The sequence below is a fragment of the Pyrus communis genome, chromosome 11 (genome assembly GCF_963583255.1).
Source record: "Pyrus communis chromosome 11, drPyrComm1.1, whole genome shotgun sequence".
In the NCBI taxonomy this organism is placed as follows: Eukaryota; Viridiplantae; Streptophyta; class Magnoliopsida; order Rosales; family Rosaceae; genus Pyrus; species Pyrus communis.
Genome location: NC_084813.1, coordinates 1,095,753 through 1,220,154, shown reverse-complemented (window position 1 = coordinate 1,220,154; position 124,402 = coordinate 1,095,753). Strand labels below are relative to the sequence as shown.

Sequence of the window (124,402 nt, the reverse complement as noted above, 5' to 3'; positions counted from 1 at the left end):
TACATTTCATTATCATGTTTTATTTTAGGTATCATGTTGATTAATTAAGTTCTTTTTTTCCTTTTGCTGAGATCATACCATTTAAGTTGCATCGTCTTTTTATTCAAAACTTGTATTGTTTAGTGGTACATTTGAACTTAATCAAGTTGGGTAGCTAGAGTAGTTAGTTCTCTCTCTACTCTCAAGTTTAAATCACTTTCCTTAATTTAGATTAATTAGGATTAAATTGAATATCTTGAATAAAAAGAAATTTTTTTAGACAAAAATATGATAATCTACACTAATTGGGAATTTAAGAGATTTTAATGGATTTATAAATCCATGTATTTTTGTAGAGTTTAATTGATTTGTAGAGATTCCATGTAAAATTTTGATTCAATTTCCTCGAACTCTCATAAGGAAATGTGAGATTTGTGGATGTTTAAAATACATTAAGAAATCTCTCCAATTCTTTCAAATTCATGAACCTTTTTAAATTCTTTAAAATCAATTTCTCATTTAATACACCTGAAATATTATAAATTTCTTTAAAATCCTAATTGAATATATCTAGATTTCTAATGATTTTATTAAACTATCTTTAAATCCTAATTGAATACATTTGAATATTAGAGAATCACTTAAAATTTTGATTGGATACCCCTAAATTCATTAAAAGAATTAAAATTTCTCAAAATTTTAATTGAATACATCCTCCTAACTTTCATCCAAACTATGAGCAGTGGAGAAGATTTGAGAAATCAAACTGGTCCACAAAATCACATCAAACTTCCCTCAAGTTTCTCAATTCCTAGGTTGAAGACAGTGACTAGATACAGAGAAACCATTACTCAGTTCACACTGTTTTTGAAAGGATGTTGTTTCATATCGAAAACTTAACGAGCTTTGTATTTGCTTATGTGAAGTTATTCACATATTGCTAAATTATTTTATGATCGAAACTCAATTTTTTTTTATTTTAAACATGGTAAAGAGAGACCCGAATTAAAAGCATCCACCAATAGTCACCTCGGCCAAGAATTTCCTCTTTAATAACAGGTGGTCATCAAATTTCTTCCGAATATAGAAACACTCATTAGTCATTACTATCTAATCAGTAATTTTTTTTTTCTTTTGCACTAGAATTTTTTTTTATTTTTTATTTTTTTGTTGAACATTAGTATGGTTTCTGGAACTTGTGTTTCCAACGAATTAGGATGTTTCAATCGAAACTGAGCGGACAAGTAAGTCCTCCTATAAGGGAGATATAAGCATTATCCCTATAGAATTAAAAAAGTTGACTTCAATTAAAACACAAAATCCTTGCTTGATTTCACAATTGAAATCAAAGGGAAAAGTGCTTATGAAAAGCCTTACTCCACTAGCTACAAATCCTAAACAAACTCAGGTATTCGATCATCATTTTTGGTCTAGTGGAAATGATGTATGTCGGTATGATTTATTCAACTGAATTCCACCATAAATCCGAAATATGGAATTTTTTTACAAGTGCATTTACACTACTAGTTTGTCCTTTCAATTTTTCCAACAGATCCGTTGTCTTTAGCAAGCAGTGGACTTGAATTTAATGGCTATCTGTGGCGTAAAAAAAAAGATTGGGTGGTGGTAAGAGTTAGATTTTTAGGTGTGGGTTCATTAAATTTTAATATTATACAGTGATGGTAATTATACAATAGAATAAAAAAGGTAATTCACATTTAAAGTTTAAATTGGGTGAGGTTAATTATATGGGTTCAAATAAAATTTCCATAGTGTTAACTTCTTTGTGGTAAGTTAGGTCATTTCCAATTATGGAGGGCTAAACTAGGTCTTGGCCATGTTCTAGCTCCCAAAAATTAATATTTTAAAGACTATTTTAGGATAATTTTTTCAATCTCCAACTATGCAAGGCTATATACTGTATAATATTGTATTTCTCTTCATATTCTATTACTTTTTGGCATCAAACTTAGCATGCCCTGAGGCTACATATCATATGTCCTAGGGCCAAACTTAACCTAATTCTTTTAATCCGATTCCCTTTAGCGCTTTGGTTGGAGACTGATTTTGTCAATTTTAGGACTAAATGTGGCCTATAACCCTTCGTTGGGAGAAAAACTTGTGTGGGAAATGACGTTAGTATTACAATCTAATGCTATTTTTTTTTTCACTTGTAAGTGAGAAATTCGGTTTATTTATATTATGAATGAAATTTTAAAATTTTCTCTATTTTCATGTGAATTTCAAATGGAAGTGGATTTTCTATCCTCCCATTTCCACACTCTCCTCATGCTCTTCTGTTTGTGTGGTCACGGTTAAACCACATCAACCTTTTATATTCCTATTACTTTTTTTATTATTATTTCTATAAAAAATTAATATAAAATGTTGACGTGGTTTAACCGTGACCACACATCATAAGAGGGCATGGGAAGAGTATGGAAATAGGAGGGCAAACAATCCACCTCCATTTCAAATTACTGATAAATTTCAGTTTATACTATCGTTTGTCCATCGGTTTATTTGTATATTCCGGTGTGTCAAAAACAATTGACAATAAATGACATATATCATATTTAAATTTCTCTCTCATGGTTTAGGGTTTAAGTTACTAGAATGCTTGCGCCAGTATTTACAAATGGATCAATGCCGTGTCTGAAGATCAGTTACCAGCCAGAAGCTGTCTGGCATGCATGCAATTGAGTAGTCGGACTCATTCAGTTTGTTTTATATATGTGTGGAACTCTCACTGAATGTCAACTCTTTGATAGAGGTTGTTGGCAGCTTATTCTTAACAAGATCAAACTGAAAATTCACATAGAACTGAAAATAATGAATAATTACTGAAATTTGAAATGATAGATAGAGCTCTAAGAACCAATCGTTTATCCAAAAGTTGAAATCAATTGGTCGTTAATCACAATCCATGTATTTAACTATGGCTATACGTTGTCATGGTATATTTTTATGCAAATATGTAAAAGAGTTTGACTAGCAGAAGAGGATAGCACAAACAAAAGAGTGAGTCTCTGTAAATAAAATTAATAAAAAATAATAAAAAAACGTCAGTAACGTGTTAATGTAGATATTATGACTTCATTTCTTATGTGTCGATCTTATATTAGTAGTCTTGGGATACAATTAAGATTGATTGAGTCCTTGATTATATGTAATTATGATACCTAATCGGTAGGCTTAAAAAGTGGAATTTGAGATTTCTTTATAGATGGAACTCTAATGCCTTAGCCAATATAAATATTAAGGTCCATCCAAACCCTAACACACAATAAATATTTCCTATAAAATAGTTGCATTCGGCTAGGTGTGTTTGTAGAAGACTTTGGTGTTGCCACATCTTTCACCCACTCCGTTTGGTCTCCAACAAATATTGCTTCATAATTAGTTCATACCAACACTTTCGTTTGTTCAACTTTTTTGTTTTCTTAAATACAAAAATGTTAGGGAGATGATATTTTTGTACCACATGGGTCTACCACTTGACATGGTAACTGATGTGTACATGTCACGTCAATTAATGAACTTATTTGATTGGATATTGCTTATATGCATCACTTCCCACGTGAGATGGTACACCAATGTGGTTTAAAAATATGGTCTCCTTAACATTACAATCTTAAATATTCACCTAAAAACTTCTATTAAAATTTAAATCTCAAAGTCACACCCTAACGAAAAAGATGTACGTTTTCTTAATAATTCTAAGCTTTGAAGGTCATGTTTGATGTTTGAATATACACTATTTTTGTATTAATTGTTTATGTATTTCATAAAATGAGCTGTATATTCAATGTCTTTGCTTGCAATGAGTACAAAATGATTGTTTGTCGTGAAGGTTAAAACCGTAGGCTACGAGTTACAAAGACATATTGGTCCAACCATATAACGTCGTGCCGAACACTTCTTTTGGATGAATATAACATCTACTGCTTCATAGGTATACTCCTAATTCAGCCATGAAATATTAGTACTAATTTATTTATTAAAGATGATATTGCATGCTTTGAAGTTTTGTCCTGGAAGATAAACCTGGGTAAGGCTAATACAACAAAGTGGGATCGTTAGGATTAATAGCACACATTTTTGGGCACATATTTTGTCACACTTTTTGTGACTTTCATTCCATAACTTTTTCAGGGATCCAAATCGTCTATATTTCAGTTCATCATTCATAGATCTTTATTGCAAACATTAGACAAATTTGAGATGGTAATGTTTATGATTTGTGTGCTCTGCAAATACAATGAGAAGGAAAACCCGACGCTTGTTGGAGGGGACTCATAGCAAAGCTTCTTTACTAACAATTGCAAGATCATTAGAGGTTGGTGCAGTCTTTTCCTCGTGGAGCCTCTACGATAGTTTTCGGGCTTGAGATTAGGGTTTAGGGTTTATGACTAAAGGTCCTCCATGATTGAAGAATTGTATTGTATTTTTGATATGTTCGTAATTATAAGGTTGTGATCTTATTTTGACATGTATAATCTTAAGTTTTTTTAAGAGACATATTTAACATGTATATAAGTATGTTTTCAACTATATACTATTTTTAATGATTTTTTTTTATTTTTTATCATTTAGTACTACGGTCAAGTAGAATTTGAACCACATTATTGATAGCCCACTTAGTATTACGGTCTAATGTAAATAATATATTTAAAAAAAAAATTCAAATATAATACTTTTAGTAATCTCTACTTATCATTCCCAATGCATTATTTACTATCCAATTAGATCCAAATCTCTTTAACCTTTTTTATGCATATATAAATGGAGCGATAGGATTGGGAACCACAATATCCCCTATTACGTCTCAGAAAAATATAATATCACCGGACTCAACTAATTTGTTCATCTTCACTATCTGGACTAAAACGATTTTAAATTACAAGTCGTCAGAAAAGTTTGAGGCTCCCCTCTAAAAGTAAGCACAAGTAATAAAATATCTCGGACGATTCTGCTCCAGTCTCTCAAAGAAAAGAAAGAGTCATCCGTACACCTAGTCAAAGTAAACTCTATATGGGACGAAATCAAAGATTTGTATGAGCGGGGCATCCTCAAATAACAAAGTCACAATTAAAAATCTCAAGAATTTATTGAACAAAACACTAATATATTAATCTATAAAGTTTTTCATACAACATATTACAATATTCCTCGAATCGTTTTCATGTTTTGAAAGCGTTGCATAACAATATCATTATCAATGCCATTAAATATCTCTTTATATAAAAATAATCATTTTATCATTCATTCATTGATCTCTAAATTAGAAAGCTAAATTCTAAATTGAAATGCCAAAAACAAATTAATGAAGTAAAGTCGTATAAAATACCTTGTGGAGTAAAATTCTTGTGTTGAATTTTGATAATTGATTACTTGAACTCCAACTGTCTATAACACTCCAAATTCAATTGAGTTTTTGTTGAATGAAAGGGGAGGAAAAATCTGGAGAAGTTGAGGACTGTAATTGCTTTGCCGTACGTAGTGGGATGAATTTTGTGTGGATTAACGACCTAGGGTTAGAACAACAGGGAGCCACAATTAAATTAATTGTTAATTAAATTGTCATCAGGTAGGCATTTGGGATCCAAAATGATAAACTAGTTGGGGCTGGTTATTGAAAATTGAAATATAACCATATGTTTTTTTAAATGAGTAGAGGCATCCGCCCCCTGTACCTACACTAGCTCCGTCCTTGCCCATATGTAATTTGAACATCGTTGTTAAAGTAAGGTAGCTTCCAAGAAGACTTCTGTAGTGTGTCATTGACTTTGATGAAACCAATTTTATTTGTTTGACTATGAAAATTCAACCTGACAGAAATCAACTGGTTGCTGTTTAGGGTCAGCAGCAGAGCACCAACCGTCGAACCCAAGACCATGATGTTTCATGCAAGCGCACTCAACTTTTATACTAATACTCTTCTCTCTTGCAACCTAAGTATATTAAAAATTTGAGAGAAAAAACGCATTCTTCATTAATCTACTTAAATGAAGATTATTTAATTGTTTCAAGGTGCATTTAGATCTGGATCCAAAAAAATTATGTTTTAAGGTGCATTTAGTACTATAGTTTAGTGATATTTTTCTTTACTTGTAAGTGAGAGGTCTTAGGTTCGATTCTCCCCAAAAACAAATTTGAAACTCATTATTATGGCTATCTGAAGCTTAGCTCACTTCCCACCCTCTTAGAATAGATATATCATTTGTTCAAAAAAAAAAAAAAAAAAAACTCAATGCCTTCAATTGCCTTATATAGAATACTTGCACTCTAAACAATTACAACACTACTATATAACGAACTCAATCCCTACAACTAACCCAACCAATATGAAATATGACAAGTGTCATTATGGTTATTACTCCCTGGCTCAAACTAAGCTAGGAATTCCAAAGCTGAGATTGCAACAATGCTTGAGGAACATAGGATTATGAAGACCCTTTGTAAGGATTTTGCTACGTGCTCTTCTATGGGAATATACTAAACTACAAGGTCTCCTTTTTGAACTTTCTCTCAGACGTCTGTGTCTAAATGTTTAATCCAAGAGTGGAAGATAAAATCAGAGCTTAGTACAATCCAAGAGCATAAAGATTAACCAGTGTAGACATGGTGGTGCATATAGGTATTGATTAACATCCTTGAGAGGCGAACTAATCCAAAACATATCAGCTTCATAGCGAGTTAGAGCTTTGTATTCAATCTCTGTAGAGCTTTTAGAGACTGTAGATTGTATCTTAGATTGCCAGGATATAGGATTTCAGCCTAAATAAACCATATACATAACCAGTGATAGATCTTCGAGTATTGATATCAGCAGCCCAATCTGAATGATGATCATTATGGTTATTAGAAATTTGTCTACCGTGACAAAAATTAACTAGCTGTCTATCCGCATGAATTGGAAATAAGCTTTATATTATGAAAATTTAAACGTTTGCTTAAATTTAAATTTTGAGCTGGTTGATTGATCTTCGCTGTACATCGATCATGATAACTTATAATATTATACAGAAAATGGGCAGCCGCGTGTGCGTATATGTAAATTTCACAATGTCTATCTAAACCACAAATGGTGGACTACAATAATAAAAATTCCAAGTGGAGCGTACATGTACAGTATGCCATATACGTATTTGGACAATGTTGAGGGCTAGCACTCTTGAATGAGTGCCTGAAACCTAAAAAATTAAGTGTTAATTAACATGCTTATTTTCTATTGGTGACACGTCATTTGATTTAAAAACTTGATATCTCTATCATTATCCAAAAATTAATTAGGATGACATAAATTATCATAATACCAAAAGGAAAATTAAAATTACCCTCATTGTTTTGTGAAAAAATAAAGCAACCTAGAAGAAAATAAGTCAGATCCATTCAAAGACGATGAGAGTTTTACTGAGGGCTCCCACAAACTCTTTGTACTCTATTTTATGCAGCAATGACGAAAGTGTAAACGTAAAAAATTTCAGTGTCCTTCCTATATGGTGTGAAATTCCCAACGTCTTTTGGAGACTTTTACGGACCATAAATTTTCTAGTGAATCTTTGAACTCCTTGAAGTCCAGTATTCACACTCTTTATGTGTCTTTATGTCTATTGCATGTTGGGAGAGACGTTGGTGTCTGCTGAGGTTATCTCCAATGTATCGAAAAATTTGGAGTCAATTGCTATGGTTAAATATAAACGTGACTCGATCCCTCTCCAATGTATCTAAAAAGTTAGGATGCTATATATATATAACTTTTGTGCTATATATAAAGTCATATTTAATTTTGAATATAACTCGTTAAAAGTGACACCACCACCTTTAGAATATACAAGAGTTATATTTAACTCTAAATTTGACTTAATCCCCTAATAAACAAGAGTTGAAATTTGATTTAAGCCAAATTTGACTTTGTATGCAATGGAGATGGTGTAATGGTAAAAAAGGAGCTTTGAAAGTCAGGGCTGTTCTTATTTTTAGAGCGAACGATCCAATTATAATATTTGTTACTTTGTACACATAAGCAAAACATTCAAAATTGTTCTTACTACCCATCCAAGGGATTCCTCCAATATTCCAGTAAAATTATTTATATTTAATATTTAAGTAAATAGCAAAATTATAGATAGAGAACTATACTAGCGACCTACCTAACATTATTGTAGAAATTTTCGGGATCAATGATTGGAGAATGCAAACTAAAAATACCTTTTCTTGGATAAAGAAAGAGATTGCTCGATCCATTTACGTATCGCTCACATCACTACATTTAGAATCAAATACAACCTTATAACTTTTAAGTTTTCCCTTTTATATTGGAAATAGCCTAAGTCCTATCACAAGTATTAGCCACTCAGTTAAGAGATCTTAAGGTTTTAATCCATTGGTTGCATAGTATAATTTACATAGTCCCCTCAATGCCAACAGAGAGAAATTTTTCAGTTTGTCGGGAACAAAACTCATTAATTATACCAAGTGTTATTTTTTCCAAGTTTGCAACTAATTATATTATGACACTTAATGTATCATGCCGTGTTCTCGACAAACTAAAAAATCTCTCTAATAGTAACAGGCAAAACTTATAAAACTAAAACAAAGTAAAAAAAAAACTATGTATCGAACTCATCACAAATAAGAATCAATCTCACGTACCCGGCTAGATAGACATATCCTCTCAATGGCCAACAGTAAAGTTTTATAGGGCTAAAAACTCTTGTATAATAATTATGTTACACCTGTAGAGTCTGAAATGTTTAGTTTGTGATGATCAAAGTCTGAAATGGTCCTATGAAATGGATATATTGTAGTGGAGTGGACATATCATGCGCATTATATCAACACTCTCAGTCACCATCACTTCTAGATTCCCTAATTTTCGTTCACATTCACAATTCCAACTCGGAGGCCGCCTTTTTCTTTTCTTTTTGGACTGCATACGCTAATTTTCCATGAATTACCAATTCATACCACGATTGCGTCACTAACACCATCATGTTGTGTAATATTATTAACACTGTCATGTGCAGTCTTCGGTTTGGCCAAGTTAACTAAGGCATTATGTTCTATCTTCTGCACTTAAGTTTGAATTCTTTTTTTGTAGCAAGTGACAATATTTTGATTACAAATAAAGGTGTAGTTTTTCTTTTAGTTGTTTTTGAGTTTTGGAAAACTATCCTAATTATATAGAAGACTGAACAACTAGTAGATTGTCATGGTGAATATAGATTTCTTTTTTAAACTACTGTGGTCCGTGTCAAATTAACAATGGTATTTTTTAGGCTATTTTTTTTCTATAACTTTTTTTCATAATTATGTAGATTATCATAATTTATTTTTATTAGCATTTGAACCTAAAAATATTTAGATTTCGAGAGTTTTGGAGTGAATTTTGATTTAAAATCTTTTTGTTTTAGTCTTTGAATTTCATTTTGGGTCTTTAGATCTTTTTTTTTACCATTCGATTTGATCTCAGCCATTGGATTTAATGTATTTAAAATTTTAAAATTATCTGCATTTTAGGTTTTAATCTAAAACTTATTTTAGACCCAATCATTAAAGAATAGTTTTATTAGTTGAAAACTTAAATTTTGGTGGGCCAGCTTTTAACTCTGACATAAATTCTGAGTTAAATTTGTCCAAATTTTAGGTTTTAACCCAAAATTTATTGTAAGTCCAATCATTAAAAAATGATTGGATTAATTTAAGGGATTAGAGTTGGTCAAAGCTAAAGGGTTTAATGTAAATTACAAAATGTAAAATGAATGCAAAGATCATGGTTCGAATTATGACACCACAATGACGAATGTATGACGTCCTTTTTTTTTTTTTTGTGCGGTTCAGGATCAGCAGTGAGTCAGTAACAGAGCATTCCAAATTTGGAGTGCGACCCAGATCGCCACAAGTCGCTTTTTCTCTTTCCCCCAACTCTCAAGTAGAATGTTCTTGCGCGTGGGGCTACCGCCGTGCTCTCTCATTGTGGCTCTGACTTTGTGAAAAAAAGGGTCAAAACGCGGTTGTCCTTCTTTTTTCTCCACTCGCTGACAAATGCGTGGACAACAGGACGCGGCACGAAAATACTTGAGATTAGATGGTGCCAGTGCCAGACAAAGGATGACCTATTCCACGCCTCACTGTGACGATCAGCTGAAGTCAAAATTCCAGTCCACGTAATACTAGAGGTTAAGGTCACACGGGGAGCGGAATATGTGCTCCCTCTCACTTCACTTTTCACTTCTCACCAAATCACATCACAATCAATCGGATTCCAAATCGTTGATTTGGTATGAGGATACCATGAATATGATCAGATGTGGCGACTTTCGCGAATACCAGAAATAAAGAAAAATGTGTGCAGGACAAAAAATTCATTGAATTCGAGCATCAAATCAATTGATGTTTTGTTCTATCACTTCAAATGATGAGTTGGTTTTTACACGGTATTTTTGTTCTTTACGTATCTCTTTTTATTTTACGAACTTTAATTAATAAGTCAAACAAAAATAATAATCAACATTAAAGCCGTGTATGAAAGTTAAAGAAGAATGTGTGAATCATTTTCCTTAATATGTATGTGCTTCAACTTAGACGTCTAAACAAGCTTGATATTACATTTTCATCTTTCAAGATGATTTGGTAATTTCATATTGCCATCCATGATAATACGTAATAGTAATCTTGATTTTACTTCATTACCCGTGCATAAAAAGTCGATAAACCCCGAAAATAATCAGTATGCAAATGCAATGGCCTCATCACTTTGTTTTCAACTTGTTTTATTGTTTCTTTCTTTCAACAGTGGCAAGCACAAAGAATTGCACAGTATAGGAGTGTGCTCTTATGGTGAAGTTTCATATTCCGTGAAGATTACAACAATAACAAAGTCTTATCCAATTAAGTGGAGTCAGATGTTTAAATTCTAAAATGTCACTGCACACAGTTTTGTGCCAAGTTTTCCTTTTACTCCAAGTACTTCACATTTTTTCTTATAGTCTCTTTCTAGGTTTTCATTGAATATTAATATAATAAATGTTCTCGTGGCTTGATCAGCACTACCTGCTATACACAACATTTTGACCTATGATAAAAACATATTGCACTTTTCTTGTAAAATAGTTCACTCGTACAAGTTTAATTAACAGAAGATTGATTTTGTTTTCAAGAAAAATTAAGAATGTTATTGTTTAGTTTAGGCATTCTTCACTTTGATCCTGTAGTTTTACTTCAGTTTTTTCTAATCAGGTATTTCTCGTTAGCTGATGTTACAATTATGGACAAATAAGATGGTTCGTAATTTATATTGAGTAACTCTACATTCGTTGAATTAGGGGTGAGTTTCTAAAGGATGATATTCGAAACAAAGTCTAATTTTCATTCAAAAAACTTTGGATCGAATCAGAATACAATATAAATTTAAAAATTTTGAATTATCCGGAATCAGAATAATCTTGGAATTTTTTGAAATTCATATATATACAAGGTTTTGAATACTCTCGAACTTTTTCATCTATGCAATTTGTTGTTTATTCATAATATTCGGAGAAAATTGTAGCAATTATCCCTCAACTTTAACCCAATGGGGGGGTAACAGTCGCTCAACTAAAAGTATGTAATCATTAATCTCTTAAATCATCAAAACATGCATCTATAGTCATTTTCGTCAACTCTGTCAAAACATCCATCAAAATGAGTCATGTTGAAAGGACCATTGCAACAATTAAGTTAAAATTGAGGGACCATTGCTCCAATTAAGTTAAGTTGAGGGACCATTTTTTCAATTGGATTAAAGTTGAGGGACCATTTCTCCAATTAGATTAAAGTTGAGGGACCATTGCATTTGGTTTCCCATATGTGCTCCTTCATTCAGCCTCATGTGTGGGACACATCACTCATTAACAGAAGTTCTAACAGAGTTAACGAAAATGACCATAATTGCATATTTTCATGAGTTAAGGGACCAATGGTTATTAATTTTTAGTGGAAAGATCATTACTCCAATTAGATTAAAGTTGAGGGACCATTGCAACAATTTCCTCTAATATTTGATATATTTTTATGAATATTACTATGTTTATCATTTTTAATATAGATGTGTATGATTATACATGTTAAATTAGAGTTAATTAGTTCGGAATCTTCTCCGTAGTTATTGCATGTATTATAAGAATGTAGTATGCAATTGTAAATAGTGTAGGATTCCTACCCAAACAGAAATTGATTTAAGGGAACTTTAACGAAAAGCTCCCGTTACTGTTCACTTTAACGAAAAACCACATTTTTACACTAAAAAATCAATTCTAGTACTATTCATTTTACCCTTTATGTTGAAAAAAGAAGGTATGTGAGAATATTGATAGCATTCCCGTGAATCAATAAGGCCATCCCCAATCAAAGAGTCATAGGCCAAAATATAGCCCGTTTTGACACAAAACCATCTCTAATCAAGGGCTAGGCCAAAGGGCTTGTGGGCCCCCCATCGGGTCATAATTCATCCACAAGGCCAGCTAGCTGGCCAATAGGAGCCATCCTGTTTGCACTAGCCCAAACCCATGCTAGCTGACATCAGGTTACTGTTGGATTTGAATTTTTTTTAGACGAAACTTAAAAAAATAAAATTCTAATTTTTTTTTCTTCCAATAAATAACTAAGCCATTTCTACACCATTTCTCACATCCTTTTCACCATTCCATACTATCTTACCTCATTTTATTTCAAATTTTCACATTCTTTTCATTATATAAAGATAAGAAATCCGGAGACTTATTCATTTAGCGACAAGTGGCACTTAAAATATTTCCGAAAATCTTATTTTAATATGTTAGTTTAATTCAATTAACCATATTAATTCAATTAATATAATAAATTATTGAGGGGACTGAAAAATAGCCTCCTTCGGTTGGAGATGGATTTTTTGTCAAACAGGCTATATTTTGGCCTATGACCCTTTGTTCCCCTCTGTTGGAGATGATATAAAATATGATCTGGCATTGTTCATTAAAAAAAATCTCTTGCAGAGCTATAAGGCTAAACATGACCCTTTAATCCCTTTTCGGTTAGATATAGCCTAAATTCCTATAGCTTAAATTATACATTTTTTACTTTTTCTTTTCACTTCCAGTTCTCCCATTCCTCTTCCCTAAAAAAGAAAGACAAAAGTAAAGAAATCGAAAGAAAAAAGTATTGAAAAAAAAAATACACAAGCTAAACGTATAAAGTGCATACTATAAAATTGCACACGTAAAAAGTTGGGTGCATGTCCCCTTTAAGCAATGATTGCCACCGCGTAAGGATATACATAATATAGGTTCAGAGAAAAAAATGAATGAGAAAATAGGTAGTGGAAGAGTGAATGGATTGGTATGCAACATATAGACAGAGAGAGGGAGGGTAGCAGATAGGGTTTTTTATTGGAGATTGAAGAGGCAGAAAAGATGAAGAATTTGCCATATATGTTATTATTTCTTTTTCTTCAGGAAAAGGGATGAGAAAATGATTAATTTTGTGAGTCCTAGCCGTTTCAGTATTTTTTTCAAACATTTTTTAAGGGGGCAATGTGGCATTCAATTCAAGGACCAAACTAGAAATTACATGTTTCGCAGGCATATTTTTTCTCAATGGGGCGGTCACAGAATCATAGGCCGGTTGTTCATGGACAGAACTGGTATCATTGCTGTCTCTGATCTTAGTGGATTTTTGGTCCCTCCGATCGATCTTCAATCTTTAGAAAAAGAGGAGGTAGTCTTTTCGTTAATCTTATGAACCATGATTAATCAATGTTCCAATGTTCTCAATCGACAATAGTTCTTGCCAAATTTGTATCAAGATTACCAAAGGTGTGGTGGCATGTGGCAGTCCAGAATTCCGCAATGCTTTTGACATCCTAATGGAAAAGGCCTAAAGTGCTCTATATGTTACTCCTACTTTTACACAACATATGATTTAACCTACCCACCACTAAGATGATGCAGTGCCAACCCATGTTTTAGGTTTGAATATTTGATTTTAGGATATTGTTCTTTTACTAGATTGTTCTTTCTTGTGAGTGATTTCCAAGTCTCGAGGAATCGAGTTAAGTTATAGTAAGGGATGTATCACAATCATTTAAATATGAAGGATGAACATTACAAAGACATTTATAAATGACTCAACTTACTTGTTATAAGTTTTGCTAGAAGTGATTTTGGTTTCTTTTTTCATGGGTTCTTCCATTGGTCAGAGTTTGGGTTCATGTGTCCCCTTTAACATATTATATTTTTCTTGTTTTTTTATTAATAAATTCACCTGAATCACTTCTCATGATAGCAATGTTGGAGCGAGATTGACTTTGTGATTCTAATGGAACAGATAAATAATACTCCTTCCCAGTACAAATTTGCAAATTCATCTCAGATGCCCTTGTAATACTCATATTTATCCATTTTGTGATTAGTTCTTTACTAACTTGACCTCAATTCCTTAAGACTTGGAAATCCCTCACCCAAATATAGCCTCACTTGCCAGATTTAGGTTTGGAGAATGATGCATATATGATATATACATTCCGGCAAAATGATTTAATTGATATGATCCAAATTCACATTCTAACAACTGTACAATATGGTATGAGAACATTTTCATTTAAGTTGAAACAAAGAATTTTAAATGAAACATTGAATATATTGCCTACGCACATCGTTTTCCTGTTTGTTGGATATTAAAATGATGACCTTTCTGGATTTCTACACCACACCACCTTGGATAGAGACTAGCCTTTCGTTGTTAAGGTCCACATTGCTTAGCTACTGCATGCTTCCCTGTACACGGTTTATGGTGATGTCGACTTTGTTTTTGGTTACTGGGTCCAAAATATATGCTCACTCGACTACATTTGATTTGGTCATTTGAGTATTTTTATGTTAATCTCTCTGGTTGCCAACTGCCACCACATCAGAGAACAAGAGGGAGGCAAAACATTACAAGGCATTCCTGAAACCGCACAAACAAATATTTAGGGTTTCTGTATTTTTTTTTTTAGTTTCCACTTTCTCTCGTAATGATGATGAACTGCACAAAAGGGTTTTCGTTTGATTCTCTTCATGCTGATAGTGCCCCATCCAGTAGCAAAAAAAAAAAAAAAAAAAAAAAAAAAAAACTTATCTTCTGCAACACTAAAACACACACACACAGATATATATAAATATATATATATTTTATATATTATGCTTCTACATTGTTCTGGACTTGTGTCAAGGTGTGCGATTTTGAGGCTTTAGATTATTAGAAAGCATGATTACAAATAAAAATAAATTTAAAGAAAATATAATTGGAATGTGAGAGGGGGACAGACAAAATGTTATGGAGGGTACCCATGCATCATGCATGTATCATTTTCTTTCATATAATATACCGTTAGATCAGTAATATTCAGACACATAAACCTTCTGCATTGTATTTGGATTTTCCCTAGTCTCAGAGATTATCAATTATATTTGTCGGTGCTCGACCTGTATCAGTTACTTTTAAACACATCACCTTTGTTTATACACGCTGTGTGCCCTTTTGATTTGTTAGATATATATAAAGCTAAAGAAGGGTTTGCTGGTTTTGTACTTCCAATCTCTCTAATTTAGAACCAGAAACAGAACTAAAAGAAGGCAGTAGGTTCGAGTCTCGTTGTCGGCAATACTTTGTGATGGACGATTTAAAAATAAAACCACAAAATGAGTTAAGACCTTATCTGTAAATTCTCAAAGAGGCTTTGTGATGTACACTATCCCTCCACCCTAAACTTTTTTTATAAAATAATAATAATAATAATAATAATAATAATAATAATAAATAAAGCAGGTGGGTGGATGGATATACTCAATTTTCTAACCTATCTTTCTAAAATCAAATTAAAGTTGTCTTACTATATTTAGATATAAAAGTAAAAGCTACTAAATTATTCCATTCTTTTATAGTTCTTTGAGAATACTATGTGAGTAACGCATTTTATTCTTTTAGAAACGGGTTTGTTTTAGCCTACGCCGTAACGTGATATACTGAACATCAAAACCGATTGAAATACCTTAAATTAGAATACACTTGCAAACTGGAACCCATAAAAAAATATATAAAAAATAAATAAAAAATAAAAAAATAAAAACCTGGAACCCATCATGATATTAGAAGTCTCAAGTTTATTATTGAATGATAATATGAAAGATTACAACCCTATCACCCAAGAGAAAGATTATGGTGCCCTTTAACCCTAGCCTTTCAAGGAATACTACCAACGAATTAAACAAATAACAAATACTAAAAGAGTCCGTATATCTTAATACCCGGTTTTAGGATAGTAAACGAAGGAATTCGGCCAAAAATTCCCATACATCAAAACTTTGCTAACGTTGAGTCATGATTTACCTTATCATTCTCTCCACGTGGGTGATTATGAGCCCAAATCGGATACTAGAGCCTAAATATGCAAATATTTGGACCTTGTTGTCCATTTTGCACCTTTGCATCTATATTCGATCATTTTAATCATCTGTTCTACATGAGCATGGAATATGCCTTCATTTCAGAAAGTGAGTATCGCATGGGAGTTTTGTTTATTAAATTTTGTTTTGTAAATTGTTTTACTTAAGAATCTTATAACGTAAGCCAAATATAAAGTTATGTTGTTTGTTATTAGTAGTACACTATTTTGTCCGTCTATTTAAAACACTCCATATATCAACCACGACAGGTGACTCAGTGGTTGGGACGAATTCTAGGTTCGATTACTGTCACTGGTGAATTACACGATGGTGATCAGAGAGAAGTTGAAATACTTTTGTGAGTCTTTCTAGGCCCCAGAACGGTAAACTGTCGTAGCTTCGCTACCAAGTGGTCCCCTTTTAAAAATAAAATAAAATAAAAAACTACCAGCATCTATTTGTTTCTTTTTGTTTTACTAGTCCCTACATCTACTTGTTTAAATGTAACGTGTAAAACAATTATGCATATGCATCTTAGGGCAAGTATGATCCTCATCGGATCCTTCCCCATAACAACTAACCATCTAACCTCCTCGCTTTACTAAAAAAAATCAACGTTTGTTAGATGAGTAAACCGGTTTGGATAGTCCTTGATAGGATACTTCAGAAATCAATGGCTGAATTACAAGATCGACCACAATGCAAAGGTATCGCCAATCTTCAATACAAAAACCTCCACAAGGCCCAATGGTAATCAAAATGCAAAAAGGAAAAGAAGGGTTCCATTGGTGGGCCTGGATCAGTACACAACGATAGTGAGCCCAGTATACCCCAAAACTCACTAAATGAAAAGGACTTGGGTTTGCGGACCAACGTAAACCGTTGGATTTTAGCTGAACGGCTGACAATAAATCAGCCAAAACGAACTTAGGATGAAACCAGGTCATAAATGACCCGTTACTTAATGCCCAAGTGAACTCAACCCAAACTTTCCCGCGAGCAAATTCAAAAATTTTCCTTCGAGTTTCGCACAGCGTAACTTGTTTGAAATTCAGTCAAAGTTCCCCACACAGTTAGTCGTACCATGTCTTCGAAATCGACGATGGCGACACAAAAGCTGCACTGAAATTTGTTCGCGATTTGGGTTGAGGAACGACGGCCTACTTGCTTCCTCCAAATTGACGGCATACATGCTTTCTACAAATCGACTTTACACTTTCTTCCCTCAAAGTCACATTGAAATTTCAGGTTGTTGATTTGGTGAGTTTGAAATATTGGAACCCTAGTAAGTAAATATTTTTTTTTTTTTTTTTTTGTGTTGAATTTGTTAAATTAATTTAGTGCCAAAAAGAAGTCATGTTCACAAAAAGTAGAAGGGTGCACCCCTACTTCAGAACCTCGCTATCCCGTAACTTTTTTTTTTTTTTCTTTTTTGGGTGAATTGGAAATTTTCATAACCAAGGCAAATGTCAATGATACAAAAAAAGCCCACGAAAAGGGCAAGCGTAATGCAAATACATACAAGAAAGGGCGGTGAAAAGGGAATCAAAGACTAGGACGCTGCCCCTAAAGCAAGGACGTCACCCCTAACACTCCCATTACCAAAAACCATTACGGAGGACAAGGAAGACCATCCTTGTTGAGAATGTGGATTAGTGAAGATGGGGGTCGCTTGACCCAAGTGTTCTCACACATCCCTCTATTCTTCATCAAGACCAGCAACAGTCCTGGAAAAAGTTTCCCAATCTCTTGATTTTCACCAATATTGGGTACACGTACCAACTACCATTGGCTACATCACTTTGCAGGGATGAAATAATCTCCGAGGAGTCAGATTCAAAAGTGACCCTCCGATAGCCTAGTTCAGCAGCCAACTCGCAGCCATGGAGCAATGCCATCGCTTCAGCAACCACCACCCTTCGTGCCAAGATGTGATAACTTCCTGGCCGCCACAACGCGCCCCCCATGATCGCGCACCACCGTGGCAGAACATCCCCTACCCTCTGCGGGGTAGCCAGCTGGCATCGACGTTGATCTTCAGAAAAGACTCATTAGGGGGACACCAATGAGAGACTAGCAGATGGGAGTTCGGAGGTGGCGGAGAGGGTGAAGGGCATGGGTGATTAGCCTCCCAGAAGGCATCATATGTGTAAGAAATGGAGTGAATAACCTGAGCAGGTGTGATGGCTTTGTCATTGAAGATATGATTACAGCGCGCCTTCCAAATATGCCAGCAAGTGAAGGCTATAACAGATAGTAGTCTCTCCTTATCAGGTAGGTGGGAATACATTACAAATTAAATTGGTATTAGTTGTGTATGTTCCAAATGTGTAGACATAAAGTAAAGGCCAAGTATGACACCAGTAATATGCTACTAACTAGTATGTCTTTGTACTTTCTTTAATGAGCAAAGAAAAAGTGGAGAAACTATCTCAAAATTGAAGACACATCTCTGGACCAAAGTTTGTATATTTAATTGATTCCGAAACCGGATTATTCTGATAGATCTTTAGTAAATAACAAAAGATTTATCAGATTAAAGCCCCCATATAAACAAAATCCTCAGCTCACCACTGACGGTGTGACAAGGTCTAACTCGTCTTTTTCTTTTATTGGTTAAAGAAATACCAATATTTTTTTAACCTTGTGCGAAATTCCTTACATTGGCTTATCATACTACTACAAAATGCATCAAACAAACAAATCGAAAAGAAAAGTTTGGGTTCGTGACACATTGCTTATCAAAAGCATTTGGACTCATGAGTAGGGATGGGCAACGGTTTATAGCGGGCAGGTAACCGCGGTTATTTACCCATAACCGTTTAAGCTTTTACCTACATAATTGTTTACCCGTTGGGTATTAACATAAACGGGTATACCCATACCCATAACCGTTTATAAATGGTTAACCATACTCATAACCACATACCCATTTACCCATAACCACGAACCTGTTTACATTTTTTTTTTTAACCCATCTACCTTTTTTTTTTTAACAACTTGAAAATTAAAAAGAAATTTGTCATAATTTTCTTTTTTCTAACTATTAAATACCGTTATAAGTACATTTAACATGTATTTTTATATTAACGGCAATATTATTTATGAATATGTGCGATGTTTCTCAATTATTTAATGGTCAATCTATTACAAGAATCATGCATGGTTGTTGACACACCCCGACCGAGATCGGAGCGTGCTGGCCGTCACTCAAGGGTGACGTAGCCATGTGCACGTGCGGAAGCTAGTAAAGTAGTAATATAAAAGTACGAATAATTAAAACTAGCATACAAGGTACTAACATAAGTGCTAGTAAGTGAGATACAAATTCAGAGCAGGTCTAAAGCAGTCCAAACAAAAACGACAACAGTAGTACGCCCGAAGGCGACCCTACAATAGGGAGTGTCTGTCAGAACGCCGGAGAGCCCTCAAAGGAAACCACCGCAACGGCTAAGCAACTAGAACCTGGAGGGGCGCAAAACAAAAGCGTGAGTGGGCAAAAACAAAGCTCTTTGAAAACCATTTAGCAAAATACAATCTAACCCCTCGCCGTAAAACCTGTATACTTCCCAGAAAATAAACATATGTACGTATGTATAAACATGCCAAACATGCTCAAGGGTATGCCAATCATGCTCAAGATATGCCATGCCAAAGCCTCAATATGAATGTAAGTGCCCAGGTATAAATCATATCAACATCATAACATCTGACAGCCGGAGTCACCTAACGTGACCTGTACGGCTGCATCTAGAGCTCAAATCTCAACTCTAAAACTGAACCTGCCCACGAGTCGGAACCACTCAAGGTGGTCTGTGCGACAGGCCTGGGTGTAACATATATATATACGCTCTAGTGCTACGATCACGTGAAGACTGTGCGACTAATCGCGGGTCACCTACGAGTCGGAACCACCTAATGTGGTCTGTACGACAGGCCTATGCACCTAACTTGGATCCAAGCTGAGCGTGTGGTGCGGGAGGTGAACATCACGTGAAGGACTGTGCCCTACTCTGGGCGGGAGCACTAACACCGGGGGTGCAGGTTATGAGCTCTCTAGGCATCTCAAACCACTACTGAAACATAAACGTGAATGTCACTTACCTGGCACTTACCTGCGCGTCCACAGCACCCAATATGCATATGTATATGTATGCCACTAATAAAGCATGCAATGATGCATAAACGATAATAATATGGTGCATGGCATAAAACAAATAACCCTTTTTAATCCATTTCTAGGAATATAAATGTATATAGGTATATACGGAAGACAAAAGCCCACTCACTGGTATGTAGAAGGGTCGTAGCCCCCCTGTCTCGCGTGTGCACGCTCGTCCTCTGGGTACGTGTCACCTAGATGCGAAACAACTATAAAAACGTTAACTTTAAAGTACATAACCCGTTTCTCGTAATAATTTCTCATACATTGCTCAAAATGGACAAATGAATATACCAACGTGCTCTACACAACCTCAGGATCACAACCATATTTTTAAAATAATTTTTGGACCCCACACGCGCCCCCACGCGCCAGCACAGGCACGGACCTACGCGCCCCCCACGCGCGGCCACGTGCCAGGCACACTGACGGTGTCAACAAACTCCGTCAGGAATATTCCGTTAAACTGACGAAATATTCCGTTAAAACTAACCGGATCCGTTAACGGCGTTAGGAATATTCCGTCAGAATTGACGGAATATTCCGTCGCCTTCTTCATTCGATCGCCGGCGACGTCGCCGGCGCCGGAAACTGGGAAAACCTGCAACTTGGGTTTTCTCGCTCATTTTTCATCCGTTTTTCGTGATTCTTGGACCAAATGAAAGCCCTAGACTAGTAGAACATGTCCCAACAAGTTTTAAGGGCTAAAACTAAAAGATTATACCTGTCCAAAAACTCCAAGCTCGGCCAACTTCGAACCAGGCCTTCCCGACGTCCAAATTCGTCCAACGAGCTACTCCGACGCTCCTGGGAACCTCACCAACACATCTACAAGCTCCAAAAGTCCAAAAACTCAATGTATAATTTTTGCATGAACAGTACTCAATTCGGCCATTGTTGAATCGACGTGAAAACGAAGTATTCCTCACCTGAAAATGGTATGGTTGTGCTCGCCTCGACCTCACGAGTTGAATGGTGTCTTTGGTTTCCACGATCTACTAAGATTTGGGTGCTTTTGTGTGTTGTCCGTACGTTACAGAGAGAAGAGGAAGGAATTGAGCTCGGGGAACCCACAGAGAGAGAGAGAGAGGGAGAGAGACAGAGAGAGGCAGTGTGTGTGTGTGGCTCTAAGCTTGCCAACACCACACAAAGTAACCAAAAACAATAATACGAAAACCAACTAGGGGTAAAAGGGTCATTTCCTAAGCACGTTTCCGATATTTTCGGGACGGGATGTCACAGTTGTAGGTTAATTAATATTCTTGTATACTTACCTACATACATACATACATAAGTACGCATCAATCTGCTAATTCGATAAATATTTGGATTTTTATTTAGAAACATATGTTCATCGATCCAAGCCATTTAATCGATTTCTAATTTTGGGGTCAAATATTTATTGAAAACTCGAGGCCAATTAAATATATGTAGGTACGCATCATCTAATAATAACATGTTTCTAAATGCTCAAGGTAATCATTATCTTGAATTGGTCAAAGCTCCAAAAGACTTCAAAACAAAACTGTCAAACACTAATGCTTTAGCACATTCAATCACATATATTAAATATTAGCCCGTTCTATCAATTATATTTTTCTCTCAATTGAGGCATAAATATATATATATATATATATATATATATATATTTATTATGGTCCTTTATAACTAAATATATCTTGGGATACTAAACTTAGTTAGAAACTTTTTTTTTTTTTTTAGTTTTACATATATTAAAATAAACTGTTAAATGGGTACCTGTTTGTACCCTGTTTATAACCGCGGGTAATACCCATAACCGTCCATTTAAATTTCACGGGTAAACGGTTATACCCATAACAATTTATTTATCTAAACGGTTACCCATAACCGTAACCGTCAAATTTAAATGGGCGGATAACCATGATTACCCATAACCAATGGGTATTTGCACATCCATAATGAGGATCTAACCAAGCCCATTGGGCCGTTGAAATTTTATCCAACGGCTACAATTATTATAAATTTTAGAGTGACCCCCTGTTTGTAGCCGTTGGATAAAATTTCAATAGCCCGATGGCCTTGGTCAGGAGGATCCTCACCCTTTGCTCAGGAAAGGATCCTGATCCGCATGTTTTGATATGGGTTTAATGTATTGCACATCCATAGGTAGGGTCTAATAAGTAGAGCAATTAAAGTGTCCATAATTTGAAAACAAAATTGCACCAACTGTCGTTGAATGTTTTATCATGACTCTTCCAGAATTAACATGGAACTTTAAGTTACACATCAAATCTCATCATTTCATAAAAAAAAATCTCATCTTTTTTAGTGCAAAATATATCGTTGTATTAAAAAAAAAATACTCATAAAATCTAGTCTTTTCATCAAAAACTCTATCTGACTCCTGTTTTGAATTTTCCTCGCAATTCCTGCAGATTAGTGTCCAAATTTGAATTTGAATTCGCATGAAGCTATGAGAACTACAAGTAATTTTACATGTTTTCGTTGAGTCGTTCACAATAGTAAGCTTCATTTTTGTTGTTATTTGTTACATGATTTGTGAGTATTATAAATTGATTGTCTTAGGTAAGTAATTGCTCAAGAGGCTTTTGACATTAATTGTGTTAGCTTCGGGGGCTTTTAACATTACCAAGATGGAGGACTACATCTTACCGATAGAATCATGTAAAATTACTTATTCCACCATGATAGGTAGTTACAATATGATAGGTAGTTTAGTTTGTACAAGTACTTATATGGTAGGTAGTTCAGACTGTAAAAGTACTTATATAATAGGTAGTTTAGATTATAAAATATCAGTTGAAATCTAAGGTTATGCCGACTAATATTATAATATGATAGGTAGTTTAGCTTTTACAAGTACTTATCTGACATGTAGTTTAGACTATAAAAATACTTATATGATAGGTAGTTTAGATTGTAAAAGATCAACTGAAATTTGGGTTTATGCCGACTAATAGGGTACCTGAGTTGAAAAAAAAATAGAAAAATAATATAACTAATAGCGAGGCCCCTCAAGAGATTTATAGGTGTCCGAAATTTTGGAAATGTCCTACATTAATTTTAGGAAATATGTGGTGCAAATAGAATGACTCTAACTTTGGCTTATAGCACACAGTTTTTTGTGAAAAAAAATTTAGTTTTAAGAAATATTTTGCGTTGGAGTTAAGGAAAATATTGCAAAACCTTTGGATATAATCATACCGATTATTAGGTCATGAAACTATTTTTTATTGATTCTTAAAGTGAGAAAATAGGAAAATATCTTTAAATTTAGGTTTTAAATCATTGATTACAAGTGTTTAAAAATGAATTATAATATATTTTGCACGAATAAAATATATTTTGAAAAACAAGAATATGATAGTTTGTTGTTATGGTAAGAGAAATAAAAAAAATATTAACAAAATAAAAAACTGAAAAATAAATGAAAAGGAATGGATCGGTATTAAGATAGCGACTTTTTAGATAACTAGTCGCTATCTTTATAGCGAATATGCTCTAACAAATCGCTATCAAAGTACCGATCGTATCATTTTTTATTTTTTTTTATTTTTTTTTATTTTTCCATTGAATAGATATAGTAGAGTAGAATAGTAATCACAATGCAAAGTATCAACCTAACAACAAAAACTAGTGCCACATGAAGTCCTATTCGTGGACCTAAATAAAAAAATAACTAAAAATTGGACTAATCTAATTGTTAGGCCATAAAATTGGGAAAGGGATCATTTCCGGATCTCTTCCACCAAATCCATCTAATCACGTATTTCGGACCCTTGAAATTTAGTCCAACGGCTAAAGTAGTTATAAATTTTAAAGGGGACCCTTATTTGTAGTTGTTGGATCAAATTTCAAGGGCCTGTATTGATTGATTAGGTGGATTTGGTGGAAGGGATCCGGAGAGGATCTCTTTCCATAAAATTGGACCTATTTCAAGTTAGTTTATTTACACATAACCGATTTGTAAGGAAGAAGTTAATTTAAACCACATATTAATGAAACTCTTTTTGTCAACTATAAGAGGGTGATAAAAACATTTTTGTCTTCTATCACAAAATAAAATTATGGACAATAATGTGACAACCCGTTCCAAATTTTACGTTTTTATTTTATTTAAAAAGCTTGAATTTACGAAATTGCCCTAGAGGCAAGGATTTTGACTTCTGTTAACCATCGTCTAGAGAGACGTATGACTTATTCTTTTAACATATTCTCGTAATACTCGTGGATGTGAACGCATAGGCGAAAGCCGTTTGCGAGTCCGGATTATAACGGTATAGTTACGGACGTTCGAAATTGGTTATTCAAGGTTTAGTGTTGATTAAATTAAATCCCCAATCAGAAATTGGTTATTTAAGGTGAAGCCCAATCAGAAAAAAGAAAGAAAAAAAAAATCCCAGCTTTCCCGTGGGTTTTTCCCACTCGCGACCACCCACTTTCCAAGGCCGATTCCGGCCAACTCCGGTGAAGTTTTTCGATGCCACCACCACCATCTTGAAGCTCTCATTCCCCTCTACAAAACCCACCCAAGAACCACCTTGATTAACCATGGTATGAGGCAGTTTGAGGCCACGAAAGTTGACGAAAATCAATGGTGCTCCGGCCACCCTTCTCGATTTTCCGGCAAATCGGCAAAGCAATGGCCAATTCCACCACTTGGGCTTTGTAGCCCATCATCCCAGGAGCAAAACCCAACCAACCTTGACCCCGTTGGACCACCGTAGACGACGAATCGATGTCGGGAAGTTTTAGGCACCCGTCGGCTTCGTGGACAAAATTGATCATCTTCCGTCCACTTTTGGACTTCGTGGAAGGTATGAAAGTTGCTCCACTCACTGAGATCTTCATTTCTGTGAAGTTTGAGAAGTTTTGGAAATAGTTGAATTTTCCGGCGAGTCGGGGCGGCCGACCGCCACCCGCGGCGGCGCGTGCGGCGGCGCGTGGCCAGTGGGCTGCCAATGCTATTTTTAGGCTATGTCAAATGTCTTGAATTCAGTTTTGTCATTTGAATGACATAGGTTGATAGTTGGAACCTAAATTCGTTACGATACGTTACTTGATAAAATGTGAATCGATGATCCGACTGTTGGATCATCACCAAAATTGGATACATTATAATACGTAATAGTTAAAGATTATAGGAATTTACGGATCGGGAATCCGACTTACGGATCTTCCTGAATTGGATTTGTAAGTTAGTAAAATAAATTTTCACGGCCACTTGTTTTAGGCAATTGGCGGAGACTGACCGTTGGATCGTAATGAAATTTTAATATGTTATTCTAGAAACATATTGTGGATCGTTGGGAGTTGCGGATTGGAAATCTGATATGCGGATCTTCCGGGTCAAGTTATACAGGGTTGTAAACCCTACCGTCGATCAAAGATCGACGGTTGACTTGTGGTCAATGGGTATCAAACTATTTTAGAATGTCGTTGAGGTTGTGTTTTATGTGAATTACATATTCTACGGATAAGAGTTATGAGATGTGATTTGATAATTGGTCACAGGGACCAATCATTCAGGACGCCTCAATGCGTGCGCTAGAGAATCATAGCGTGGACTCTAGGTGAGTGCATCTTTTCCTTTTTATCGTACATATTATTGAGAGTTCTATCGACACTTTTAAATTGATTAGGCATATTACTTTCATACATATTTATTGTGAATGTTTGAAGTACTATATGAACTATGAATGGCTTAATCCCTGTCTAGGGTACGTAGGCAGTCTAACGAGACGTTAGATGCAACCATAAAATATTTGAGACAAAAGCCTTGCTTGGAAAATTGAGTAATGCGAAGGAAATTTGTAAAGGCAAGTTTTAGTTTTGTGAATTAGTTAGTTAAATTAGAGTTAATTGGGTTGTCATGGATAATTATCCCTGAAAATAAGTAGTTTGGGAGTAGGGCGTTACTGATTGTACACTTCACACCATATTGTTTATAATTGAAAATGCTACGACATGGTTAAGTAGTAGATTGCATCATGATATATCCATATGTATATTACTTGCATATAATTATTGGGAATGCTTTCAAGTGCAAAGGTGAACTCAGGACACCCAGGTAAGTTCAAGTGAGTTTATGGGAATAGTTGAATCGATTGCGTTATAGCATGACTACAGTTATGAGTTAGGCAATTTCGATACTGTCGTACTGGTTGCCATGAGTTGCACATGTTATATTGAAATGCATTGAGAGCTCATAAATCTGCACCCCGGTGTTAGTGCTCCCGTCCGTGGCCAGGGCATAGTCCTTAACGTGATGTTCACCTCCCGCACCTTATGCTCACCTTGGATTCAAGGTAGGTGCACAGTCCTGTCGTACAGACCACTTTAGGTGGTTCCGACTCGTAGGTGACCCGCGATTATTCGCCCAATCTTCACGTGATCGTAGTACTTGAGCGTATTTATTTATACCCAGTCCTGTCGTATAGACCATTTTAGGTGGTTCCGACTCGTGTGCAGGTATACTTATTGAGCTATTGGCTAGCCAGGATTGATGAGATATGGATAAGTCGTACAGGTCACTATAGGTGACTCCGACTTATATGCTAGCCATGATTGATGAGATATGGATAAGTCGTACAGGTCACTATAGGTGACTCCGACTTATATGCTAGCCATGATTGATGAGATATGGATAAGATGTACAAGTCATTTTAGATGACTCTGACTGATATATCACTTTGTATTGATTTAGCTCATTTGGCCTACTTATTAATGTATGGTGGAGTCGATGGCAAACCGTGGTTTTGGTGATTTCTGAGTATGGTTTGGATAAATGTATATATGTTGTACTGTCTTATGGAAAACGATACGGGTTTTACATTTAGGGGCATTACTTTTTGAGAGGTAGTAACTTTGGGAAGCTTGGTTTTATTGCTTACTCACACCTTCTATTTGGTGCCTTCCAGGTTTTAACTGCTAAGTTTGTATCGACAAGAATTTGTGGCGAATATTAGTATTCTTGGATATTTTTGAGGGTATGATTCTTACCCACACTACTGTACCTTACTTATGCTCTGACATCGCGTGTGAAATGGGTTCGCTCCCACTCGTAGCGCACTCTGGTATTTAGACACTTTTAGATTCAAATTCATTCACTTTTTATACACTATCACATTTTATGGCTTCGTAACCTTCCAGGTGTCGGCCAGCACAGCTCAATTTAGGGTCCAAGTGGACTTTCTGGGTCGGTGTGTGTCAATAAAGTAATTTGGACAAACTAAAATTTATAGTTGTTTTTAAAACCATCATCTACATGTAATCCTAACAAATCATCTACAAGAACTCCGGATTTTTACGAGCATATTGTTTTATGAAACTTCGAATTTCTATAGCACTTATTTTCAAAACTTCAAGTTCGAGTTTAAGTACGAACTCTAAATTCATGATAATTGCAAACAAGCACAATATACATATATAGTGAACGGGAATAGCTTCGGGACTTATGTGTGAAAAAAATGAGTGATGACCCAAAATATAGGGTTGTCGTGGCTTGCGGGCCCAAAAGAGTGGTTGTTGGGTTGCTGGGCAACAAAGAAGAAGTAAATGGGTTAACAGATTATATACCCAATTATTGGGCTAAGAAGGAAAAGTGAAAAACAAAGCATAACCCATGGGCTTGTTATTTCATGCGAGCCAAAAATAAAACAAGGCCCAACAGACAAAAAAAAACACAAGTGGAACGGTTTGGTGCATATACCCAATTAGGTTGCGAGTCGACTCCAGGTAGCCCATGTTCGTAAGAAAGGTGATGCAAAATGGCTTTGTTTTGGACCTTAGAGTTTTGGAGCAGGAACGACTTGGTGGCTCAGGCAGTGCGGCTTCAGGCTGCGGCTCATATGCTTGTAGGGTTTGAAAAATCCCTTTTTTTTCCCTTCTCTTATTCACGCATATTCAATTTACCACAATTATAAGAACAACAAATTTAAGCTGAATCTATAATTTGAAAGGAAAAAAAAAAAAGTAAAATTATTGTTCATACTTCATGGTGAATGTTTCATGCAATCATTGCTGAAAAAATATCAAAATTGAAACCATGTTTTATAGATTACCTGGATTGCTTGATGAATATTGTGAACGACTTTGTAGAAAACAAGTATTCAGTTCCTTAGCTCAATGTCAGGAGTGTGTTTAACAATGCGTTGTGGCCTAAATTTAACCGAATGAGAGAAAAAGGGGTGCAGCTACATAAAGAGAAAAGATAGGCTTGGGAATTACTGTGATGATATTTCTCCGTACCTTATGCATTTTTTAAGAAAAATAATGGGGTTACTTGCTTTACAAGTAATACAAAGTTGTGCCTTTTTGTTTTTTGTAATTAATTCTTGAATTGTTTCTCACTAACATTAGTAGTTATTGAGACTATAATTACTTAAGTAATGATTTCTGTTGTGAAATTGATGTGCCCACATAAAGAAAACAACCACATATGGCTAAGGGTGGAAAGTGGAAGAATAGAAGTCAAAATTATATTGCTTAAATAGTAGAAGTTTGGTTTTTATTGTTTTGGTGTGTAAGCCTTTTACATGCATTAAAAGAGACGTATGCTTGTATCGTATGGGTAGTACAGAAAGATGAAAAACAGAAAGTAATAATCATGTTTTCCTCATTTGTCCATCTCTACGTTCATTTCTCTTATCTGATACTAGTGAAGAAAATAAACAAAATAATACATGGCTCCCGTTTCCCTTCAATCTCTAACAACTTTAATAATATACATATACATATATATATATATATATAAGTACGCATCATCTGATAATAACATGTTTCTAAATGCTCAAGGTAATCATTATCTTGAATTGGTCAAAACTCCAAAAGACTCCAAAACAAAATTGTCGAACACTCTAATGCTTTAGCACATTTAATCACATAAATTAAATATTAGTTCGTTCTATCAACTATATTTTTCTCTCAAGTGAGACATAAATTTAAAAAAAAAAAAAATATATATATATATATATATATTATATGGCCCTTTATGACCAAATATATCTCGGGATATTAAACCTAGTTAGAGACTAATTTTTTACTTTTTTTATATTTTTAGTTTTACCAATATTAAAATAAACAGTTAAATGGGTACACGTTTATAACCGCGGATAATACCCATGACCGGCCATTTAAATTTCACGGATAAACGGTTATACCCATAACCTTTTATTTATCTAAACGGTTATTCATAACCGTAACCGTCAAATTTATATGGACTGATAACCACAGCTACCCATAACCAATAGATATTTGCCCATCCCTACTCATGAGCCTCTGTTTCTCAACTTATCTTTCTGAAAGCATATCGGACCGAAACTCCATTTGGATTGAGGCTGGTTGTGCTAAGGCCCAATCTCAAAATTTGGCCCATTCAAAACACCAAATCCGAAGGCATATGCTCCGAAGTTATCAAGAACCACAAACCCTTAACCTTCTGTTTCTATATAAATTCAACCCCAAGCGCCTCCGCAGCTATCAATCTCTGCTTCCTCCTCTATGAATCTTCTTACTTTCAATTTTCTTTGATTTTTTCTTATATTTTTGTTTTTGTTTTTTGTTTTTGTATTTTTTTCTTTGATTTTCTTGATTAAGAATCTGCAAAAAAGCATCTACTGTGAACCTCTCTGCCGTTGTTAATGGCTGGGAGACCACGAAAAGATGCGAAATCAATGTCCAAAAGGATACTTGGTACTTCTGGACAGGCAGGCTCTCATATCACTCCGATGAGTTCTGACTTTTTCTCGTAAGTCCCACAATTTTTCTCACCTCCCAAACACCCCCAAGTCCCAAATTTTCTGTTTTTCTTGTTGCTCGATGATGATTTTATTTGCTTTAACCACACCGAAGTGAGGCTAGAACCGTTGGATCTTCCCTCCCCTGAATTAACCGCGCAGATCAACGGCGGTGCTTCTTGTGCTGGGTGTTTCTTGATGACTCTGTTTTCTAAAAACAGAGGTTGATTTTTGGATCTGACCTCTGGTTTTAGGGAAGAGAAGAAGGATTTGGCAAGCATTTGAAGCCCATTGTTTGATTTTTTGGGTTGATTCTTGTTAGGGTTTTTTCAACTGTTTGATGTTTCTCATGTGGACAAACTTTGGCCCTTGACTGAGAGCAACCAATCCCAATTCTTTTTGCTAATTTATTTTTTAGGGTTCTTGTAATTTTTTTGGGTTTCTTACTGTCATTTTTTTGGCACACCACACTTTATGTTACACTGAAATTTATTTAATAACTAATTGTATTATGATAAGTTGACGGTATTTTTAGCATACTGAAAAATTTCTGCTGGTGCAACGTATGTTTGACATTTATTTTGGGGAATGATGATTAAACCGTGACATAGGCTTCTGCTCTGCTGAATTATGTTTGCACGTCAGTCTGATCCCAAATTCCCACTTCAGAAAAAAAGTTATTTTCATTTTCCTGTCATTTGTTAATTATCTGAATCCGAGAGTCCCGTTTTCTTGGTTACTTTTGAATTTGATGTTAAGGGATTAAAAGAATGAATTCTTTGGATATCAAATTTAAAGGTGAATGACCATCCGTTTCATGATCAATCGGATGGCGGGAAAAGATATATATATTCGTTTCTTCATAATACATTCCACTCGGGTAATCTGATCTTAAGCAGAGACTAAAACGCCGATTACAATCCAAATTAGGTGCTTGGTTTATGGAACAAATTAATATTGAAGTGCAAATTCTTTGTAGGAAGGTGCGATGAAAAATAAATAAGTCGTTGTCTGCAGACAAAGCCCGGCTGACATAACTCTGCAGAATTACATACGGTACTAGTAATGTATCCTGCAGTAATCATCGGCGAGATGCCAACTAGGGTGAAGGTGCTGGTGCACCGGAAGGAGCCGTGAATAGTGTTGATGCACCGGAAGGTGGCGTGAATAGTTTCTTGAAGAGTTTATCTGCGAGAGCCGCGTTTGCTGCGTCGGTAGGGTGGAATGCATCCCAGAACACGTACTCTCTCCGGTTGCTGCATAGCTGTGAATTAGGCAAGCATAGCCCTCCAATGTTTGTGGCCACATTGCAACACGGAAGGTTCGAAACCTTAAACCCTGAAAAATTGGTACGTACATTGTAAGTTAAACATCTGCGAATCAACTTCGAATCTACAGTTTGAGTTATCGAGTTTGATTACCGTAAGCTGTAGGGTTTTGGATTAAGTCGAGGACGTCTCCGTATGTGTCTGCAAATGAGATTTTTGCCCCTGGGAGTTGCCTGTCAAGGGAGGCAAGGAGCTTTTCTACATTGGAGTTGAATTGTAGCATCATATTGTTTACTTGGTTTAAGCACTGCCCTGTGTTTGATCTGACTCTTTGAGAAGGAATGCAGCCAAGTGGTCCGAGACCATGGAACGTCATATTTCGGGCACCCAGGTGGTAGAGCGTCTAACACAAACAATTTGAACATGCATTGTTAATTAACTAGGGGTTAGGGATGTAAATCGGCTCGAAAGAGCTCGAGCTTGCACCAGTTTTGGATCGTTGAAGCTTGTGAAAGAAACAATCGAAGCCTATGTTCTTTGCCTCAATGAGAAACAAGCCAAGTTTGAGTATAAACCCTGGATTTTTTTGAATGAGACAACTCGAACTATTTTACAAAAAGTTTGCTTGGAATGAAAGATCAAAGACCAAGATTGTGAGCAAATTAAAAAACGTTCGCCAAAGTAACCAATTTAAAATATGATTATGAAACTTGATATTTAAGAAAAGCGCGGTACTTCTTTTCTCAAAATATTGTAAGAGATGTGGGATGTGTTGTTTACTTGTTAGTGTTTACTAACCTTAAGTTGTCCCTCTAAGGTACGCATCAATAATTCCACAAATTGTTCGGGAGTGTACTGCCGACCAGTAGGTAAAAAGGGTTGCAAATAATTGTTGATATAATCATTGCTCCCTGAAAAAAAGCAAAGGAAGAAAATATATAGTAAATGATCTTAGATATATACGAGCAATTGTCTAAACTACTCTAATTACAGGAAACGGGACTTTAGACTCGGGTGCAAGGAAATTAGTCACTGACTTAACCCACTTCTACAGAAAAAATGAGTTCTTTTCATCTAGAACAAGATTTCATTTGTCCAATAAAAGAGTACCAAGTCCCAAGAAGAAGATGGCTTCCTTGAAGAGCTTGGCTGCAGCCTGTGCCCCAATCTTAGCCTTGATGACTTCCGTTGTCTTTTTGAAATTTTGTATTTGATCATCAAAACTCAGCCTCTGAATCTGTCACGAAGAAAAATAAAAAAAGGATGTAAGATTATACTGCATTTACTCCTGCACCTGAAGTTGTAGGTTCAACGACACGATCAAAATATTTTAGAAAGAAATGTGATTACAAAATAGAGTCCAGTGCTATTGAGTATTCCTGCTCCACCAGATGCATAATTGACCCCTTTAAGCAGTGCATCATTGTTCCGTGACAAGGATAGATAAGGTGGTGGCGATGGAATCCCAAGCTTTTCGGCTACAAAAATCACAAACAAAATTCAACAAGTTCATCAAGATACAAGGGAAAAGAAAAAAATCGACGTCAGGTAAGTATAACATTATAAGAATCAAGAACACTACATATTAAGTCGCCGATGGTTCTTCCATTACTGAACCTCCCAGTAGGTCGACCACCAACATAATCGACACCATACCAGGGATAATTTGACTTTGCAAGAGAATACTGCAGATAGTTGTTGTTCCCTACATCTGTCAAGGAGTCACCGAAGACGAAGGTCACGGTATTCGCTGCCAATGAAGGCACGGCTACCATGGTTGTGAAAATGGTGGTAGCTAAAGCCATCCACATTGTCACTTCCATCTTTGAATGTCTCTCACTTGGGGAGTAAGTGGCAGCTAGTGAGACAAGAATTTATAGTAAATTGATCGTTAAATTTCTGATGAGGTCTAAAGTCAGCACAGTTTGAGGAGTTGGCCAACTCAGCTGCCCAAGTCAGCAGAGTTTGATTTGTTACTTGTTAGGTGGTGGTTGCTTCAGAGTGTAAAGATTACTAAATTTCGATATTAATAAAAAGCATGCACAATGGTGTCAAAGTTCACTTGTTTTGCCCCGAGTTTTCTTATTTGGCTGCCTACTTTGGGTTAGTTAGATGCCAACTAAACTTAACAACTACTTGGTACCGTCAACAACCGAATCACCGGAACCAATTAACAACTCCTCTGTAAAAAATCAATTAAACTAAGGTTGCTTAGTTATTGAACTATATAAAAACAGATGAATGAATTGATAAAAGCATTACGAGCCGTTTATGTATTTACTACAATAGATCGACTAAACGATCTTAATTTTAATTCATTTTTGCAGAGATGATCTGTATAGAGTGACTCATAATATGAACAGTTTTTATCATAAGCACAAAGCTTTGTGATTCGAACACAAAGAGTTTTGAGTAGAAATTTCTGCATGTCATAAGCATATTCGGGCCTAAGAGTCGATATGCCAACTGGAGAAGGAATTACTACATGTCGAAGAGCGGTCTAGTGATAGGTTTTAGGTTCAATTCTAATAAATGATGAGTTCGATACTAAATTAGAACAATACTTGGCTACTCAAACGATGACTAGGAATTCCTACTCAAAATTGTTCTTTGCCGATGTGTTTATGATCAAAACCGTTCATATTATAAATCACTTTATAAAGATTGCCTCTGTGAAAAATCAATTAAAACTAAGGTCGTTTAGTTATCGAACTATATAAAAACAGATGAATGAATTGATAAAAGTATTATGAATCGTCTATGTATTTGCTACAATAGATCGACTAAACGACCTTAGTTTTAATTCATTTTTGCAAAGATGATCTTTATAGAATGATTCATAATGCGAACGGTTTGGATCATAAGCACAAAACTTTGCGATTTGAACACAAAGAGTTTTGAGTAAAAGTTCCTACTCAAGCATTGTTTACCAAATTATTCCAGCATTCTTTTAGAGTAAATATATTGTTCTGTCAAAAACATTGTCGTAAGTGGTCATTAACTCCCTGCACACTGATAAGCTCATATTTATATATATTTTACATCAAATTCACTTGTCTTTTCTTAGTTAGTTCCTTATATTTCTGAGCTATTTACTTTGTTTTTGTGTTTTGTAGGATTTGTCAAGCAAAGAAAAGAAAAATAGCACAAGTGGAATTTTAAGTAACAAATTCGTCAAAACTGCCTGTGTAGTTCAGCTGACTTTGGAAGCAAGTTGCGGACAGCTTAGAATGAATTAGAGAATGAGCCTTATATTCTTGGAAAGCTACAGATGTCTATTTTCTAGAGCATTTAGCAGATTGTTAATATCATTTTCTAGAAGAAGTTATGGCTGTTTTAACACTAAAAGGTTTCCAAGAGGCTGAGCAGTTTGTAACTGACAAGAAAGCATTGAAGGCAATAAACCCAATAAATGTAGCAGCCAAAATGCCGCCAAGAACAAACCAACTAACACCTATTCAAATATCAGAGGAAATGGAATTAAATATGAGGATTAAGTGGGAATAATTGGTATAAAGGCTACCCAAGCAGTTACAATTTTTTTACCATTTCCTCTCACTTATTGTTATCACTAAATGACTATTAGTGAGTGAGTTAAGGAGAAGAAAATGATGAAGCAAGAATTGGTTTAAAAGTAGCGTTGGGGAAGGAAGGAAAAAGGAGGCCTCAGTCGATTTCTTTCGGTTCTATTTTCTCAAACTCATGTCTATCTTTTGTTTTAACTTAAGGATTGTGTAACTAAATTTTTAGTAGTTAGGGGCTGTTTTGAAGCCCCGAATATGATTGCTTTGTTATGACATTTCGTTTGAATTACTTTTATGAATGGATGAAAATTGGTTCACTACTTGTCTCATTGATAAATTCCTTATATGTTTTCTACGGATACATACTTAGTAAGCATATTGAGGATTCTAATGCTATGAATATGTGTGTGCCTACCCTTGTTAAATGAGGACCTACATATGTTCTAGAGTAGTACTTGTTAATTGCGATTAACATGTGAATCAATTTCTAGAATAAGTAAGACAACGTCAATACTTACGATGTCTTGTGATGACTCAAATTCTTTTCGTTCTTAATGATTTCTACTTGTTAAATCTATGAACACGTCATTCTAGATTGCATGCTAAGGACTAAGTTAAGTTGAAAATGCCATTATCTTAACATACTACATAAGAAAGAGTAACAGGTTGAGTTATAACATTAAGCCAACTTGAGCATCTTCATCCGGAAATAAAAGGAATTTGAATGAAACATAACATGTTTGCATGATTATTTGGTGGTGGATAACACTTCCCCTAACTCGTTTTCTTAACTTGTGAACTAAAATCTATTTTTACTACTTAAAATATGTTTCTGTCATGTTTTTGTTCGATTTAATTTAAATAGCAAATCAACTCCAAAAATTTGTGTGAGTGTAGCTCTGTGTGTGTAGTATCTGCATATTAAATTTCGTAAACTTTAGATAAGTGTAAGTCGGTCTAATAATTATTTTTCGGTGGCTGGTCAGTAGGGACAGTAGCCCAGTTTTTGTGACATTTTAAGTAGTTCAATAAAACAATTTTCTGCGGGAAAGACCCTTATTTTCATATGCTACAATTGACAAATCTTAGTGTTAATAAGGAAAATCAATAGAACATTTATGTGCTACTTTGTGGTGTGCATTTAATCCTATCACACACAAACTAGGGAGTTGTTCCAGATCATCCCTAACATGTGGTCACTTATTAATTTTGCATTTTCAAATTATATATCAAATTGTCACGGAGAAATATAATGGAAACAATTAAAGGAGAAGCTGATCCACATATATAGTAAAAAAACTACGTAAATTATTACATAAAATGGTGAATATTTACTAGTGGTAAATTACTCTAGTGGTTAGGGGTTTTGTCTTTAACCAACAGTATCCAGTCAAAACTGACATTGCAACATGTAATGAATTGTTACAAACAATGCTCATCAAAGATAAGTTGTCTGATATTATATCAAAGGAACCATCAAGTTCTTGCGCAGCAAAACAAGGTTCATATCGCATATATATGATGTCTAGCGGGTTACTTTCTGCTCTCCTTGTTCTTGCCCCTCTGGTTCTTGTTCTTTGTCTTCCCCTTGTTTCTGTTACATTGGGAACCAGACGCAGCATCAGCCAATAGATTTGACTCATTGCATATGCGATTCTCCTAGCCTAAAGTGTGACTGTCCCCGGTCTCACTCGGTACAGAAACAACATCAGTTTGCGGAGACTCTGGATGCTTGTTGGATTCGCAATTTTCTTCACCTATAGTGTAACTTTCCCCAGCGTCACATGGTTTATCTAATGCAGCACCGGTCTTCCCCTCCTCAGAATTGGTTGCACAATACACACGACTGCAAGATCCTGCTCGCGAAGCTTTTTGGATGGGTGGTTTAGGAAACAATTTTCTAAATATGTCATCCCTCTACTGGTTGGCCTTCCATGTCAACAAAGATAGCATCTGAACACAACCTTGAACAATTGGTCCCAAAACTTGGTATTACCAAGTTTTAGCTACCATCTTAAGAGCCGCCGCGAGCAAATTCACATCTAAGCTAACAGATTTGCTTCTCCTCTTGTTTTTGAGGGTGTCATAAAACTCCGACGGCAGCTATTCAGTGATATGGTTCCTCCCCGGCACATCATTGAGTAAATCTAGACCAATACCAAAATTCACATAAACAAAGCATAACACAACGACCAATCCAACAGGAGTAGTGAATACTAGTTCTTCTAATCTTAGATGGACATTTTCATCCATTCAACCATATCCACCTTATTGAAAATGCACTCCCGAACCACATCAAGCTCATTCTTCAAAATGATAGATACAATAAACCTTTATTGACGATCATACAAGTCATTGCTGAAAAGACGTCACATAAAATCACTACAGAGGAGCAAAATCACATCAAGTCATTGTTGTAAGGCAAGACCACATAATATAGCCATCGCAAAGTGGAAACCACAACACTTGCAAAGCTAGGCAACAAGACAACTATACCACTTTGAGAATGGAACCACTAATCGGCTAATCTAAAGAGGGAACTCAGAGAAGCAAAGGCAAAAATTCAGAAATTCGAGTTCAAACTTTAAATTAATATTCACTATCATTTAAAATTTTTTATTATTAACGTTTCGTATAAAATCTGTAATTTCTTTTTTGTTCGTTCAAATTTTAATATTTTTTGACATAAAAAAGGAATAATTCTTTTTAATTGACTATATTCTTTATTTACTTGTGATAGGAAAATAAAATTATAAAATTTAAATGATGAGCTTGCGCACCAAATTTGGGTATTAAAAAACTTAAAACTTATGATATTGAGTAAACAAGTAATAAATTTATTGCCTCAAAAGAACGATTATTTATGTACCTGAGTTTCATCTTAAAATTTCAAATTTCTCTCATCTCAGTAACACCTTTATCAAAGAAGAATATATGAAGATTCTCTAATATGGAAGCGGATTATCTGCCATTCTTTTACCATGTTCTCCTATTTGTGTGGTTACGGTTAAATCATGTCAATATGTTTTATTATTTTTATAAAAAAAAATTAATATAAAATATTGACGTAATTTAAGATCGTACAATATAGAAGAAGATAAGAAGGGCACGGTAATGACAATCTGCCCCCCATCTAATATACAGCTAGCTTTGCATTTTTCTTTCCTTTTTCTTACATAGCATGACTCATCAGTCCTGGAAGGAAGATTCTCAAATGTACAGCTTGCTATACTTTTTTATTTCCTTTTTCTTCTAAAGTATGACTCATGACATGTCCAATTTGGTGGACAGGGATCATCTACGGATCCTTCTATCCGGATCATACGGACCTCTAATTGTAGTCATTCACGTAGATCTTGCGGCCAAAAATAATTATAATTCTTATTTATTTGTCAGATGCACCAGACTACCTTCTCGTCCATATATCCTTGTCTCTTCTTCTCCAAAAGCCAACGGAAATTTGATACTTGTTTTTGTTTTGATTGGCAGCCAAACCCGAACCTTATTTTAGTGCTTGTTGCTTGGGTTGATTACCAATTCGGATCGACAGAGCGGGAGGGTTGGAGAGGAGGACAATTTCCAACACAAAATATTAGAAATTTTGACGATACATATTATACTTCTCTTGCAACAAATCACTAAAGATAAATATTAATAAATATTCTCGAAATATGAAAATTTCTAACAAAATTCAACGAAATTGGACCAGGGCCACAAACTGGAGTGGTTTCTAGCTCTTTGGTCATCACCGATAGTGAACTAAAAGGTGGTGTGAGATTTGGGAGAGATGAGTCAAAAGAAAGGGAGAGATAAAAGACAAAAGCATAAGAGAAATTTTATTTAGATCTAGTTATCCTCTTTCTACACCTAATTTTTTATTTTGAAATTCTAAATGTGCTCAATAATTCTCTTTCTACACCCAACAAGCATAAAAAGAAAATAATAATAATTTAGCAATAGGCAACTCCAGCCACCCTATCTCTTCAAACCTCAAACACCCAGTTTCTAACCTCCCCAACTCCCCACCGCCACCTCCCTTACCACCCACAACAATTTGGAAATTAGAACATTATTCCCAACAACCCACAATTAAAAAACCCAAAAGAAACATGTCAATCTTTTATTTTCTCGAAAAATTAATGGTATTATTAACATATGGTCCAACACAATTAGATTCGACAATTTCGGCATAATTTGAATATGTTAGAAGGACTGCATGGAAGAGAGAGCTATTGTGTGGCCAGCAAAAGGTCAGAAAGGGGACATTGATGGCTGAGATCTTTGGGGGTTTCATTATGGGTGATAAGAAGATGGCGGTGGGGGGTTGGGGAGGGGTAGAAATTGGGGGTGGTTAGGGTTTGGAGTGATGGCATGGCCTAGGTTTTCTAGTGTTGAAATTTTATATTTTATATTTTTGTTCTTTTTCATTATAGGTGTAGAAAGAAAATTGTTGGAAAAATTCAAAATTTCAAGATTAAAAACTATAAATTATGTGTAGAAAGATGATAAATGAGTCTGAATAAAATTTCTCAAAGACTAAAAAGGAAGACGAAAGAAAAGAGGAAGAAAGAAGTCAGCACCAATACCTCCATTTTCATGAAAGAAACAAAATAAATGAATCAATTCGTGGCCTCATGGTTTGAATCAAACGGCCAGGATGAATGAGTCCGCAGAATCCGGAGACACACATGTGCTCCTTGTATTCTCCATTTTGGTGGTCGGAAATGCCAAATGATGGGTTTAGTTTGCGTGTAAAACCCCTTTCTTTTTTTTTTTTGGAAAAAAAAAAAAAAAGCAACGACAACCATGTTACGGAATAACCTGGAGATTAAGACAAGCACCCATTGTTCAGTGTCCTTCTGTCTCTCCCGCGAGAAGCTCCGCCGTAAAAAATCATGAGCTTCTCACAAATTTAACAGAAACAAGACAAAAACCCATTCATCAACCATCCTTAATCCCACCAAAAAACCAAAAAGCAATGTCGGTGACGTGTGGAATGGAGTGCGTGGTTGTGTTGGGCTGTATGCGCTGGGTGTGGAGGCGCTGCACCTACATCGGTGCCAACGACAGCGCAACCTGGACATCCGCCACTCCCGACGAGTTCGACCCAGTTCCCCGCGTCTGCCGCTTAGTCCTCGCCGTCTACGAGGCCGATCTCCACAACCCGCACTTCATCCCCACCTGCGGATTCCGCCCCAACCCCAACTGGGTCGTCAAGCGCGTCACCTACGAGCAAACCGACGGCCAGGCGCCTCCCTACCTCATCTACGTCGACCACGACCACAAGGAGCTCGTCCTCGCCATTCGCGGCCTCAATTTGATCAAAGAGAGTGACTACGAGCTCTTGCTCGATAACAAGCTCGGAATGCAGATGTTCGACGGTGGATATGTCCACCACGGCCTCTTGAAGTCGGCGATTTGGCTGCTTAACGAAGAGGGCGAGACATTGAAGCGGCTCTGGCTCGAAAACGGGTCCAATTACGATATGGTGTTTGCGGGTCACTCTTTGGGGTCTGGTGTGGCGGCGCTGCTGACTGTCATTGTGGTCAACCATCGGGACCGGCTAGGCGGAGTCCCCCGGAGCAAGGTGAGGTGCTATGCGCTTGCTCCGGCGCGTTGTATGTCGTTGAATTTGGCCGTCAAGTATGCCGACGTTATTTACTCGGTTGTTTTGCAGGTAGGTTTGTCTGAGTTTAAGGTTGTCATTTGTGTTTGTAAACGTGTTTGTTTTGTTTCGAATTGTTTTCGTGACTTGTGGAATTGGTGATTGTGTTTGTAGGATGATTTCTTGCCAAGAACTGCAACCCCTTTGGAAGATATTTTCAAGTCCATCTTTTGGTTGGTATTCTTTGAAACCATCAATTTCATAGTGGAGTGAATTACTAAGACTTTTGGTGGTTTTCGACAGCTTGCCCTGCTTCTTGTTTTTGGTTTGTTTGAGGGATACTTTCATACCAGAAGGTAGGAAGCTTAGGGATCCCAGAAGGCTTTACGCACCCGGTCGGATGTATCATATTGTTGAGCGCAAATGTTGCAGGTATCCCATGATCCTTACAAAAATCTTGTCATTTTATTGTTGTGGATTTGGAAAGTGTGGTCGAATGTCCATTGACAATGAAACCTTCATGCCATTCGGTACTTGTGGAGTCAAGGGTAATGGATTCCTGAATGAATGCAAGCATGCAACTTGCCTTATTTACAGCTGTTGCACATTTACATCATATCATTAATTTGCACATCCGCATGAATCCGGTGCTTAGGATTTTGGATTTTGGAGAATAATGTGAAATTTGTGTCCTTGGTAACTGTTGCACCATGGCCTAGAAATTGTTTGGCTTTGTGATTCACATACTCCGGTAGCGGGAGGCAATCGCTCTTTAGGTTCTACCTAGGAAATGGATTCTTAGTGGCTTTTCATGTTAATGTACTATGTCTGGCAAGAACATTAGTCTTTAGACTCTGTAGGTTCTGCCCACTAGGAGCTCCTTTCTCCCTCCGAGAGCTCATAGAAGAATCCCTACCTTAGGAGCTGGAAGGGGAGTATGATTGAAGTTGAATTTTTCTGACTCCTCCCTAAATTTTAGCTATGGAGCTCATTTAGGGAGCACGTTGGAGATGCTCTAACTCGTAACATGAAAAAAAATTATGCTATGTTTGGATGAGGGACTTTCAAAGCCCAAAGAACTTTAAAATCTATCTTTTGAAAAGCACTAAGCCTACCAATGAACTACTTAAACATTACAATGCTACTCTAAAACACTACAAAGACACTAAGCAAGGCACCTTCAAAATGACCTTGAACGGTGTCATTTGAAAGTTATCTCAAAGGTATAGCATATCGAAGTCCATCCACATAATTTGTTTTTTGGTGTATGCCTAGCTAAGTTAGCTTAAGTTCCTTGAAACTTTAAAGTTAGCATCTAGTCCTTTAGAAAGTCCATCAACATAATTTTTGTGGTTCTTTTTTAACTAATTTAGTCTAAGTTCCATGGAACTTCAAAGTCCCTCATCCAAATGCGCATTAGTTGTAAGTTTTGCCTTCATTTTCTTTTGGAAATAAGTTTGAATCTTGTCTGATGAATGTTTCACTAGATTTTTACCAGGGTGTGGTGCAATTTGGAATAGATAAAAAGTTAGTAAGTGGGGTTTACAATGCCTGTAAGCGTACATTGATTGGTCATGGTGCCGCAAAAAAATTGGATATAATAAATAACACCATTTTCGAAGTTCTTTGTTAGTTGGGCATTATCTGTAGGGGTATCTCTTTTGTAAATACATCTTTTTATGTCAGGTTTTGGTCTACTAATTGTGATGAACTGTTGGCTCATCAATTACAGTACTTGCATTTTTAAAGAAATCCATTATAAGCATTTAGCTATGCAGCTGGAAGTTTATTTATACCTTACTTTTGCGTAAAGTAAAATCTTCCTGACACAAGTTTGCGAAGTTTCAAAATTGGAACAAATCTGTTTGTTTTGATGGGATTCTCTTTGTGGTGTGTGTCTGTTGAACTAGTATAAAGTTTTACTTTCTAGAAGACATTAGCATTATGTTGGAACCTAAACTGTTGTGTTCATGCAATGATTGAGTTCCTCGTTGCTTGGTATAACAGATGTGGGAGGTTTCCTCCAGAGATCCGAACTGCCATTCCTGTTGATGGGAGATTTGAACATATTGTCTTGTCATGTAATGCCACATCTGATCATGGAATTATCTGGATAGAAAGGGAAGCAGAGAAGGCTTTATTAGTAAGTAGAACATAACTCACAACCATTTATAACCCTTATTATTTCTTTTCCCTTTGAGACTGCCATGATTATCATTTCATACATTTTATTTTTCTTATACAACAAGCCTTATCCCACTAAGTGGGGTTAGTGGTATGAATCTTAGAATGCCACTGCACTGGGTGTTGCGCCAAGTCTTCATTTATTTTTCTTATATTAAAATTAAACTAAATTAAATATGCTTTTAGCTCAGTGGCAATTCTTCAATTTCCACTGGAATGTCAAGAATATCAGCATTATGTTTATTCTCCACTCAAATCCCAAACTAACATGATTGATTAGCTGTCTAGCAGTATTTATAAAATATCAGAAGGATCTTAATGCCCCCAAGTAGCTTGTGTCATAAGGTTGTCTTTGGTTGTTGGAAACGCAGCAAGAAGTAAAGGGAAAAAGGGTTAAGCTAGTGTCTTTGGTCTCTTTTTCTTAGTTTGAGCAGAGGTAACTGGAGGGACAAGATCAGAAGGAAAGAAGGGTTGTCTTCACTCTGACAATTCAATTTGCAATTGATATTGTCCCTTCATTTACTAAGGAAATCATCCGCTCAATGCTTTCCCTTTCTCTCCCGATAAGTTGTTTCCTCCCCCTTTGCGTTAGTGAACATTGTTCAAGTGCCAACACGTGTGAATTGGTTAGATTGTCAGAATGTGTTATTCTCGGTAGTTTACGATTGCTAATTATGGATCATTTTAGCGAGCATATATGTGAAATTGTGAACCATGGTGTAAATTGAAATTTTGGGAGTTTATCTGTTTGCTATTGAATTGTAAATGCTTATATTTTATATGTTGAATAATTACTGATCAGTGATGTAAATACTCTTCAGAGAATGAAGGAAAGTTGTTCTGAGACCGTAACAACTGCCCCAAAAGTACAAAAACTAGAGAGGTTGCGGACCTTTGAAAAAGAACACAAAGATGCATTGGAAAGAGCTGTCAGTTTGAATGTGCCTCATGCTGTAACGCCCAACGAGAAAGCCCCCGAAGACCAAAAACCGGAGGAGGCTCCAGAGATTGAGAATAAGAGTGAAGACCCTGCCGATACAAAGTCAAAGTCCACTGGTGGAAGGGCAAGCTGGGATGATGTGGTTGGAAAGCTTTTCAAGAAAGAGTCTGGGCATCTACTGCTAAAAAGAGATTCAAATCCCCCGGAATAGCAACATACTTTTGTTCGTATAAAGTTTGCTCGATACAAACCAAGAATGAGATGAAGATACAAGCCAACAGTAATCTATGGTTTAAAAATAGGTGATCCACTACTATTGCACCGAGATCTTTAAGGATAAAGCCCTACACTTAAGAGCCATTCAACTTAATACCACCTAGGGTATTGGGCTTAGGTGGTTAATTTGGGACATCATCGGTGCATTGCTGGAGTTAGGAGTGGACACTTGCGGACCCGTAACACATTTGTTTCTTAGATTTTACTTTTCTCTGAGGTTTAGGTTCTTGTGAATAGTTCATGAGCACGTTTCCCACCCGCTTTGGTATTTGTACATTTCATAGGTAAAAGAGTTGTGCATTACATACTACTACGGGTCCATTACCCATTGATAAGCTCATATTTATATATGTTTTATATTAAATTCACTTGTTTTTTCTTAGTTAGTTCCTTATATTTTTGAGTTATTTACTTTATTTTTGTGTTTTGTAGGATTTGTCAAGTCAAGAAAAGAAAAATAACACAAGTGGAATTTTAAGTAATAAATTCGTCAAAACTGCCTGTGCAGGTCAGCTGACTTTGGAAGTAAGTTGCGGACAGCTCAGAATGAATTAGAGAATGACCCTTATATGCTTGGAAAGCTACGGATGTCTATTTTCGGGAGCATTTCGCAGATTGTTAATATCATTTTTCTAGAAAAAGTTATGGTCGTTCTAACACTGAAAGGTTCCTAAGAGGCTAAGCAGTTTGTAACTGACAAGAAAGTATTGAAAGCAATAAATCTCATAAAACTAACAGCCAAAACTGATGCAGCCAAGAACAAGCCAGCTAACACCTATTCAAATATCAGAGGAAATGAAAAATTAAGTGAGAGTAATGGGCATAAAGGTTGCCCAAAGAGTTACAATTGTTTTAGCATTTCCTCCCACTTATTGTCATCACTAAATGGTTGTTAGTGGGGTGAGTTATGGAGAAAAAAACTGTGGCAGCAGAAAAGAAGAAAAAGGCTACAGGTTGCAGCAGCAAAGGGGGAGAAAAAGTGTGAAAAAAAAGATAGAAAAAAGGAAGGAAGCAAGGAAAAAAGACAAGGCTGCTGTGTTGGGGAAGGAAGGAAAGGAAGGAGGAAATCTTGGCATTCTCTTCTCTCGGTTTTATCTTCTCAAACTCATGTCTTTCTTTTGGTTTAATTTGAGAATTATGTGTAACTAATTTTTAGTAGTTAGGGGCTGTTTTGAAGCCCCGAATATGATTGCAAGTTTGTTATGACGTTTCATTTGAATTACTTTTACGAATGGATGAAAATTGGTTCACTACTTGTCTCATTGATGAATTCTTTTTGTGTTTTCTACGGATGCATACTTAGTAAACATATCTAGGATTCTAATGCTATGAATATGTGTGTCTGCCCTTGTCGAATGAGGACCTACATATGTTCTAGAGTAGTACCTGTTAATTGCGATTAACACGTGAATCAATTTATAGGATAAGTAAGACAACGCTAGTACTTACGATGCCTTGTGATGACTCAAACTCTTTTTGTTCTTAATGATTTCTACTTGTTAAATCTATGAACACACCATTCTAGATTGCATGTTAGGGACTAAATTAAGTTGAAAACGTCATTCTCTTAACATATTACATAAGAAAGAGTAATAGGTTGGGTTTTAACATTGAGCCAACTTGAGCATCTTCATCCGGAAATAGAAGGAATTTGAATGAAACATAACATGTTTGCATGATTATTTTGTGGTGGATAGCAATTCCCCTAACTCATTTTTCTTAATTTGCGAACTACTCAAAAATCTATCTCTGTTCTGTTTTTGTTCGATTTAATTTAAATAGCAAATCAACTCCAAAAATCCCAAAAATTTGTGTGAGTGTAGCTCTATGTGTCTAGTATTTGCATATAAAATTTCGTAGACTTTAGATAAGTGTAAGTCAGTCTAATAATTATTTTTCGGTGGCTGGTCAGTAGGGACAACAGCCCAGTTTTTGTGACATTTTAAGTAGTTAGATAAAACAATCTTCTGCGGAAAAGATCCTTATTTTCATATGCTACAATTGACAAATATTATTGTTAATAAGGAAAATTAATAGGACATTTGTGTGCTACTTTGTGGTGTGCATTTAATCCTATCACCCATGGGAGAGAATTTGTCAATACAAAAAATACTCAAACTCCTTGATAAACTTTATCTGGTCTTTCAGTTCCATCTATGCATCAATTTTCTTTTATTCAACAATCAAAAGCCAATGAAATATTCAAGGGAAATGATTTTTGCACTTCTCTTTTCTCCTCAGGTGTCCTTATTATCTAGTCTTAGGATGGACCAAAGAAGAACAGAGGGACAAAAACAAGGCGAGGAGTGCAAAACAAGAGTGAAATTCATAAACCATATTAAATCAATGACAAATTCAAGTATTGATAACTTTAGATAATACTTACATTGAGGTTTTTTGTATAAATCCTAACATATTTGTCGTGCTGTGTATGAGATAATATACAAGTTTGGAGACAACATCAATATGATCAATAGTGAGTCACTCTTAACAAGTCTCACCTATATACATCATCTTATCCTGATGAGCCAATATCGCATAATACTCTTTATCAACAAAAAAACACACAAAACTAGTGGCATTTTGACCGTACTTCTATTAAGGTAAAAGAAGGATCAGCAAAACAGGTGATCTTTTGCTTTTCACATAATTTTACCCTAATCTTTTGGTAAACCATGCAATGCTAATTTCACTATTAAGATAATTTCAGCGTGTTAGTTAATTAATTAATTAATTATTCTTGAGTAAATAAACGTTGGACATGGTGCCAATATTTGGGTCCATAAGTAGTATGTAAGAAGCTAATTAATCAGGGAAACCTAAACTTAAACTTTAAGCATGGATGAGATTTGTAGTTTAAATTTGGTGGATTGATGGATGAATGGATGGATGGATCCATGACCTAACTAACTTAATGACATGTTACTTAACTACTCACTAACGATAATCCAAAAGCTCTAATTGGGGTTTAACTTGCTAATGCAATCAAAGTAGGCATTCTGTCCTTGGTTGCTTAACGGCTCTAAGAAGAAATGCTTGAACATGTTAACAACCTTTTGGTTACATTTGGTTTTTTGTGCTTTTGCTTTTTGAAAATCCAGTCACGTAAACCAACCCTGCACTGACTTTTTTTGTTTGTTACTGTGCATGCAAAACGGTAATAATGTTCATGTAACGGTGTGTACACTGAGAGATTAGTCAACTGGATAAATCGAGCATTTTTTCACATAATCGTATACAACATATACATAGTTTATCTTATTAAACGAGGGTACTTACGTAGTCCACATATTAATTTTCTAACTGGTTAGCTTGAGTAATTGAGGATAGGTACAACAACGGTTTAGGTCGGTATTCATCTTATATTCATTCTCATAATTACAAAAATTTTACGTAGTTATAACTACAAATTAATCGTAGCCAGGGCATTCCTCATAGGATATGCTTGCATTCTCTCATGCGGGGAGAAGCTCATTTTTCTACATGCAAATAATGTATTTTCACCTTAAATATTTTATAATTGAAACCGTTCAATTTCTTAAACTTTATTTGAAGATCATCCTTACCAAAAATCATTTGAATCAGAGATTGCTTAGTTATCTAAATGTATCAAATAAATGAACGGTTCATTGAATATGTTACTTGGTACTTAAACCATTGACGTCGTTGATATGTTTGCATGACTAAACGAATTCCGATTTAAAATATTTTTTGTAGGAATGATCTTCAGATGAATTTTAAGAAATTAACGGTTCAATTATGAAATTTCTACAATGAAAATGCGTTAATTGCAAACGGTGGAATGAGATAATCCCCAAAAAGAATGAAGTATTATCCTTCCTCATACTTATAGTTATAATCGCTGAGTAATAAATACCATATGGACGGCTGTATTCATTTCAATAATAATTTTTTAAAATTTTCTCGTAATTAATGAAAAACATTTTGATCACATGATGTAAGCAGCATGTAAGCTATGATTAGAAAAATGAATCACGATCTAATCAACAATCTAACCATAAAACATCCACATTTTTTGGAAGGAAAAAATTACTATTATTAAGAGGGAGGGAGAAACGAAGGATTCAAAACTATTACAATAATATAGGGGAGTGAGAGTTTTGAATGGACGTATGGGAAAAATCCAATACCCTATCTACTAGAATATTGTACAACTTTCAAAACATCCAATAAACAAAAAAATATAGGAGGTCCCGAGTTCGATACTTTGAGCTGATGAATCTGCTTGACTGTGACCACAAGCAAAATGAAATTCCTCATAACCTCTCCAGATCCGAACTTGCCACCAGTGTCTCCTTTTTGTCAAAAAAAAAAAAAAAAAAAAAATCCTCGCTTAAAGTTGAAACTTTTTTGTTAAAGAACAAATAGTGAATAAATATTTGATAATATAAATCCATATAACATTTTAGAAAATATAGAACATTGCCGTTATTGGTACCCTATCCACATAAGTATATCCAAACATGCTTCGAAAAGTTGCAGTTGCCCCCACATTTATCCTTGAAGCCAAGTATTTATATCCTAATCTTTCTGGTAACTGCGGGGATTGAATTTTGCGGATAAAATTGTCACCCCCAGTTCAGAGGTCTCTCAAATAAGCATATTTGAGAGATACTTGTATCGTATCTTTTAACAATCAAGATTGTCTATATTGTATTAATCATTCATAGATCATTCTTGTAAAAAATTAAAAAAAAAAATCGAAACTATTAAGACATTCAATTATAGTGAAGAAAATAGATGAATGTGGTGCTTCCAAGAAACACAAAAAAAAAAAAAAAGAATCCAATGGTCATACAATTTTCGATTTGGTTAATTTTTGTAAAGATGAACTTCGAGGGAAGACTTAAAAGATAGTTAGTTCAGATTATTAAAATACAATGGGGATGGAAGCTTCACTAATACGCACACACAGGAGCATTGGAGTTAAATCGTTAATAACCTAATAAGATGATAAATGCTTTGACAAAAAAAAAATGATAAATGCTAGTGTGGACTCACTCCAAAATATTTCTCCTGATCTGAATCATTATTTTTATGCATATATTAATTAAAGATCCTTCTTGAAAATTCACTCCAATCGAAAATTATTTAGTTACTAAACCGCCAAATAAAGAGATCAAATAATGAGACGAACGTAGTGTTGTTATCTACATAACAAAATTCAATGGCTGAACGATTTCCAATTTGGATGTATAATTGCAAGAATGTATGACCTATCATAATATTAAATTGTGAAGCGGATCCAAACGAGTGATTAGTAACTAATTAGTTAGTTTTTGAGCACTCTTTTGTGTGTATCTAAACTACATATTAATAAAATTCTATTTGTCAACTAAAAGATGATGAAAAGACTATTCAGTCTTCTATCATAACAAAAAAGTTAAAGGTAGTAACGTAATTTCACATAATAAAATTTGGCTGTTTTTTATTTAAGCCTCACATACATGTGATTTTAACATCTCTAATTTTAAAAAATAAATAAAAATAAAAAATAAACCTGTCTCCCACTTCACGTTCTCTCTCACTCTTTTCCTCTCTCCTTCAATTTTAAAAACAAAAATAAAAATTTCACACACATTTTGTGTGTGGGCATATATATATTAAGTAAAAAAAATTGCTCACATTCTTTCTAGAGCTACCGATGCGAATGAGTCATCTATATTTTAGGTAATTTTTCAATAGTCATCCCTAAAAGTAACATGATCAATGATAGAAATTCAACAGCAACATAACAATAGTATATTTCTCAATACATGTACACATGTAGTTTATATATATTATATGTCGATCTCATAATTTTTTGAACACTTGGTCACTATATATTCAGTTAATTTAGGGTTTCGACGTTGAGGTTTGAACAAGACTCGTATACATGTAGTATGTGGATTCTCAATCACTGAGTCCTACATAATATCAGTTTCGACTCTCTACTGCTAACCTATTAAAGTATTACTCACTACTCATACAATTTATAATATAGAAAAGTTGGTTTAAAAGTCAGTTTATAACCTGAGAATTAATTTAAAATTTTAGTATTAGCACATAAAGATGTGAAGCGAGGGCAGACTTTTTGGATTTATATATGTACTAGTTAAAATTTAACCAAGATGAGATTTGAAAGAACTTAAACTTAATAGGGTTTGACAATAATTTGGTACCAGAGAATGATGACAAAGCATGTAAAGTCTTGATGTTGCAACCGAAACAAAGCACTTAAACAAGCACCAATCTCCCGACAATATTCTATCCAACCCTTATATATATACTCATCTCATGGAGCAATAAGCACCCACAGTTTTTTTCATTTGAGCTCATATCATCTATTTATATTTATGGAGAAGGCACACTCCAAATCTACTCTTAAGGTCAGGGTGCTTCCTAATCATGTCATTAATTCTTAAATTAGTTTGTTCCTCTTTAATTTCCATGCTCATGAGTGTAATGATAGCTATACACACACACACACACACACACACACACACACACACACACACACACACATATCTATCTCTTTCATATTTCTTAACTTCCCTTCTTCTGTTTTTTTCCAATGAAGTTTGTGAAGAGTGCTTCACAGTCTACAACAGGTTCATGGAGCTCGAATTCTGAAGGAGCGGTGAGATCAGACATATCCACTTCAATATATGAAAACCATATATTTTCTGCCAAGTTAGCATGTGAACATAGTAATTAGTGAAGTTAATATGGGGTTAACTAAGTGTTAACAGACTTTATATTATTGTAATTAATCTGGAGAGGTGATGAACATACCTTGAATCGATTAGGGTGGTGAACAAAAATGTTCTCATTAATCTCACCATATATGATCTGAGGTCAATTGGTTGTGAACTCAGTCTAGCCTCTTCCTAAAATTAAACTCGAAGCTACTAATTTTATCAACTTATAGGAAAAAAAAAAAAAAATCTAGTATCTCAATATCCTTTTTTTTTTTTTTTTTTTCTTTCATTTAGTCTCCGATCTTTTACCTTTTAGTTTTCATCGAATTTTATTTTTCCTTCCTCCTTAATTCCTTGGTTCCTGATTTTTTCTTTTCACAGTCGTGTCTTAGTATTACTTTTTCTTTCTATCATTTAGAACCATATTAAACAAATATTTAGCTTGTAAACCAAGTACTGTACTGAAGACTTCTTTATGAAGTTATATATGACACTCCAAAAAATCATTCTGCAACTATATTTTGTTTAAAATATAAAAAGCACGAAAAAATGATTTTTTTTTTTTATGGTTCCAAAAACGACACCCTTGATTTATAGTCTTTTGATAATTGTTTAAACATATAAGTGGCAACACGATATATGTTTCTTTATTCATTTATGAAAATAAATGGAGGAATATATAAGTAAAAGTGCATCTTCAAGACATTCTAAAGGTGATTCCGTACAATATATCCCTTTGCCATATTAAGTCAGAGGTACGTGATCAGGTCTAGGGAATTATATCCTTCTATGGAAAATTAAAGTTAAGTGGCAAATGAGAGTGTTAGTTGGTATACATATACTTTACTAATGAAGTTAATGCTAATCATTTGAGTAAACTGGCATGAGGATGGAAAGTGCTTTCCCTTCATACACACTCCATCTTTTACTTATGACGTTAATGTATATCGATATTAAAAATAAAAAATCATTGCTAGTTAGTAAAAGCTACATCTATTTTTAGTAAAATTTATCATTTCACATAAATTAACACTATGCTTTCTTGGATTCTTTGCATTACTATATGGACCTTCATGAAGTTGGTAATTAGTCCGGATCATACATAATTACCATATGTATCATTGCCACTAATAGCCTATCTTTCTTATTTTACAGCCAAAAGATGAATTCAAGGACAAATCAAAGGTAAATAAGTAATGTATGAGGTTGCTTTTTATTTTATTTTTATAACTTTTAGTGTATTACCATTCGTCGGAGTATGGTAGAATTTTCATCATCTCCCCCCCCCCCCCCTTCCCCCGGGCGTGCGATCTCATGTTAATCATTGTTGTTTATATAATTAACTAGTCTTGTCAAAAGTCTCCAACAAGGGAAAATACCAAAGCTCAAGAAGTTAAACTTCACACTAAAGAAAGAGCTACCAAAAGAGCAATGTTCAACTACATGGTGAGTCGTCGTTTTTTCTGTTTGTTCAAATATTTAATTCAGCCTCTATCGGAACTGTTGTTTACCATTAATTAATGGATATATAAATACAGGTTGCAACCAAGCTGAGTATCTTGGAGCACCAGAGAAAACAAGAAGAGAGGTTGCAGAAGGTATATATACACACACATATATATATATATGTATACATATAAAAATATTTGAGAAACAATAATATAATTCTTATGGAAGAGTGCCGTAATAAATTAATTGAGCAGATGATAGAAGAGGAAGAGATTCGCTTACTGAGAAAGGAGATGGTTCCAAGGGCTCGATTGATGCCTTTTTTCGATAGACCTTTCATTCCACAAAGGTAATAACTTAATTTGTGAGTCTAAAACACTTGTCACATGATGTAATATGAATGAAGATTTATATGTTTTATTTTAAAAGTATATATTAATAAAAAATAAATACATGTTAACTTTGAATAAAATTGTAACACCAAGTAGTTTGAATATATTGAAAAATTGCTCCCCAGCCAAATGATTCAGCCTACCCAAAACTTTGGTGGCTGGGTGCCTGGGGTCCATGGCTGTCAAGAATAATTTGGTCTGCCACTAATCATTCAGATAAATGTAAAAAAATTACCATATGCCTTCGCTTTTTTCTTTTCTTTCTTTTCTTCTTGCTTTAATCTTCTTGTATTGCAGATCAAGCAGGCCCTTGACGATTCCTAGGGAACCAAGTTTCCGCAAGTACTTAAGCTGCAACCCTGGCAGTCAACTCTACAATTTCCAACCGACAACTCGAGCTACGAATCCCATCAAGTAGACCATAATCCTGATATATATATATATATATATATATATATATATATAATGCTTAATGCATGATGTATACTGTGAGAAACGCCTTTGTTTCAGATCATTTTCTTGCGTAGTTACTAAAATCCCAAAGTTGGATAGCTGTTTAGTTGATCACCCTCAAAGGGGAATTGTTAGTGATGATTCTCCACAGTTTAGAAAATAAAGACAATGCATTTCCTTTTGCTTTTCTGTCCTAGTCTATTATGTCACACGCATTGTGGCCCGTGCATGTGGTTTACAAACAACAACAAAACTTGTCACTTAATTGACATGACAAAACTAACATGCATGCAAAAGATGGTTCATATGGAATGTGTTTCTACCATACTTGATCAATCCTTAAACTACCAAGTACCGGTCAACTTCATATCTTCAAGAATCCACTGAAGAGTTCATGTTGAGGCACCCCTGCCAAAGCATAAGAGTTTCCCTCCATCCAGGAGGTCAATCACAATACGACATGTGTCAACGTCAGAATAAAGCTCCTAGAGTCCCACATCGTCCGTGGATGAAAGTCGGAGACTCTCCTTAACTATAAAAGAAGACCACTCTCCTACAATTAAGGAGGAATGCTATTACTGTACTTAAACTCATCATTAGAACTCACTAATGATGATTATGCTTGAACCCATGTTTTGTGTAAATCTTTCACTATTAATGAGAGCTCCTTTACTATGTGGACGTAGCCAAATTTAGGGTGAATCATGTACATCTTGTGTTTGCTTCCCCATCTCTACCTCTTTACATATCATCATCATTAGGTGACCGGAGCAATCGTGCCAATGTTACAAACTTGACACTTTACGTTGTTCCAAAATCTCACTGATTTTGTGCATCAACAAAATATTAAAGAGACGAAGATCTATGAGCTTGAAATCTCAAGGCTTTCTCTAGCTAGAGGACTTGTGTTTCCTGAAAGTGACATGAAAAAAACCGATTGAAATCATTGGAAAGATCATACGAGTCAAGGACGGACCTGCCACAAGGGCTATATGGAACGTATCCCAACCAGCTTGTGTGTTTTGCTATACAAAACTAGCAGTCTCATACATGCTATGCATAATATGAAAGATAAAGGAAGCTAGGAGAAGTAGGTGGAAGAATTTTATTTTATTTTTAAATCAGTACAATTATTTTTATGGGATTTTTTAGTTTAAATATCTTAAGAAATTTTTAGCTAAAATATTATATTTTAGTTTATGTACTAACGGAAAAGTCAACCAAAAATATTATATTTTCTTTGGATGTCGGATATCTAGGTAACTTTGGAGATGGTTAGCATGCCAATTTGGTACCTCTTTGCTTCCTTTAGGTTCTTTGGCTGTTTTTTTTTTGGGATGTCTATGTCTGTAAACCCTTTTTTCAAACAGTTGCACAATCTATGGATTTTTGCGAGTCTTTATACTATTTCAGCTATTTGGAAGGCTCGAAATAAGCTTATTTTTTAGGGTCGTCCAATCTATTTTCATCGTCTTTGCATGTCTATTAATTCGGCAATTGTTCATGGTGGGCAATTTATTCATGGTTATTCTCAGGGTTTTGACACTCGAATCATTTAGGGATCCGACCTATCCCTCGCAATGCACCTACTATTCTTCTTGTACTTTGGTCTCTCCATTGGTTTCCTTGGGTTAACCTTAATACAGATGGTTTGTCTAAAGGAAATCCCACTCCTGCTGCATTTTGGAGGAGTTTTCAGGAATTGCCATGGTCCTGTTCTTGGAGGTTTCAGTCAATGGATTGGTCATCGCAACTCTTTTTTTTTTTGCATAGTTATCAACAATTATTATTGGTGTAGAGTTTGCGTATCAGCGGGGTTAGCATTGTCTTTGGTTGGAAAGTGATAGTTCTAGTGTTATTTATACTCTTCAATCGTCTAATTTTGATCCTCCTTGGCCTCTTCATACGCAATGATCTATTTATTTGAATCACATTCGGAAAATGACTTTCTACGCATCTCACATATATCGCAAAGGAAATCTTGTTGCGGACAATTTTGCTAATTAACATGGGCTTGTCTTCTCCATCTATACATGGCATGATTCTCCTTCGATGGTGGCTCGTGCTGCTTTGTTTTCAAACTATGTTGGCTTGCTTAGTTACTGCTTCTCAAATTAATGTGCATGTCGGCATCCAAGTTTGTCTCACTCTTTTTTTTTTTTCTCCTAACCCCCTCCTTTTTCTTTGTATCATTCTTGTTTTTGTTTCTAGAAGGGTAAGGTTTATGTCCCCCCCTTCTTTTTCGTGTATTCCTTTTTGTTGTCTTTGTTTTTCGACTGGTAAGGTTTATGTCCCCCCTTGACTAGGTGTAACTTATTTTTTTCGTTATCAATAAAAATTCCCTTGTAGCGTCAAGGTTTCTCAAAAAAAAAAAAAATATATATATATATATATATATAAACACTAATAATTCAAAATAATTACATGATTGTCACTCCATACCAACTTTTTTCGGCCACCGGTTATCTATTAGCCAATTTTTTTTGGTCGACTAGCCACTTCATTTCATAGATAAATGATTTCAAAAACGTCTTCAATAGAGTATGAACCCAAAATCTCAAATTGAAAGTAACAACCACACCAATAAATACCACTTGTGATATGTATTACGTTAATTAATATTTATACCAAATAAACATATGATGCATTTTGTTTGCTAAATATAGTCAACTCTCAGGTCACTGTCTAACATTGACTTCCAAAAGATCACGTAAGTGTAAAAGTCCTTCATGAAGAAATAGTATAAAATGAAAGAATGTAGTTAATTTGGTAAGTGGACATTGTTTCACTTGTGCGGTCACGGCCCACGGATTCAATTCTCCCAAGTGAGATGTTCATATACAAGCCACCACCGATGCTGGTATCCGGAAATAAAAATGTCTTGTGTTGCCGGTTGGTGGAAAAAAAGAATAAAAAAAATCGACGAAATTTCGGACGACCACAAAAATAATTGGTGACCGTTCAGTGAACTTTCCGACGACTGTGCTGGTGGTTTATGGGTTATGTCCAATGAGGGAAAATGTGAATGTATTTATGCTTATCAATGTCTTGGCCCATAAAATGTGGCTTAACCCAATTAGAATGGGCTGTGCTTGGTAGTTTTCCTCAAAATTGATATTTTTTTCCTTAAAATTAATGTGCAATTTAGTATTCGATCTTAATTTATCTGTATTAAAATGAAAATAATATAAATATAAATATAAAATAAATTTCCGATTAAATAAAAATAAATTTCATAAAAATCTATGTGCGTGTTCAGATGCTAGCCATCTATATAGTAAAACCTTTATAAATCATAAAATTAGGGACATGTTATATATAAGCCACCATCGATGCTGGTGACCGAAAGTAAAAATGTATTATGTTGACGGTTGGTGGAAAAAAATATTTGGCTAAATTTTGAACGACTAAAAAATTTTTTGGTGACCGTTCGATGAAACTTTCTAGTGACTGTGTTGGTGGTCAATGGGTCATGTTCAACGGGGGAAAAATGTGAATGTATTTATGCTTATCAATGTCTTGGTCCACAAAGTGTGGCTTAATCCAAATAGAATGGGTTGTGATAGGGGTGGGTAAACGGGTATAAGAATTGCGGGTCAAGGCGGGTAATCATGGTTCGAGGCGGGTATGGGCTGGTTCCTAATATTTTAGAGAACAAACAGGGCAGGCCGGGTTAGGCCCTTTTCATTTACAAGGCGGGCCAAGTCTAGATACTTAGAAAAACGGGTACTCGGACCAACCCGCTTCTAATTATAATGAACGGCCGAGATTGAATGATAACCTATCATCCAATCTCAACCGTTGGTTTCTACCCTAGTTTCTACCCGAACCCAAGGTTCCAGAATTCAGTTCACTCTCTCAGTCTCAGCTGCCTCTCTATCTTCCACAGTCTATCTCTCTCTCTCCCTGAACCTTCTTCTTCTTCAAGTTCTTAATCCCAGCTGGGTTTTCCACAAATCATGCATTTTTAGCTTTTAGCCCAAAACCCCAATTTGGGTTTTGCTATTTTTCTTTGCATTTTTGCTGCAAGGGCTGAACCTATGAGACTGTCATTTTCTTGACGTTGAGGAGGTAAGGGCTTTCGTCGAGGATCGGTTTGGGTTTCAATCTCTGCATATCCTTATTGTGCCTGCATAATTGAAGCAAACGGAAAACGGTTTGGGTTTCGATGATGTTCTATTTGGGAAATTTTTGCCAATTCAGGGGTTATTGTGTTCTTGTTTTTGAAATTCAATTGATTTCGAGAGCATGCATGAGTTGGAAAGGGATTCGATTTTTGCGTTTTAGTTTTCTGGATATAGGGAAAATTAACACAGAAATAGATAAATCTCAGTTTTGGGTTTTGGTTTTCTGGTTTTTGAATTGCAACGATGAGGAAGTGAATGATCCTTTCCGTTCTGCTTCTGCTCTGCCTTCTTTCACTCCTCCTCGATCAAGGTACGCCTAGGGTTTCTGCAGATCTCGATTAGTTGAATTGTGAATGATGCATTGTTATGAGTAAATGTTTTTGAATTCGAAGTTTGTATCGGATATTGATTAGCGTTTTTTGGCGATATGTGTTTGTTCTGGAAATTACAGGCCAATGCGAAGGCTAATTCTGTCGAGCTTGTGAAGGTTGAGGAGCAAATCGGCGTCGTTCCAAAACCGAAAAAAGAAAAAGAAAAAGTAATTGGACTCGTGGACCCGTCCCAAAACGGGTCGGGTTAGGTCCCGTTCTCAAACTCAAAATCCTTCTACCTGGCTCGGCCCGGCCCGTTACATTTTAAAACTAATAGGGCTAGATTCTTCCCAAATTTAGGTCCAGCCAGGCCCGTGCCCAGCCCTAGGTTGTGGGGTTGTGCTTGGCAGTTTTGCTTAAAAATTGATATATTTTTTTTCTTAAAACTCATGCTCAACTTGGTATTTAATCTTAATTTACCTCTATTAAAATGAAATAATTTCATAAAAATCAATGTGTGTGCTGAGATGCTAGCCATCTATACTATTGTTGTAAAACCATTACAAAATCTTAAAGTTTGGACTAAACCGATTTTATAACTTTACGGAGGTTATTACTTAATAAAGATGTAGTTAAAAATATTATTCATTGACTTATTTACCCTTAATGAATGTTGTATTTCCTGGATTCCTTGGGCACTAAGTATTTTATTTCTTGCTTAGATTTATCCATAAGCTCAAAGACATGACATCAATTCTAAAAATTAAAGCATTGTCCCAAACAACTTTTGAGAAATATTATAGTTTTTATCCTAAATTTTTATTTGTGATATTGCATATTTTTGTACTCATTTACAATTATTATGTGGAGATGTGTTTCCTTAACATGAGACTAGGAAAAATTACAACTTATTACTCTGTGGAGTTTATTCTTCTACATAACTGGTCCCAAGTTGGGGCTGGAATTTTTTATGACTGGAGGTTTTATAAAATATTACTTTAGAGAGGTTTTACTGTGTCAAGAGAAAGGTTGTTTCTGAATTGGATCCAAATCCTTGTTCAAGACTTTTGAGTTTTGATAAATTCTATCTAATTTTACACTAAAATAAAAGATAAATTAATCATCTAAGGGAAAAATAGTAAGGTTATTTATCAAAAGGTCAGTAGAATATTTACTAATTAGTCATAAGTCAATGAAGTATGTCACATGTGTTTAGGCTATTTAGAAAATAACTATTCTACCTTTCTCTCACTTCAATTTATTGTTTTCCTTCTCTCATCCTCGCTCTCTTTTTATTATCTACTCCCTTCTCTCTCGGCTTTCTCTCACGTCTCTCTCTCCCATTCTTTCCTTACTCTCTCCCGTCCTTCTCTCCTCCCCTCTCTCACATCTTCTCTCCAATGAAGAGGAAGAGGTCGTTGGCGACGACGAGTAGCACCAGATTCCAACACCTCAGTTGATCTGCAACCATAACATCGTAATTGACACAATTCCTTCCAGAACCTTCAATGACCTTCACAAGATCGTGAGGTGGATGGTGGCGGTGGGGTATGGGAAGGACTAGTCCACTACTACAAAACTGGCTTATTGTGTCGAAGACTGGTGACAGTTTTACACAATATACTGTCGGATAAGAAATTTTCTATAGCCTTTTTACATGATGTCGGATGACAAAGTATCATTGTCGCTTATAACCGACATAAACTAAAAATGTCAAATATAACCACCTTTTACCATGTTTCCGTTGGATAGTTTTTAATTTTTTTAAATAATGGTGTTGGATAAAATGAGAATAATGGAGTGTTGGTTAAAAAACTATTTCTCGCGCTTTTAGTTGACATGATGTGTTTTAATTTTCAAACTTCCCGCTTGTTTTGCACGCGGAATTGGTGGTGTTGGTTATATATGACATAATTAGAAATTGGGTAGTTGGTGCAGAGTGATGTCGGTTTTAACCGACACGCTTGTAGTTTGTGTCAGATATTCATTACTTGAGTTTGGTCAGTTTTCAGAGCTAGTGTCGGTTTTTTCCGATGTTACGTACAATTACTAGGTTTAATCAGACAGGAATATCAAATACGCTATTTTAAAACCCTCGCGCCTCTCTTTCTCCTTCACTCTTCCTGCGCCGCTGCACTCCCCCTCCCCTTCCCCGCTGCACTCCCCCTCCCCTTCCCCGCTGCACTCATCTTCCCCTTTTATCTTTCCTTTTTGTGGGATTAATTCGTGAAGTTCTGGTAGTAGTGGGGTTAGAATCTGCTCTGAATGTTTAGTTTGGATAAGAAAGTTTCAATCTTTGGAGAAATTGGGGTTTTTTATGATGTTGGTTTTGTGAAAATTGGAGAAAATGTTGAGTGAAACTTGATAAAGTGTCGGAATATTAATTTGGGGTGATGTGGATTTTGTAATTAAGGTGGAAAAGATGGTTGGAACGGGGAATTCTGGAATTATTTGAGGGTTGCAGCATGAGTTGCAGAGTGAGGAGAAGCGGAAGGGAAGAGAAGGAGCGTGAGCAAGCGGTTTTGAGGAACTATGTAGAGGCTGTTGAGCCGAAGTTGGGCACGCAGAATGGTTTGATTGCTGCCCAGCAGCTGATAATCGACAAGAATTTGCTGGTGGACCCGAAATTGTTGTTTATCGGGGTGAAATTTGGTGAGGGAGCGCATGGGAAGGTTTATGAAGGAAGGTCAGTCTCAATTCCTTTTCAGTCAACTCTTATGCTCAAACTTGGTTGCTCTTAACTTTCCATGCTTTTGTATGGTTAAAAAAATGTAATGTACTTCTTCGAGTTTAATTCACTGTCGATGAACGTTTTATTTTGGATGAATGCAAGTCTTGATTATTAGCTGCAAAGTTTTATTTGTAAATTTGTGAGAGCTACTGATTTTGGTGTCATCAGATGAATTAGGTTGTGCCATTGTGTTATTGCATGGAATGTTTATGATTGGTCTGTGTGCTTCTTTCATGTTGGTTTCAGTGGAATTCTTAATTAGGTTGTGCCATTGTTCATTATTTATTTTATTTTATAAAAAACTGAAATAGGCTTTTTATATTTTTATTATTATTAATAGTTAGTGGTGTCGGTTATGGACGACACCAAACTGCTCAATTCGACAGTCTTTCTCAGTATATAATGTCGCATGTATCCGACGTAAGTTTTAATGTCACTTTTATCCAACACTACTATCCTTTTATTTTATTTTATATAGCTTTCCTTTTTCTTGGCGCATTAAGGGGACTAACGGACAGCAAAAGCCTTTTCGTGACGCTAGCAATGGTGTCGGTTCTTTTATCTGACATTACATGAGTTTATGTCGGATTTTTCCAAAACATCCGACATAAATGAGTTTTTCTTGTCGCTTTTTAAAATGACACTACTGGGTACTTTTGTAGTAGTGGTCGCACATTGGTTGCTGAAGAGATTTTCTAGAAAAAAGCTTGTTGAGGCTAGGGATATAGATCTTAAACCTAAGTACTATCGATGAGGTTTAGAAGGAACTGAGTGGTTGATCAAATATGCAAAAGTCGTGCTTCGAACTTTAGGCCCTTTTTGCTATTTAATTTTGTTATTGAATTTGTATTTAGAATGGTGGAAGGTAATGCTTGTATCTCGTGTAAACTTGAAGAAAATCCATACGAAAATGGTGGAAGGTAATGCTTGTATCTCTTGGAAACTTGAAGAAAATCCATAGGAAAATAGATTTACAAAAATAGACACTGTGTTACAGAGTATGAGTCCAAATGTAAAAGGAGAATAAAAAAACAGACACTCCATTGCAATAGTTTGAATCCAAATGTAAAAGCAGAACAAAAAACAGAGACTACAACTCATGATCTGAATCCAAATGTAGAAGATAAATTAGAAAGAAATGGAAAAAAAAAATTTCTTTCGCGGCTCAATCATTGTTATACTTTAGAAGTCACAATAAATTAAAAGAATTGTTATTGATACTCCACAATTCTCATTTTGCACTCTAAAATTTCTATACTTGGAAAGAAAAATATACTTGTGAGGAGTGCAAAATGAAAATTTTAAAGTGCAAGTAATAGTTACATGAATTAAAAATGTGACAAATGACAATTAAAAGTAGGTGTATTTTTTTTTAGAAGAGTATGCATGTTACATGAACTTGTTAGAAACGCCATAGGAAAAGTATATATAAAAGTATCTGCAAATTGGGCATCAGGTAAAGTATTTTCCATGAATGCTAAAAGAAAACGAATCTATGCGTGTTAAGTAAAGCAACAAATCCGCGGGCGCACATCGACTAAATGATATTAATGTACGTAAGAACAAGTTGCAGGAGAATTTATGCTAAAATTTTCTGTCTATTTTCCTATTAATTAATATTCTGTAGACTGTATCATCCACAGCAAAAGATCAATGCCCAAGTATTTATAGATAAGCCGGATTAACTCAAAGAAAGAAAGGTTAATTAGAGAGAGAGAGAGAGAGAGAGAGAGATCTTGAGAGAGAACGGAAGTTGAGATCGATGGGGAAGGCAGGCAGTGTAGGAGTTGGAATGGATTATTCAGCAACAAGCAAATTAGCCCTAAGATGGGCAGTCGATAATCTGATCGAACAAGGAGATCGCATCGTATTAATCCACGTTGAGCCAACCACAGCAGCTACCACAAGCAGGAAGCAGCTGTTTGAGAACACTGGATCACGTACGCATGTCTCGCTCTCTCTCTACATATATATACTTGTTAATTATCATTAGTTACCTTAATCATTTAAATTGATGAATTACATATAATTTCTTTTGTTTTTTTTTTTGTTTTTTTTGTTTTTGTGTTTTTTATTGCAGCTTTGATACCTCTGGAAGAACTTGTGGAGACTAATGTCTCAAAGCAGTATGGACTTACAAATGATCCAGAGGTGCTTGATATTCTTGACAAAGTGTCAAAAACTAAAGGGGTATGATAATTTGTTATATATTAATCTCATCTCTAGTTTAATTATTTTGTATGTATACATAGAAGTATAGACTAATAGATACGATTTGCACAACTGCACAGAAAGATGGTAGAACGGTCATGATATATATGTAGTTATCTATCTAGCGATTATCTGGTAATGAATATCGATCTACAGAAGTCTAGTATACTATCAATACGATCAATATAATATTGATATTAATATTGTATATCATACACTGTAGATTGGTAGTCGTCACTCTTCACAAATTAGTTTGCGTGCGTAGAGACATGAATTATTAGATTATAAATTAGAGTATAATTAATTTGTGTGTTGATTCGATATTGTGTATAGGCTAAGGCTGTGGCAAAGGTGTACTGGGGGGATCCAAGAGAGAAGTTGTGTGATGCAGTGCAAGATCTCAAGCTTGATTCGCTTGTCGTTGGAAGCAGGGGCTTAGGCCCTATCAAAAGGTGACCATTATTCGACTAATATTTCCTCATAAAAACACAAAAGAAACGAGAGAAAATAAGAGTTTTTGTGTTTGATTAAATATTTTTCCTGCAAAATGGTTGATTAATATGTGCGATGAATTTGCAGGGTGTTGCTGGGCAGTGTAAGCATCTATGTGGTGACAAATGCTTCATGTCCGGTTACAGTTGTCAAGGGCTCACACAATCATCCAAACCATAAAAGCTCAAAGAAGCGATCTTTCAAATGATAGCTAGTACTTTGAATTATAATGTGTTGAAATTAAAGGAATCAGGAGTTGGGTATATTGTGGGTTTTCCATTTTTTTTCTTTTTCTAATTAGGATGGTATTATCCGCATACAAATTTTTATCTCTTCCACACCTCTTGTTAATTTATATCCTTTGAACTTAGTCGATTTATTAGATCTAATAGTCGGATATTGAGAGGCGGTGTGTAAGAGGTAAAAATAGGTGTGTAGATAACACAATCCTTCTAATTATTATTATTATTATTATTATTATTATAGTTATACTGCAGGCTTTGGTTTGATGGGTATTTGTATGGTTGTTGAAACTTATTGTCATTGATATAATATGTGCTGTTTGGCAAAGATATTCTTTGTATTTTGGTAAAAGCAAAGATATTCAATTGAATACTTTAATATCTATGGGAAAGTAAAATATCTTGGCCAATAGAGATATTTTGTGTATACAACTTATCAAATATAATTAATTTGCCTTTGATGGAATATGTAGACCATTAGTCAAATTATAATGGGTTAATGAGCCACATTTTTTAAGAAAGTCCTAGAAGCCCATGTCAATAGGCCCTGGGCCCAATTTATTACAAACAGTCCAAGTCGGTCGCCACGAGACTTATGCGTAGATCATCGTAATATGTAGTGTAGGTAACACCACCCTTCTAATTATTATTTTTTATTACCATATGGAATGTGATTCTGCAGGCTTTGGTTTGATGGGTATTTGTACGGTTGTTGAAACTTATTATCATTGATATAATATGTGCTGTTTGGCAACGATATTCTTTGTTTTTTTTGGTAAAAGCAAAGATAATCAGTTTAATACTTTAATTTTTATGGGAAGGTATAATATCTCGACCAATAGAAATATTTTGTGTATATAACGTATCAAATATGATTACTTTACCTTTGACGGAATATATAGAGCATTAGTCAAATTATAACAAGCTAACGGGCCACATTGTTTAAGAAAGTCCTAGAAGCCCATGTCAATAGGCCCTGGCCCCAATTTATTGCAAACAGTCCGAATCGATCACCATGCGACTTATGCGCCGTTCATCCTAATATGTAATAGGTTTGCTTATTAATTTTTTATCATGAGAAGACTCTTCGAAGCATATTTTAAAAATTTCAAAGAAATATAGCTCAGTGGCGGTATCCTTATTGGATTCAACTTTTTCTTTTGAAAAATTATGATTGTAGCTCAGTTACTTAATACTCGTTAGTTTCAAAAACAAAACAAAATTTTTTTTTTTTCCAACGGATGATAACAAACAGTGCCTTATGTTCTACATTCTGAAAAAACAGAAAAACCAAATTGATGGGCTTTGTTCGAAAATAGAGTTTATGGGCTTACCTCTAATATCGGGCCTTAGGGTAACTATCACGCTACGGCGCCGTATTGTCATTACTTGAACCGCGCCTAAAATACCCAATGAAATTAGGGTTTCCAAGCGCAAGACGAGTGCCTATATAATTGAATCGCCTCCATAACCCTCCCACTCTATCTCCTCTCCTCCCCAACGCTTCACCTTCTTCGTCACGGTGTCTGATTATTTTTAGGGTTTTAATTCGGGGCTACATAGCCGTTCTTTTTCTGTCAACCGCAGATTTTATTCGGCTCTCTGTTTTTTATTTTCTGTGGTTTTGTTATGTGTTGTTTGAAATTAGGGTTTATGTTTTTGGAGGTGGATTTGGGATTGAAGTGATGCTACTTTCCCCATATGATCGAAGCTGATTCAAACTTGCGCTATTTTTAATTTCCAAGCCAGAACTCTGATCTTTCTCAAATCCCCAAAATCCACTATCTTTACTTATTTTTTGTTTACTAATTTTATTTTAAAAAAAATTCTTCAGGGTGTTTGAATTTTGTGTTTTTGTTTTTATATTTCAATGTTTATGTGTTTTAATTTTGGGTTTTTAGGAAAAGAAAAAGAAAGAAAGATGGAAGTGATGATTATTTCCCCAAATGATCGAAGCTGAAATAACTGAGCGAATTACATCTCTGTATTACACAGAGACCACCAAGCCAGGTGTATCTGATCCATCTTTCTGCAATATATATCAAAAAAAATATATATATATTTATGATTTTTATATACCTTTTAGGTTTCATATACTGATACATTATGAATTAGAATCGTATATTTATTCTGTTCGGCTTCCACCATCGCCGCGGTTAATTCACTAATTGAGCTCTTTTGTGAGCGGCGGGTGGAAGCCGGACGTGGCATAATGCTTCTTTACGGAACTCCCATGCACCATAACCAGTTATTTCAGAATTTATTTGGGACGTTCAGATGTGTACATATACGAAAAACATTCAAAGACAATGCGGAAGCAAATTGCAATGACAAATTTTTACCTCGCCACCCACAAAAACCAATGTAAGTTCTTGAATTGCGCTGGAAATTGGATCGAATTTGGGATTTTAGGGTTTGCGATGAGAGCGCTTGTAATCGATTAGTCCCGTATGAAAACAGAACAATTTGTATGGGGTTTAACATCGCAATGATCACGTGAGTTATTGACAACGAACGTCATGTGACGATGTAGCTGTTGAGTAAGTGGACCACTGCCCATCCCTTGGATTGCCGAACTTGGTTTGGACGATGCTGGACTATGTCGAACATGGTTGGTGTCAAATAAAAGGCAAATTAAGAAAAATAAAGCCAACCTAATCTCTTCCTATCATAGTTTTGGCGCCGCTGAGGATGACACAACTTCAGAAAAAGTTGAAACATTTAGGTTCAACTAGAATTGTCAAAACTGTTGTGAGTGCCTTAACATATGCATGCTTACGAGCGATGAAATCTTGTGGCGTACTTGCTCTAAAAGCGTTTGTTTATACTCGATATTACACTCTCGGCCCATACATTTTAATGATCAATTGGGCGCTTATATGAAAAAATCAAGTTGCTCGTCAAACAGTTGAGGAAGAGAATTGGTGTCCAGGGCAATTCTAACTTTTGGAATGCTGAGAAATATGAAAAATTTTCATCAATCTTCTTCGGCTCTTCGCATGCTTCCGCCAGTCCCATTGAAACTATGGTTTTTGGTCTGGCTTTTGGTATTGGTTGATCTAGAACGAGAGGGAGATGGAGTTTTAGATTAAGAAAGTTTAAGTGTATTCACACGGAAAGAGTATTATTATTTAGAGATTTTTGAGTTTTATTTAGAAGTTTTCATATATGTGAGTTTATGTCTAAAGTTTAAGACTTGTAGCGGTCCAACTCTTAAAAGACACTAAAACATTTTGGTTATAATGATGATTGTAGCTTCTTTGCGCCCTAATAACAGGGATTTGGATCCCATCCGGATCCAAATTGTGGCGATCCTATGGGATCCTTATATCCTAACCGTTTATCATATATCGTGCGGTCATAAATCATTTTAAATTAAACATAAATAGTAACTAATGAAAACTGACCGCACGATGTACGATAAACGGTTGTGATGTGAGGATCCTTAAGATCTCCACAAAGGATATTTTGGATATTTTTTTGAAGTTTTAACGAAACACTTTTGAAACTATTCATTTTTAACGAAAATGATATTTTTACTTTAAAAAGTCATTTCTAGTATTCACTTAGAACACCTTTTTATCATTTTGATTAAAACTCAAAAGTGTTTCGTTAAAACTTTAAAAAAATATCCAAACTAGTACCTAATCTAAACTTACTCCAAAGTCTTTTGAATTCTAAATGGAATTTACACCAAATTGATCTACTATAAAATTAAATAAATAAAAAAACAACAACAACAATTTACCTAAACAAATTCATTATAACTATAACGTTTCTATTTAATAATACAATGACATGTGAACCGGAAACCGCTTCAATATAATTCACAAGTGAATTTTCACCTTTTAGATTGATCCTGAACTTGATTTCCGTTAGTCCGTGTCGGTCACGTGGACATCTTTGCGGGTTTTTGATGGTTGAATAGCTGCGAGTCCAGAAACAAATTAAAAGTCTCAAAAGAAATGCGGAGGGCCAAAACCACTGTCCTCCTCGTCGCTGCAACTGGCCTCACCTTCCACGCCTTCAACTCCAATTTCCTCCCATCCTCCTCCGCCGATTTCCTCCCATCCTTCCCCGAACAACTCCGCACACCAATTCACGGCGTCGTTCGGTCTTCCCGCGCAATCTCCACCGTTTGTTTCCTTCCTCACTCACATTCTCCAGTTTATTTGTCTATCAATTGCATTTTGTTAGTAATATGTTTCCGGAAATTGCAGATTGCGTTGACCGCCGTTGACTACAAGCTCACTTTGCGCGGAATCCCAGCGGACTCCGATGAGTACCGTCAGAAGCAATCCCAGGTTGGTGTGTTAATTTGCTTTTCTTTTCATATGAATGTTTAATTAATTTGCAGAAGAAATGGAATTTTAATTAAATTGTTAAATTAATTTGCAGAAGAAATAGAATTTTATGTTTGCTTGTAGCCTGATAAGTGAGAATCATATGAAAGAGGTTCACTTCAGTTGTATTGTATGTCTTATGATGATGGCATTTAGGTTCATAGTCGTTCCGCTTCGAGAATTCGGAAGCTGTGTGAGGCCAATAGAGGGTTTTATGTGAAAGCCGGTCAATTTGTGGCCGCTCTGCGGCAGGTTCCGAAAGAGTACTCATCAACCCTTTCCTCATTGCAGGATCAGGTATGAATGAACAATGTGGTTGTATCTATATTTTGATGTGTATACTTTTATTGTTGTATAGTTGGAAATTAATCTAACCCTTATGAAATGGTAACTATCTGGTAACTCATTGGCTTAGGCAGTTCCTTGTCATTTCAAAGCCATTAAAGAAGTGCTGATCCGCAATCTGGGACACAAGCTGTCAGAAGTGTAAGTACTTAATTGCGTTGCAAGTATTACATCACATTGCAGTAGTGGGAACCCAGATAAAATCACAAAATTAAAATATAAAGAAAACGTAAACTCTTAAGACGGGTTCTTAATTACAGGTGAGTTTTTCTGTAACGTAAGGGATTATGAAGGATAGATATAAACTTTGGCATTATATTGGGGTTTCATAGTTTGTAAACGGGGGAAGATGGAGGGTAAATGGCATATGGTTTCTTCCTTATTTGTTTTTCCTCATTTGTTATAGCATGTTTGCTGCTGCCATTTTCCTGGTTTGTATATTTCTTTAAAAATTACTGCACCTTCCTTGTGTGATTCTTCAATGGAACTCTAAACTTGAATATAAAAACGCCAGGATGTGTGATTTTGGGATCGCAATGTTTGATGAACCACAATATTTGTCCTCAAGTCATACATCATGGCCCTTTTTTTATCTTTTTGTTACTGTTACTCCTTTTTCCTAACTTAGTGAACCGCCATATTTGTCTTATTGTTACTCCTTTTTCTCCCCAACTGCTTATCAAGCATTGTCCTGGTCATTTTTTTTTTTGTAACATGTGCCTAAAAACCTTTTTCGTCTTAATGTGTTGCTCCATGGAACTCTGTAATTCAATGTTGAAAATGCAATTATTTTACTGACTTTGGCATTTACCTCAGGTTTCTGTCACTTGATGAGCTTCCCATAGCTGCTGCATCTATTGCTCAAGTACACAAGGGAGTTCTTAAGGATCATCAAGAAGTAGCAATTAAGGTTGGTGAGCAGAGTAACTTCTGTTTTAGTAGTTCACATTTAGTTTCAAAACAAATTAACTTGTAAATGTAATTGGTTAATAGACCAGTAACTCTTCTTTGAAACTCTTATGCAGTGCTATCCTTAGTTTAAATTTGAATTCATTAGGAGAATATAAAAAACAGAAGGAATGTGTCTTGAGAATTCTGGATGGAACTTGTTCATTCTTAGGAAGCGAGAAAAGCTTGGTGGGTGGTTTGACCAAATTCCTGAAGTTTTAGTTCCTTTAGATATTCAAGCTTCCTTGAAGCGTGGGAATATAACTTCCATCTCTAACGCTAACATATGCGATTATCATTTAGTCGAATTACTTATATAACACCCAAATTTCATGGATTTTACCAATATAAGATCATGACTTTATGATATCCCTTTTGGCATTTCCTATACAACACACTTTGAGCACAAGTCTAAAACTAACCAAGTTGAGATATAAACTATCCACCTAGAAGGAAAAAAAAAAGAAAAAAATAAACACTAAACTTGCAAAGACACCAAAATACCAAATAACAAGGACACAAAAGTCGGCTGTACAGTAAGTTTAACTCATTAGTGTCAAAAGTGGAAAGCAAGGTAGGGAAGCTAATTGCGATGGAAGGACAGTTCAAATAAACTCTTTCAATCTTTTTTTAGGGTAGTAAATTCTTTCAATCTTGAAATGCTGTGATTGAATCTTGCTTGTGAACAGTAAAACATAATCATCCTCAAGAAACAAATATCCCATGACAATATACTCTCACCCTGAACTAGCCAAAACAAGGACAAGATGGAAAAAATGGTTGGACAATAGCTTAAATTTTATTTTTAAAGAGGAAACTTCTTGGAGGCAAAACAAAGATCAGAAGTGATTTAAGTTTACAATAGTTTCACAAAAAGATTATTTACCTGAATTTCAGGACAGCTGATAAACTTATCCATTCCTCAACCATTTCTTATACTTGAAAAAATGAACATGTGCTTGTCTTTTCTGTGATCACTACTACTTTTTTTTTACATCTGAAGTTTTTCCTTCTCAAGAAAACAGATTTATATGGCTGCAATGATTATTAATTTGTTTTGTCATTTGGATGATAGGTGCAGTACCCAGGTCTGGAGCAGCACATGAAAATAGATACGGCAACCATGTATTTCCTTTCAAAATCCCTTACATGGGTACACACTGAATCTCATGACACTTTTGAATTCATATTTTCTTGCAGATTGATATAGTGTAGTTGCAGTGATTTTGTCCGTCCTAAAAAGTCGTTCAAGTTTCTAAATAGTAATACTTGACAGAGATGTGATTTGTGGACTTTCTGTGAAATTGTAGCCAATCAAGCACCTTGTGCTTGTTCCAGGATTGTTATTCCTTGACCTTCAATTTTGGAGTTGACACTTTGCATGTTTAAACAAACCAGTTTTGCAGGCCAAGCCAAACTAATTTGTTTGATCCCTTGAGTGTGTAGGCTTATTTGCAGCCTTAGGTTTTATGATATTATGCTTAGTGCTATGTTCTGTTATCAATGTATGTCCCAAAATGTGCTTAATTATTAGTTCTTGAGTTGGATCTGTGTATAATGTATACTATGTAAATTCATTTATGTATGTATGTGAGTTTCCACTTTCCGTACATGTAGTATTGATTTGAAGCATTTTTATTTCTTTTAACAATAAATTTAGAATTATATTCTTAGAAAATAAAAGAAAGCCCACTTGTCCTCCTAGTTCTTTCTTTTGGTGTAACTTGGAAAGTAACATTGTGGATATTTTTCTTTTGCTAATGTTCTTACTAGGGGAAATAACTCAATAAGTATATTATCAGGAATAGTGAATTTCAAAAGAAAATGAGTTTGTAATTATGAAACAAACACAAGGATTTCCTCGTTGTAATTATGAAACAGACATCCCCAGTTACTTAATGACCTTTCTCTTTTCCATTTCACAGTTTTTCCCGGAATACAGATTTGACTGGCTGGTATCAGAGTTCGTGCATGCTATATCTCTCGAACTTGGTGAGTTGTAGAATGACATCAATAATTAGACAACTGCCATTGGATTAGACTTCATTGATTGCCTACTATTTAAATACTATAATGAGTCTTACTCAAGGAGGGAGCACCGTAGCTATTTTCTTCATAGCATTTTATTTCTTCTCTAATCGTTGTTGAATATACTCCAGACAAAGATGGTTTTCTCCTTTCTGACGGTTGCACAGACTTTATTCAGGAGGCTAGGAATTCTGAGACAACTGCCACTAACTTTGCAAACAACAAATGGGTCAAGATTCCTCGTATATTTTGGGTAATATAGCTGGGATACTCCTCTTTAAGATTTATTGGGCCATCTGAAATATCTTTCATTTGTGAATACAACAAGCTGACCACCATATATGTATCCAGGACTTGACCACTACTCAAGTGCTGACAATGGAATTCTGTACAGGACAAAAGGTATAGCCTTTTGAACTTTCTTATGTAGTATGCATCTAGGTATGGTTGTCAGATTCCGGAGTTCATCAAATTTGTTGACAATTTCCAGTTCTCTCTAATTTCTGAAACTTTTTTAGAAATAAATGGTTGGTTAGATAATATTGCTGGAAAAAGATTGAAATTTTCTCTCAATCTCCATGGGACAGCCCAGAGCACTGCTTAACGTAGAGCTTGCATTCTATGATATGTTATATTGAGGCTAAACCAAGTGAGAAAAAAAGAAGTTGATATGGGGTTTATTTTTTAAATTGTGCCGATAAAGATTCGTTCTGATGCCTCTGAAGTTGCTGAAACTGCAGTGATCTTACTGCAGAAAATCAAATAATGGAATAAAACAATGTAGAGTTTAGGCTTCAAAACCAAGACCATAAGTTGTGTTGTACATATAGACATGTTCTCAAACACTTCTGCATTGAATTGAATGCATTTTGTCAATATTTTTGGGCTACTAGTACTAGCTCTCTTAATTCTAACAAGACTCGAGGCTCCAAAATAAAAAAGTGTAAAACGAAATTAAAAGCCCTTAAACTATCATGAATCCTTCGAGCAAATTTTGTTTATGTTCTTTTGGCTAGTCAAAAGTTTAGGGGGAGGGGAGGCTACCCCATCCCAGGGCCAGGGCATACCACAAGCCTCCAATCGCAAGAAGGATGACTCCAGTCACTTAAAATTTTATTGAAGTCAAAGAAAAGTATAACAGTTAATTTTTAATAATATTGTTAATGACAGTAACTAGCCTAAAAAGCCATTAGAAGGACGATGATCAGATCTTATTATGAATTTGAATCACTTTTTGGTTTGGTTTTCATTATTCATTTTTGTTTTGTAAGTCTGCCTTTCATGATATTTTTAATGAACTTGAACTTGCTGCCTGTATCATTATATCATATTCTGATAACTGTGCTGCTAATTCCGCTAACAATAATTTCTTTAGAACTCAGGTTGATGATGTACAGTTTCTGAAGGAAAGGAGAATAAACCCAATGAAGGTTAGTTTTCAGGTTGAGCTGCTGATTTTCTGTGTATTGTAATGCCAGCACAAACAAAAACTCTGAACTCCATTATATGTTTTAAAATTCAATTTGAGCTCAGCCTATCTGATATTAGGCTGTTTAAATCATCTGAACTGGAGCTTTTTTGGTGGCTGGCTTTATAGGCGGTTGAGGCAGCAGTCTTCTATGCTTTTATCTACGCATATAACTAAATCTGATGGCCAAGATTAAACAGCAATAGCGAATGAGAATGAGCCAAGTCAAAATACGGTCGGGCATGCTAGAACGTGATTTTGTAATCCAACTGGGCTTCAGAAACTCTAGTTTATGCTAAAAATCTTATTTAAAGTGTGTGCATTGTCACGTAAGGTCATACATTTGCATGCATAGACATAATGAAGCCTTGTGTAGTTACGATAATGTTTCGTCAAGAGCTTCTCTTTAGTTTGTGTGTGCTAGGCGAAAGTATGGTGGAAGTGTCAGGTCGCTCTTCCTGTTTTCTTTTCTTGTTTGAATTGTCTGAAAGATCTTAACGGTAAAGCCAAGTGCAGTTAGGAAAACGACTCTTAATATTTGTATTGTAGGTAGCAGAAGTATTGTTGGAAGCGTTTGCTGAAATGATTTTTATCCATGGTTTCCTGCATGGAGATCCACACCCTGGTAACATATTAGTTTCACCAGAAGGTCCCAATGGTTTTTCTTTGGGTATGTGCTGAAAATAAGACGTACGTAGTTGTTTCAGTTAAAATTGTTATTATTTTTGGGCTGACAATATGATTTACAGTTTATAAATTTGCAATGCAGTTCTTCTAGACCATGGGATATACAAACAATTAGATGAAGGATTCAGGTTGGACTACTGTCAACTCTGGAAGGCTTTAATTCTTCTAGACTCTAAAAAATTGCATCATTTGGGTGAAAGGTTTGGTGTTGGGAAGTATTCTAGGTACTTTCCTGTCATTTTTACGGGAAGAACTATTGACAGGTGATTTTTTTTCCTGTTACTTTTGTCAGTGATGAGCCAATTCTGCTCGCAAGAAATTTATAAGGATTTCCGGTTGATGCTGAATCTATATTTTCTTTTCCCTTTTAATATCATTAATATATCACTCAATAAAGCATTTATGATTACGCTAACAAACTTCAATATTGAGCTAATTGCACTTTTACCGTGTCTTGCAGTAAATCGGCTCTTGGGAAGACAATGTCAGTTGAAGAAAAAAGTAATCTAAAGCAAGAGTTGAAGTCCCTAAAGATGGAGGACATATCTTCATTCATGGAATCCTTGCCATCTGACTTCCTCACAATATTGCGTACTGAGTAAGTAGAAGAACGAAACCTTTCCAGATTTGAAAACTTCTGATGTACTTTGCTTTCTTTTTGCCTCTATCTTTATCTCCATATCCAGTGTGCTACTGGGTTCTGCCGTTACGAATTTGTTTGTTCAAATCCCTTATTGCTGTATTTTATCTCCCTATCCAGTGGGCTACTTAGGTCCATCGTTAGCAAGTTGGGTGCTCCACAAAGAGTGAGATTACTAGCCTATGGAAAATGTGCATTATATGGTCTTTCTCCAAAGCTGAATCCTGAATCTGGTAAATTTTGCATATCGTACAATTTGTACTTTGACAATTGCATTTCATTTTAACTTTTTCGGGGGCACTTTTAAGTTTTAGCGTTAAGATGGAAACTCGGTTGCTGACTTAGAACTGAATTCAAATAATTTGAAGGAAAGCTCTTTGAAAAATAACAAATTTTGTTCAAAGACAAATACTCAACTTCAACTTGGGAATTTTAAACACACATGCATCATGTTAACTATTTATTCTGAACATTTCATGCATAGTCCACTATTTTAGACCACGATTCTAGAGCGAGTTTCTGACCATATCATCCTCTCATTCTGATTTCTGATTTGCTTTCAGATTTTTCTGTGAAAGTGAAGTTATCGCGATTGAAGGCAAAAGTGAGCTACCTTTGGTTAAGGCTTATTCTCGGTAAGAACATTTACTCATCCAATGCTAACAATCTAGTCAAGAAAATCGAAATGACTCGAATACTGATCAAATTTCAGCGGTAATCGAGCTCCGTTTGCAGTTGGGAAAGGTCAAGCTTCTTCTGCACACTTTGTATGAAAAGATGGGTGGTGCTATGAGGAGAATTTTGCTTGTTTCCTCTTGATAGTGTAATTTGAACCTAAATATGTTCTCATGGTTCCAACTTTTCTGTTAAGACTTGAGCGAGCGGACGCATTGCCTCCTTGTACAGGAATTTTTAAAATTTTTTCGTTCTTATATTATTTGCCTTTTTTTTGTTTTTGGCTTCTTTTGGCATACCCGTTTGATGTGCATCTGATGATTTTGATATAATGATTTGTTTACACATTAAGGGAGAGACAATAAATTGCTTGCGAACTCATCATTTTCGATATTCTAACTTAAGACCTCTCAATTACAAGTAAAGAGAAATATTATTTGGTCGTAATACATCTGATTATTTGTATTGAAATTTCCATCTGCCCGAAAATTAGGTTAGAGGGGAAATGTGTGGAGAAATGAAAGAATTATGTGCTTGAAAAAGAAGATTATTTGAAATTGTTTTTCTCTAAATTTGTCTAAAACTGAAAACAGACATTTTAATAAACGGGTGTTACCAAATGGAAAAGAGAGTACTATTAAGCTGAGAACTAATTGAAAGATACTCCAAATTCGAATTTACACTCATCCCCGTTGAACGAAAAGGAGGACGCTTGGTGATCACAATGATTAAGGGCTAATTAGATAACATCTTTTCTTTTAATTTGGTACAGCCAAACCATAACTTAGTTGGTGAATCAAAGCCACCTACTTTTCTTTTCTTGTTATATAACGATATTGAGGATATGAGGAGTTCAACTCTTCTGCAACAAAATATTTTTGTGACTTAAATTATTTGTTGATACTTGTCTATTTATTTAAATTTCACTTAACAATGTGAATTTTTCAAATTATTTATTAATAAAAAAAATAAAAAAACTAAAGATAAATTAGGTTAAAAAGGCATGTGTCACTCAAGTAGAAAGGCAAAAGAGGTCACAAAAGATTTTGGATGCAGAAAATTTAAACTCGAATGTGATTCAAGCTAAACTTCACCCCTCTCATTTCCATACTCTCCTCATGCTCTCTTATGATGTGTGGTCACGGTTAAGCCACGTCAACATATTATATTAATTTTTTATAGAAATAATAAAACACAAAGTAATAGGAATATAAAATATTGGCATGACTTAACCGTAACCACACAAACAAAAGGGCATGGGGAAAGTATGGAAATGGGAGGACAGACAATCCACCTCCAAACTTCACACCAAGTCTGCATAAGTGTATTTTTCTTTTTAATTATAGAAAATTTGGAGTGCCAAATGAGATTTTTAAAGTGCTAATAACAACTCTATATATCTCAGCCAACTAACTGTTTGTGACAGGTCTCATGAGTCATCATGTAACTTGCTTTTTTTTATTTTTTATTTTTATTTTTATTTTATTTTATTTTATTAAATTTAAATAGATAAATAAATAAAAGTATCAGATTCGTAGGGTATCCCTTCGTAGAGAAAAGATCAGAGACTACTATCTCCATCAAGAATAATGTGAATTCGAATGAAACCTCCTCAAAATAAATATCATCATAAGCAGGGTAGGTGTGGTTGATTTTAACCCCACAACAAATGGGCACGGGTTCAACAACCTCAACTAACACTAGCATTAAACCTCAACTCATTTTTATATATTTATATATAAATAACGCGGAAGTTCAAATTCATAAACTAAATTTGTAAACCAAATAATGTATCATTAATAAGAAATAAACATGTTAATCAACGCTTAAGTAATAATCCAATCGTCGACTTTCATATCATTTGGTTTACAGATTTGATCTTCCTAGCATTGCTCTTTATAAATTCTACAATAGTCTAAGTGAGTTTGATACCTATACATAAGAAAGGCACCATGAGTTTAATTTGTACTACACTATTATCATCCTGTGAGTCTGATACGGGTGAGTTTGATACGAATGAGTTTTATATATTAAATGTAAGACCCATCTACTTTCTATTTTTCTCTATTTTATGATTTAGTTACATATTCTCTCTTGTTATTTATCGTATAGGTTTAACACTCGTAAGTGCAGTCGAACTAAGATTATAACAATCACTCTCATAGCACTAAAACTTTCCGACCTATTATAGGAGTTTGATTCCTATATTATTGACGCTATATTTACAACAACCGGCGTATCAGTGAGGAGACGGTTTCAGCTTATCAACCGGGATGTACATCACCCGGCATATCACTGTGATCATCCATACAAAAGTACTGGTCAAAGCATATGTCAAGTTATCGACATATCCTTGGCGGATAGAGATCAATGGGTACGAACCATTGGCCATTATTTTTTGAAATGCATTTGCCAATACTTATATCAAGACTCGAGATAGAACCCAAGAACGAAGAACATTAACCGGACTCGACAGTCCGGTTTACGAACTTCTGACACTGTCCAAAGACGAACCAAAGAAAGATTATTCTGCAGTTAAACTATGAAAAAAGTTAAAGCTGCCGAAGCTTAGCAACTGATGAAGAGGAAAGAACATGCAAATCGGTAAGAGTCGAGAATCCAAATAGTGCACAAGCAACTGACGAGTCAACATCTCTAACATAACACCAGAGGGGAAAGTCCACCGCTCGTCTTCCCTTTTCCGCCTCCCTGCCTTCCCCATTTTCCGCCCTCAATTATTTCTTTCATAATAAAGAAGTCCACAGTTGCCTGGTCCCTGAAACACAAATTAGAATCCATTAACTTCAAAAAATGAAAGAAAATGTTTGCACTAAATGAGAAAACTACTTCAATAAAACCAAAAAATGACGAGGGTAAGAATAATTTATCAAGAAAACATTGGAATCGCAAGGAAATGAAGCAAGAAATTTAGATTGTGTATTAAAAATTCCCCTACAAACAGGCATTAGGTGACATTACTTTCAATAAGATTATGATTATGATGTTAAGAAACGGCGGAAAACAGAAAGGAACTCACCTCCAATGCAAGTCTGAAAAATGCAGTGCTTCCTAGCAAGCAAGCTTAGCTTTCAGTTCGTTGGCCACAGCATCAATGAACTCTTCAGTGTTCAAGTAGTGGTTCCTAGCCAGCCTGCAGCACACATAAGCATGTTATAAGTAAAATCACTGCTCATATAGAGGCACAGGAAAACACAACTCACATAGGCACAGAGACATAAATTATGAAGATAAAATAATCTATTAGACACTTACTTGGATCCGTGAAGAATTAGTGCAAGATCCTTGGTCATTTTCCCCGATTCCACAGTCCCAATACAAGCTTCTTCGAGTTTTTGAGTGAACTCCAAAAGTCTTGCATTGTCATCCAACTTAGCCCTATTACAGAGACACATTTACATTCAGATTTAATAACCTTTTCACGGAACCCTAAGATATCAAAAAGGAGCGCTAACGTGGAAAACAATCTTTCTAATATACCTGTGTGCAAGCCCTCTTGTCCAAGCAAAGATGGAAGCAATGCTGTTTGTACTCGTTTCGCCTCCCTTCTGGTGAACCCTGTAGTGCCGAGTAACTGTACCATGGGCAGCTTCGGCTTCAATAGTTTTTCCATCTGGGCACACCTGTACCCATGAAATACTCCAGTAAGTGAAGGACAAGGATTCACATGACAAAATAGGGAGCGAGGGATGGAGGGATAAGTGCAAATACACATGAAACAGGTATAACATACCAGTACGGATGTCATCAATCCAAGAGATCCAAACCCTGCAATAGAACCACCAGTTAAAAACTGTAAAATCTCAGTATGCAAATCATTGACGAGACGAGACAAAAATTAGCTAAAGGGCAGTTGTACGAACCTTGAGCTAACATATCACTTTGCACATCTCCATCATAATTCTTGCATGCCCAAACATACGCACCATCACTTTTAAGTGCATAAGCCACCATATCATCAATGAGACGATGCTCATACCTTCAAATCCAATATTATAGTCAATAAAACAACACCATCTGACCTCAGGATATAAGACAAAATTGCCACGTTTTTCAGTCCTGACTCCTTACCATATGCCAGCAGCTTCAAACTTTGATTTCCAGTTAGCTTCATAAACTTCTTGAAATATGTCCTTGAATCTTATATCATGAACAAACAAAAATATAGATTGTTCAGAGAATAAGTACACATGTTAAATACTAATTTTTTTTCTTTGTCGATACAAATGTTAAATACTTAAAAACAAGGAAATTAAGAATCTGCGTACCTTCCATCATACTTCTTCAGAATAGTATTTTTTGTGCTAAGATAAAGAGGCCACTTTTTCTCATAAGCAGTGGTCATGGAAGCCTCTGCAAAAGCACGGATGGACTGCATACCCAAGACAGATATACAATAAAAGGAACACACAGTCACTCACAGCAATCTAGAAATTCTTTCAACAGAAACACGACAGGATTAACAAATAAACCTCATCGGTGTTGTACATGGCCAATGCTACTCCCCCCTCCCCTGTAAAGTCATACACGTCTAGCTCTGTCTTCTCATCCTTTCCTTCTGGCACTGCAAGCATTTATCAAGTAAAAACAAAGGAGTTTAAGAACTATCATTTATCAAGAGAAACTTTGTACATATAATCCTACTAATCTACAGTGAGGTACACAAATCTAACACTATCAAGCAAAGATAAATGTTTACCAAACACCAATTTCAGTTTCCCCGGTCCTTTAATGACTGCATCAGTTGCTCGATACTGATCACCAAAAGCATGTCTTCCAATGCATATCGGCTTTGTCCAGCCTGAAAAAAAGAAATAATAAGCATAGTTCTAGTCCTACGAAAATATAGAATCACCATATGACATTATTATACCTGGGATAAGGCGAGGGATGTTTTTGCAAAGAATTGGTTCTCTGAAAACAGTACCTGTACAAAAAAAAACAATCAGCCATTGTAATTGCCAAAAAAAAAATTGTTCAAAAGATGAGAATGGAAAGTTGCCAGTTCACTAACCATTCAAAATATTCCTAATAGTCCCATTGGGACTCCTCCACATACTCTTCAAGCTAAACTCCGTCATACGAGCTTCATCTGTCAATTATGACAACAATATCATGAATTTTGTCAATCTCTCAGTGAAGACTGAAATAATTACTACAGGATCTAGAGCTCGACAACAAATGCATGTATAATTCTTCTGTAGTGTATACCTGGAGTAATAGTCGCACACTTGATTGCTACATTGTACCTAAAATACCAAGTGTTAGAGATGCAAAATGAATAGCAAAATAAAATTTCCAAACAAAACGATACTCTAGGCACTCATTATTCTTCTGTTTTTGCCTGGTAAAACATATACAGACACATGACGAGCATTGAATGCTCTCACCCTCTACCTCGTATTTTATAATGCATAGGAAGGAGGTGTTCATAAGGACAACAATGTGCCATAAACAACTTTGTTTACAGCCTAATTACAATCCTGACTCATCAATACCAATGTAAAGATAGAAATAATGAATTCAGAAACAAATAGAAATCCTAATAACTTTAAGTAGAGATGCAATAAACGTACTTGAGAGTAGCCTCAGCACTTTCAACAGTAACCTTGTCATCAGTGGCATCACGATGAGGAAGGCCAAGGTCAAAGTACTTGATGTCCAATTCCACAAATGGTAAGATAAGCTGCAGATACAACAACGAGAAAGAATCGTGTACGCAATCACCATCTTGATCAGAACAGTACGTAGTTATACAAAAAATAGCATAGGTGAAACACTTAAAGAGTATGATGTAGATACCTTGTCCTTAATGGATTTCCAGAAAACTCTTGTCATTTCATCTCCTGAAACCACATATCAAAAGACACATGATATGAGAAAGAGTAAGGTCAAATTTCTTCGAATCTTCAACCCACGTACACAAGCGTATTAGTTTTGCAAAGTTAGATTTAAATGAAATCAACAAGTGTTCCATGCAGTGTGAGTATGAGTGTGTCGTGCATTACGAGTTCTTCACACTTTCATGAGTTGAGAATAATTTCTTCGAGTCTTTGAAACTTTTAACATATTTTCTTTACGAAAAACACTTGAAGTCTGAATCATTTATGCATCATCATAGTTCAATTCTTAAAGGCTAAAACAATTACAGAATCTGCTAATATATAGATCAAACAAAATTTAATTTATAATGCAGATAAAAATTCAGCAAACAACCCTCCCAATTGAAATCAAGATTATTTTTTGTACAAATCAAATAACAAGTTAGAGCCGATTTTTTCAATTTCATGTTTTTGGGGGAAAAACAAATCATTTCTGGCAAATGGGTTTTCTTTCTGTAGCCTAAAACCAAAAGGGTTTTCGTTCTACCAACTTTTCAATGAATAAAAAATGGAAAACAAAGGTTTACAAAAATAAAAGGCACCAACTTTCCGGAAGACAAGCAAATAAACATTTTGGGTACGTAAAAAATTCAGCTCAAAAAAGTGATCAACCAGAACCAGAACGAAACGAAACAGAATCAGCAGATCAATCAGTTCAGATGATCGGCGACGGAAACAAACAGATCGGAGGAAATACAATATACATATAGATGGAAGGGAAATCTCACCGTCCATCTCGACGATGGGGTTGGCAACCTTGATCTTCTGGAAAGCCATTGCTGCTTCTGTTCGTCCGGGGGTGGTTGATTGGAGTTGGAAGGGTAGATATGTAGATAGGAAGGGAATGGAATGGGATCGGCGACTCTTTAAAGTCACAGAGCCGCTCGCTGAGAGAGAGAAAGTGCCTTTTTTTTTTGCAAGTCTTTGAAAGTGAAAGGCAGGCAAAACACGAAACGATGAACCGTACGACACTCTCTCTTGTTCTTGTATTATTTATAGTGGGAGTTGTGAACCAATACTCCACTGGGAACTTCTGTTTCTGTTTTTTCTTATTTATTATTATTTTTAATTCTTTTGGTGATTCGTGATTGGTCAGTGGGCTGATCCACCTACCGGCTTTGCCCACCTACTGTACCACAAAATTTAAAGTGTTGAAAAGTCTAATGTCTGATGGTAATGAATGCTCACAAAGCAAAAGTCTTCTGCATAGGCAAAGTTTTCAATGCCCATGCAAAGTGAATTGTAATGTCAGAGGATACGTTTTAAATTTCAGAATGCATTAACTGCATCAGTTTGGAGACGCTCTATAAATAGAGCACTCCGCATGTTTGTAAGTTACAAGAAAATAAGAAGAAGAAAGAAAACTAGAGAAAAATATCAGTAACATCATCTACTCCTCTGCCTTTTTATTTGTTATCTGCCTGTGCTATAATTTTAGTGTGGCATTTTACATCTACCTTGCACCCACCACTTAAAAGGTTATCTCTCAAACTTTAATCCTTTTATAACACGTTATCAGCACGAGTCTCTATATATAATTATTCTCTCATCTCTCTTCGCCGAACGAACGAAAGAAAGAAAAAAAAATGTTTCCTTTAAGGTTTTTACTGTTCATCTTCTTCCTCTGCCTCAATTGCGCCGTGTACCCTCGCGACGAATTGTTTGCTCCGTGCCTGCTCATAGTCCTCCAACTAACGGTTACATACATCTTTGATTACTTGTTTGGTGTAGAGATTGATTACTAACCCAGTATTTATTTATGTTAATTCTACTGCAATCCAAGATGGTGCGGTACAATCGCCCATCTTGAACTGCAAATTTATTCTTACTGCGATCTAAGACGGTGCGGTATCATCGCCTATCTTGGACTGCAGATTTAATTTTACTGCAATTTTTAGGTGGAGCGGTATAATCGCACACCCTACCCTGCATATTTGAATTTACCTGCTGTTTAATTTCATTGCAATTTTATGTGGTGCGGTATAATCGCCCACGCTGCTCTGCATATTTAATTTTCCTGTTACTTGAGTGGTGCGGAATAATCGCCCATTCTATATTACATTATTTCAATGAGAATGGTGCGGTACGATCGCCCTTCTCATTCACCCTGAAAATCTCGAGCCAGAAATTTCGAGTGCTTATCATTTTGGCCTGAAGATCAAAATGAAAAATTTGTAAGAACCAGAAGTTCTAACATCATATTCCTCTAGGAATACATATTATTGCAAATTCTTACACATCTCATTTTCTTTCAGAAAAGAAAATGGCGAACTTGGCGAAGCTTGAATTTGCTACCCTGGATATTACCGGGAAGAATTACCTGACCTGGGTATTGGATACCAAGATCCATCTGGAAGCAGGGAATCTTGAAGATACCATCAGGGAAGAGAGCAACTCATCCTCTCAAGATCGGGCAAAGGCCATGATTTTCATTCGCCGCCATCTTGATGAGGCGCTAAAGAGCGAGTACTTAACGGTTGAAGATCCGTTAGCTCTCTGGAATGCCTTGAGAAACAGATACAATCACCAGACAACGGTGATTCTTCCAAGGGCCCGCTATGAGTGGACTCATCTGAGGATCCAAGACTTCAAGTCAGTTACAGAATACAATTCTGCATTGTTCAGAATTACCTCTCAGATGAAGCTCTGTGGGGATATTATTACTGAGGAGCATATGCTGGAAAAGACTCTCAGCACATTTCATGCCTCCAACGTGCTCCTGCAGCAGCAGTATAGAGCGCGAGGCTACACTGAGTACAACCAGCTGATATCTGTGCTCTTAGTAGCTGAACAGAATGATGAGCTCCTGATGAAAAACCATCATTCCCGACTTACTAGATCTGCACCATTCCCAGAATTGAATGCTGTTTCCCTCGAAGTGAACGCCATATCCTCTGGTGGTGATAATCATAAACGAGGACGTGGCCACAAGCGAGGTCGATGGAATAGGAAAGGCAAGAACCATGGAGTTCAGTTTCACAACCAGGTTCCGAGGCATAATTCAAGCCCGAGCTTCAAAAATACGAGTCGCCACAAAGGCAAAGCTCATATGAATAATGCTCCTAGAAACCCTGAAGGAGTCTGCCATAGGTGTGGTGGCAATGGGCATTGGGCGCGTACTTGTCGTACCCCAAAACATCTAGTGGATCTGTATCAAGCCTCCCTCAAGGAGAAGGGTGTCGAGCCCAACTTTCTCGACCAAGCTAGACCAATGGGTATACCTGATCTAGTGTTTAACTTATCAGGGCAGTTGAACACAACTCATCTAGATGTTTCAGACTATATTGTGGAAAGGGGAAATGAAGTATATCGGTCCGATTGAATCATTAATGTACTTTTATTATGCTGAACTTGTAATATTTTCAGATTCAATAAAAGTGGCATGTAAATTTCTTGTTATAACTTTCTTTTAACTCTGATTCTCTTACTCAGAGAGCATGGATAAAAATTGTGGTTATTCTCAGAACATGAGAAATGGCAGAGATATTTGTCTTGCAGACAGTGCAACCACACATACAATACTTCGTGATCGAAAGTATTTCTCAAGCTTAATACCTACAAGAGTAGGGGTAACAACAATATCAGGACCTTCAGATGTAATTCAAGGTTCAGGGCAAACCCAGATTATGTTACCAAATGGAACAATATTGTCCATACAGAATGCATTGTATGCTACTCGATCTACTCGAAATTTGTTGAGTTTCAAAGACATACGTCTAAATGGATACCACATTAAAACAAAAAGTGCAGAAAATGTGGAGTATCTATGCATTACCTCCAATGATACCCAGAAGCGTATATTGAAGAAGTTGCATGGTATGTCGAGTGGATTATATTATACATACATAAGGACAATTGAATCACATACTGTCATGAACCAGAAGTTCATTGATTCAAAGGTTTACATGCTTTGGCATGACCGTCTGGGTCATCCAGGATCTACCATGATGCGTAGGATCATTACCAACTCTAATGGACATCCATTAGTGAGCAGACACATTGTTGCCTTAAATGATAACCCTTGCAAAGCTTGTTCTTAAGGGAAGTTGGTAATTAGACCATCTCAACTAAAGGTTGATGCTGAATCCCCATCATTTCTGCAAAGAATTCAAGGGGATATTTGTGGGCCTATTCAACCATTATGTGGACCATTTCGATATTTTATGGTTTTGGTTGATGCATCTACCCGATGGTCACATGTTTGTCTATTGTCTACTCGGAATGTAGCATTTGCGAGACTTCTTGCTCAAATAATTAAGTTACGAGCACAGTTCCCAGATTATCCCATTAAGTCTATCCGACTTGATAATGCTGGTGAATTTACGTCTCAAACCTTTGATGATTATTGCATGACATTGGGCATTGATGTTGAACACCATGTTCCTCATGTCCATACTCAAAATGGTTTAGCAGAAGCATTGATCAAGCGGCTTCAGTTGATAGCTCGCACTCTGCTTATGAAAACCAAATTACCAGTCTCTGCATGGGGACATACCATCTTACATGCTGCATCATTGGTTTGATTGAGACCTGTAGCCAACCATCAATACTCTTCAGTACAACTCGTGTTTGGACATCAGCCAAACATTTCCCATTTACGAGTTTTTGGTTGTGCTGTTTATGTGCCTATTACACCGCTGCAACGCACTAAAATGGGACCTCAGCGTAGACTGGGAATTTACTTGGGTTTTGATTCACCATCTATCATTAGATATTTGGAACCCTTGACAGTTACAGCTCGTTTTGCTGATTGTCACTTTGATGAGACAATTTTCCCGTCGTTAGGGGGAGAAAAGACCGTTCCAGAAGAACGGAAAGAGCTGACATGGGTTGTTCCCACCTTGTCTCATTTTGATCCTTGCAGCATTCAATGTGAAAATGAAGTGAGAAGGATCGTTCATCTTCAAAGCATTGCCAATCAAATGCCAGATGCATTTAATGATGCTATGAAAGTGACAAAATCACATATACCAGCTGCAAATGCACCTGCAAAAATTGATGTCCCTGTTGGACAAAATAAAGTGGCAGCAAATGATTCATCTGGTGCACGCCTGAAGCGTGGTAGACCCCAAGGTTCAAAAGATTCAGCTCCTCGAAAGAGAAAGTCGAGGGCACAACTGAATCCAAATGAAATTATTCATGAAGAGAAAATGAATGATACATCCACAATTCATCATTATGGACTTCCAGAAAAAGAAAATGTCCTTGATGAGACATCTGTCCCTGAAGAGACAGAAGTACATGAAAGCAAAGAAATCTCCATAAATTATGCATGTACAAATGAATTGTGGGATCGAAATGAAATAATCATCGATGATATGTTTGCATTTGCAGTAGCCACTGAAATCATCTTAAGTGATGATATTGAGCCCCGTTCTGTTGATGAATGCAAACAGAGACAGGATTGGCCTAAGTGGAAAGATGCAATCCAGGCAGAATTAAATTCCTTGGAAAAGCGGAATGTTTTTGGACCAGTAGTTCAAACCCCGCCTAGTGTAAACCCCGTGGGTTACAAATGGGTATTCACAAGGAAACGGAATGAGAAAAACGAGATCGCAAGATACAAAGCACGACTCGTTGCATAAGGTTTTTCTCAAAGACCTGGAATTGATTATGAGGAGACATACTCTCCTGTAATGGACGCAATTACGTTCCGTTACTTAATAAGTTTAGTGGTTTCAGAAAGACTTGACATGCGACTTATGGATGTCATCACTGCGTATCTATATGGAGAATTAGATACTGATATCTATATGAAAGTCCCTGAAGGACTTAAGTTGCCTGAAACAAGTAATAAACCACGAGGTATGCTCTCGATCAAATTAAAGCGATCATTGTATGGTCTGAAGCAATCTGGACGAATGTGGTATAATCGTCTCAGTGAGTATTTGATCAAAGAAGGGTATATCAACAATGTTATTTGCCCTTGTGTGTTCATTAAGAAATCCAATTCTGGATTCGCTATAGTGGCAGTTTATGTTGATGATATGAATTTAGTTGGGACTCCTGAAGAGCTCAATAAAACTGCTGAATATCTGAAAAGCGAATTTGAAATGAAAGACCTTGGAAAAACAAAATATTGTCTCGGCCTGCAGATCGAGGATTGTGCTAGTGGAATTTTGGTCCACCAATCAGCTTACATTGAAAAAATTCTGAAGCGATTTGGTATGGACAAGGCTTATCCACTAAGCACGCCAATGGTCGTTCGTTCTTTGGACATTAAGAAAGATCCATTTCGTCCAAAAGAAGATGATGAGCTGGTCCTTGGTCCAGAAGTACCATATCTGAGTGCAGTAGGTGCTTTGTTGTATTTAGCACAATGTACTAGACCAGATATAGCTTTTTCAGTTAATTTGTTAGCAAGGTATAGCTCTGCTCCAACAATTCGCCATTAGAAGGGTATCAAATATGTATTGCGATACCTTCGTGGGACAACAGACATGGGTCTCTTCTACTCAAAGAACTCCACAGATGACCAAGTCCTCGTTGGATATGCAGATGCTGGCTTCCTCTCTGATCCACATAAAGCCCGCTCACAAACCGGATATGTGTTTAAGAATGGAGATACAGCAATCTCATGGCGCTCAACCAAGCAAACATTAGTTGCTACATCTTCAAATCATTCAGAAATACTTGCTTTACATGAAGCAAGTCGTGAATGTTCTTGGTTAAGATCAATGATCCATCATATCCGGAATTCATGTGGTCTAACTTCGAAGACAGACCATCCAACTGTCATCCATGAAGATAATGCAGCCTGTGTTGCCCAAATGAAGGAAGGATTCATCAAGGGCGATAAGACTAAACACATATTTCCAAAGTTTTTCAGTGCACATGAGCTTCAGAAGGCTAAAGTTATTGAAGTCAGACAAATCCGTTCAAATGAAAATCTGGCAGACTTGTTCACCAAATCTCTACCAAAGTGCACATTTCAGAAGTTAGTGCAAGGCATCGGATTACGTCGACTTACCAAACAGCTAAATTTGGAAAATGCGGAATCAGGGGGAGATACATATCAGGGGGAGCATCCCTGATACATGCTTGTTGTACTCTTTTTCCTTCGATTAGGATTTTTCTCACTGGGTTTTTCCTATCAAGGTTTTAACGAGGCAACATAAGCATACTTGACACTATATCAACGATCCAGGAAAAGTTGTACTCTTTTTCCTTCGCTATGGTTTTTTCCCACTGGGTTTTTCCAAGCAAGGTTTTAACGAGGCAACTCATGTTGATATGTGGGCATCCAAGGGGGAGTGTTGAAAAGTCTAATGTCTGATGGCAATGAATGCCCACAAAGCAAAAGTCTTCTGCATGGGCAAAGTTTTCAATGCCCATGCAAAGTGAAATTGGAAAGTGAATTGTAATGTCAGAGGATATGTTTTAAATTTCAGGATGCATTAACTGCATCAGTTTGGAGACGCTCTATAAATAGAGCACTCCGCATGTTTGTAAGTTACAAGAAAATAAGAAGAAGAAAGAAAACTAGAGAAAAATATCAGTAACATCATCTACTCCTCTGCCTTTTTATTTGTTATCTGCCTGTGCTATAATTTTAGTGTGGCATTTTACATCTACCTTGCACCCACCACTTAAAAGGTTATCTCTCAAACTTTAATCTTTTTATAACACGTTATCAGCACGAGTCTCTATATATAATTATTCTCTCATCTCTCTTCGCCGAACGAACGAAAGAAAGAAAAAAAAATGTTTCCTTTAAGGTTTTTACTGTTCATCTTCTTCCTCTGCCTCAATTGCGCCGTGTACCCTCGCGACGAATTGTTTGCTCCGTGCCTGCTCATAGTCCTCCAACTAACGGTTACATACATCTTTGATTACTTGTTTGGTGTAGAGATTGATTACTAACCCAGTATTTATTTATGTTAATTCTACTGCAATCCAAGATGGTGCGGTACAATCGCCCATCTTGAACTGCAAATTTATTCTTACTGCGATCTAAGACGGTGCGGTATCATCGCCTATCTTGGACTGCAGATTTAATTTTACTGCAATTTTTAGGTGGAGCGGTATAATCGCACACCCTACCCTGCATATTTGAATTTACCTGCTGTTTAATTTCATTGCAATTTTATGTGGTGCGGTATAATCGCCCACGCTGCTCTGCATATTTAATTTTCCTGTTACTTGAGTGGTGCGGAATAATCGCCCATTCTATATTACATTATTTCAATGAGAATGGTGCGGTACGATCGCCCTTCTCATTCACCCTGAAAATCTCGAGCCAGAAATTTCGAGTGCTTATCATTTTGGCCTGAAGATCAAAATGAAAAATTTGTAAGAACCAGAAGTTCTAACATCATATTCCTCTAGGAATACATATTATTGCAAATTCTTACACATCTCATTTTCTTTCAGAAAAGAAAATGGCGAACTTGGCGAAGCTTGAATTTGCTGCCCTGGATATTACCGGGAAGAATTACCTGACCTGGGTATTGGATACCAAGATCCATCTGGAAGCAGGGAATCTTGAAGATACCATCAGGGAAGAGAGCAACTCATCCTCTCAAGATCGGGCAAAGGCCATGATTTTCATTCGCCGCCATCTTGATGAGGCGCTAAAGAGCGAGTACTTAACGGTTGAAGATCCGTTAGCTCTCTGGAATGCCTTGAGAAACAGATACAATCACCAGACAACGGTGATTCTTCCAAGGGCCCGCTATGAGTGGACTCATCTGAGGATCCAAGACTTCAAGTCAGTTACAGAATACAATTCTGCATTGTTCAGAATTACCTCTCAGATGAAGCTCTGTGGGGATATTATTACTGAGGAGCATATGCTGGAAAAGACTCTCAGCACATTTCATGCCTCCAACGTGCTCCTGCAGCAGCAGTATAGAGCGCGAGGCTACACTGAGTACAACCAGCTGATATCTGTGCTCTTAGTAGCTGAACAGAATGATGAGCTCCTGATGAAAAACCATCATTCCCGACTTACTAGATCTGCACCATTCCCAGAATTGAATGCTGTTTCCCTCGAAGTGAACGCCATATCCTCTGGTGGTGATAATCATAAACGAGGACGTGGCCACAAGCGAGGTCGATGGAATAGGAAAGGCAAGAACCATGGAGTTCAGTTTCACAACCAGGTTCCGAGGCATAATTCAAGCCCGAGCTTCAAAAATACGAGTCGCCACAAAGGCAAAGCTCATATGAATAATGCTCCTAGAAACCCTGAAGGAGTCTGCCATAGGTGTGGTGGCAATGGGCATTGGGCGCGTACTTGTCGTACCCCAAAACATCTAGTGGATCTGTATCAAGCCTCCCTCAAGGAGAAGGGTGTCGAGCCCAACTTTCTCGACCAAGCTAGACCAATGGGTATACCTGATCTAGTGTTTAACTTATCAGGGCAGTTGAACACAACTCATCTAGATGTTTCAGACTATATTGTGGAAAGGGGAAATGAAGTATATCGGTCCGATTGAATCATTAATGTACTTTTATTATGCTGAACTTGTAATATTTTCAGATTCAATAAAAGTGGCATGTAAATTTCTTGTTATAACTTTCTTTTAACTCTGATTCTCTTACTCAGAGAGCATGGATAAAAATTGTGGTTATTCTCAGAACATGAGAAATGGCAGAGATATTTGTCTTGCAGACAGTGCAACCACACATACAATACTTCGTGATCGAAAGTATTTCTCAAGCTTAATACCTACAAGAGTAGGGGTAACAACAATATCAGGACCTTCAGATGTAATTCAAGGTTCAGGGCAAACCCAGATTATGTTACCAAATGGAACAATATTGTCCATACAGAATGCATTGTATGCTACTCGATCTACTCGAAATTTGTTGAGTTTCAAAGACATACGTCTAAATGGATACCACATTAAAACAAAAAGTGCAGAAAATGTGGAGTATCTATGCATTACCTCCAATGATACCCAGAAGCGTATATTGAAGAAGTTGCATGGTATGTCGAGTGGATTATATTATACATACATAAGGACAATTGAATCACATACTGTCATGAACCAGAAGTTCATTGATTCAAAGGTTTACATGCTTTGGCATGACCGTCTGGGTCATCCAGGATCTACCATGATGCGTAGGATCATTACCAACTCTAATGGACATCCATTAGTGAGCAGACACATTGTTGCCTTAAATGATAACCCTTGCAAAGCTTGTTCTTAAGGGAAGTTGGTAATTAGACCATCTCAACTAAAGGTTGATGCTGAATCCCCATCATTTCTGCAAAGAATTCAAGGGGATATTTGTGGGCCTATTCAACCATTATGTGGACCATTTCGATATTTTATGGTTTTGGTTGATGCATCTACCCGATGGTCACATGTTTGTCTATTGTCTACTCGGAATGTAGCATTTGCGAGACTTCTTGCTCAAATAATTAAGTTACGAGCACAGTTCCCAGATTATCCCATTAAGTCTATCCGACTTGATAATGCTGGTGAATTTACGTCTCAAACCTTTGATGATTATTGCATGACATTGGGCATTGATGTTGAACACCATGTTCCTCATGTCCATACTCAAAATGGTTTAGCAGAAGCATTGATCAAGCGGCTTCAGTTGATAGCTCGCACTCTGCTTATGAAAACCAAATTACCAGTCTCTGCATGGGGACATACCATCTTACATGCTGCATCATTGGTTTGATTGAGACCTGTAGCCAACCATCAATACTCTTCAGTACAACTCGTGTTTGGACATCAGCCAAACATTTCCCATTTACGAGTTTTTGGTTGTGCTGTTTATGTGCCTATTACACCGCTGCAACGCACTAAAATGGGACCTCAGCGTAGACTGGGAATTTACTTGGGTTTTGATTCACCATCTATCATTAGATATTTGGAACCCTTGACAGTTACAGCTCGTTTTGCTGATTGTCACTTTGATGAGACAATTTTCCCGTCGTTAGGGGGAGAAAAGACCGTTCCAGAAGAACGGAAAGAGCTGACATGGGTTGTTCCCACCTTGTCTCATTTTGATCCTTGCAGCATTCAATGTGAAAATGAAGTGAGAAGGATCGTTCATCTTCAAAGCATTGCCAATCAAATGCCAGATGCATTTAATGATGCTATGAAAGTGACAAAATCACATATACCAGCTGCAAATGCACCTGCAAAAATTGATGTCCCTGTTGGACAAAATAAAGTGGCAGCAAATGATTCATCTGGTGCACGCCTGAAGCGTGGTAGACCCCAAGGTTCAAAAGATTCAGCTCCTCGAAAGAGAAAGTCGAGGGCACAACTGAATCCAAATGAAATTATTCATGAAGAGAAAATGAATGATACATCCACAATTCATCATTATGGACTTCCAGAAAAAGAAAATGTCCTTGATGAGACATCTGTCCCTGAAGAGACAGAAGTACATGAAAGCAAAGAAATCTCCATAAATTATGCATGTACAAATGAATTGTGGGATCGAAATGAAATAATCATCGATGATATGTTTGCATTTGCAGTAGCCACTGAAATCATCTTAAGTGATGATATTGAGCCCCGTTCTGTTGATGAATGCAAACAGAGACAGGATTGGCCTAAGTGGAAAGATGCAATCCAGGCAGAATTAAATTCCTTGGAAAAGCGGAATGTTTTTGGACCAGTAGTTCAAACCCCGCCTAGTGTAAACCCCGTGGGTTACAAATGGGTATTCACAAGGAAACGGAATGAGAAAAACGAGATCGCAAGATACAAAGCACGACTCGTTGCATAAGGTTTTTCTCAAAGACCTGGAATTGATTATGAGGAGACATACTCTCCTGTAATGGACGCAATTACGTTCCGTTACTTAATAAGTTTAGTGGTTTCAGAAAGACTTGACATGCGACTTATGGATGTCATCACTGCGTATCTATATGGAGAATTAGATACTGATATCTATATGAAAGTCCCTGAAGGACTTAAGTTGCCTGAAACAAGTAATAAACCACGAGGTATGCTCTCGATCAAATTAAAGCGATCATTGTATGGTCTGAAGCAATCTGGACGAATGTGGTATAATCGTCTCAGTGAGTATTTGATCAAAGAAGGGTATATCAACAATGTTATTTGCCCTTGTGTGTTCATTAAGAAATCCAATTCTGGATTCGCTATAGTGGCAGTTTATGTTGATGATATGAATTTAGTTGGGACTCCTGAAGAGCTCAATAAAACTGCTGAATATCTGAAAAGCGAATTTGAAATGAAAGACCTTGGAAAAACAAAATATTGTCTCGGCCTGCAGATCGAGGATTGTGCTAGTGGAATTTTGGTCCACCAATCAGCTTACATTGAAAAAATTCTGAAGCGATTTGGTATGGACAAGGCTTATCCACTAAGCACGCCAATGGTCGTTCGTTCTTTGGACATTAAGAAAGATCCATTTCGTCCAAAAGAAGATGATGAGCTGGTCCTTGGTCCAGAAGTACCATATCTGAGTGCAGTAGGTGCTTTGTTGTATTTAGCACAATGTACTAGACCAGATATAGCTTTTTCAGTTAATTTGTTAGCAAGGTATAGCTCTGCTCCAACAATTCGCCATTAGAAGGGTATCAAATATGTATTGCGATACCTTCGTGGGACAACAGACATGGGTCTCTTCTACTCAAAGAACTCCACAGATGACCAAGTCCTCGTTGGATATGCAGATGCTGGCTTCCTCTCTGATCCACATAAAGCCCGCTCACAAACCGGATATGTGTTTAAGAATGGAGATACAGCAATCTCATGGCGCTCAACCAAGCAAACATTAGTTGCTACATCTTCAAATCATTCAGAAATACTTGCTTTACATGAAGCAAGTCGTGAATGTTCTTGGTTAAGATCAATGATCCATCATATCCGGAATTCATGTGGTCTAACTTCGAAGACAGACCATCCAACTGTCATCCATGAAGATAATGCAGCCTGTGTTGCCCAAATGAAGGAAGGATTCATCAAGGGCGATAAGACTAAACACATATTTCCAAAGTTTTTCAGTGCACATGAGCTTCAGAAGGCTAAAGTTATTGAAGTCAGACAAATCCGTTCAAATGAAAATCTGGCAGACTTGTTCACCAAATCTCTACCAAAGTGCACATTTCAGAAGTTAGTGCAAGGCATCGGATTACGTCGACTTACCAAACAGCTAAATTTGGAAAATGCGGAATCAGGGGGAGATACATATCAGGGGGAGCATCCCTGATACATGCTTGTTGTACTCTTTTTCCTTCGATTAGGATTTTTCTCACTGGGTTTTTCCTATCAAGGTTTTAACGAGGCAACATAAGCATACTTGACACTATATCAACGATCCAGGAAAAGTTGTACTCTTTTTCCTTCGCTATGGTTTTTTCCCACTGGGTTTTTCCAAGCAAGGTTTTAACGAGGCAACTCATGTTGATATGTGGGCATCCAAGGGGGAGTGTTGAAAAGTCTAATGTCTGATGGCAATGAATGCCCACAAAGCAAAAGTCTTCTGCATGGGCAAAGTTTTCAATGCCCATGCAAAGTGAAATTGGAAAGTGAATTGTAATGTCAGAGGATATGTTTTAAATTTCAGGATGCATTAACTGCATCAGTTTGGAGACGCTCTATAAATAGAGCACTCCGCATGTTTGTAAGTTACAAGAAAATAAGAAGAAGAAAGAAAACTAGAGAAAAATATCAGTAACATCATCTACTCCTTTGCCTTTTTATTTGTTATCTGCCTGTGCTATAATTTTAGTGTGGCATTTTACATCTACCTTGCACCCACCACTTAAAAGGTTATCTCTCAAACTTTAATCCTTTTATAACATAAAGTTATTTTTAAAATAAATTCTAACGAAAAATTCTCAGTATTGTTTATTTTAACGAAAAATTATATTTTTACATTAAAAAAATCAATTCTGGTACTATTCATTTTACCTTTTATTTTGTCATTTTCAAGGTCTTTTCATTAGTTTTCATTTTTTAAAATGATTAAAAACGTTTTTAATGAAAATGATTTTGAAACTAATTATTAATAAAAATTCAAATGGATCTGAAAAAACAAGTGATTCCGGTAAGAATTACAGGTACGTGCTTCTTTCAAAATGCATTTAAAATATTTTTAAAACTCAAAATTAATTTTACCAAAAACTCTTTCAGTTATTTTAAAATCCCTTTCAAACAATCTCTTAAAAATTAAGAAAATAATAATAATTAATTAAATTAGGAGGATAATAATAATAATAATTGGAGCAGCAATCATACACTGTACTTTCTATTTTATATTCAAAAGGGATATTTAGGAAAGGGATCCTTTCCTGATCCCTTCCATTGAGGTCACAAATTTAGAATTTTGAAATTTGATCTAATGGTTACAAATCGGGACTCACTTTAAAAGTTATAATAATTGTAGCCGTTGAATCAAATTTCAAAGGTACGGATTTGTGGCGTTGGTGGATCTGGTGAAAGGGATTAGAAGAGGATCCCCTCCCGGGTATTTATTAGGTATATCTGAAATCACATATGCATCATAATTCAAGAATGATTTAATGTCAACGTCAACAAAAAGAAATCAAATCTTCTCCATCTAAATATGATTGCGGCCTCTCTATGACTTCTCTAATAACCCGACACATGTCTGTTTACTTAATTATACTATTGAAAGTGTATGAACTTTCCGTTATCTCGTAAACTAGAAAAAAAAATGCCAGTGATCACCAAAAATCATCCACCCTCCAAACCTTCTTCCCTACCAATCAGACACCCCCAATTTCACCGGAAATAGCCATTACTCGATTGGCCAACGCCGTTGTCCTCAGTTCATCGCCTCCGTTTCAGCATGACATCCAAGAGTGCCATATGCTGCTACAAGGCTGGGAATGCAAAAGTTATTGAAATTAAAAATAAATGTTCAATAGCAAAACAAGTTAAGTTGATGGGTTAGTTTAATAAGAAATAAGTCTTACCACTCGATTTTGTTGGTACCATCCAACTGAATCCAATTCAATCGTTTACGTATTCAATTTAAGTGAATCGAATATTATTCTATAAAAATATAACAAAGTTTAACTCTGCAAATCATAAAACATAACTTGTAGGTACGCCTCCTGAACTTCATTTCAATTTCAATTTATTCTTTGAAACTTAAATTTCGCTACTTTAATTATCGGAACAATTTCATGTTGCATATCACCCAAAAATGTAGTTGTTTTTACAGAAAATTAATAAAGACAAATGGAGTTAAACGGCAGAAGCTTGCACTTCAAATGGTTACAGTTTCTTTGGGAATGTATATGCTTTCCATGTCTCTTTGTAGTTCTAGTCCACTGGTCATCATCCTGGAACAATGCTTTCGAAATAGAGCAGCACGGCTGGCTTCTGTATTCTCGGTAATCTTCTTCGTCGTCCCAGCTGTGCTGCGAGCATGAACGTTTGATTCCTGTCTTTGGCTGTCATCACATGAACCTCTATGATCGATCCTTCCTTTTGAACAGCTTTCGAAGCGGATTTGACTTTGGTTCGATACTGTCTTTGGTGACATACAACTTACAAGCCTAGTACCTGGTTGACAAAACCTACAAAATGCGTCCAGACTCATGCAAAATCCATTTCCAAAACGCCCTCCTACCTACATGCTACGGCCAAGCTCATGCCGCTGGAAACCGCTTTGCATTTGCATTTGAGAAGAGCCAAGCAACAAAAAGAGACGCCATAAGTTTCTCTTTATCAACTCCATACTCCCACGCCACCAACTCCATACTCTTATTACTAGCTACAACCAAAATTCACCAAGCCTCAATTTACATACTACAAATCAAATCCATGCTTTTAAAATGACAGAAATCATATTTTTATTAAAGCGCTTTTGAAACTAATTCTTAATAAAAATACGAGTGAATTAAAAAAAAACATTTGCAATAAGTACACAACTGATACTTCTTTCAAAAGAGAAAGACTTGGCTCCTCAAGGATTAAGGAGGAACTCCTCATTAAAATACCATGTGGTTTATTTGTGCATATGGTCGGAACCTTTTAAATTATAAATAACTATGTATACTGTAAATATCATCTGTACAAAAACATCAATTAAAATTAAGATCGTCTAGTGTTCGAACAGTAAAAAATAGACTGATTGGAGTATTACAAACCGTCTATCTATTGCTTGACAAAATGATCTTAGTTTTAATTCAATTTTTTTGCAAAGATGATCTTTACAGAATGATTTATAATATTAACAGCTTCAATAATAAGCACGAAGTACTTTGACCTTAAGGAGCCAAGCTCTTCTGTCACATCCCGGCCCGGGACGGATCACTTCCCGGACCCGCTCCACCACCGTAACACGATATTGTTCGCTTTGGACTTACCATTCCCTCACGGTTTTGTTGAGCCAAGCTCTTCTGTCATATCCCACCCCGGGACGGATCACTTTCCAGACCCGCTCCACCATCGTAGCACGATATTGTTCGCTTTGGGCTTACCATTCCCTCACGGTTTTGTTTTTGGGAACTCACGAGCAACTTTCCAATGGGTCACCCATCATGGGATTGCTCTCATGCGCTACTCGCTTAACTTCAGAGTTCCTATGGAACCCAAAGCCAGTGAGCTCCCAAAAGGCCTCGTGCTAGGTAGAGATGAGAATATACATTTAAGGATCACTCCCCTGGGCGATGTGGGATGTCACAATCCACCCCCCTTAGGGGTCTGACGTCCTCATCGGCACACACGCAGCCAGGGTTAGACTCTGATACCAATTGTCACATCTCGGCCCGGGACGGACCACATCCCTGGCCCGCTCCACCACCGTAGCACGATATTGTCCGCTTTGGGCCCCGACCACGCCCTCACGGTTTTTTTTTGGGAACTCACACGAGAACTTCCCAATGGGTCACCCATCCTGGGAATGCTCTCACGCGCTACTCGCTTAACTTCGAAGTTCCCATGGAACCCGAAGCCAGTGAGCTCCCAAAAGGCCTCGTACTAGGTAGGGATGAGAATATACATTTAAGGATAACTCCCCTGGGCAATGTGGGATGTCACATCTTCTCATTTCAAAATGCACTTCAAGTGCTTTTGGAACTCACAAACACTTTTATCAAAAACGTTTTTAGTCATTTTAAAAGATATTATCGTATTAAGACTTTATGTGACGGGTTAGAATCTTCACCTTATGGTTACATTTTTGCTGGAGGAGACAAATGTCATTAACAAAGATTATGTCTTGGGTGTCCAATGACAATATGGAGGGTGAAATACATAACCCAACCCAACCCACAGAAAATGTTCACGCTGGGGCAGGGCCTTGCCGCCCTTCCCATCTCTTGATATTATCAGAGGTTTTTGACTTGGTAATGGTTTTAGCATTCACAGGCAGCAGCGGAAGAAGCATGAGATACTCGCTCACTTTCTCAAACCCACACTCGCACTCGCACTCGCACTGCTTACCTTCTCCTCTGCTATTCCAGTCCTCTCTCCCGCAGCGCTTCAGCCTACACTCCATGGCGGTGAAGTCAATCAAAAGGGTTCGTTGTGAGCTCCAAGCCAAAGTCAATGGCGCTCTTTCCGCAGACTCCGACCCTCGTTTCGTCGACCGGGTATGGTTTCGAAAACCCGTTGCGCGTTTTCGCCTCTATCTTCGTTTTTGCTTCCCAAAAGCAGAAAAGTGCTTTTGAAGAGGCATCAGTGATTACCCACAAACGCGAATGCAGAAAGACTACAACTTTGAGCTAAAAGTAGATAAAACTCTGATTACCAAAGTGCTTTTTATTTCAGCAAAAAGCACTGGAAGCAGCCATGAATGATATAAATAGCTCATTTGGGAAGGGAAGTGTTACAAGATTAGGAAGTGCTGGTGGAGCCTTGGTGTATGTGCTTCTTATCTCCTTGTCATATCATATCAGTGCTAATGTAGATTATCTAATACTCTGTTGGTTTTGCAGTGAAACTTTTCCCAGTGGCTGCTTGACATTAGACCTTGCCTTAGGTGGTGGCCTTCCAAAAGGGAGAATTGTGGAGGTATGTCCCCATTGTATGCTTTCATGCTTGCTAAGTTACACTTGCATCCGGTCGGGATTGGAATTGAATGCTGTCCTTCATGCTGTTCTACGTGTGGAGAGGTTTTGTTAAGCCCAAAGACCAATTTCTGATTTTCCTTCCCTTCGCTTTTCATGATCGAAGACGGGTTTGTTTCATTAGAAAAATTGATTAGCTAACTGCTGTGCGAGATGTTTATTTGATAATTTGATATGGAATATCTGGTAATGTTCTTGTCAAACTAGTATGCCCCTGCAGTTACTGGATTCACAAAATATGGTATGTAATGCAGACCATAGAAACCTGGAAATTTGGGATCCTGTGAAAGGATTCAAGGAAACGAACAACTGTAGACAGAAAATCTGGAGTGAGGAAAGAACTAGACAATCAACGAGAGCAGAATTAATTACTAGTAGGTCCTATACTTATGACTTTAGCACTGTAAAACCAATCAAAGAGAAGTAAACAGCTCAAAGAATACATTCATAAGTCAAGTTTTAAAATTTTGTTTTATTTTTATTTTTATTTTTGTGTAAGAGCCAAAAAGATGTTTAATTTATCGACAAGTGCAACCATCATGATTACTTGTAGTTTTTAATAAAGACACAATCACCCAATAAACTGCTCTTCTTTAGTTAGCGAAGTTTATTTCAACTATTAAAGCATATAGTGGTTCGTCCATATTGCTTAAGCACTAGTGCAGCTCAATACTTTGGCATGATATGCGGTGGGTGAACTTGACATACTACTTAAGCTTTATGGTCATGTGGAAATTTCTCCTAATGACTTTCATTTTGTTAAACTAATTGGAGTAGTGTAATTAGTGGGCTTCCTGTCGTCCCAAGGAAGTAGTTTAGCTCCTTCCTTATTTGGATCAGTAGTTCCTGCACAAAGTGCTGATTTTATCTTTGTATTGTTTCTAGATATTTGGACCAGAAAGCAGTGGAAAGACCACTCTAGCACTCCATGCAATTGCAGAGGTGCAGGTATAGTTTTCTCAACTTTCGTCTGGAATCTTTAGTTTCTGGTTACTGAATACTGGCTTCTTTCTTCTCTGGACCAACATTTAGCTTTTTGATGGTAATATGCAGAAACTTGGGGGAAATGCTATGCTTGTTGATGCAGAACATGCTTTTGATCCAGCATATTCAAAAGCACTGGGTGTAGATGTAGAAAATCTGATTGTCTGTCAGCCTGATCATGGAGAAATGGCACTTGAGAGTAATATTTCTTTTCTTGTCTGCATGTTTGTGGGGATTTTTTTTTCTTTCTTTTTCTTCTGGAAAATGATTGTTTGTGGGAAATTATGCCATTATCTTGAGCTTATTCAGTCTGTCAATAGCAGGATGCATAATATTAATACATATAGTATATTCTTGATATAATAGTTTGATTTCTGTCATCTCAGTTGCAGATCGTATGTGCAGATCTGGTGCCATCGATCTTATCTGTGTTGATTCTGTCTCGGCTCTCACTCCACGAGTAGAGATTGAAGTAACCTTCTCTTTATCTTGTAGTTATAAATTTTAGATATGCAATTTCACATATCTCACTTTCTGATCTTGCTACGTATAGGGTGAGATAGGGATGCAGCAAATGGGTTTGCAAGCACGTCTTATGAGCCAAGCTTTGCGCAAAATGTCAGGAAATGCGTCCAAAGCTGGATGTACTCTAATATTTTTGAATCAAATAAGATATAAGGTAGTTTCAATTAATTTTGTTTATATCTTCTCTTTTGTGGATGGTACATACTTGAATTCATTGAAACAAGATTGAGTGCATATGTCTAAGGAACTGAGTTTGAGCATTAAAGTTTTGACATATTTATGATGACATATATCTGGATCCATTGCAATAAATGATATTGAGTACCTTGGTCTAAGAAGCTGAGCCTGCGTCAATCATTTTTCTAATGTATATGATTGTAATTGTTTCTCAGTTTTTATTAGTTGTTATTTCCCTAATCACAATTATTTCACTTCCAGAAACTAATAGACTAATTCCTTCATTTTGCAAGATCGGTGTATATTATGGGAATCCAGAAGTGACATCTGGAGGAATTGCATTAAAATTCTTTGCCTCAGTTCGGCTTGAAATACGTTCTACAGGGAAGATAAAGTCTGTAAGCACAATAGCCACTTTTTTTTTCATTTCATAATAGTGATTTGATAGATTAATATAATATATATTTATTTGTGTAAATCATCAAATAGAGTTTGATCTATATTGTTTCTCATAGAACATACTTCTGTACTGAGTAGGTAAAGGGAGATGAAGAAATTGGGGTTCGGGTTCGTGTAAGAGTGCAAAAGAGTAAGGTAACTTTCAGTACATCAGAATCACTTCTGCATCTGTAAGGCTTGTGCACCATGCATAGAAGGAACACTTCTATTGTTAACTTATTGATGAAGCTGTTATTGCAGTTTTACTAGAACTTCAGAACTGGTTTAAAGTATGAAAATGTGACAGTTTCTTATATATGTGGTCTAATTTCTCAGATTTTATTTTATTTTATTTTTTATTTGTACCGAATCTACAATGTGCTTGAAGTTCAGCCTGTGACCATGGAAATATATGAAACAGTTAACAAACCAAATGTACACTAGAATATCTAGCTAAGGTCAGAGTTTTCTGTCAAAAGCCATTTATCCCATTTGATTTTTCAGATACAATGGGAAATGTTAGACTGCATTGGCTAAATGATTTTGTTATCATATTGGCATACATTTTAAAAAGACTTTTGTTGACTGCCTCCTGAGTCCCAAGTTTTGATAGGATTTCATAAATATGGGCAGTCACTTGATCATTCCATCATTTAATTTTCACTACTTTGTTACGTTTCTGATTAATGTGGTGAAAAGATCCTTATCCTAAGTTGTTGTAGGTTTCAAGACCATACAAACAAGCTGAATTTGAAATTGTATTTGGAGAGGGAGTTAGTAAATTGGTCAGTATTGCAACATATTTGATTTTCCCCACTCAGAAGGTTGAAAACACACTCTATTTTGACTCATTCTCTCTTTCAGGGTTGCATCTTGGATTGCGCTGAAGCTATGGATGTAGTAGTGAGGAAGGGTTCTTGGTATAGTTATGGGGACCACAGGTTTGTACTTGAACATCCATTTTCAGGTTATAATTCTTAAATTTGTAGTTATATGTTGAGCGTTCTTAGTCTAGTTTGGATACTAAATCAAATAGGACTCTCCTTCAAAATACTATTCATATTAGGAAAAAAAAGAGGGTAAACCAATGGACCAGTAGCGTTTGATTGATAAAATTGAGTGTTTTGTTTAAGGAAAACAAGCTTTTATAGGTTTTTCTGGGTCCAGGGTGCAACGGTGAGGCAAAGGGTGTGGCCTTTTTTTATTTGTGTTTATGCACTAGACACAAGTAATTTTTTTATTTAAAAAAACTATTTTTTTTGTTTCCGAAATAACTTTGATCAACCAACACTAGATGGCTAGATGTTTTACAAATGAGCTGCCTCAAAATTTTGCATAACTTCTTTGTGAGATGAAAAGTAGAGATTTACTTCCTCTGTGCTAACTTTAGGCTTTTATTCTTCTAACTTCTCTTTGTTCCTGTTATGACCTGGTTTATTTTCTTTCAAATAACGCAAGAATTCTCTTGTTTATAACCGTTACTCTCTCTCTATCTCAACTATAAAACTGTTGCAGTTAACGACTGGCTTTTATTTCTTATATCAAAAGGTTAGGACAAGGAAGAGACAAAGCATTGCAGTACTTAAGAGAGAACCCTCTTCTTCTCGATGAAATAGAGAAGGTGGTTTTTCTGATTTCTCATATTAACTGAAACTTGATGCTATACTGCAGATTTTTTACTTAATAATCAATACATTGTTTCTGGTTGTGTATTTCGAGTGGTCAAGTAACCTGCACTGTTTGGACAGTGTACTTTGCTTCGTTTTCGTTCAGTATGTGCAAGGAATAAAATGAAAATGTGGTTATCATATGCCGTCAATACTGTGAATTATGAATTTATGAACATAACATGATGGTCGAGTTCAACATTTTAATGGATGTAACAAGACAAGAGGCAAGTCCTATCCCTAATTCATCATACTATGTTTTCAAATAGTCACGAAAATTTATTGAGGAGAGTTGGTGCTATTATCTGTTTTGAGGGGAACTAGGGGTAAATGTACAAAACCTCAATGTTCATACGTTTTAATGAAATATTTCAATGTCGTCTTTGCATGAATTTCATAGTTATCTTTGAAGGTGGGATATGAAATGGAGTGCGCTGTCTTTTGGGAAGAAACTGAACAGTTCTTAAATGTACATGCAGATAGTTCGCTCCATGATGATAGATGGAACCGGACAAGTAGGCTCATTTCAGACAAGTAACTTGCCAATTCCCCAACACGATGAAGATGATTTCGAAGATATCCAATGAGGAGAAAAGGGATTCGTTGTCACTGTTTTCTGTTCTGGATCAAGGTAAAAGAAGTTTCGAATATTGCGAAGGAACAGCACCAGTTTGCTCCACTCTCTCCGCATCAAATGCAAGACCGGGGATTTTGACAAGTTGACATCAGTTTCTGCCTGACCCTGATTCAGTTCCAGACCAAAAATGTTGGCAGACATAAAGGAAGTATACTCCTTTTGTAATTTTGTGAGAACATAAATTTATGGGGTAGGAGATGTGGGTCGGGCGATGGGGGTCGTCTTTCAAACTAACAGGCTTATTTGCCAATTTGAGTTGTTATTTCGTTGGTTTGATATCATTCATCAAGTATTTGCTTTCATGTTCACATAAAGCATGCGTTTGATAGATGACATGACAGATGTAGACTCCACATATTTTCTTACATGGTTGTCAAATTTGTCACGTCATTATTTAACGGTTAAATTGACAAAAAATATCTAATGTAGGTCTGAAATTTCAATGGATTTGTAAGTTGATGTATGACATTACAATATTTAAAAGATAAGGTTTGAGTTGTTGTATGACCTAAGGTTGAGGTGGTAAAATGTAATTTACCCTATCTTTTTTCTTACATAATCATTTTCAAACTTTCGATTTCCTTGACGCCGAATTAGGTATTGGTAATGACTCAAATCGTCATAAAACTGTCAAAGTATACAGTTCATCGAGTTCCAACGTTTCCATTAGCATTTGGATCCAGTCCTGGCTGCTCGAATAAATATTATTTGTGTCGAGGGATCAAGATAATTTAAGCGATCCCTTAAACAAAATTTCCAATAGCAATTTAGCATTTGAATCGAGGTTCGACACTGATGAATAAATTTGTTTAATATAAAAATAAGCTCGGTAAATGATAGTAGCGGACTGTTCGCTACTTGCATGAGTTACTATAACCCCCTCTCCCCCTCATGCAAGTAGCGGACTGTCTAGTGTCCTAGTTGATATGGCCTTTCTTTTTAACCTACTACATCTCGGGTTCAACCCTCTTTCTCCAGGAATGAGGGAGATGACCGTTGCAACTCCACTCGCATCTATTACATGAGTCAACTCACGTGTACATTTTAATCCACTAAGTTGCTATAACAGCGGGCATCAATCTAGCCTATGAGCTAGTTCTAATCCTAGCCGGCCATTACAACAAGAACAAAAACATGACGCACTGATAAGGAGCTCAAGGAAGGGAGCAGTTCCTGCTTGGAAACGTTGCATGAAATAAATCAAAAACATGAACAACAAGAAGAAAAAACCTGAATTCCGTAGCGCACAAAGCTTATAGTTCAACCCGTCATCCACTCAGAAAATTACCTTTTTATCAGTTGTTATACACAACCATGTTTCTATCTTTGTCATTGCGTCTTTATAACGTGACACACTAGCATGTATATTTGGCGGCTCCCTAAACGGTTTCAGAATATATATATAACCTTGATTGACGCGTGTTTTTCGGCACATATGTAACTAGTAATTCATAAGAAAATGATAATTTTGGGAAATATACCGAGTGAAACTATGAAATTTAATGATGTTTATCCTTAAAAAAAAAAGAGAAGAAAAAAAGAATCCGTTTCTCCATAAAGGTTAAACTTGTTCATAATGGTGGTCTGAGGGGATCTGAATGTGCAGCCAAGACTCTACTGTCTTCACCATTTGGCGGGAAAGTTAGGAAAGTAATGTGTCTTCTATATTTGTTTGAAATACCTTCTGCACTTTTGGTAATTTGCTTCAGATTCTCATGGATCTCATCTTCTAATTTAGCAGTGAATTCGTCTTAGTTCATTACTCATTAGGTAATTTGTGTCAATTTGGTATTAATTTCATATCCTTATTTGGATTTGACCAGCCTAAGAAATTCATGTATTTTATCTGTATATTGTTTGGATGGCATCTGTAACTTAATTTTCACACTATATATGTGTATGTATGTGTTCGGGTGTGTATCTCTTCTTTGCTCTCAGAAAGAAAAGCTTTTGCTTTGTGTGATTTTGTGTGTGCTTAGTGTGGTAGAGAATGGAGCTTCAGGGAAATGGCGGAGCTTCAGGTGATGGACGTGAAGCATCGAATTCCGGCAGAGGCAACAAGAATTATTATCGTCATACTACGGAGCAGATACGTAGACTCGAAGAGTAAGAAACAACCTCCAATTAATTTATCTTCTGAATGTTGTTGAATGACCAATACATGATTGTTCCTTACGTCGATATCATCTGATCTGTTCCTCTGAAAACCAAAAAAGAAGAAATACTTACGTAGATATCATCTTTTTCATGAATCAAATGCTTCGAAATCAGTTAATTAGAGACTTTTCTTTTTCAAGCAGCCATAAAATTTGCTACAGTTCCAGATCAATGCTTGTTTGAAAGGTCATGGACTTGTTTTGTATATTTTAATTTTTCATACATAGACTAATCTGCAAGTAATTCTTTGCCTTGTACCTTTTGCTTCAAGCTGCCAAAAGTAGTAATTGACTGCATATTGTTCTTTTATGGTTAACAGTTCAATCATCCATTGAATTTTGATGCTTTTGGACAGTAGATATTACGCCTTGATCTTTGTTTTTCTCCAATTTGAGGTGGTTTTTTCTCTGCAAAAATTAAAACACGGAGCTCTCTTGGATGTAGATTTTTCAAGTGCTGCTCTCACCCGGATGACAACCAACGTCAACAGCTGAGCCGGGAGCTAGGGCTAGAGCCAAGACAAATCAAGTTCTGGTTCCAAAACAAAAGAACGCAGACCCAGGTTTTCCATTTTTCCTACTTTAACGACTTGGATGTTTAGTTCTTATATTTTATGTTGCATATGTAACATGCTTGGTAATTTTTAGGCTCAAAATGAGAGCGCAGACAACACTGTTCTTCGTAAAGACAATGAAAGGATTCAATGGGAAAACTATGCAATCATAAAGGCCTTAAAGAGTGTCCTTTGCCCAACTTGCGGTGGTCCACCGTTTGGAGAAGAAGCTCGGCAGCTAAGTCTGCAGAGACTTCAGCTGGAAAATGCCTATTTGAAAGAAGAGGCAAGTATTTGGAATGTACATAATCTCTCATCCGTAGATTCAATCATTCTTAAAGATCTCTGTTAATTATTGTTCATTATGTTTATATATGGATTCGCTTTAATGATGTCTTACAGCATGATAAGGTAGCCAGCCTTCTTTCCAAATACATAGGGAAACCACCATCACAAATTGAATCGCTGGCGTCTGTAGTTGGATCAACGCTGGATTTATCACTAGGCTATTCCACCAACCAAGGGATTATCGGAAGTCCACCCCTTAATCTCAATCTTACCAGTCCTGCATTAGCTTACCAAATAAAAGAAATCCCTGAAAGGGAAAAGACACTCATGGCGGACATTGCTGCCAGTGCCATGGAAGAACTGGTCTCACTTTTTCAGATTGGCGAGCCTTTGTGGGTCAAATCCACAGCTGATGGGCGATATTTTCTCAACGGTGACAACTATGATAAGTTATTTCCTAAAGCCAATCAATTCAAAACCTCTGGTGCATGTGTCGAGTCTTCGAAAGATTCAGGAGTAGTGGCCATTAATGCAGCAACCTTGGTTGACATGTTCTTAGACTCTGTTAGTTCTATAACTCATTCTTTCATTATTTCCCAATATATACTGAGAAAGTAATATTACACTGCTGGAATGAGCAAAGAAGGTCAAGAAAAACGTTTTATTTTTGCAGAATAAATGGGAAGAACTCTTTCCCACAATCCTTACGAAAGCAAAGACAATTGAAGTACTTGAAAGTGGAATGATGAAAAACCGGAATGGTTGCCTACTGCTGGTACATATGAAAGCCAATGCGTTGTTGAGTTAATTAATTATTTTCCTATAGTTTGTCACAAATACTTATACGAATCAATTTCTTTAATGCAGATGTATGAACAAATGCACATTCTCTCACCTTTGGTGGCGCCACGGGATTTCTACTTTCTTCGTTATTGTCAGCAGATTGAGCGAGGCACATGGGTCATTGTTGATGTTTCCCACAACTTCCCCAAAGGAAGTTCTTCAAATCAATCACTATCTTGGAGGCTTCCTTCTGGCTGTATGATCAAAGATATTTCATGCGGCTGCTCCAGGGTGAGTAGCTTCATCTCTTTAGCATAAGCATTTATAATTGGATCTGCAGGCTTACTATTACTGAGATTACGTTTGTCAAGCCAACGGGAAAAACCAAGAGAATACCTCACATTTCCAATTTCTTTAGTTTAATACATTTTCTACAACCTTGCTCTTGTCATGCAGCAACATTTATACTTTCCCATCAATTATCAATGTTGTTCAGGTTCCGTCGACATCACAATTAATTACTTTTCACAATCGCTATCTTCATGACATTACATGCTTCATCCGATACACATTCTCATATGATATTCCTAATTTTAAAGAATTGTTTCATATATATTGACTGCAATAATCGTAGGTAACTTGGATTGAGCATGTGGCGGTTGATAACAAGACACAAGCTCATCGGCTCTACAGAGATCTTGTATGTAGAAATGTTGCATATGGAGCTGATAGATGGATCGTTACTCTTAAGAGGACATGTGAGAGATTGGATTGCTTGATGGTCGAAGTTGAATCTACTTGTGAGTTTGGAGGAGGCAAGTCTTCCATAATTCCCTGTTAGAAATTAATACATTGATATTTGCCAAAATGGAAAAGAAAACTCTCTAATGTTAAGTAATCCTTTATAGTTCCCTTTTTTGTCCGGATCATTTTGTAACGCTTTTGGATTTTGATGAGCCTTATTTACATTGTTTAGTGGTTACTTCGTCCGAAGGCAAGAGGAGTGTAATGAAGCTCTCTCAGAGAATGGTGAAGAACTTCTGTGGAATGCTGAGCATGGCAGGTAAACTTGACTTCCCTCAGTCGTCCGAAGTGAACAGTAGTGGGGTTCGAGTCTCTGTTCGTAAGAGCACAGAACCAGGACAGCCCCATGGCATGATTGTCAGCATTGCTACTTCTCTTTGGCTTCCTCTACCGTCCCAAACCGTCTTTAGCTTCTTCAGAGATGAGAGAAATAGAGTTCAGGTTTCTAACTAACAAAAAGATCCCTCCTCATTTTGTTTTTATCTTCATTCCAAATAATTAGAGGTTGAAATGTGATATGACTGAAACCTTAATTTGATTTCTCTTTCAGTGGGATGTTCTGTCAAATGGAAATCCAGTGCATGAGATTGCGAACATTCCAACAGGAACGCATCCGGGAAACTGTATATCTGTCATTCGGGTAGTTTCATTTCCTTCTTCCATTTTTTCTTCTTTCCGAAATATATTATCCCGGAAATATGGGGAAACTAAAGTTGAACTGATGCTACTTCAAATGCTAAACTAAAAGGATGAGAAAAATATTTTTACCTATGCTTTTGGCTTTATAAAGAGTTCAGTTTGATTCATTTCAATGGTTTCTGTGGAGCAGCCCTTCACCCCTACCGAGAATAACATGCTGATGCTTCAAGAGAGCTACACAGACCCTTTGGGATCCTTATTCGTATATGCTCCGGTCGACATGCCAGCTCTTAACGTAGCAGTAAGTGGCGAGGACTCTTCCAACATACCTATCCTCCCATCGGGGTTTGTGATATCGGGCGATGGCCGTGCTGAAACAACCGGGGATTCAGGACATTCCAGGGCAGGTGGTTCACTTCTTACAGTGGCTTTCCAGATATTGGTTTCCACGCCCTCAACTTCAAAGCAGATGAACATGGAGTCGGTGGCAATTGTCAACGCTCTCATCAGTTCCACAGTTCAAAAAATCAAAGTTGCTCTCAACTGCTCGAGCTTGGATTAACCTATTTGCGGTGGAATTGTAATTCTTATGCTAAGAATAAAACTAGTTTCGTTGGAGAAGTTTGTGAATTCAATCTTTTTGACTGTTTTAAGACTCCGTTTGAATTTCTTGTTGAATAATTGGCTATATATAAGCTCCTATTTTAGTTATTTTTTTGCTTAAGGCTGCTATTTTAGTTAATTTTTTGCTTAAGCTTGTAGGTGGTGTGGTCATCTAATGCATATTGACCGTAAGGTACATAATTTTTGTTGCTTGAGCTACAAGCCTGTTACAATTCGCCGCATACAAGGCTGCAACTCTAACCAAGAAAATTTCAAATCAAACCGTTTCCATTTTCAGAATATTTTGAACCTTTTGTATCGAAATTTCTTTTAAAACTTCTTAATTAAGTAGTTTCTAAAATCGTTTTCTAGCCTTACAGCAACAAAGAGCATGACTAGAGTAGAGATGCTTTTATTTAACAGTCACCAAAGGACAGCAATTTTACGTAGAGGGATAGAGTTAGTGGGTGAGACCATTAGTTGTTAAGGGGAATGGAAATCGATTGGGATTGAACATGCACCAAGATGCATATGCATGATTGCTTTTTGCTACTGCGATAAAGCTCGATCTGCAACAAAGCAACAAGTTTGACAATAACGGTCAGTTTGGGATTGCTGTGTTTTATTATTTTTTACTGTGTTTAAGAGTAATTATTATAAAATAAAGTTGTTGAGCGTTTGTTAAACCGTTCTTGTAAAAAGTGTCATGAATATAAAAAAAAAGTATAAAAATGTTTGGTAAATTTTAATGTAAAAGTGATATAATTGTACACAATGATAAAATGGACACGATAATGGGGGTGTTGGTCACATGGACGGTGGAGGGGGTAGTGGTTGTGTTGGTAACGATGACGATAATGGCAACAATGGGTATGATGGTGGTTCCATTAATGGGGTGTGATGGTTGGGGTGTAGGGGAAATAATGGTGATAGGAGTAGTGGTAGCCACAGTGATGGTGGTTGTGGTGTTGGCAGTTGTGGTTTTAGTGATAGTTACGATTGTGGTGGTGGTGTTAGTAACGATTGTGGTAGTCGTGACAGTGGCAACAATGGTTGTGATAATGGTTGTGGCTGTGTAAGGTAAGTGTTTGTAGTGGTAATGGCGGTGGTCATTTGTTCTTTGACGGGATAAATTGTGTTGAAGGATAACTATGTCATTTTTTATAAATTGTATGGAAACTTAATACTTTATCAACTACGATATTAGACTACATGAAAAAATATTGAGATAACCCGAGTAGAACTTTCAAATGTAATGATGTTTATCCATGCAAAAATGAATTGCATGTGGTCCTATTCTAGCAGATGGTGTTGGGGTTTTACCCGTGCATCTCAAGTTCGATAATCTCTCCTTTTTCTAAATTAATATAATAGTTTCGAATCATTCCTTCTACTTTAATAGTATAAATATTTAAAAAAATCCATGCAAAAATGAAAAGAAAAGATGAATTCATTTCTCACACAAAGAGGTCTTGTTCATGATTAATGCAGTCTCAGAGGAATGCGAGCATGTATCCAAGACTTTTAGTAGCTCCGCCATTTGGCAGGAAAGTTGGGAAAGTAATGTGAATTCTATATTTTGTTTGAAAAGTATTTGGTATTTTGTTTGCAGCACCTTCATTTTCCGTTTTAGCTGTTACTTGGTGTAGTTAATTACTAATTAAATACTCCAATGTGAAACAAAAATAAATTCAAAAATTTAAGTCACACAAATTAATAAAGAAGAAAATCTAGGACAACCGAGAACCATAAAATCCAATAAGCATAGATTTCTCTTTCTTAATTGGGTTCGTTTGGTATTAATTTGGTGTCCTCATTCGAACTTAACATAAATAGATATATACATTTTTATTAATTTGTATATTTTTTGGATGAAATATATGAACTAAATATCTTACTATATATATATATATATGTCTGTGTGTTTGTGTTGTCTTCCTATATCTCTTTTACGGTCTAAGAAAGAAAAACATTTATCTTGTGTGACTGTGTTTGCTTCGTGTGATAGAGAATGGAGCTCCCGAGAAATTCAAATTATCAATCTTCCGGTGATGGACATGAAGCATCGAGTTCCCGCAAGGGGAACAAGAAGCGTCAACGCCATACTTCTGAGCAGATACAACGACTTGAAGAGTAAGAACTAACCTATAATTAATTTATTTACTTTTTCCTCAACTTTATTATGTTCATGTTCTAAATCTTCAACGACCAAAAACATGCATGATTGGTAAAAAAAATACAAATGGATATATATTTCTTTCTTCCTCCTTTGAGTATCAAATTAGATCATTTTCCTTAAAAACAGTTCTACTATATGTATTTGCATATATACGAACTAGTTTGATGAATTTATATGGGATGTTGTTTAATCACTGATAATCTCTATATGAACTTGGTTGAATTTGATTTATGAGCTCTTAACCCCTGACCGGAATCACTAACTAAGAAGGTTATGTCGGGTGCAGATTTTTCATCAACTGCACCCATCCAGATGAGAATGACCGTAAACAGCTATGTAGGGAACTGGGGCTGGAGCCAAATCAAATCATGTTTTGGTTTCAAAACAAAAGAACCCAAATCAAGGTTCTCTAGCTTTCTCTATTCAAACAATCTTTACCAATTTGTTTTTCATCTCTCTTACTTTATAATGAATCTGTTCCCCTGGATTTTCATTACATTGTATTTCTCAGGCGCAAACTGAGAGAGCAGAAACCACTGCTCTCCGACAGTTGAATGAAAATATTCGACGTGAAAACTTTGCAATGAAAGAAACCTTAAAGAATGTCGTTTGTCCAACCTGTGATGGTCTACCGATTTCAGGAGAAGAGCAACAACTCAGTTTGCAGAGACTTCAACTGGAGAATTCTTATTTGAAACAAGAGGTAAATATTTGAAATATAAACTATTTCTATCACATCAATTTACCATTCTATCACATCTTTGCTGTACATGTTTCTTCACTACAATGATGTCTGATTAGGCTTATATTTTTTATGCAGCATGATAAGTTAGCCAACCTTCTACCCAAGTATAATGCGACATCTGTAGTTGGATCATCGCTAAATTTATCACCAGGATGTTCCACGAACCAAGTGATAGCCAGACCACCTCTTAATCTCAGTCCTACGAATCCCGCATTAGCGTACCAATTAAAAGAAAATGCCGAAATGGAAAAGGCACTCATGAAAGACATTGCAGCCAGTGCCATGGAAGAACTGGTCAAGCTTTTCCAGATCGAAAAGCCCATATGGATCAAATCACCAACTAATGGCAGATATTTCCTCAACCGTGATAACTATGATAAGATGTTTCCAAAAGCCAAACACTTCAAAAACTCTCGTGCTAAGGTCGAGTCTTCGAAAGATTCAGGAGTTGTGCACATAAGTGCAGCACATTTGGTTGACATGTTTTTAGATTCCGTAAGTTCTATAACTCGTATTTTCATTATTTATTATATATACTGACGAACTAAACTTAAAATTAATGATGCAAAGAAGTTTAAGAAAAACCAACTTGGTTTTGCAGAACAAATGGGAAGAACTCTTTCCAACAATCGTAACAACAGCAAAGACAATTGAAGTACTCGAAACTGGAATGTCAGGAAATCGGAATGGTTGCTTGCAGCTGGTACATAAAAAGCAATTGTTTGGGTTAAGTTAATTAATTATTTACCTATACATTTTATCACTCCGATTCATACATTTCAAATTTCTTTAATGCAGATGTATGAACAAATACACATTCTCTCACCTTTGGTGCTGCCACGGGATTTCTACTTTCTTCGCCATTGTCAACAAACTGAGCCAGGAACTTGGGTCATCGCTGATGTCTCATATAACTCCGCGAAAGGGAGTTTTGCAAGACAGCCTCAATCTTGGAGGCTACCATCTGGATGCATGATCGAAGACATGCATAACGGATACGCCAAGGTTTGCTTCATCTCTTCAACCATATAATTAGGTCTACATGATAAACTAGTACTGAGATATGCTTGTTAATCTAATGGGGAAAAGCCAAGAGTATACCTAGAGCTATATATACTTTAGCATCAATTATCAATGGTTAATTACATATAATACATATCAACAGCAGATAGTACACGATTATTATTTACATGGCATTACATGCTTCATAAAAAAGCATTCATGTACAATAATTCTGGTTTGTTTATAGTTGGTAGAATCGTTTTTAAAGTATTAAGTTGGAAAATAATAGATTACTTGGATTGAGCATATGGAGGTTGACGACAAGACACAAACTCATCGGCTCTATAGAGATCTAATTTGTAGTAGTGTTGCATATGGAGCTGAGAGATGGATTGTTACTCTTCAAAGGATGTGTGAGAGATTCGATTGTTTGATGGACGATGTTGGTTCTACTTGTGTGTTTGGAGGAGGTAAGTATCATCAATCACCTCCTATGTTATTCAAAACTAGAAAATTAATAATACAAAGATGGCAAGAGGAGCCTAATTTTGAGTTTTGATGAAACATGTTTTCCATTGTTTAGTGGTTACTTTGCCTGAAGGCAAGAAGAGCCTAATGAAGCTTTCCCAAAGGATGGTGAAGAACTTTTGCGGAATGTTGAGCATGGAGGGAAAACTTGACTTCCCCCAATTGTCAGAAGTTGACAGCAGTGGGATTCGAGTCTCTGTTCATAAAAGCGCAGAAATTGGACAACCACATGGCACGATCGTCAGTGTTGCTACTTCTCTCTGGCTCCCTTTGTCGTCACAAACTATCTTTAACTTCTTCAGAGATGAGAAAACAAGAATTCAGGTTTATATCTTGATTTATCAATAATTAAAGGTTGAAATGTGACCTTACTAATTCCTAATTTGATTTTTCTCTCAGTGGGATGTTCTCTTTCATGGAAACCCAGTGCATGAGATTGCCTACATTTCAACTGGAACTCATCCCGAAAACCATATATCCATCATTCGGGTAAAACATTTCAGTCTTATGATGTTTATTTTAACAATTTTCATTTCAACAAAGTTTAGTTTAATTGAATTAATAGTTTGTGTATTGAGCAGCCTTTCATCCCGACGGAGGACAACATGTTGATGCTTCAAGAGTGCCACATAGACCCTCTTGGATCCTTTATCATATACGCTCCGGTTGACATACAAACTCTCAATGTAGCAATAAGTGGGGAAGACTCATCGAACATAGCTATACTCCCATCGGGGTTCTTGATATCCGGCGATGGTCGTCCTGAGATGGGGGATGCATGTGGTTCACTTGTTACAGTGGCTTTCCACATATTGGTTTCCAGCCCCACAACTTCAGAGCGGATGAACATGGAGTTAGTGGCAACCGTAAATACTCTTATCAGTTCCACCGTTAAAAAAATTAAAGTTGCCCTTAAATGTTCTGGCTTGGATTAACACATGCTAGGAACAAAACTAGTCTCATAACACTAAGAAATTTAAATTTTTTGACTGTTTTAAGACTCGTTTTGAAAGTTCATTCGGATATATCAACCGGTATTTTTGTAAGGAAAGATCTTTTTATCTCCAATATTTGTTTGCTAAGGTTGCTATTTTGTTTTTATTTTCCTCCAAAGCAATATTGGTCATGAGATAAATGAAAATCGTGGATAATTTTGAGTGTGCAGTAAATGCTTTTAATTACTCGAGCTACAACTCTGTATAATTGCCAATGATAATTTATTCAAGGATCAAATCAATGATACCGCCCCGCTATATAATTCTTAGGGATAAGCAAAAAACAAACAATTCACACAAACAAACAAATTGCATTTACTTGGCCTTTCCCCATTAGCTTGATAAGCATGTACTCAGTACTACTTGGCATTTAGATCTAATTACATGGTTGAAGAGACGAACTCACCGTGGAGTATCCATTACGCATGTCTTCAATCATACACACAGATAGAAGGCTCCAAGTTCGACTTTGACAAGCAAACTCTCTCTTTTACGAAGTTATATGAAACAGCCGTGATCACCGATCTTGAAGTAACGCTTTGAGTTATCAACCCTAGTAAGCATAACTCAGGCTTACATAACTTAAAACATCAGCTAAAGTATGATTAGGAACTCTTATTTTATTAATATAGGTAAGGTGCAAAAATATTAAACTTGTCGTGCATCTATATTACAATGCTCAAATCTCGAGATTTATACATGGATTAAAAAATGGTGGGCGTTTACCAAAACAAAAAAAAAAAAATGGTGGGCTAAACACACACCTTTTCCATTACCAAATTTGTGCAAGATGGGAAAGAACAATTTCTCTTCAATGATACATAACACTGTGTTACGAAAAATAAACGATTGAGGATGAAAATAGAAAAATAAAACTAAAGTTTTATTCCTTCCTTCAAAAACCATAGAGCTTAACATGGTAACCTGCAAACCCTACCAAACTCATGCAGCAAAAATTCAAAAAGCTTTTATTTCGCCATCGGAGTAAACAAGCACGGCACAACCATCCCGCCCTCGACTCTAACTTTAGCACGCTCTCCTGATGCGTAATGTGGAGATCCTCAGAGCCATTGATATCCTGCACCAAGAGTTAGAGTACACAATTACCACATATAAAACAGCGACGACCATCATCATATTTTGTAACATACGACGGTCTAGATTCATTGTCTTGTATTACCTATTCTCTAAGCGTGATATTATCAGGAATGTTTAACATCTCTTCAGAACTTACTGAGCAATGTACGTTCCCCTACATTAAGTAAAAAAACAATGGCAGACAACGTTAGTAAGACTATACAGAACAATAGTAGATAATGTGTTCGGCAAAACACAGCAACAGGAGTTCAAAGGTTTCTGAAACAAATGAAAAGAGATAAATGAGCACGGGATGGTTAATAATCGATGTTGCAGTCTTGTAGTAAGGGAGATAAGACACGGTTAATTTATGCCATCGACAAGCAACCAAAATTTAGATATCAATATCTCACACAAGCATCGAAAGACAAGAAGCCGGTGATTGAAATTTTTGCTGTAAGTGCGTACCTTGAGTTTAATGCCAGAACCAAACCATATGTCACCATCAACCCGAAGGCCATCACACTCAAGGAGGCTGGGGATTGACTTGAATCGACTCAAGAAATCGTCAACCTATATGGAAAGAAAATTATCACACTTATCATCAGGTAGTAGGAACAGATCATCACTATATTAAATATTCACCTTCTTAAATTCAGGCCCCAATTGAATAACAGGATTTTGTGGATCTCTTCTCAATTTGTTCCGGATAACGAAGCCATCTCTTACGTTATAAAGGTCAGACTACAAAAGAAGATAAGTGCATTAGACAAGCCTCGAGTCATTGTGAAAGATTCAAGATCTAGTAGCGGGAAAAGAAGGCTACCTTGACAAGAAGCAAGTCAGAAGTTGCCTTCACAGGAAGGAATCGGGCTCTAGGTACATTGATACCAATAGCATGATCAAAGAACTGGTAGTAGCAACAGATCATTAAAATTAGTAATAAAATTATTAAAACATCAATCTCTATAGAAATATTGCATCAAGCTTCAACTTTTGATAACGAACTAAGATGAGTTTTAAAGATTTAAGTACCTTGATTGCTGCACCAGCTGCGGTTTCTAGCTGAAGAACTTTGACCCCATTCACTTCCTATAAACATATCTAAGCATCAGAAAACCGGAACCTCAGAACAACCAAGCTTCATATGAAAAATATGTACCTTTGGGTTTGGGATAATTTCCATCTTAAGTGCATCAGCATCCACTAGCCTTTTAATTGCATTCAAGTTCACCCACCTGAATGGTACTTTTGTTGGCACACAATCGTATTCCATGAGTGTTTACAAGATTTGGGGTAACATTACTTACAAATTATTCGTATTGAAAATTTTGAACTTCTCTATTGACTTGAATTCATCGACCTGTTTCAAAGAAAGCACCCCAAATCGTCAACTATAAACTGTACAAAAAAATTATTTTCACTAGATCCTGGGCCACTATAAAAGTGGGAATTCTGGCTACATTTTACGTAGCTGCTATTGGCAGTGAGAACAAGATGACAGCTAAATATTAAAGCAGGGGGTTGGAGGAGTGAAATAATAGAAACATAACTTACATGTTCTTCAGGGACTTGAGCAATTTCCAGGAGCTGTACAAGTACATCAGATAAGAGAAAAATGGTCACGCATTGAAAAAGTTATTGAGGATTTTGCTTCATAGGGGAAAGAAGATGCATTAACATTGAATTCATGACGTTGTTAAGAAGAAATAGATTAACCAGGAGAATCAGCTGGTTGGCCGATTTGGTTTTCCTTTGACATCCATTTACTCAAAAGAAAGGAAAAAACCGGGGAACTGGCCTCTTCAACCTTGAACTAGGTCAACGAGCTCAAGGTTCTTGAGATCCAGCCAGTTCAACTAGTGTTTTTCAAATTGACCTTGTTTTTGGGTAGTAAGTTCGAAACCAAACCCTGTCTGTGAAATATATACAGGTCATTTACTATTAAATCACAGCGACGTCTGCCGTCCTATGGTCACAATTTCATACCACCTCTTTATTTCAACCAACTACTTTAAAAATGATATGAATTTACTAAGACGACTAAACTTCGCATATTTGAAAACAACGGCTAATTTAAAAAGAAGACGATAAAACACTAATTAAAAACCACAACCAAAAATATAGTTGTCCAAAATAAAACAGTACTTCTGAAATAAAAGTGGCTTGATAAAGCACACATTGAAGAGATGTGGAGTGCCCACCAAAGTTCAGAAAAAATACAGAGTTTTCAAGATATCATAACCTTGTAACTGACAGAAAAGTGCTAGCAATGGATAAAAATTTCATACCTGAACCTTGCCCTCATAAGAGATAAGAGTGCCACCCTTCACATCGGCCAATGTTTTCGGTGTCACCTGCACAAATAGGAAAGATATGTAGAAACAAGTTTAAAAGAGAAAAGGTACCGTAACTGACTAATACTCGTAACCTTTTCATACCTCCATAATGTATTCGTTCTTGTTCTTGATCAAATGATGTAGAATTTCTGTTGCAACCAGTCAGGGATAACAACATCCAAAAGGACTTCTTTTCTCAAACAGTATCGTGAACGAGGCAATAATATATCATAGTAAGTAAAGAGCTAGAGTCTAGAAAGAGATGTGCCAATCAGACAAAAAATAGGATACTTAAGTCAACAATAGCACCCAAGTTGTCCGAGTTAGAAATAAACACATACTCCTTACCCTGCAAAATAGAGACGAATGCAGGAAAGAATTATACCTGGGCTATGAGAAAATAATAAAATGACCACAAACAGCATCAACAGACCGACCTGTGACAATAACAGATCAAGTTTTCCACTGTTCTTGAGGGATGGAAACACATCACCGTGGCCAGGAGGATACCTTCATGTGCAAAAAATAATAGTGAGTAGAACGCAATGCAACTTTGCATGAAATTTCACTAGATAAAAATTGGTTCCACAAACTACAAAGTACAGGGCTGATGTGTTTTTTATCTAGATCTCTAAACCACAGTGCCAAGCCAACAGTCACTCCCATGCCTTATAGAATGTTAAAGAAAAAAGATTAAATTATACAAGTAGGATTTTAAGTATGCACACAAACAGATAAGAAAGCTAACCATATGACAAATAGCAGATGAAGATTAAAGGAGACCTTAAAAGTGTACACTTACAAATGTATGTCTGCATATGTCTCATGTATTTCAAATGTATGTATACCTATAAAAAGTGCTGCAGACCTACATCTGATGGAAGTTCAAAAACATCCTACTTGTACAAGGAACATAGGGAATTTCCATATCATACAATAAACAGGTGAGAATACAAGTTCCAACAATGTAACCACATACCAAAAATTATCCTAATTAATAGCTCTAATATAAAGAGCAGTATATCGAATCGTTCTTGGGTCTCCATAGTAATAGCACCAAATCATAAAGAAAAACGAGTAATATCCAAGGAAGAGAAAAGGTGTAAGTTATTACCATCCATCCTTGCCAGTCTGTCCTTTGGATGGCAGTGGCGTAAAATCGTCAACAACCAGACGAGGATACTGACTCTGTACTCCAAAAAAAACATGCAGGAAAAGGTATAAGTTCATAGTTTTAAGTATTTAATATACACAAGTATAAAGTAAATAAGGTGATCAAGAATCAAGAAAGGTGCCACAGACCTGGTTAAAAGTATGAATCTGAACATTTGCCTTGGAGTACTTCTCTACAATCTAATGGAGACATGACCTAGTTAGTTCAGGGTAAATTTAACGGACAAAAACAAAAAAATACAGTATTACATTCTCAAACCTTTTGTGTATCGTCATGAGTGTTGAATGAGTTCATCAAAAGCAAGGGAACACTGCTCCCAAATTTGTCATTGAGATGCTGCAAAAGAATTAGCAGGGTAAGTGGTATAAACACACACACACAGAGGAGGAGAAGAAGAAGAAGAAGAACACAAACAGATAACCTCAATCTGCATGACAATCAAGTCCAGAAATGTCAACCCATCTCGAACTTCAATGACAGACCTACATGACAATAAAAATGAACCTTGAATCATTGACGTTATGGAAACGAGATGGACAGTCAGCGTATATTACATTGTATGTAGCAGTATCCACTACATAATCCAAATCAGGCGGATCTAATTGAATCGTAAGAAATGAATTAAAATTTGACAATTCTAATTAAATCTTTGACATGCAGGATTAACAACCCCATAATCCAGCAGTAGAGCAGTTCATATCGGAATTTGAATTATTCCATACACTTCCGATAAGAACTATTGCACTACTTAAGCAGTATAAGTGTATAGCAATAAAGCAAAACAGCTCATATATTACGTGATCACGGCGAGATTTAAATGCATACTTGGGACCGGTGCAACCCATAGTTGTTCCCAAGCCTCCATTAAGCTTAAGCACAACAAGTTTGTCCAAAAGCGCCTTGATCTCGGCAGTATCTGCATCGATCAAGAATCCGATAAATCATAACGATATGCATCTTACATTCAAAAATGCACAATCGAAATCACTGATTAACCAAACAACAAAAAAACCATAATTAAGACAAAAATACCTTTAGGAGCAGGTTCCAAGCCAGCATGAGGAACGACTACTTCGTCAGTAGGAGTCTCGATCTTACTCCAGTCCACATGCTGTGCTTCTCCACTGAAACATGCATAGTCAGATCACATTCCATCAAAGTGCCACTCAAGATACACATATTTGAGTGCCAAATTTCTCATCATTTTCTAATCAACCAAACAGAAAGAAAAAAAAAAAGAAAACAAGAGAATTTGATTTGATTCGGTTCAGTTTACCTGACGGAGCGAGAGACGAGGTTGATGAATCCGTTCTTCTCATTCTCGCTGCAAAAGGGAAGAGCTAGATCAATCAAGCAAGCTCAGATAACGTAGAAATCATGAAAATCCAGAAAATTGGACTCCAACGGGAAACTCGACCGCCATTACCTGATTTGGCTCAGAGTAGCGACGTGAGATTTGAGCTTGTCGATGACACCGGTAGCCATTGGTGAAGCAGCGCGAGAGCTTCAAAATTCTTTGTGAGAGAGAGATCAAAGCGATACGTGTTGTGTGAACGTTGAGGAATGAGAGTGACAACGAGATTTGAAAATTTGCTGTCTGTATTTATAAGTGAGATATAGGCAATAAAAAAATAAATTAATTAACGTAAATAGTGGAAATTGGTAGTAATTTTTTGAAGGGTGGAACGAACATGCAGGCGAGCATAACGTTTTGGTTGTGCTTCGTCTAATCTCAGAAAATAGTGGCGCCTTTGTCCGGCAAAGGGGAAAGCGGACACCTCAATTCCCTTCCCCCACCGCACGAGTTTTGTATTGACGTCCGATCCGCATCTGACGAACTGTCCGAACGTCATTGCTTATGTTAAATCCCTGAGGAATTTATTACTGTGACAAACACATCGTCACATTGCATTATAAATTTATGTGACGTTGCTAGGATTTATTGGATTACTATATGAAACTCTTGCGCATTAGCCCATTACAGTTGTAAAATTAAACTCTTTTCCTCGTCTAATGAACTGGCTGCATAATATTGTGATTTTATTTCTTAATTTCTTTGTGTTTCTTTTTTTTTTTCTTTTCTCCTTTCTACAAAATGGGTTCCATCATATGCAAGCATGTTTCAATTAATACTATTGTTTAGTTGCATTATTTTTCTCTAGTAAGTGAGAAGTTCATGTTCAACTCATATAGATGATGATTAAATGTTATATTTATGTTGAGTTTGATAACATGAATAATTCATTTGATATTAATACGTAAAATCATATGCTATAAGATTGAGGTATTAATAAGAAAAATATTCTCTTAATCATCAGGTGATCAGAAAATGTAATCAATAACTTTGAATTCGATATCAAGAAAAACGGGTCATGAATCTTTAATTAGTAGCTGATCAAGAAAATGGAACTCCGACAGAACTACGGCTCTTGTTCTCTCACGATGATATAACTTTCAAACCAATTTTGCCGCGTCTATAGTTTAACACCTTTTTCTTTTGTTTTTCATTTTTTATTTTATTTTGGTGTCATATCTGGAGGCCCAAATATACACCCAGGGGAAGAGATGACCATGGGGACCATCGGTCTTCATTGATGTCCCCTTCAATGAAGAAGGACCCCAAGTGCGTGGCAAAGTTTAGGCATTTTAGATACCGCTATTGAAATAGCCCTTTTAGTTATATTTTTTGCTACTCCGCTTATTTCATAAAGTATTCTATCAAGTTTAACGATAGCTACCCAATATTCAGGAGATCCCTTCCCCAAAAAGTATGTGTGTTTGGAGGTCCAAATGTTGAGCGGCTCAAGAACTGGGACGCACTTTTTTCGCCCTAAGGCACCTTATAAGTTGTAACCTATAACAGTTTGGTCATTCTCTTTCCATTAAAAATTTGCAATAAAGTCATTTAATACTACGGTCTAGTGATATTCTTCTTCACTTGTAAGTGAGAGGTCTTAGGTTCGATTCTCGCCAAAGGCGAGTCTGAACCACACTATTGCTAACCTATTACGAGGCAAAGCCAACCCATTCTTCTTAGTGTAAATAATATCGTTTGTTAAAGAAAAAAAATTGCAATAATAAAAATCCAAAAGTTAAAAGTTACTGATCAATATTATAAATTGTTTGATCTTATCATAATTTTTGAAATTTGGAATTTTTTTTTAAGCTAAAATGCTCGTAAAATTTAATTGACATAATTTAAACAAAAAGTATTTGAATAAAAGATTAACAACAAAAGAAAGAGCCTAAATTCGTGGTTTTTCGAGGGAGGGTCCTCTTTTTGCTGTGGTTGTTGTTGGACTGCGATGAGAGCGTGGGCCGTATCAATGGGCGCCCAAAGGAAGGCCCTCAGCCTCAAAGGTACATTTGGAACATATCGATCAAGTAAAATACTGAAAAGTGATCGATATTAAATTTAATAATTAGTTTGCGTAGATAAGCCAACCTTCCGACGTCAGCTGGGTACTCAAGTAGGCCTGATAAATGAGTTATGTTTATATGAATTTTGTATTGTATTTTAGTAAGTACAGATTTGGTATTGATGTGTTTTTATAAAAAAATGGGTATAAAGAAAAAGTTGAGTTCAAAAAGGTGTTTGGTAAACACTTAAAAATAACGTATTTTCGTAGTTTTGGATGAAAAAAAAAGCTGAAAACGTGAAGCAACAAAAATGAGTTTATTCTTACAGCACAACAGAAGCATTTTTTTTTCTTTTCAAAACACAGCAATACCAAACCAGCCCTAAGTCATATCATGTTAAATTTGTTATTTTCCCAATTACTTAACAAGTGACATGATAATGACTCTTGTTGTTTCGAGTTGGATTAACAAATCACGCAAAACACCAGCACCCATTTTGTGAGTGACTACTCCGTTGTCTTCGAGTGTAGGTTTATAGCAATAAAAATTAGGAAGTGTTATTAGCATTCCAAAAATTTCATTCTACACTCCTTACAAGTGTATTTTTATTTTTAAATATAGAAAGTTTGGAATGCATAATGAGAAATTTGAAGTGCCAATAACAATTCCCTTAAAATTTTAAAAAGTTAAGTTTATTAAAATAGTGACGTCATAAAAATGCCACACAAAAAAGTGGATGCAGAAATTTCAACTCCCATTTCAGCCACAAAGCGAATATCTAATCGAAAGATCTTGAGCCTCTCGTTGAATGCTTGCCTGGAGCCTTCCACGTTCTGCGACACATAGCAGGTCCTTGTCGAATTTACCAAAACACCCTCCAAAACTTGTGGACAGAAACGATTTACTGTTATTAGCCATGGGGATGGGGCCCAGCTACGGCCTAGAAGTATCGTTTCGCTCCTGCACAATTTGGGGCGGTCAGTGGAGATGACGTGGACAAAAGCGCATATAGAAAGAGAAAGTGCACCAAAACTCCTCAGTTTCAACCTCATCTCTTTTATTTTTATATTTTTTTATATTATTTTATTTTTTTAATTATTAATTTGGATTTTTTACGTAATCCACAACTCTTGGCCTACCTTTTTGTTTCTCTGTCCCACTCGCTTGCTATTTTGGGTGCGAGATATTTTAGCGTTTATCCCACACCACAAAATATCATTCGCAGCTTTTCTCATTTTTTTTTTAATTTTTAGCTGGAACTATCTTTTTTTTTTTGGAATTTTTTTTGGAATTTTTTTTTTCCTTTTCACATGGTGATTCATGGTTGCTCCACCTTCTTGGTGCCCGTAGTGACGTAGGTACGTACAATTTCACACTTGAAATTCATCTTTAGGATCGAGATATATTTAGATTTATGTATCCAGAATTTATGAAATGAGAAATCCAAACCACTTAATATTAATTCTAAAAACTTAAACGGCTTGAATCTCTTTATCCATCCAAAATCCTTTTTTTTTCTTCTAGTAACCTAGGCCTTAGTAAGCAAATCAAAGGAATCCTCAAGTTGGGGCAAGCTAAGTTGGTTTTTAGCAATATCAATGAAGCGGAAAAAGCATCCTACTGTTGATAATTACTTTTTAAGTAATTTATGTGTTGTTTAAGGTTTTAAGATCTCTCGGTTTTCGTGTTTTGAATACAAGATCTCAATCCATGTTATTATAGCATTCTTTTTAACCCACAACATTCTAACTTTAAACCGTTTTCCTTTATTTTAGTATAATTTAGTGTAAAAAATCATTCGTACTTACCAAATAAAAATTGAAGAAAGATAAAGGAATGATGACTTGGAATTTTTCTTTCTCAAAATTATCTAAACTGAATGATGATTTGGAAACTTTTGGAGAAAGAAGTGAGTTGGCTGATAAAGAAAGTGACGTGTGAGCCATAAAAGCGCGAGTACAATAGCTGTAGTGTTTCCGCTGCGAGTAGAGCTTCTGGTATCTGGTGGCGTAATTATCCAGTGGTGGCTGAATTTTCTCGCACCCAGCGGAGGAAGTCAAGACAGACGCCCGCCACGTGCCGACGGCCTCCTTCATCGACAGCCACAAGATTCCATGGAATTCTCGAGCTTTCTATTTTCTCACCAAAACAAAAAAATAATTAAAATTAAAAATGCATAAAACAAATCCATAAAGAGAGTGAAAACAGGGACGATTCTGACGTGGCACCTCCTGGTTTCTTCTATTTTTCTCATCGCACACACTGTTCACCACCCTCTCTCTAAAACACTCTCTCTCTAGAGCTTTCTCTCTCCTCCTCATTTGCCTTCTCCTTCTTTATTTTTTCAGTATTTTTATCACTTGGGTTGTTGCCGTTTCTGCCATCCAAGTGAAACCCAGTCCTTGTTTTCTTCTCGGAAGCAAGAAATCGACTCCAATTTTTGAGGACCGGGCAGCTGTGGGAGACATGGAGGGCTTTTTGTGAGAGTCAAGT

At 36.2% G+C, this 124,402-nt stretch overlaps 12 protein-coding genes, 2 non-coding genes and 1 pseudogene across 16 annotated transcripts in view; 12 read left to right on the top strand and 3 right to left on the bottom strand.

Moving 5' to 3' along the window:
* Window positions 1-30,906: 30,906 nt before the first annotated feature.
* On the top strand, window positions 30,907-30,983 carry LOC137709613 (small nucleolar RNA Z122). The gene has a single exon (XR_011064901.1). It is a non-coding gene; the product is annotated as a small nucleolar RNA Z122 (small nucleolar RNA).
* Window positions 30,984-31,240: 257 nt separating this feature from the next.
* Window positions 31,241-33,424, bottom strand: LOC137708481 (GDSL esterase/lipase At5g37690-like). Its single transcript, XM_068447567.1, has 6 exons — window positions 33,177-33,424; window positions 32,945-33,072; window positions 32,705-32,831; window positions 32,393-32,505; window positions 31,748-31,997; window positions 31,241-31,664 (listed from the first exon to the last, which is right to left on the bottom strand). The coding sequence occupies exons 1-6, from the start codon at window positions 33,415-33,417 to the stop codon at window positions 31,426-31,428; spliced, it is 1,098 nt and encodes a 365-aa protein (XP_068303668.1). The 5' UTR covers window positions 33,418-33,424; the 3' UTR covers window positions 31,241-31,425.
* Window positions 33,425-39,922: 6,498 nt separating this feature from the next.
* LOC137708848 (uncharacterized) lies at window positions 39,923-44,487 on the top strand. Its single transcript, XM_068448003.1, has 5 exons — window positions 39,923-40,795; window positions 40,898-40,956; window positions 41,027-41,155; window positions 42,731-42,866; window positions 43,729-44,487. The coding sequence occupies exons 1-5, from the start codon at window positions 40,097-40,099 to the stop codon at window positions 44,056-44,058; spliced, it is 1,353 nt and encodes a 450-aa protein (XP_068304104.1). The 5' UTR covers window positions 39,923-40,096; the 3' UTR covers window positions 44,059-44,487.
* Window positions 44,488-50,697: 6,210 nt separating this feature from the next.
* LOC137707688 (microtubule-destabilizing protein 60-like) lies at window positions 50,698-53,083 on the top strand. The gene is made up of 6 exons (XM_068446591.1): window positions 50,698-50,763; window positions 51,980-52,009; window positions 52,172-52,270; window positions 52,363-52,422; window positions 52,528-52,622; window positions 52,963-53,083. The coding sequence occupies exons 1-6, from the start codon at window positions 50,698-50,700 to the stop codon at window positions 53,081-53,083; spliced, it is 471 nt and encodes a 156-aa protein (XP_068302692.1).
* An 8,860-nt stretch (window positions 53,084-61,943) lies between these two features.
* On the top strand, window positions 61,944-63,404 carry LOC137749205 (universal stress protein PHOS32-like). Its single transcript, XM_068489318.1, has 4 exons — window positions 61,944-62,227; window positions 62,368-62,477; window positions 62,832-62,950; window positions 63,078-63,404. The coding sequence occupies exons 1-4, from the start codon at window positions 62,050-62,052 to the stop codon at window positions 63,196-63,198; spliced, it is 528 nt and encodes a 175-aa protein (XP_068345419.1). The 5' UTR covers window positions 61,944-62,049; the 3' UTR covers window positions 63,199-63,404.
* Window positions 63,405-64,908: 1,504 nt separating this feature from the next.
* LOC137709604 (small nucleolar RNA Z103) lies at window positions 64,909-64,994 on the top strand (annotated as a pseudogene).
* Window positions 64,995-65,153: 159 nt separating this feature from the next.
* On the top strand, window positions 65,154-65,257 carry LOC137709601 (small nucleolar RNA Z103). Its single transcript, XR_011064893.1, has one exon. It is a non-coding gene; the product is annotated as a small nucleolar RNA Z103 (small nucleolar RNA).
* A 1,846-nt stretch (window positions 65,258-67,103) lies between these two features.
* On the top strand, window positions 67,104-74,745 carry LOC137708067 (uncharacterized). The gene is made up of 16 exons (XM_068447050.1): window positions 67,104-67,368; window positions 67,453-67,536; window positions 67,732-67,872; window positions 67,991-68,061; window positions 68,737-68,830; window positions 69,944-70,021; window positions 70,794-70,860; window positions 71,064-71,149; window positions 71,248-71,298; window positions 72,279-72,326; window positions 72,914-73,034; window positions 73,134-73,314; window positions 73,512-73,649; window positions 73,812-73,924; window positions 74,255-74,326; window positions 74,404-74,745. The coding sequence occupies exons 1-16, from the start codon at window positions 67,198-67,200 to the stop codon at window positions 74,508-74,510; spliced, it is 1,623 nt and encodes a 540-aa protein (XP_068303151.1). The 5' UTR covers window positions 67,104-67,197; the 3' UTR covers window positions 74,511-74,745.
* Window positions 74,746-76,914: 2,169 nt separating this feature from the next.
* LOC137749534 (isocitrate dehydrogenase [NADP]-like) lies at window positions 76,915-81,234 on the bottom strand. Its single transcript, XM_068489642.1, has 16 exons — window positions 80,995-81,234; window positions 80,187-80,230; window positions 79,961-80,070; window positions 79,596-79,633; window positions 79,399-79,476; window positions 79,258-79,311; window positions 79,084-79,185; window positions 78,857-78,948; window positions 78,653-78,756; window positions 78,456-78,524; window positions 78,248-78,363; window positions 78,118-78,152; window positions 77,865-78,007; window positions 77,640-77,762; window positions 77,404-77,517; window positions 76,915-77,142 (listed from the first exon to the last, which is right to left on the bottom strand). The coding sequence occupies exons 1-15, from the start codon at window positions 81,041-81,043 to the stop codon at window positions 77,436-77,438; spliced, it is 1,239 nt and encodes a 412-aa protein (XP_068345743.1). The 5' UTR covers window positions 81,044-81,234; the 3' UTR covers window positions 76,915-77,142; window positions 77,404-77,435.
* A 1,295-nt stretch (window positions 81,235-82,529) lies between these two features.
* Window positions 82,530-89,706, top strand: LOC137707687 (uncharacterized). The gene is made up of 5 exons (XM_068446590.1): window positions 82,530-82,595; window positions 82,905-83,202; window positions 88,640-88,713; window positions 89,023-89,320; window positions 89,462-89,706. Exons 1-5 carry the CDS (start codon window positions 82,530-82,532, stop codon window positions 89,704-89,706), a joined length of 981 nt encoding a protein of 326 aa, XP_068302691.1.
* A 7,804-nt stretch (window positions 89,707-97,510) lies between these two features.
* Window positions 97,511-103,106, top strand: LOC137709451 (DNA repair protein recA homolog 1, chloroplastic-like). Its single transcript, XM_068448541.1, has 13 exons — window positions 97,511-97,778; window positions 97,957-98,048; window positions 98,124-98,199; window positions 99,141-99,203; window positions 99,309-99,438; window positions 99,626-99,711; window positions 99,793-99,918; window positions 100,235-100,339; window positions 100,479-100,535; window positions 101,102-101,164; window positions 101,244-101,320; window positions 101,928-102,000; window positions 102,526-103,106. The coding sequence occupies exons 1-13, from the start codon at window positions 97,536-97,538 to the stop codon at window positions 102,631-102,633; spliced, it is 1,299 nt and encodes a 432-aa protein (XP_068304642.1). The 5' UTR covers window positions 97,511-97,535; the 3' UTR covers window positions 102,634-103,106.
* A 1,567-nt stretch (window positions 103,107-104,673) lies between these two features.
* LOC137749358 (homeobox-leucine zipper protein ROC8-like) lies at window positions 104,674-108,469 on the top strand. Its single transcript, XM_068489454.1, has 10 exons — window positions 104,674-104,789; window positions 105,285-105,402; window positions 105,488-105,679; window positions 105,796-106,245; window positions 106,355-106,456; window positions 106,549-106,755; window positions 107,099-107,279; window positions 107,441-107,709; window positions 107,819-107,908; window positions 108,098-108,469. Exons 1-10 carry the CDS (start codon window positions 104,674-104,676, stop codon window positions 108,467-108,469), a joined length of 2,097 nt encoding a protein of 698 aa, XP_068345555.1.
* Window positions 108,470-110,521: 2,052 nt separating this feature from the next.
* LOC137749440 (homeobox-leucine zipper protein HDG11-like) lies at window positions 110,522-113,899 on the top strand. Its single transcript, XM_068489535.1, has 10 exons — window positions 110,522-110,643; window positions 110,976-111,093; window positions 111,201-111,392; window positions 111,510-111,929; window positions 112,036-112,137; window positions 112,233-112,439; window positions 112,726-112,906; window positions 113,020-113,288; window positions 113,364-113,453; window positions 113,546-113,899. The coding sequence occupies exons 1-10, from the start codon at window positions 110,522-110,524 to the stop codon at window positions 113,897-113,899; spliced, it is 2,055 nt and encodes a 684-aa protein (XP_068345636.1).
* An 818-nt stretch (window positions 113,900-114,717) lies between these two features.
* LOC137708815 (UTP--glucose-1-phosphate uridylyltransferase-like) lies at window positions 114,718-120,239 on the bottom strand. The gene is made up of 21 exons (XM_068447967.1): window positions 119,976-120,239; window positions 119,826-119,873; window positions 119,582-119,673; window positions 119,375-119,465; window positions 118,971-119,031; window positions 118,808-118,885; window positions 118,678-118,728; window positions 118,490-118,563; window positions 117,813-117,885; window positions 117,667-117,724; window positions 117,478-117,524; window positions 117,328-117,393; window positions 116,594-116,626; window positions 116,347-116,399; window positions 116,199-116,274; window positions 116,072-116,128; window positions 115,863-115,946; window positions 115,682-115,780; window positions 115,505-115,609; window positions 115,140-115,211; window positions 114,718-115,037 (listed from the first exon to the last, which is right to left on the bottom strand). The coding sequence occupies exons 1-20, from the start codon at window positions 120,032-120,034 to the stop codon at window positions 115,140-115,142; spliced, it is 1,377 nt and encodes a 458-aa protein (XP_068304068.1). The 5' UTR covers window positions 120,035-120,239; the 3' UTR covers window positions 114,718-115,037.
* A 3,662-nt stretch (window positions 120,240-123,901) lies between these two features.
* The window catches only part of LOC137708219 (protein REVEILLE 1-like), a 3,595-nt gene continuing 3,094 nt past the window's right edge, over window positions 123,902-124,402 (top strand). For all 3 annotated transcript variants that reach the window (XM_068447245.1, XM_068447246.1, XM_068447244.1), the window contains exon 1: window positions 123,902-124,402. This exon is cut by the window's right edge. The gene's annotated coding sequence lies outside the window, so the exon portion shown is untranslated.

Bases quoted from the DNA above. Each gene is read 5' to 3' on its own strand.
- LOC137708481 (XM_068447567.1), bottom strand. From the start codon at position 33,417: ATGGAAGTGACAATGTGGATGGCTTTAGCTACCACCATTTTCACAACC. The intron at 32,832-32,944 runs GTAATCACATTT...TCTTCGTGACAG, and splicing joins ATAGCACTGGACTCTATTTT to ATTCAGAGGCTGAGTTTTGA. The intron at 31,665-31,747 runs GTAATCAAACTC...CCAATTTTTCAG, and splicing joins CCAAAACCCTACAGCTTACG to GGTTTAAGGTTTCGAACCTT.
- LOC137708848 (XM_068448003.1), top strand. From the start codon at position 40,097: ATGTCGGTGACGTGTGGAATGGAGTGCGTGGTTGTGTTGGGCTGTATG. The intron at 40,796-40,897 runs GTAGGTTTGTCT...TTGTGTTTGTAG, and splicing joins TTTACTCGGTTGTTTTGCAG to GATGATTTCTTGCCAAGAAC. The intron at 40,957-41,026 runs GTTGGTATTCTT...GGTTTTCGACAG, and splicing joins ATTTTCAAGTCCATCTTTTG to CTTGCCCTGCTTCTTGTTTT.
- LOC137707688 (XM_068446591.1), top strand. From the start codon at position 50,698: ATGAAGTTTGTGAAGAGTGCTTCACAGTCTACAACAGGTTCATGGAGC. The intron at 52,010-52,171 runs GTAAATAAGTAA...ATAATTAACTAG, and splicing joins AATTCAAGGACAAATCAAAG to TCTTGTCAAAAGTCTCCAAC. The intron at 52,423-52,527 runs GTATATATACAC...TTAATTGAGCAG, and splicing joins AAGAAGAGAGGTTGCAGAAG to ATGATAGAAGAGGAAGAGAT.
- LOC137749205 (XM_068489318.1), top strand. From the start codon at position 62,050: ATGGGGAAGGCAGGCAGTGTAGGAGTTGGAATGGATTATTCAGCAACA. The intron at 62,228-62,367 runs GTACGCATGTCT...TTTTTATTGCAG, and splicing joins GTTTGAGAACACTGGATCAC to CTTTGATACCTCTGGAAGAA. The intron at 62,951-63,077 runs GTGACCATTATT...ATGAATTTGCAG, and splicing joins GGCTTAGGCCCTATCAAAAG to GGTGTTGCTGGGCAGTGTAA.
- LOC137708067 (XM_068447050.1), top strand. From the start codon at position 67,198: ATGCGGAGGGCCAAAACCACTGTCCTCCTCGTCGCTGCAACTGGCCTC. The intron at 70,861-71,063 runs GTGAGTTGTAGA...ACGGTTGCACAG, and splicing joins TGCTATATCTCTCGAACTTG to ACTTTATTCAGGAGGCTAGG. The intron at 73,315-73,511 runs GTGATTTTTTTT...CGTGTCTTGCAG, and splicing joins ACGGGAAGAACTATTGACAG to TAAATCGGCTCTTGGGAAGA.
- LOC137749534 (XM_068489642.1), bottom strand. From the start codon at position 81,043: ATGGCTTTCCAGAAGATCAAGGTTGCCAACCCCATCGTCGAGATGGAC. The intron at 79,186-79,257 runs GTATAATAATGT...TCTTTTTTTCAG, and splicing joins CATCCCTCGCCTTATCCCAG to GCTGGACAAAGCCGATATGC. The intron at 78,153-78,247 runs GTTCGTACAACT...GTTCTATTGCAG, and splicing joins AAGTGATATGTTAGCTCAAG to GGTTTGGATCTCTTGGATTG.
- LOC137707687 (XM_068446590.1), top strand. From the start codon at position 82,530: ATGGCGAACTTGGCGAAGCTTGAATTTGCTACCCTGGATATTACCGGG. The intron at 88,714-89,022 runs GTATTGGATACC...ATTACCTCTCAG, and splicing joins GGAAGAATTACCTGACCTGG to ATGAAGCTCTGTGGGGATAT. The intron at 89,321-89,461 runs GTCGATGGAATA...GAAACCCTGAAG, and splicing joins AGGACGTGGCCACAAGCGAG to GAGTCTGCCATAGGTGTGGT.
- LOC137709451 (XM_068448541.1), top strand. From the start codon at position 97,536: ATGGTTTTAGCATTCACAGGCAGCAGCGGAAGAAGCATGAGATACTCG. The intron at 98,049-98,123 runs GTATGTGCTTCT...TTGGTTTTGCAG, and splicing joins AGTGCTGGTGGAGCCTTGGT to TGAAACTTTTCCCAGTGGCT. The intron at 99,712-99,792 runs GTAACCTTCTCT...TGCTACGTATAG, and splicing joins CTCCACGAGTAGAGATTGAA to GGTGAGATAGGGATGCAGCA.
- LOC137749358 (XM_068489454.1), top strand. From the start codon at position 104,674: ATGGAGCTTCAGGGAAATGGCGGAGCTTCAGGTGATGGACGTGAAGCA. The intron at 106,246-106,354 runs GTTAGTTCTATA...TTATTTTTGCAG, and splicing joins TTGACATGTTCTTAGACTCT to AATAAATGGGAAGAACTCTT. The intron at 107,909-108,097 runs GTAGTTTCATTT...TCTGTGGAGCAG, and splicing joins ACTGTATATCTGTCATTCGG to CCCTTCACCCCTACCGAGAA.
- LOC137749440 (XM_068489535.1), top strand. From the start codon at position 110,522: ATGGAGCTCCCGAGAAATTCAAATTATCAATCTTCCGGTGATGGACAT. The intron at 111,393-111,509 runs GTAAATATTTGA...TTTTTTATGCAG, and splicing joins ATTCTTATTTGAAACAAGAG to CATGATAAGTTAGCCAACCT. The intron at 113,454-113,545 runs GTAAAACATTTC...TGTATTGAGCAG, and splicing joins ACCATATATCCATCATTCGG to CCTTTCATCCCGACGGAGGA.
- LOC137708815 (XM_068447967.1), bottom strand. From the start codon at position 120,034: ATGGCTACCGGTGTCATCGACAAGCTCAAATCTCACGTCGCTACTCTG. The intron at 118,886-118,970 runs GTTATCTGTTTG...ATTCTTTTGCAG, and splicing joins TGATTGTCATGCAGATTGAG to CATCTCAATGACAAATTTGG. The intron at 116,129-116,198 runs GTACATATTTTT...ATATGTTTATAG, and splicing joins AAATTATCCCAAACCCAAAG to GAAGTGAATGGGGTCAAAGT.